We start from the raw sequence: 126,648 nt of genomic DNA, 5'->3' as shown, positions 1-126,648 counted from the left end.
AGCTATCCAAAGATGGCCTGTACTGAAAACTGTAAGAGAAGTGCGGGAGTTCCTCGGCTTCACAGTATTTTGTCGAAGGTTCATCAAAGATTACAGCCTTATCACTGCCCCCCTCTCCCACCTCACCAAAGAAGATCACTCTTTTACATGGGGGAACGCACAACAGGAAGCCTTTGAGCAGATGAAGAAGTGCATGAGCCAAACTCCCGTCCTAAGGGTGCCGAACTTCACCAAACCCTTTGAAATCTCTACAAATGCATCTGACTATGGCATAGGGGGTGTACTAGTCCAAGAGGGTCACCCCATTGCGTATGAGTCAAAGAAATTTACTGTTGCTGAAACAAGGTGGAGCACACATGAGAAGGAAATGTTGGCAGTCATTCACTGCCTTAGAAAATGGAAGCACTATGTTCAAGACAAGCATACAATAGTCTTCATCGACAATATCTCCCTCAAATACTTCCAATCCCAACCCAAGTTATCAGCAAAGCAAGCCCGCTGGCTAGACTTCCTAGCCGAATTTGACCTGGAGATTAAGCACAAGCCTAGCTCTACTAACAAGATAGCAGATGCCTTGAGCCGGAAAGCTGACTTGAAAGCTGTTAGAGTGGTCAGTAGCAGCTTCATAGAACTTGTCAAAGAGGCCCTAGAACAAGATCAAGAAATGCACAAAATAATCAAAGATGTGGAAGCAGAGAAGACACCACATGGAATGTACACCTTAGAAGAGGGTATTCTATTTTTAGGCAAGAGATTGTATATCCCCAAAATGTGGAATTAAAGAAACTCATCCTGCATGAGATACACAACGGCAAGATTGGAGGCCACAAAGGGCAAAGCAAAACCTTGGAGGCCCTTAGGAAGCAGTTCTTTTGGCCGAACATGAAGGAAGAAGTGATAGACTACAAAATTTGCCCCACTTGCCAAATGGTCAAAGCACCAAGATCAAGACCAGCCGGACTACTACGACCATGACCAGTATCTAACCGCCCATGGGATGTCATCAGCACGGACTTCATTGTGGAACTACCGGAGTCCCATGGGTACACAATCATCTTTGTAGTAGTGGACTATTTCTCCAAACAAGCCCACTTCATCCCGGCCAAACCACCACTGAATGCCAAGGAGGTAGCACGCCTCTTCTTCACACATGTATTCAAACTACATGGCTTACCACTAGCCATTGTATCAGATAGAGATGGAAGATTCATGAGCAACACGTGGAAGGAACTCTTCAAGACTCTGGAAACCCAACTGAGATTCTCATCATCTTTCCACCCGGAGACAGATGGACAGACAGAACGAGTCAACCAAGGCATCGAAGATTACCTCCGCAGCTATGCTCGAGTGGACCAGAAAGATTGGGCCTTGTACCTTGATGTCTTGGAATTCCATTATAATAGCTCCATCCACTCGGCAACGGGATACACCCCCTTTGAGTTAGCCACAGGAAAAGAAGACATTACACCACTGGCCTTAGCATCTGGAGCGGCCAAAGCGGAGGATCAAAATGCAGAAGAATTCTTGAAGAAATGGAGAGATCGCAATGCAGCAGCTAAGCAAGGTCTCGACCAGAGCAAGATAACCATGATAGAGCAAGCAAACAAGAAGAGAAAGGTTGTACTATTCGCCAAAGGAGACATGGTCCTAGTGAGCCCTAAGAATATGTCACTTCCCAAAAACATGACCCCCAAGTTCAATCACAGCTACTATGGACCCTACCGAATCACTCAACTGTTGAACGAAGTCACCTACAAGCTGGACCTGCCAGACATTGTTTGTGTTCATAATGCATTTTATGCTCGTCTTCTGCACAGGTTCTATCCCGACAACCAATGGGGACGGTGCGTACCAATGCTCCATTCCAATGGTCCCTTCGAAGTAGAAGCATTCCTCCGACACCGGGAACAAAGAGGCTTCCCCAAATACCTCACCAAGTGGCGCGGGGGTCCACTCAAGGAGGCCACTTGGATCTCAGAAGCGGAGGCCCGTGAATGCGAAAAGGATGCCTTCGCCCTTTGGCTCGAGGAGAACCCCCCTGCTCCTTCTACCGACCCTTGAGCCGCCCCAGCACTCCAACAAATAATGCGGTTCTCAATCATAGACCCCAAATGTGCCTCCACTCCTCAAATGTAATCGGGTCAAGGGTGGACTCGCATGGTAGCAATCATCACAAATAACTCCATCAAACGAAAAATCCCCAACGTCTTAGTGCGGCAGACACTGGCCAGTTTGATAGTATAGACTGTGTTAAGACCCCGTGGTCCCCTTAGACTGGTAGACACTGACTAGCTTGCTAGGAAAAGCTGCGTTAAGACCCCGGATGAGTCAAATAACAAACGCTACCCTTAGATTGCTGAGGTCAGCAATCCAGTAAGCGGGGGTGAGTGTAAGGGCTTTGTAGCTATACCATGCCGTTGCTACCGATTGCACCTATATAGGGAGTAGTAGTGACTCAAAGCCCTGCCTTGTTTCCTCTCTACGTGTGATTCCCTATGCCCAGTGGTGAACCCTCTTATGTGCGGCGTCACGAGGGTGTAGTCCTGGGATGTGTCTATGTTGTCCCGCTTTTTGGATTGAATAATACAAGAGTATATACCTTGAGCTCATATCGTGTTACCTTTCTGTGCCGTGTTGAGTGCGTAACGAGTGTAGGTTTATCACAGGGGGAGGGGGGAGGGGAACCATGGGGAACATTACATCAATTGACATTGTACATTTTACTTTATTGATACTAACGTTTCATGCGCGCGAAGTGTGCGTGGAACACTAGGCTGCTTCGCGGCGAGCGAGCGAAGTTGCGCACAGCAACTTCGTTCAACAATCAATTTCTCCATTTTTCTCTCTCCTCTTTTTCCTCTCTATTTCTAATTTTTTAATTTACTCTCTTTCTCTCTCTCTCTCTCCCCTAAATTCCCCGTCTTTTTCTCTCTCTCTCTCTCTCTCTTTCTCTGCCTTCTAGTTTAGTCTCTCTCTCTCGTTTTCCTCTTTGTTTTTAATTTTCTAACACACACTCTCTCTCATTCTCCCCCCTCTCTCCTCTCTTTTCCTTCTCTCTGTCTTCTCTTTTTTCCTTTTTTTTCTTCTTCCTTCTTCTTCTTTCTCTCTCTTCATTCTCTTTTTAATTTTTTTTCTTCTCTCTCTCTCTCTCTCTCTCTTTTCTTATTCTTTCACTTTCTTCCCTCTCCCCTAAGTCTCTCTTAAAGTATGTAAATTTTATATTTTCCCTATATATAATTCTCTTTTTGTGTTTATATTCTCTCTCTCTCTCTCTCTCTCCGCCTCCTTTTCTTCTCCTTTCCTTTTTCCTAAATTTTCTTTTTTTTCTCTCCCTCTCTCTCTCTTTTAAATTTTATATTTTTCTTCTCTTCCTCTCTCTCGCTCGCTCGCTCTCTCTCAAAATTTATCTTCTCTCTATCTCTCTAAAAAAATATTTAAATTTAAAACAAACTTCTCTCTTTTCTCTTTTTTCCCATCTCTCTTTCTCTTTTCATCTTTCTTCTTCTCTCTCTCTCTCTCTCTTTCTCTCTCCTCTATTTTCCTTTTTTTCTTCTCTCTTTATATTTTTTTCCTATTTTTTAAAATTTTATATTTCCTCTCTCTATGTTCAAATTCTCTATTCTTTTCTTCTCTCTGTTTCTCTCTCCCTCTCCTCTGTTTTCCTTTCTCTCTCTCTCTTAAATTTTATATTTTCTCTCTCTATAATGCTCTTTCTCTCTATTCCCCCTCTCTCTCCCTCCCTTTCCTTTCTCTTTGCATATATATATATATATATATATATATATCCTTATTTTAATTAAAAAAATTAATCTAACAAAGAGAGAGAAAACCTAGGCACTACACATGAGAGAGAGGGGGAGGGGAAGAAGAAAAATGTTAATTTAAAAAAGATTATTCTCTTTTCTCTTTTCCCCCCTCCTCTCTCCGTTTTCTTCTTCTTCTTCTTCTTCTTCTCTCTCTCTCTCTCTCTCTCAAAGTGTGTGAAAAACTATGTTTGAAAAACTTTAAATTAAAAAAAGCTTTAAAAATGTTTAATTAAAGGAAAAGGTTAATCTAAGAGACTCAAAGTGTGTGAAAAACTATGTTTGAAAAACTTTAAATTTAAAAAAAACTTTTAAAAATGTTTAATTAAAGGAAAAGTTTAATCTGAGAGAGAGAGAGAGAGAGAGAGAGAGAGAGAGAGAGAGAGAGAGAGAGAGAGAGAGAGAGAGAAAGAGAGAGAGAGAGAGAGTTTTGATTTAAAAAGAAGTTTAATTTGATTAAAGGAGAGAGAGAGAAACCTAGGCCCTACACATGAGAGAGAGTGGGGGGAGAAATTTAATTAAAAAGGGGAAGGGGAAAAGAAAGAGAGAGATTATAAGGGAGGTGAAGGGAGGCGGGAGGGGGGGGGGGAACTTTAATGAAAAAATGAAAGGGGGAGAGAAAATGAGAAATTACACATGAGAAACAGGGGAGGGGAGGGGAGGGAATGGAGTTTGATTGAAAAAGGGAGATTTGGAAAAGGGGTAGGTTCAGGAAGCCCTCTAAAGGTTCAGGGCTTTCCGAACCTATAGCGAAAATAATATAGTAGTAAGACTAGATTATAATTCACAATTGACTTTTATAATGCCTCTCTCTCTCTCTCTCTCTCTAACACATCACCATTATAATTTCATTACCTAAGAGCTTCACCCCATGTGTAGGCCAATTGATTTGCAAGTCGGCAAGCCAGATGGTAAAGATGTAGTCACATGAAAGTTCAAATCAATGGGTGGATCCCATTGCTAGTAAGCCCAACTACATTCGATTGAAGAGAGAACAAAATCAGAGGAGAGAAACCATGGACATGTCTAAGTAGGGGAGAGAAAGGATCTACAGTGTGGATTTGTTGCTGTATGAGTCAACAGAGAAAACATGGACATGTCCGAGTAGGGGAGAGAAAGGATCTACCATGTGGATTTATCGCCGTGTGAGTCAACAGAGTATCCTCATTTTCAAAGGTACTCTATAGACTTCATGGAGTCCCTTTTTCACAAGGTACAAGTTCACAAACATGGAACATGCACAAGTGAAACTCAACAATATGGACTTGTTTAGGTTAATTAACTGGCATGTGTCCCAACTCTAAACCACTTACTTTTACATAATAGAGTGCTTGAGCTACTATTTATTACCCTGCTAAAGAAGGTCTTGAGAGCCAATATTGGAGATGACATAAAATCTTGCCTTGTCAAGCCAATTGTTGGTTCTTGCCCTTTCAAGCAACTAAGGCAAACAAAGAGACAACCTAGCTTCAGAGCCTCATTAGAAATGTGTTAGTTTGGCATATAAGGTATCGTAGAAATGCTAGGGTCCACCGCAAAGCACAACTTTAGGCTTCGATTTGATTGTTTTATTCTCCTACAAAAGGAGGTAGTTGAATTATGTCAAAAGAGGAAATGCAAGTCTTTTGTTTTCAAGATAGTTGATAGGAAGGTATCTACGTTAAGGTATAGCCCTTTGCCATGCAAGCAACCTAACCTAAACAAGTTAGGTTTTCCATGATTATTCATAGTAAAGTGTGTATTTCTTTTCTTAGAAAATCTTAAGAGCCATTATTTACAAGGGGGAAAAATATTTTGGTTGCATGCGTAACAAAAACATTTGGAGGGAATTACCATGGCCACACTTGGGAAGAGCATGGTCAAAACAACCCAATGTCTACCATGTACATGTGGAATGGATATTGGGCTAGCCTTCCAAACAAATATATAGTAACTAAATCTAGTCTGATAGTATGTAAACAATGAAATCTAGAACCTAGTAATTGACTCAATCAAGAAGGTTGCAATATCACCCACACAAGACGTGTCAATGCATTGCGAGCACTCCTCTCATTAACATTAGTACTCCATCATTATCATACATCAACGTTAAGCCCAATGTAATGTTATACATTATTTATCAATAAATTGGTTAAAACCTTCCCCTTTTACTCCAAGACTTTAAAAGGAAGCTCTAGCAAACCTTAAGTCATTGTATCTATATCACCTTTGATGATTGTTGAAAAATCTTGGTTAGAACCTTCAAATAGTGACACAACCTACGTATTTATCAAACTAATGGTTAGTATTGATTGAACTTATCAAGATGCCACTCAAAGCAATACCACAGTGAAAATCAATTGCTGTGAACCAACACTCAATTGTGAAGAATCCATATATCATATAGGAAGTATATATTTACCACGAGAATAATGTGGAAAGGTTGTGTTCATTTCAATTGTTTCTTAGGATCATGAATCCTTTACACAATTAGCCCTACGGATTGACCATGTAATTTAAGAGGCTAGTGAGTTTGAGGTTGGTGAACTAAAAGCATGATATCTTTAACATTTGCTTTTATTTTTATCGCAACCAAGCTTTATGTCTATTAACCATTTAGCCTACATATAGTCACACTTCCTTCACTATTGCACATTGAGGAATGTAGATCTCTAGTTTGTGAAGACTTTAGTGCCTCTCTTTAGCATAATGCTTTCATGAATGGTTCATGACTTTTTTTAGCCTTGATCCACTAGATGTGTAGTGGAGGAAAATAAAGGCGTATGCTCTCTCTTTAAGAGCTAAAAAGATAGTGTGTTTCAATTGCACTGAGGTGTATCTCTTTACGTGAAGCTAAAAATTGTAAGTGCAAACATAGAACATCTCTTGGTGGTCCAAAAGTTTTCTTACTCATATAATTAGAAGTGGTAATGTGTGGGTCTTGTTTAAGCAAAGGGATTTCAAGTTGTAGCTCCAAGAGTATACAAGTTAAATGCCTTAAATGAAAAGATGTACAAGTGACTTAAGATAAGGATGTTAATCAATAAGGTTGCAACTTTATAGGTTAAAGAATGGTACAACTACATGCTTATCGGGTTGATTGACTTCAACGATGATAATGACTTGAAAGAATCCGTGATAGAAAGAATAACCACCAACTTTACAAGTTAAAGAAGGCAAGCCTAAATGCTTACTAGGTTGATTGACTTGAGTGATAATGACTTTTAGAAATCAATGGTAGAATTATTAAACAACCAATGGTTTTTTCTATTAGTTTTGAAGTACAAGCATATAGTTAAATGTAGTTTAAGTTTTGGATCACAATTGAAAACATTCTTAACATCGAGCAAGTTGTTTTTCAGAAGGACTAATTGTTCTAATAAGACCCTATTGAAATATTATAACTCCAACATGCAAAAAAAATTCATTAGATGTAAAATTTAAAGAAAATTTTGTCTATATGTATGTTGTTTGAACATGTGAACATGCAAACTATGAGTACACTAGGTAAGAAATAGTGTGGATGGTGATACTTTTTCTACTTAATTTTGAATTGCACATGAAGAAAGCCTTTAAGTATAAGAAATAGTGGGCATGGGTTAGCTCACTATTAACTTATAAATATAAATGACATAAAAGTCTCCAAGACTTCAAAATGCTTTAATCACATGGATGTGCACAAACAACCATCTATATATAGTCTTGCACAATGCATGTCTAGATTGGTCTTACAAATGTGACACAAGGTAAAGGAAGCTAGACACTGCAAATTGACTCAAGTTTAGTGCAATGCCAAGTATGTTGATAATGCATCCACCTATAGTTCCAAAGTTCTTGAGCTATTTCTACTTTGACCTTAGGGAACCTTGCTATAGGGCACACTCAAACTACCACTCCTATCCCAACCTCTAAGCCTCTAACTAGTAAGAAGGATGACAACCTACTCAAGCAACTGGTAAATATACAAGGCCTAAATCTTCAATGTATTAGTAAGCCACAACCACCTTCTTAGCCAAAGAAAACTACTCATTTTCAATGGCAATTTAAGGCCAGGATCCACACAAAATCATGGCCTCCTAAGGTTACCCATCACATGCACAAAAATCCAATTTGGTGGAAGGGGAATCCCTTAAGGCCTTGTGTTTCACTTCGACGTGTATCCAAAGATGTGCAAGGATACTACCATAGTAATCACTCTCTAAGGATACACTAAATAGGTTGACATTAGATGCACACTTGTTTTCCATGTAGAGCATAAGGTTGCAAAGAAAGCCTTAACACCTAAGATACACCAGAAGTGGAAACCACACTAGCAACAACCCAGTACCACCACTTCCAACCCACATGTTTCCAACCCCCACAGTATTCTCAAAAAAAAAGGCAAATGTACCATCAGCTAATCCATCACTACCTTTTAAGCATGTTGATAAGAATATATATGAGCCCTCAAAACCTATTATAGGTTCTTACAAACCTAAAACTACTAAGCCTCCTATTACTCACTAGACCAAGGGGCGTGATACATCTTTTGTGTTTACCTCCACCTTATTTGAAACATATGCTAATGCCTTGAAGTAGAATGCTTCCACTACAACTCCAAGCCCAAGAATACAATGCCAATGGCCTCACCACTTGAGACCTTGGCCTTAAAATCCCATAGTCCTTACTACCAACGCTAAACCTTGTCATTAGTTAGATAAATTAAAAAAAGGCAAACTCCAACATAGCTGGGAGAAAATAGCCCAAAACCACCTCCAAATTAGTAATACCAAGCCATTTCCAACTATCAACTTGAAATCTACATACTCTTGTTGCTGATTTGTTTGCAAAATAGCCACTTATGCATTTACCATATTAACTTACAACTTTGCTAAATAGACCAATGTTTCGAAAAAGGAATGCTTCATCTAATTGGATTGGACATTCAAAACCTTTGCTCTGGTTTTCATAATGAAAACTAGGTCTTGTTGACAACCTTTGTGTCACAATGGCATCCCACATGGGAGGGGACTAAGCACCATTTTCACAAGAGCATTCCACTTCAAGATAAGATTTCTAAGACTTTCCCCACCACACACCATAGTGATGTTGCCCTATACATCTTATGAATTAGTCACTAAAAGCAAGGATCAATTAGAGATTGGCAAGTTTAAGTAGTAATGCACCTCATCGAGTCCTTTCTTAAAGAAGCACATAGGATTAATATCACCTATGCTGGTGACTCAATGCTAGCGTTGCAACATCAGCTTTTCCAAAACTAGGATACAACCCAAACTTCTACAATTGGCTCCCTAAATCCCCTTCCTAATAACCCTATATAGTTCTAATCCTAGTTAGTTTAGTGTACATAAGTTCCTATTATTTTGGTTACAGTTTGCACACACACATAGATTACAATTTGATGTGGGGTATCTCCAAAATTCAGATTGCTAACCAACTTTAAGAAGCTTATATGAGAATATGACATGACGAAGAAGTCGATGAATTAGTGTTGACTCCAAACCTATGCCAAGATAATCATAAGACTATTCACATATCCTAATTTAGAACTACAATCCTAACACTAGATCAAGTTTACTTAGGTTTTTGGGTAGGAAATGAGCACAATATGAGTTGAGTTACATTCACAACATAACTAGTGGAGCATGCTATAGAAAATATAACAAGGTAGCAAGAACCATCAATGTAACACAAAGATTGAATGACAAGCATGAAGTCAATTGAGATGGTCTATTGTTCATAGCCATATTAGAGGAGGGCCTTAGCATCACTACGAAAGCCTTTCATCATATGTTTACTTACAACAAGACGTTCTCAAACAACTAGGATTCCCAAAGGCCTCATAGAAGACAATTTGAGAGATGGGATAGCTAATCAAAACTTGAATGATTTATGGTTGGAATCTATTTGTGAATCAATCATTAGAGTAAGGTTCTAAGTAAAGCCCCTAGAGGAAAACTTACATTTGTAGATACTAAAGCCAATACTATCAATTATCATAATTCTTTCATGAGGATAATTAACATAGCACTAGGAATTCCCAACAATGTATTACCTTTAGTAGGAATTCCAATTCAACCTATTGCTCTTCATCCACTTAGGGAAGTCTCACCTTGACAAAGCATAGAGTAGGATCCTTTACAATGAGAAGGAGAAGGGGAGCAAAGTAGCAATAGAAAGGAGAAGAGATAAAGAGAAGAGGATGAGACAAGTTCATCTTTAGAGGATTCAAATTCAAAAGAAAGGAAAAATAGCTAAATTAAAGCTTAAAAAAGATACAAAAGGATTTGAAAGAGCAAGAGAAAGATGCAATCCATGCTACCATTAGAAAATCAAAGAAATAAGTGAGGCAAATGGGGTTGAATTTAATAAGGAGAAGGAAGATTACGGAGGAAGTATGTGCAAAAGAGCTGGTTGGAAGAATAGAAAGCTTGAGAAAAGGGACAAAGAAGGTTACAAAGGGACAATATTTGATTTCCCAAAGTGATCTTTGACATCTCGTGGTAGTTGGGTAAAACATATAGATAGAACTTGCTAATTTAAAGAAAGGGAAAGTCCACTAGTGGCATCATAGTCACTTCCTAAGGAGAATGGCAATGACCTATAGAGTTAACCCACTAGCTCATAAGATCACACTAGTACAATAGAGTTCGACATCTCATGGTAGTTATGTAAAACATATAGATAGAACTCGCTAATTTAAAGAAAGGGAAAGTCCACTAGTGGCATCATAGTCACTTCCTAAGGAGAATGGCAATGACCTATAGAGTTAGCCCACTAGCTCATAAGATCACACTAGTACAATAGAGTTCGACATCTCATGGTAGTTATGTAAAACATATAGATGGAACTTGCTAATTTAAAGAAAGGGAAAGTCCACTAGTGGCATCATAGTCACTTCCTAAGGAGAATGGCAATTACCTATAGAGTTAGCCCACTAGCTCATAAGATCACACTAGTACAATGACTTGTACAATTGGGAGTCTCAACACTTTAGAGCATTTATGTGAGGAGCAAGCCTTAGATAGTTAAGAAAATATAGAAATTATAGTCAAAATTAAAAGAAATAAATGTCACACATTAGGAGTTCTTGTAGCAATCAATTGAGTAGCTCTAAGATCTTCAAAACCAATTTGAGGATAGAATCAATGAAGTAGAGGAATTGTGGATTAGATTACAAGATACGGAGACAATAAAAGACCAAAATTCTAAACTAGAGCACATGTAGCAAAATTCATTATCCAAGTAGAGCAGGAAAGAGCAAAATTAGCCACTCTTATAAGGGAACTAGAGGAAACATGACTACAGTAGTCACCAAAATGGAAAGAGGAGCTCACAATGCATATAAGGAGATTAGACTGGTCATACACTTGGCAAAATCCTTGCACTGAGAAGGTCAATTCAAGGTGCAAGTAGTAGTTTGTAAACATACAATCTCCTTGCAACAAAAACTATATTAGTAGCTTGTATGAGCAGAACAAACCATGTGGAGGAATTGAAGGTGCAATTGGGCCTTACCACCAATGCCATTGATAAGCTTGATTTTGCTAGGGAGTTCAAGACTAACTTATGAACCTACAAGGGACAGGTTGATGGATTGCCTATGCCACACACAGGACATAATCATCAAGAAATGAGGGAAATGGGAGATTGGACATCACATTCTTTAAAATCCAACAATTTGTTATTGCTATCAACAAAAGGACTATTGATGACAATAGAATGACTTAAAATGATGGCACCCACATCATATTATATTGATCTAATGGACTTTGATGAACCAAGAGAAGGATGAAGAAGACAGACACTTATCAAGGTAGGGGAAAGCATATCAAGGAAATGGTTAGTAGACCGATAGGAGATAGATGCTTTTAACGAACCTTGCAAACTCTAGAACAATAGGAATTGAAGAGTATGCCTTGCAATGAAGCTTAGGGATGCATAGAAGCTACAACTAGAATGGTGACACACCATCCTTGAGGTAGATGAGCATGCACATTTTGCTTTTTGCTACTTACTACCACATGAAGGGGATAATATACTTTATTGTCCATATACCTAATGGCGAGGTCTAGACTATAAAATGTAGCTTCATGGGTGGCATAATTTTCCCAGGATCCCTATTACGAATGTAGCCACATGTGAGAAAATTTAGTTGTTCTAGCCAAGGGGTCTAAAACCATCCTTTAACAATTTCAGCAACAACTTGTGACCTCTCATTCATTGCAACCCATAACTATCTTCAACTTCTGGTTAAGTTATTGTAGCAACAAGCATCAAACCCAAATGAGATGGTATAACATCTTTTTTTGTTGATGTGAATGCCAAGATTGCATAAAATCTTCATATATTACTCCTTCCATCCTACTATATTGCTCTACATGAAGACATGGTTGATTGTCACTTCACTTGCACACATCCTTTTTACCTCGAGTCTTCAATTGAGCTAAGTGAATTAATTAAGGAGTGCTTACTTAGCACGAGATATTTTTCATAAACTTTGCAAACACTCCTTGAAGCATGAGCAACTTGTATTTTCTTTTAACAATTAAAAAAGAAGAAAAGGGAGAAAAACAAAGAAAAGAGAACAAATGCTCTAGTCTAAAGTACACACACATTGACTATACTTAGGGATCTTCGATTAGATGCATTCGATGGCCTTAGTTGGTTCAAATTGAGTTCGATCCCCTAGCCTCTTTTCCCCCCACTTTACAATCTCAAGGCATATCAAGGGCAAGACCTCTAAGGCTTGTTGAAATGACCTATCATCCTAAGCTTAGCATCATACAACTAGCTTTTCACAAACTAGGTCTTGAAGTATAGCACAATACTTTAGGCTTACTGAAACCATTGGTTGCATGTATCACTAAGGATTCATTCAAAATACCCAACACCATTGGTGGCCTACACACCCTTCACTCCTTCATTCCTACTTCTTTAGTAACAACTCATAATGACATTATCTCCTACTAGCCATTTTATCATCCATATCTTCAATTACCATTTTTCAAAGCAGTAGCATGAGTATTTTTCCCATCATCAAGGACAAGTGCCTCTCTACTACTTCATGACGACCCTCCTAGCATTTGACATCTTTGATATAAGCTTTAGCATAGACCATGAATACAAGGGACTAACAGTTGTCTAGAAGGGGTGTAATAATATAGTGAGGGAGTTGATCTAAGAAGGTTGAAGCTTCTAAAATAATAGAAGTTCAATATAATGTCTTGATTGTTGTACATTTAGCCCAACAACATCGTACATAGTAGCCTCATACGAGTTTATCCAAGGCTTGTAGCAAGCTTGCTATCTTATAGCTTAATAGTTATGTCAAAGAAAATAGGAGCAATCCATGCTATTGTACACAATGGTTATAAGCCTATCGAATTGTGAGTAAACAATGTTGGGGGTAAAGGCGCTTGTGTCTAGCTTCATGTGTATTAGTTACACTGACAGTACCTATATATCTGCACACCTGTACACTACAAGTAGTAGGTGCCATCATTGTCACTTCATTCTTTATTCTTTTGGTGACATTTGAATAAAGGGAAGGCCAGGCACACATTGTGACTATTGGAGTTCCCACATCTTGTGTGTACCTCTCTCTTACTCTTGCTCCTTCCACCATAGCTCTTGCTTTTGCTCCGTGTTCCCACTTCATGGATCACTCCCTTCAATTGGTATCAAAGGCATTACATCAGCATTGAGGAGCTCAACTTGACATTGCTTCATCTTGCATTCGAAGGTTTGTTCATTGGTAGCCATGGCTTCTCATTTGAAGGTATAATTTTGATACTCTGTCTTCTAGGGGCTACTTTTAGCTGCATTGGACCTCTTCCATCCTTCCTTGGCAACCCTTGCAGCGTGCCTTGCCTCCCATTTTCCCCATTTCACCTAGTAGAGGTAGTAAGAGTGGCCATCAATTTAGCATGAATTGCACATGTTTGTTGCCCCTCTTCCCAGATCAATTTGCTTCACCCTACCTCATCTTCAGCTCTTGGAATTACTCTCGATCTTTGGGCAATCACTTGGTATTGTGCTCGACACCTTTTGGCATGAGTTTAGGTATCAATTGGAGCTCTTGGGTGTAGCCACCATTAGCTCACAATTTACGATAGTTTGTTGTATTATAGTTTTGGACAAGTTATGCTTTCGGGGATGTCTATTTGATGCCGGATCATCTTGAGATGTTATGCCAATGTATTGAAATGCTCTGGGACTGATTTGAGCACTCTTTTTCTTAGTTTTATAAAGGTTTTTAACTATTTTAATAAGCAGGGCTGAATGCTATCTTATCATTGAAAGCATATGCCTATTGCTCCTAAGTGCTAACCAATTATTCGGGGTGATGTACCAATGATTATAGTTCATGTTACATGCTTTCTTATGCTCCTAGATTGCTTTTAAGTTGAGGTTGGAGCTTTGAATCTTGACATTGGTTGTCATTCACTATTATGTATGGTTATTTGATGCTCTAGTGTAGTAAGAGCTTTGCAAGTTACTCGAGTTAGATGCTCCTAGATATATGCTACTTGGATCTTGGATGTATGGATGCATTCCACACGATGTTTTTAGCTTTGTTTGCTCATCTAGCATTTGACTTTTGTTCCAGTGGGAGTTGTTACTTAACACTTGGATGTTACATTGAGCATTTGGTTATGCAGTTGAGCTTGGGGGTCTTACAATGAGACCGTGGGACTTGGTGACATATACATGCTCTTATCATGCTTTATGCACACAGTTGATGATTAGTGGGCTGATCTAACATTCCTCTTGGGTCAACACCTATCTTTGTCACGCGATGTTGTTAATGATGTATGCATCTTAGATGGCTATGTATTGAACTTACATTACATTGCTCAGTCCGTTGTGCCTTCAATTGGTCTTTTCTGTTACCCATGAGTTCCACTCTATGCATGATGGTTTTTGCCTATGGGATGTACCTTAGTCTAACACATTGATCCTTTGACAGTTCTTGGTGCTAGTTACATCTTCACTTAATGCTACTTGGAGCTATTCCCTAGTAGTTGCAGTTTATCTTATATCAGTGATTGCCCCTCTTTTGCATTGATTTTTAACTGATGTACTTCATCTTCATCATGCTGTAATTGCAGTTTACTGCATTGTTTATGCAAGCAGTCACATCCATTTGATAATTCTTTGCATTCAGTTTGTGGACAGTTCCTTATTTGGTCAGTAATCCTTGTTTTCAGTTTGATCCGGCAGTGGTTTTAGGGCTATTTTAGCAATTACAATAGCGTGCTTTGATAGTTTGTGCACTTGTTTGCCTTCATTATGGTTGGTGGCTTGAGTGATAGTTCTATCTTCAATATTGATAAGTTGGATGGCACCAACTATAGCTACTAGAAGGCCCAAATCTGACAAGTTTTAGCGTAGAAAATGCAGGTTAGACCTTTGAAACATAAGGATGTCAAGCCCAAACTTATTGATACATAAGATTAGGCTAAATTAGATGAGTTATGTAAGTCCACCATCATATTATTCCTTTCTAAGTAGGTGTTCTATAATATTATCTCTCTGATGGGCAAGTTTGCATGGGAATTATGGAAAAAGATTCGCAACGTCTATGACAAGTAGAGCCCTGCTTCCCAAATGTATTGGTTGAAGTAACTCATGGACCTTCGCATGAAGGAGGGCACTTGTATTTTTGCTCACTTAAATGAGTTTCATTCCATTATCAATCATTTGTCTTCACAAGGGATTGAGTTCAAGGCCACTCTTCTTCCCTTGTTCCTCTTAATTACACTACTTGAATCATGGAATAGCTTTCGTATTGCTATGTGTGCCAACATACCGTGCACTCTTGACTGAAGAGGTTAACAAAAAGAATGTCGATGCTTTCCGCACCTCTCATGCTTTGACAATTAGAGGCAATAATGGTAGGAACAAAAATGACCGTCATGGGAGAGACTCTCGATAGTCTCACTTTAAATTATGTGGATAATCTCACAATAAGTCCCTTGGCTGCCATAAGTCCTTATTGACTTGTCATTACTATGAGAAAGCATGGCATATTTAGCCACAGTGCCATAAGATGCGCGAGGATAAGTGCAATAAGCTCGATCCTAAGTCTAGGAAATGTAGCTTTCTTGGTTATGGCGATGCAGGTGAGATAGGCTATGGCCTATGGGATCCACAAGCTTGGAAGGTTGTCCATAGCCATGATGTTGTTTTCCATGAGGGAAAAATGTATAAGCAGCTTGAGCATGTCGTTGAGGTACACATGGTGATATTTTAGGAGGAGCCTCCTACTATTGTACAGCCAGCTAGACAGCATGTCACAACAGTAGCAACAACATTAGCAGCAGCCCAATGGCCTACATCCCTGATGCTCCATAGGATGTACACGTCCTAAAGCCAGTTTTGAGGAGGTCTACTAGAGATAGATGATAGCCTATGTGATTTGAGCCCTCTATGGATTATGTTATGGTGACAGATGTTGGTGAGTCTCTTACTTATGATGAGGCCATGCATAGAGGTGATAGTCACTCTTGGGAGAGGGCCATGTAGTCATAGTATGACTCAATGTAGAAAAATAATATGTGGGATTTAGTTCCTTTGCCTACTGGTAAGCATGCTTTGCCATGCAAGTGGGTATACAAGTTGAAAAGTATCCTTGGACGCCCTAAGCTGGGATACAAGGCTAGATTGGTTGCTAAGGGCTTCAAGCAAAAACATGGTGTAGACTTTGATGAAGTCTTTTCTCATATTGTGAAGATGACTATCCTACACTTGGTAGTGGCTTTGGTTACTTAGCTTGACTTGAATCTTTATTAGATGGATGTCAAGACATCTTTTCTTCATGGGGACTTGCATGATGAGATTTACATGGAGTAGCCTAAGGGCTTTGTAGAACATAGCAGGAAACACCTAGTGTGTAGATTGTGAAAGTCTTTATGGCCTTAAGTAGGCACCTAGGGATGTTTTTGTAGTGATATGGATCCATGTTTATACATAAAGAAGGGATGTTTATCACAAGTTTCATTCTTTTATGCATTCATAGGGATATTTTTGTAGTGATATGGATCCATGTTTATACATAAAGAAGGCTTGCGATGGTAGCCTTATGATTTTGATCCTCTATGTGGATGATATGTTGATTATTGGGAGTGCTCATGATGAGCTGGATGCCTTGAAAGGTTATCTCAAGAAGAGTTTTGAGACCAAGGACATGGGATAGACCTCACATATTCTTGGGATGTGCATTATGTGCGATTGCTCTAAGGGGCTCCTCCACTTGTCACACAAGTACATCTAGAAGGTCCTTGAGAGATTTCATTTGCAGGATGTTAAGCCTATTGGTTGTCCTTCACCTTCTCATGTGAAGGTTAGTCAGGCTGATTGTTGTGTGTAGTTTGATGAGTAAAAGGCTAAGATGACCAAGATCCTTTATGCATTTGCAGTGGGCAGTTTGATGTATGCCATGATAGCCACTCATCTTGACATAGCATTTGTCATGGGAGTTGTGGCATGCTATATGGCTACAACTGGTAGACGACATTGGGATGTCATCAAGGGTATCATGAGAGGTACCTAAAGAAGGGCACAATAGCTATGTGCATATGTTATGGTGGGCAAGATATAGGAGTCGTGGGATACATTGACTCTGATTATGCAGGACATGCAGACAGTAGGAATTCCACCTCTGGCTATGTCTTCATCTTTGCTGGACGTGCTGCTTCTTAGATGTCTAGGGTGAAAACATGAACGACCCTATCTAATACAGAGGCATAGTATAATGAAGCTATTGAGGCTTGCAAGGAGGCTCTTTGGTTAGGCTGTTTGGTAGTAGACCTTAGCATTATTGATGTATTCCTACACTGCATTCAGATTCAATGAGTGCTATTCAGTTGGCTAAGAATTTGGTTTTCCATGTGAAGATGAGGCACATTGAGGTGCGTTATCACTTTATTTGAGAGGTCATTGAGGACAAGTCCATTGAGCCTGTCAAGATCTCAATTGACCAAAATCCTGCAGATTTGCTCATAAAAGTCTCTTAGTGGAGCATTTTGCTTTCCTTAGAAAGTTGATGGGTGTTGGATGAGATGATGTCTTTCCTCATCCTCTTATACTTATGTACATTTGTACTTTGTCACCTTTTTCTTCTTCTCTCCTCACTAGGGGAACATTCAACTTTAAGTGAGAGGTTGTTGCAGGTAAAGGTGCTTGTGATGTTGCCTAGCTGTCTGTGTATTAGTTACATTGATGGTACTTGTATGCTTGCACAACTGTACATTGTAGGTGGTGGGCGCCCATTACTATCACTTCATTCTTTATTCTTTCAGTGACATTTGAATAAAGAGAAGGTGGTCACACATTGTGACTGTTGGAGTTCCCACATCTTGTGTCTTTATCTCTCTTGCTCTTACTCCTTCCACCATAGCTCTTGCTTTCGATCTGTGCTTCCACTTCAGGGCTCACTCCCTTCAAACAACATCCCAATGACCACATACTCATTAATCTAAGTAGTAGCATAAAAATGATGAAATCATAGTATTGTGCATTAGAGATCTATTGGCTTGTTTAAGCCCTAGCATAAAAAAGAAAAAAGCATGGCATTGTGTAGTAGACTTGTTTATTTAAGCATGGAGTAGTAATTATCTAGTACTAGTGGTGTTGTATTATATGAAGCATAGCATGAAAAGAACAAACGTCAAGGCATCCGCCACAAACATATTAATCTAAGAAAGCATAGCATCATGGAGTATATATATATTATTTTATTCAAGCCTTGATACAGCAATCATATGAACTTCACAAATAATGCAAATATAAATCTTAAACTTGACAACTATTAGTTACATTATAGAGGACACAAGTTGTTAGTGCTATTGCATTAAGTAAGCATAAGAGAAAGAATAGTAGCTATGTGGAATAGAATTTGATTATAATTTAATAACATTAACATAAAAAAAAGCTAGATGCGAAGACTAATAGAATCTAGGGCAAGTCATGATGTTTGATTGTTGTATGGGGAGCTCAACTGTTTGGAAGTGGTGGCCTCTATCATCTTCAAGGCAATCATCATGGCTAAAAGCACCATGTTTCATGCATGATTGATAGAATATAATATTAGTTAACTTGCAAGAGAATGGTTTTCTGTGTAGTTGAAAGGAAGATACTTCTTTTTGTCAAATGTCCTAATGAGGAAGAATTCCATGTTAAGGAAATGAGTGTGCCTAATGTGGTGGTAGGAGAAGAGATTGTTAGAGAAAGATCAAAGCTTAGGGGTGCTTCGTCATGGGTAGGAAAGAAAGAATCAACAATAGCCCCAAAGAATAAGGTGGGCTTAGGCACATTAACTGGAAGTAGATCATCATAATATCTAAGTGAGTGAGAGAAATGTGTTAAGATATCAAATCTAATGGTCATAACTATGCCTTTGCAAAAATTGTATATGAAATAGAAGAGATACAGTTACACCAAACAAGAGAGCATGCAAATCCCATTGGAATGCCACTATGTTGTATTCTTGTCTTGCCACTAAGAGAGATGATTGTGTTTTCAATGATCCATTTGATTACACCCAAGACATTTGTGTAAAGAAAGTTTAAGTTTTACACCTTTACTTTTGTGAAACCAACAACTTTATTCGTGTTGGTATTGGTAGCCATGAATGAGCTCTTTTTGAAGGCAAAGGGCCAATATATGACTTGTATCATAACATAGATGAGTCCATAGTTGTGATGTAGGACATTTTCATAATGTTTGGTTATGTCACTTGAACAAGTATTGAAAATAGTTTTTGGTAGGCTAATGAAAGCTTCTTGACTAGAGTTAGTTAGCCAATATGATTGAATATGGATGCTAGAAGGTAGACATATATTAGTGTTAAGTTCAACATTGATATCTTTCATCACATCTTTACAAGCATTAAGGATGGTAGTAAGATGAATGTAATTAGCATATATGCAATTTGCAACATTGGTGAGTAGTGAAACTCATAAACTCACGGTTGTGGATCTTATAGATATTAAGAAAGAAATCTTTTTCTTGATAGAATTTGTTGTGTTTGTATGTTTCAAGAAGTTGTATACTTCCAAATTTAAGGCATTTAGTGTGAGATTAGTTGGTTCAAAGTCATCCCCATTAAATATCTCATTATAGCAACCTAGGTGAGTAACTTTTACAAAAATAATATTGGATTATTAGGTGCTTTGTCAATTCCTACAATATGGACATAATCAAGAAGAAGGGTAACATAGCAAGGGTCAGGCTATTGCATGATATGTGATCATGCATTTTGTAAAGCACTCTCTAGTTTGTTAGAGATATATGTATTAAACTTCTCAAGATAGATGTTAGAAGTCCTCAATAAGAGATTTCTTAGCATCATTAGCATTGAATGGTTGAGAAGGAATGTGGTTTAGGCATTTGCATGGAAATCCCTTACGAATAGGATCTTTACCAAAGTCTATATTGCGAAGTATCCACATGTTGATAATATTTAAAATAGAAATACTTTTCATACTTATGCAACTATATAACATACGAGCCAACAAAAGTGTCATGGCTTACTAAAATGCTTTGAGTGAAGGAAGAAACTTCCATTAAAAAGTTAGTCTATCAAAAAAGATGGTGGGAGTGGTTGATTCAGAACAAAAAGTTAGTGAAAAAGTGTCCACAAGCTTTTGGATATCTGATTTGATTCCATTGCTCTTTAGTATCCAAAATTGCCACTAGAGCTCATATTTTGGAGATGACAAAGTTAGGACTACCAAGTGAGATGATGTATATTTCCAACCAGCTAGTTGTATCGAGTTGAAAAAGGAGTTACTTTTTGGAATCAGATTATAAGTAATGATAGTAATTCAGAATGAAATTCTTAGGCATTAACGCAACTTAGCAAACCTTGGATAAAGATAGAATGGGTTGGAAAAAGATCATTATAACCCAACATCAGTAGTTTAGGATGCCAAGAGAAAGACTACATGGTCAGCAAAATGCAAGTTAAAACTAGTATAGAATAGATGTTTGTAACACTATTATCATGGGTATGTGTTAACATAAGACAATATACAAAAGAAGAGCAATATCAAAACTTTATTAATTTCACAGAGTCTTGCACTTTTTAATGATAGGCATTGAATACATAAGTAAGATAATGTATAAACACATAACATTCCTTGTGGAGGAGAGGTGCCTATTACCTGCAAATCGAATAAGAAGAAATGTTAGTAAGAACTAATAATTCATCCTATGTTGTTGCTATCCCCTTTACCTACCATAAACAAACTTACATTGTTCATTTCCTCGCTCTAAATGAAACAGTGCATTATTTCAGATGCATTTCTTGTGCTCAAAGAGTATACTTTGTAAGCTCCAAGGGAAAGTGGATAGTAGATCAAGCAACAACAAGGGAATGCAATGTTGAGATTAAGTGCCTCCCTTTTATAATGTGAGACTATTCATATGGGGCATAATCCATCCATGTTGGGTCTAGGCCGAGTCTAGGCCAATGGCTTGTAAGAGATTTGTACCTAGAATGCAAACAACAACACTATGCTTAACTTTCCATGGATGTTAAACTTAGTTGCAAAAAGAATATATTCAATGCAATAGTTATTATGATACATCAACCTTTAAAGCATGATGTTAGTTGAAATATAATTAGCATTAGTTGTCATCATATCAACATCTTAAAATTTTGTTACCCATCATAATGATGAGCAAACATCATCAAGATACGAGAGGCATTATCATGCATCAACAAAATTGTTACTGATAATAATATAGATCAATAAGTTACCATATGTTAAGGATTAAGTAATGGACCTATCAAGGTGAAAACAACAAAGGAAAGGAGTAAAAAGCTGTTAGTAGATTTCCATGCTTCATTCACGCTTTGTGCCCTACATTTTCTTAACAAATGTGCAACCTACGTCTATGAAGGAAATGTAAATTGTATCCATCAATTAAGAGAGAGAGAGAGAGAGAGAGAGAGAGAGAGAGAGAGAGAGAGAGAGAGAGAGAGAGAGAGAGAGAGAGAGAGAGAGAGAGAGAGAGAGAGAGAGAGAGAGAGAGAGAGAGAGAGAGAGAGAGCAACATGCGTATGCATTTGTGGTAAAAAGATGCAAGATAAAGCTACCCAAAAGACTTGGCTTTATTTGACAAAGATAACATTATTTAGAGGGGTCGACGAGTTTAAAAACACCCATGTAACTTAGTCTCATTGTCCAAAGACTATAATCTACCAAAAAGAAGGGAGAAACCAAAAACATAGAACAAACTAAATCACACAACTCATCCTTTCGACCAAGAAATAATGTGTTCCTTTTATTCTATACCTTGCAAGGGGTTTTGCATAGTTTCTATGGGCATCTATATCGTTCTTTCAATATAGTCTAGAGCATGCTCCAAAATGATTCTCACTAAAAAAAAAGGAGTATATAGGCTTCTGTTTAGTGAAGACATACAAAACGTAATATATTTGTACTTGTGGGAAAGGATCACTTATAGTAGCTAAAAGGGAAGAGGAGTTCCAATGGATGCCATTGGACTCTCTTATATGGGAAAAACATTTGAAGGTAAAAACACATTGATTAACATCTATGAAATGCTTTCTAAGAGTCCATATGAAGAACTTGAAAATGTGTTTAAAAGACGTTGATGACACCTTAGAATACCTTATGGCTCAAAAGAAATCTATGAGGTATTGATAATCTCATTAACCTTTATAGTAGAGTTTGAGGCTATTTATAAGGTATTGATAATAGTGCACTCCTGATACATAGTGTTATCCACTTGTGGTTATTCCTCCACTATTATCTATACCTTATAAGTAGCCTTAAATAGGATATTTATAAGGCATTGCTATTAAGGTGATGACAATAAGGTATCTAGCCTTGTTATTGGAGTGCCTGATGTTAATCATAGTAGAGTTTTAGGCATGATAGTCTAATTAATCTAGTTGGTTCATGTCATGGCCTTATAATGATAGTTTCAACACCTTTGTTTTTTTTGCAATGCATTCATTCTTACATAGAAATATTAGGGAGTTGCAATAACAAAAGCTTAATCATCCCTATTATGAAAATAGTCCCAAAGTCACTCATAAGATAAAAACCACATTTGCTAAGTCACCATACAACCTTCTTTCCCAAAAGATAAAGATGGGTATTTGTATCCAATGTGACATCGAACTTTAGTTATCTCCCATGACAGTCTTTATCTACACAACCAAATTGAAGGACTTTCCTTAGACATAGGACTTTGAGAACTTATATTGTAGTCTTATCCATTCGTAAGGAACAATGAGACTTTTGTACAATTCCAAATAGAAAAATGAAGTGAATTGGCGTTTACCCTCAATAAGCATGTCTATAAACGCACACATAGTAAAGAATGTTATGCTCAATGAGGGACTTTCTAGTCTTAAAAAAACCCAAGAGCCCTATGCAATAATAAATGATGGATATTATAGCTCTTCCAGGTTAATGTGAAAATAGAAGAGCATGTAAAAGAACATGCAAAGTCAATAAACATCTCTCTAAATAGCAAGGGATATTTCCATATGGCCGGTTGGTAAACTTAGTGTATCTTACTACTGTATTATTTTCCTTCTAATTAAACGCTTTAAAAGTCATTTTTAATTTAAAATATTTTAATATAATTTTTCACAAACTTTGAGAGTGGGGCAAAGGGGGGACACACACACACACACATATAGAGGAGATGAGAGAATAAACCGAAATAAAAGGTGGAGAGAGAAAGAGGAGGGGAGAAGAAAAGGGGAGAGAGAGACGAAGAACAGAGAGAATATGATGAACACAAAGAATTATAGAGAGGAAATCATTTTAAAGAGAATGAAGAGAGAGAGAAGGAAGAAAAGGAGAGAAAGAGAGAGAGAGGAAATGGATTGTCAATCGAAGTTGCATTGCTTGTTGCTTCGCGGCCACTTTGGCCTAGCATTCCGTATGCGCAATGCTAGTGTCTATATCTGTTAAGCAAGTTATTGTCACATAGTAGAACCAAAGTTTTCCAAGACCATCCCCCAAGTCCAAGAAACAATTGTCAAAAAACATAAATAAACAGACATAATCAGCTTATCAACTTGCAAACTTGCACTTCAACAACTAAATAAATAAATTCTCTAATGGATGCTTCAGGTCTTGATTACCAGCACATGCAAATAGTTCCAATGCTGTACAATCGACCTTGGAGGCTCTTCTTTATGACTGGTTTGATTTGTTACAAATAGATTCCCAATCATGAGAAATCCACAATACAGTCCACAGCTTGTCAACTCGGACATCCATAAACAGGTGAAATGCATACTCTTTTGCCTTTCCACAGGTACTATGGTGCCGACAGTGACCTGAGTTATAGGTCTAGTTTTGGTTGAAAAAGAGTTTTAGTATGGTAGATAACATGATACTTGTTCCTTTAATCTTCTTCTTCCTCATCGTCCCCTTCGGGTTCTTCACCAATACCTTCTAGTAAAGCTTCCACATCCTCTCCTAGCTCTAGCAATCGTGCTCTCAACTTCTCTACTTTGCTTTCCTCTTGACCAAGACATACCAGCAAGTCACTCATTTCAGCTTCATGATCTTTTAGAGCTTCTTGTCGCCCTTCTGCTTTAGCTGCCTCAATCTCACCTGGCCTGATCTCAGATGGTGTCCCCTGGACAGCACTTCGAAGCTTTCTTACCTCCAAATCCAGCTGGTAGTTCTCCTGCTCAAGACTATTGTATGCATCAGATAGACTTTTAAGGTCTCCTTCATGCTTTGCAGCGAGTTGTTTGTACATTAGGAGCTCTGCTTCTGTTTCACTTTGTTGTTTTCCCAGGTCCTGAATGGTGAGTTGATATTCCTGAATTTGCTGTCTCAAAGTCTCTGATTCTCTTGTTGAAGAAAAAGACTCTTTGAGAGCTTTGGTAAGAGCCGGTTTGTTGAAATCAAGGCTGCTCTCACTATGTGGACCCATCCCACCTCTATTTACAAGCTCTTCAACCAAGACAGCGTTTCTTGACATAATATCCTGTTTTACATGAACTGTTAGGGATGATATGGGATGGCTGAATCATGAAAATAAAGCAACCTACGACTTGGGTTTAGAGAACCACCTGCAGCTCCTGAGTCTGTTTTTGCACCAAAGTCTGCAACCTCAGGATGAAATCTGATTCACTTTCCTCTGCCTTCCTATCCAAAATTGGTGAGAAGTTTGGCTTGGCTTTGGCTTTTGGCTGGCTGAAGAGCTGAACAACCCGTTCCCTTACAAAAGGATCTAGTTTTTGGATCAGCTTCACAAGTTCTGTGTCATAAAAGCTGGTTATTACAGGTCCCACAGTGTCTGAATCTTCATTTTCTGGCATCCCATTAATTGGTTCTAAAGGATCTGTATGCTCGTTTCCTGAAGCAGCAGCTGCAACTGCTGACCGCATGAGTGGTTTTGGTAGCCTGGATGATGCAGTGACTGACAAAAACATTGCATTGCTTTGAAGTGCTTCCCATTTCGAGAAATATGTAGTAAGGCCTACTTGTTGACTGATAACGTCTACCACCATGGAGGCACTTTTGGTAGGATCATCAGAGGTATTGTATACAATACATTCTCCTAGAAGTACAGCTGCTAGACCACTGACATGAACACCAACTAGAGAAACTGAGCTTGTTAGCAGTTCAAGCAAGTATGTAATGTGAGCTGCTGGCTCCAAGAATGATGCAACAGCTGCAGAGCAATCAGCAAGCCATGTTACTAGAAATCGCAAAATAATTGGTTGTAACCATATCTTCCCATTCTCTGCTGTGCTATCTGTATGTGATTGTGAGACTGCTGCAAGATATTTCATGCATCGCAGCAATAGGTAATCAGGAGCAACCAGCGAAGAGGTGGGAATTTCAAGAGAGATTTTCAGAACCTACAAGAAAAAACCAATGATGAGTTTGGAATAATGTGCATGTGCGTCAATTGTGTTACAAGTTGCCATAAACTGAAGGATCTAGACAAGCAGCAGTTCAATGTCTTTTTCCACTATTTCTGATATGAGCCACATTGAGGGAGTTCAAGAAATTCAGAAATCATGTGTGTTCCACAAAAAACAAAAGCAAAAGTGTATAAAGCACAACATGCACACAAGAAGCAAAAGAGCTATATTAGCCCTTTCAAGCAATTAGAGAGAGCAAGAGAGAGATCACCCTTTCTTTACAATAGACATTATCCCTGAAGATATGAGTCAGGACACAAATTGCTCTGCAAGTGGCCTGCAGCACAGTCAGGTATCATTTGCAAAGTTAATTGAAACTCCCAAACTACCTTTGCATTTTGCAAAAAATACCAAGCCACCCCTTCAAATTCAGTGTGTAATACGTTTTGCAAACATTACTCTTCAGCTAGACAAAGTTCATACTCCCCCCCCAATATCTGATCTAACTTTGCATCGCCAACTTTGACAGTAAACTGAGGGTCTCTGAACTTCCCCAATGGAGTTTTGCTCTTTGCATAAACGTCCATTCTGCCAAAGATGCATGCAAACATGTGACAATAATGACAGGTGACAATCTTAACTTGCAATTGTCTTGGTTGCTACTGTTGAGTTTTGAAGATTGCTTAAAAAGGGTGTGAAGGCAGAAGACCTATGGTTGGATCACACAAGCATGCAAAATGGAACCAAAAGGTGAGTGAGATACAGCAAGCACTGTTCTGGGTGGGCATATGAATGTGACAAATGAGGAATGCAGGTTATTGTTCTTTTAATGGGAGAAAAAGGTGAGTTCGAAGCATGAAAGGACTTGGAAGATTTGTATTTTAATTTAAAGGTAGAATGAATGTGTTATTTTCATAAATTACTCAATATACAGGGAGGGTATGAGTAATTTTGTAGTTGGATCATTTCCAAAATCCTAAGGATGCTTAATGAGATTTTGAAAGGACACTGGGTGTTTTGAGGACCCATCATGCAACGTCACATTACATCAAAATGTCTATTGAAATCATACTGCTTTTTAAGTGATGTTCAATCTTTCGTCAAAAGTCTAAAGAAAGAAATCAGAAATTATACCAGTTTTGAATGATGCCTAATCTTTCAACTAGTGGACTTGATACACCTAATTCAATAGGTTTAGGGTTTGGTAGGCTTAAAGGTCTAACCCAGCAAGATTATAAGTTCAGGAGTTCATTTCAAAAACTGACAGATAGGACTTATAGCATGTAGATGAAGGCTCCAGTATAGGGCCTAATAAGGATGGGAACACATCTACTTATACATGCTAATGTGACCCACACATGCATGGGTACAAATTTCCCCCATGTAATAATGCAATATTCTAACAGAGCATGCTGATTGTACTGAATAACTCCCACGCATAAAACTAAGCACTGCAATGCACTCTACATCTGCAGAAGTATCACAACATACAATGACTCAGAAAGCATGCAACACTAAACATGCATACCTCAATATTCTTTGGTGTGTTGCCTGAATTCAGTGCAGACAGCAGGATTCTGCATTCACCAACATCATGGTTTATCATGGTCAATACACCAGGGCCAACTGACTCTAAACTATAGTAATCACTGAGCTGAAGTATCACATTTGAAGTTCAAAAAACAGAAAAGCTAGAGATGCTACAATCAAAGATATTGGAGATGGCATTGACCAAGTAGATACTGTTCACCTCCCAAAAGAGATGTGCATATGGTTCTCCAATGCTTTGTTATCACTTAGATTAGACTCGGATATAGGTGTGATGGTTGATGCAAGCACAATTTGCCCATCTGGATTTCCCTAATAAGTACAAAGAAATACCATCAGTTTGTGCCATTGAAGAATGTAAGGATAAGGTGTAAAACAGCTAAAGTTACCTCACAGAAGCACTTGATAACATACTCAGCAGCGATGCATTCTCCCATGTCAGATGTGTTTAGCAACATCCGGAGAATACAATTGAGAGCTGGTTCTGCTTCAGGTTCATCCCCTACAATTTTGCTTCCAAGAAGATCCCTGTTTCTTGCATGTCCAAAAATCAGATCCCCTATGCACCTTAAGGCCTGCCATCAGAAAGGAACAAATGACACCCATTCGATCTTGCAGTTAGTATCTTATCACTGCAAGCTTTCAAGCAATAATTACTGCTCAAGAGTTGCATTATTTCAACCCTAACAAAGCACATAGCTCCCACCCTTGCCACATCAATCTTTGTGCTCTCCGGAAAAGTAGGTCACAAGAAAGCCAACTGACCTCTTACATTATGTGCAAGTAACTCAAATCTGCACTGAGCCTATCTAATGGTTAGAGGTTTAGGTTACAATAAGGGCATCTGGCAGTATGTAGGCTTTAAAAATGCCTACCTTGATCCCATAGAAATTCGACAATGAACTCACCATTTTGCAGCCTAAGTTGGAAGAACCTCATGTCTCACATAGCATAATTCATGATATGTATTGGGACTTGCATTCTGATCTTGTAGAGGTTGTATGCTGGACAGGCCAAACTATTTGCATCATTCACACATATATCAGTTACCATGATCTTGAAACTTATTCTGCACATGATTGGCAACATAAACATGACAACTTGGGCACTCTAGTGAACATCAAGGGGGGGTCCCTGGTTGTTGCTGCATTCTAGGCGATTGGAATTTATTGCCAGGAGGTGTTTGTGGTGTTTGTGGAGGGGACATCAGGTGAAACCAGCCTTCCTTCCGTGGATGGGTGGTAATTCCCTGATTACAACTTAGTTACAACAGCAACATTTATTACAAAACTGAGAAATGCAAATTAACTCACAATCTTGGAAAATGGACACCCTGTTGGCAATTTCAGCCGACAGCATGCATTAGTAATCCTCTTCAACACTTGAAATGGTCCATGGTATCTCATAGATAGCTTTGGATACAATCACTCTTTGCTCTTCATCTTTTTCAATTGTGCCTTTTCAAAACACAACATCATAATTGCCCTTTGCAAAGTGCAAAGCACGCCTATGACGATCAGCTATCCTCTTTTGCTTATCTTGAGATTTTTGAAGTGCATACTTAACCTTCTAATAAGCTGCATCTATGCTTTCCACATAATGATCAGCCTCAAAGAGCTTATCTTTTGTGTGTAAAATAGGGGGTACTTTCTTACCATCCTCTTATCACTTCAAAAGGAGCCTTACCAATGGAACTATGCACTATGTTGTTATATGCAAACTCAACCAATGGCAAATACTGTCCCCATTGCGCTTTGTGGTCTAATACATAGCACTTCAAAAGATCTAACATTGGAATTAGCCTCCTCATATTGACCACCAGTTTGTGCCATGTGGATGGAAGGATGAAGAAAATTTTAGCGTTGTGCCTATGTTCTCAAACAATCCTTTCCAAAAAAAACTTGTCATTCATGAGTCATGATCACTAATGACCGACTTTGGCATATCATGACACTTAGTAATACATGTTGCATAAAAAGGTGTGCATATGACCAGCCTTGATATTTTTTCTCATGAAAATGAAGTGGGCTTGCTTATTGAACGTGAATATGATAGTCCATACACCATCATTCCCTGTAGGTGTGCGTAGAAGCTCAAAGATAAACCATAGCAATGCTTTTGCTAAGGCCTATCAAGAATAGACAAGGGCTATCACGAATATGCAATGCTTTGCTAAGGCCTATTAGGAATAGGCAAGGGCTGCAATAAACCTAGTATCTTTTGCCTAATTGTACTTAACTTTTGGGCACACTATGCATGTCTTGACAAACTGCTCAACATCATGCCTCAAAGTTGGCCAATAAAAGAAGTGTTCAACTGTCTTAATTGTGGTATCAATACCTCTACAACCTGCATAAGGAGCATGACTCTTAGTTATTACTTTGGCCCTTAATTGCTTTGTGACACACAGTTGTCCATGAATCATCAGAAAGCCCTCTCAAAGTACAAAATGATCATGCCTCTGGCCATTGCAAAGCTGATCAAAGACATTTCCAAAGTCAGAATTAACATAATATTGATCCTTTACGTTATCTAACTCAGTGTGATAAACCATACTGACAGTTAATAACTGAGGCTTACGTGACAATGCATCAGCCACTACATTCTTTTTGCCATCTATGTGCACAATTTGAAAGTGAAACATAGACAAAAAGTTTGCCCACCAACAAATGCTTCTCAGATATCTTCGTTTGAGTCAAAAAGTAGTGTGGAGTCTGGTGGTTTGTCTACACTGTGAAATGAGCTCCTAAAAGATAATGTTTCCATGTAGAAAGTGCACGAATTACAGGCTACAGCCAAGAGTTCTTTCCCATAGACTTACCAATTCCTCTTTGCACCATGGAGAACACGACTGTCATAAGCAACCACACGGCCATCTTGCATTAAAACAACCCCAGCACTATTTCCACATGCATCACATTGTACAACAAACGACTTCTTGAGATAAAGGAACACAAGCACAAGATCCAAAGTCATATTTTCTTTTAATATATTAAATGCTGAAATTTTCACTACTGTCCATTTGAATGACATTTTCTTTTGCAGAGCATGCAATGGAGAAGCAATTTCAGTAAAGTTCCGTACATACTTCGTGTAGTAGAAACATAGACCCATAAAGCTGTGGATCTCATGACCATTTCGAAGATTTACCATGAACGAATTGCCTCAACCTTAGCAAGATCCATATGAATGCCATCAACTAAAACAATGTGGCCCAAAAAGCGAATCTCATGCAAAAAGAATTCACTTTTCTTGTCATTAATCAACAACTGATGCTTGCACATCTCATTGAATACTATTGCCAAATACTTGCGATGCTCGGCCTCATTCTTCGAAAAGACAATCATGTCATCAAAGAAAGTGCCCACAAATTTCCTATGCTACCGAGAGATGCGATCCTTCATTCTATTGAATGTGGTAGGAGCATTCATAAGCCCAAATGGCATGACAAGAAACTCATACAAACCAAAAGATGTTTGGAAGATTGTCTTGGGTACATCCTCAGGCCTAATCCGAATCTAATCCGAATGTGATGGTAACCACTTTTCAAATCTATATGGTTGAAGATGACTACCCCTTGCAATCTATCCAAGACATCATCGATCCTAAGGATAAAAAATGTGTGATAAATTATCACGATTTTGTTCAAAGCACGATAGTCAATGCACATATACCATGACCCATCCTTCTTTTGCACTAAAAGCACTGGAGAACCAAACGGAGATGAAGTTGGCTGAATCACCCTTTCTTTAATAACTCATTGACCAGACTCATAATCTCCTGTTGGGCTGCACTAACCCTGTAAGGTGGCTTATTGGGTGGGCTACTGCCAACGATCAAATCTAGCCATGATCCTCAGGCCTTTTAGGTGGTAAGTGTCCAAGAAGTGACTGAGAAAGCAATTAGCATATATTTGCAAAAATGACATGTGATCTTTATTGAAACTAGTCACATTCCAACATATCCATTATCACTCTTTTCCTTGGTAAAAACCAAGTTGAAAGATGATTTTTCAATACTTTGAAATAGTAGAAGTAGATACAACAGGGGCAAATTTCCCTCTCAATTTTACATCCTAATTATCTACTTTGACTCGATGGAAGAGAGTCACAATCTTATCATGAGCATTAATCACTGCATGCACACGATGGCACCTACGCATACCAAGCAAAACATCACATCCTTCCAATGGAGCAATTAAGAACTCTTCGCTATCCACCTAACTTTGAATGTGCAAACGAAGCTTTCCAATGATAGGAGTGACCGGCTTTGCATGTCCCTTGCATACCATACCAACCTCACCCATGGCCCCCATCTCATTCTCTCTGATACCTAAATGGTTGCCAAATCAAGAGATGAAATTTGATCGTGCCCCTGGATCAAGAAAAATCAATGCATGCTGACTCTAATTTTGCCCTGTCCTGCAAAGTTTAGTGCTATCATCATTGGGTCGATCTGCCACTACATCAGACACTAAACTAGTAGTGGTTTTGCATTTCTTTCCCTTATTATCATCCTTTTCAGCTTACTGTTTATGAGGACAACTGCGTGCCATGTGTCCTCCTTGTTCACAAATAAAGCATTTATTTGCAGCCATCAGCTCCTTAAGTCGTGCATCATTTTTCCCACTCTTTCTTTGAGATCCATTCCTCTTTCCAGTTCTATTTTCAGATCTGACCTGATTTTCAGCTTTATTTTCAGATTTACCCTTTCTCTTAGCCTTGGCCCCAATGGCATGTGGCTTGACATCACTATCTTGGAATCCTACATCCTTTCCATGCAGCAATCTATCGGTTGTAGTAGCAGTTTCTATAAGTTGAGACATGCTTGAAATAGTTGACTTAATGCAAAAATCCCAAATACCCTTTGGGAAACCACAAATATACTTCTCCACTTGCATAGAGGGATACTGTGAGATAAGAAGTAATTGGCAGCAATGCATCCCAAAGTTCTTATTATACTGATCGAAGTTCTTGCAATCTTTGGAATTCAATCGATTCCAAGTTGTCATAATGTTTACTTCAAAGGTACTTGTCAACCAATTTGAAACAAACATTTGCTTGAATTGGACCTAAGTGCTAGGTGACTTCCCTTGAATAAGAAGTATAGACCACCATTGCAATGCATTTCCCTTAAAAAATGTGGCTGCCTTTCGTATCTTAGATGCCTCTGTGAAGTTGCCTCCAAAGTAGGTTGCATCAAACTGTTGAATACAAACAAGTGCTTTTAGCTTCCACCTTCATCATAGTCCTTCGGCAGACCTATGGGAGTCAAGTTATCATAAGTAGGTTGTTGCAAAAAGGGTGCATTTGCTGTATTTACATGATAACCAGTACTATTAGATGCTCCTACATGACCAACACCAAATCCTTGTGCTCCAACAATCCCTAGGGGTGTAGATACATATCCATATGGCCCGCTTTGTGCCCAGGCATCATGCCTATGCTGCCATAGATGGGATTAGGCATTCCACTTGCATTGCCCAGATACATTAGATGTTGTGAGCTATGCATTGGTTGCTGCATACCATAGGGATTTGAGCTATACATTCCCGTGTGTGATGCCTATTCAACCATAGCATGAAAAATGGTACCACCACCAATGTATCCTTGCCGTCCCATGCTTGCATGTGCATACTTACCTTGCTGCCCATGTTCCAATGGATTGGCAATATCAAGTTGGCCATGCATTTTTGCAGTCAGTGCCCCACGGGTACCAACTATCTGTGCTCATCAGGCATTTTGGGCTCTTTCAAAGAAGAGTTAGGCATTTCCTTCGGTTCTTGTGGCTATCTCGAAGCTATAGAACATGTCTTCTTCTCTTTGCCTTTGCTCTCCTTCCTTAGAGCATTCATGAATCAAGAAAACTAGGGATCCTTTGCAAATTTAGCAAAAAGATTTGTTGTTGTACGCATTCGATCCTTGAAGTTATCATCAAGTTCTTCAGGCCCCTTGCTGGTCATCAACCTCTTTATGCATTAAAGTGCCAACATTTGGGTCATTTCCCACATTTTCAGCTTGCTATCCATGCCAAGAACCATGCCCAACATCGATCATTGCATTTTTCCCTTCACCATGTGACTGACCAATGAGTGATGCATCTTCTCCACTTATATCACCATGTGAAGACATGCTCGTTACTGTAATTCACTACTGAGAGCGATTTCGGCACTTATGCAATAGTCGCAATCTGCAATAAAGTGCCACGGATCCACCGATTTAAAGGATTTAATGGTGATCCTGGCAATGGAATCATGAAACCAATCTTCCTTCCATGGATGGCTAGTAATTCCCTCATTACAACTTAATTCCAGCAGCAACATTTATTAAAAAACTGAGAAATGAAAATTAACTCATAATCTTGGACAATGGACACCCCGTTGGCCCCAAAACTAGTGCTCCTTTCGGTATTTCTTAATTGAAGAAAAAGTTGATGTACAGTGGGATTTTCCCAATCCCTTTCAGTATTCCAACTCCCCTTGCTGTCCATAATGACCAACAAGTCTTTAATCTGATTTGCCCCTTAATTTAGGCAGTCAATTGGCCTTTATTCGCTTTGATGGAGATGGAAAATGCCTCAAATTCATTGATTTTCTAGTCTCTCCACTTGAATTGATTGAAAACAACTTCAACCTTATTGAATCCAAGTCTTGGAGCTTCCAATTTTTTGCACCCTTCTTGAGGATGTTGCTAAACCCTAGCTAAACTCTAATTTCTGTTATAGATTAGGGTTTACAACAAAGAAATTTGAAATTTCTTAGCCTCTGTTGATCTCAATGCTGTAATATTCGGAGCAAGGCTGTAGAAAGACTGGGAGATGAGAGAGAATGCTGAGGAGAGAGAAAATTCAGACTTTCTTTGTGAAGAACTGAAGAGAATCAGTCATTAAATGCTGCTGCATTGTCTTAGCAGCTTGTAGAAGTTGTTGCTTGCTGTTGGGAATCCTCTCCCTGCTGTCGCTTGGAATAAATGCTGCCGCCAGCAGCCCAAATGCTGTCGCTTGTAGTTTGGGGGTCCCCAAGAGCTGTCACCTGCAGCCACCTTGCTCTTTCTTGTTGGAAAATGGAGAAAAAACAGTCCCAACCAGCTCCAACAACTCCCCACAATTCACAACATCATAATGGTTACGTTTTTCCTCTTCTTTAGCCTCCCACCAGCCTTCATGGGCAAGTTTGCCAAATGGCAGCCTTCCCAAATGGGTTTTTCAGCATTATCCATAATTAAATATTAAACTTCAGTCTTTAAATACTGAAAATTAATCTACTAATTATTTTGGTCCCTAGACAAATAATTTGACTGGCCAATGATTAAATTGGCTAGGCAACTTCCATTTCCGAATGCCTTTCTGCCATCTTTGACCATCAAATTGGCCTTAGGCACCATTAAATGCCACTTCTCTAGAGTCATCAACTGATACTTATGGCCAAATGAATGACCTAGGTCAACAATTGGTACTAGATACCACCAATTACTTTTGCAATATAACTTGTAGCAACTTTTGTCTTTGAGATCCCGTGATTTCCTTGGGTCCGGGGCTCGTAAATTTACTCTAACCCTAGTTACACCTCACATGTGCAACATTTACTTAACCATGTGATTAAAAATTAATCCCGAGGTTTCAAAAATACGCATCCTTATGACATCAGGCTCGTGTTTCTCCAGCTGTTCCGAAGTCTGAAAACGAGCACAAACTTGCACTCTGCTGCTTACAACATCCCAAAATTACAGTTGCAACATGTCTCAGTTACCCTCCTTTCACCAAAAAGACGGGAGTCCAACAATGCTAGACGGGTTCTATAGAGGTCTGCCTGGCATAGGTAGAGAACATGATGGCAGCTAGGGAGATGGATATGGCAACACAGCTGCTGGCATAGTTGGCCTCACAGCTATACATGTCTACAGAGCTGGCTTCCAGTGTTTTTCTCCTGGAGTGTTGAAGGGAAATTGGCTGATGCCATTAATCTATTTGCCAAAGTTGTCCCAACCGTAAGCACTCACATAGTGCATCTCCAATGGAAACTTCTACGTTCCAGAGATTGGTTGATTTCCCAAATGTTCATTAAGTTTTGTTTTAAGTTTATCTCATAAAAGCACTCTGCCAGCCCTCATTTCTAGCAAGCATCCAATATTGCTGTCCATCTTCAAGTCCTTCCGGATCATATGGCTGGCTGGCTCAATCTGAAGGCAAATGACATGCCATGCTCGACAATAGTGGAAACCCAAATTCCAACTTCTCCTATTGTACATGAGTCAGAACAGATCTGAATGCAAAACAACATGTATTAAACTGTTCATATTTTTTTGGGATATGCAATAAGCATGGAGGCTCACATGAGCCAAAAACATTTTCGAATCTCAACTCTTGTGAATATTCCCGTATCAAAGAATCAACCATTTCAGATGGTCTACTAGACGGTCTACCAGACTATAAAAGATTGAGCACCAATTTCCAATAAGTTATAAGCCTTATTATAGCCAGGAAAATTACCGCTAAGATGCCAAACAACTTACCATATCATCTGAACGACATTAGTGCCAGACCAAATAATAAAATTCTAGCTCTCCTCCTTCAATGGTAGCAACACAGATTTTCCGAACTACCAAGTGATGCTGCCTCTCAAAACCATCTCAATGCCAACATCAAAACTTGGAAATCCTGCTGAATATTCTAAGGAAAAAAGCCATCAGTGTAAGGTTCAGCAACTAAAATTTTCCCATTTTCCAATCACAGGCCGTGAAAATATCTGTAGGAGTTAAATTATCCAGACGTAATGGCATGGAGCAAAGCACTGAGAGGATATCCTTGACCTAATGACCATGAATCGGATAGACTTGTCAAATTACACAAGGATGAACTTAAGCCAATATATCATATTTAGAATTCTCTGCTAAGCTTAGCCATCACAGCTGTGCAATGTAATCCCAATGAATGATGCCCAATGCTTTCACCACATCCACCTGTGGCAACAAATCATTGCAAAATACTGTGTGTGTTATCAGTAATTTGTTGTCTAGGCACCGAACCATATTGGGTTGGTGCAAGTCTTTATGCAGAATGTTCTTAAGCCTTTCCTTTATCATTTCAATGATCAGCTTGTAAATTACTGGCATTAGAGTCCAATCTTAGAAATTCCAATGCATTTGTTTCCTAGGTGCAAGTCTTTCTAAATGTTCTTGCAAAAAGAGGATTTAGAACACTGCATTTAAGACTGTTTAACATGAGCATGAGGTCATTCTCAAAGTTCCCAAAAATGAAAGAAAAAAGTATACTTTAACTAACCCCAACCTAGAGATTCCCATTGGTCTAAAGATTTGGTTGCTTTATTTGACTCTATGTCTGTAGCACCATTCACACCACCACACGCCCCCCCCCCCCTTCCCCCCCACAAAAAAATAGAAAAAATCAAAACCCTTTTCAAAAACACAAGTACACACGTGTAAACATGGACACATGCGTGAACACACACACGCAGGGACACCAGCGTGCCACCACCCACATCGCAACCAGACTGAAAATTACAAGTGGAGAAAATATTGCCTCAATGTGAGGCACTTTCTAGGAAGTAAGACTTACTGTACAACGAATAGCGGAAGCAGACACCCTTCCCTCCACTGAAAGTACTAGGAGGTAGTCCAACAGATTATTCTGGTCAAATCAAAAAGTCAATGGAATCTTTGTTACATATTGTGAAAACAACCTAACCAACAGAAACAGAGTCTGTGATTATAGGTATACCTGGGCCAGAACTGTTTGGTTAGCGATCAGATTGAAATCCTTTTCAGGCTCCTTTTCTGTACTCCCAGCTAGAAGCAACATGGCAGTTTCCAAGATGCACAACAAATTGACAACCTGTGTACCACGTGAATATTTCTTATCACTTTTTTCTCCACAACCGCAAGACAGAACCTTTAGCAAACGGTTCCAAGGTAATACCTTTTGTTGTGAAAAACTGTGCGCGCTGCTCCTAAGTTTTAATAACAAGGCAACCGGTTGGAGACCTAAAGTCTCTCGTAGAAAGGTCTTCAACAAACAGAACAAGCAGACATTAGAACTGAGTTTAACATATTCTTCTTTTAAGCTGAATACATAGTCAAAACTGCTGACCTGGTTAGATGCACTTGTACGGAGAATATTGTTTAGAAGCTCCAGACAATCCTGTGTTATAATGACACATGCCCTGTTTTAATGTTCCTCAAAGAAAACTTGTGAAGATCAAACTTCCAAATTAATCAAGTCTTAGCACACTGAATCCTCAGGCTATCACATACAATTCACAGCAAAGTATAGAAACATAGACATGAGCAATACGCAGTAATGACAAATTAGCAGACCTGAACAACTATGCCCCCATCAGAACCACCTTCCTCAATGATGATATTGAAAATTTTTTCGAATGCACCTTCGAAAACAGCTATTTTTTGAATTTCCTGGAATATGTAACCTCATCAAAGGAGTGTAAAATCCATAAACAGCAAGGACTTTCCATTCACCAACTTGGATGTTTCTGGTGAATTATTGGTGTTAACAAAGCAAGACACAAACTTCTACAATCTAGCTTTTGGGTAGAAAGTAAACCTCTGCTGAACGTGTCAAATGGGTTAAGAGCAACAAAGCTTCATTTCGAATGACCTGTTGAAGACAAAGCATTGTTAAGAAGTTACATTTCAGAAGCTATGCTAGGAAGTTATGTTTCAGAAGAATTATTCTGCAAGTTACTGATGGAAATCTGGTGAAACCAAAACCTCCAGATAAAACTGGTGTTCTGAAGTATAGCACTGGAGGTCTTTTCCCTTATGAGTTATACTTCTATCCTTAAAACAAAGATCCTTTTCTGAATCGACATGCCTGAAACCACTATAAAGATTTCTCTCTGTAGGTATAAAATATCACCCCAAAGAAAAAAAAAGAAACAAACAAAAATGGGGAGCTCTCAGGCTGGCCCCTCTAAAGAGCAGGATCCTGATACAAGGAATCATGTAGAGCCACCAAATTGCCTGTCTTTTACCTAAGATCAATTTACTTTGAAGGATAAACTATGACAATGGCAACATGTAAACTTAGAGAAAAAACCAAGGCACGCTATCTATACCTAAACACAACAAAGATTCAGATAGAACATCTCCTTGCTGTTGGTGACAATAAAGGAGATGGGCCTTACCAATTTTTTCAAAACCCAGTCATAGAAGTTGCATAGCCTGGGGGAAATATGTGGTCGTAATGATGACACCAAAAGGGTTCAAAATGCTGAAGCACTAGAACTTCAACAACTGCTGACCAAGTTGATGAGGACAAGTTTAATGTAGAATGGACCCGTCCCACAAGTTCAATACGGAACCCGTTAAGAAACAGACCATTAGAGCTAATAACACCTTGTTTATTATTCATCCATCTCATAGGCTGAAACATGTGACACGAGCAGTAAAGTTCCAAACTTGTTTCCACCAAAATATCCACCCTAACGTCATGTAGTTGTGCTTTATCACAAGGAAAACATTCTAGGCTTTTATTTGATTTTAACTACATCCATGCCTTATTGAATGCCACATTCACATGCTGCAATCATGATCCCAATTACCTCGCGGTCCTGCATCATGTCCATTAGGCGAGTAATTCCTTGTGGAGTTGTCAATATTGCCTCCTGCAATCTTTTTTTTGCAGCATCCAAGCATTCATTGAGTACAATAAGACAAACGGCCACCAGTCTTTGTATCACTTCAGGAAAAGTTGTGGTACCTTACTGAGCAGTTAGTAGACAGTGTTGTGAGCAAGCGTAAAGTATAATACCGAACATAGAAATCTTCCTCCTCCTGCCAAATATGACAATCAGTTCTGCAACCAAGATAAATAAAAATCTTCATCAAACATGAACGATTATCAACTCAGAAAGTCCCACCAGTAGACTCAATAACAATGAAGCACTTCCAGGCTCCCTTGCTAGCAATTCTGAGTTCACCACAGCAGGTTGGACCTGGCTTTTGTTTCCACTGAAACTTTCCGTTGATGCCAATGCATTTACTAATGTTTCAAGCCCACCTCTGATCTATTGAGATTCAAACATTTTCCCAAAGTCAAGTTCCAATTCGAATATTTGCATTATGTTATTGACTTAATTACTGGTCATTTGAACCAAACACTTTATGGGCATAAAGCAAAGAAAGCACATCTATAGTTATATGCCTAAAGTTCATGACTTGACAAAAGGTTAAAACACTTAACATCATCAACAGCAAGAGTATTAACAGAAAGAAGAACAGGATATTTAATGAAAGGCCATGACAAATAATATCTTTCAACTAAGGGTTTTGAGATATTAAGTAAAGAATTAGAGACAAATCCAGAGATTAAAAGCATGGTCATGTTTGCCAAGCAACACCAGCTGCACCATTATTCTTTCTTTTGCTGTTAGTATGTGCGAAGTTGACACTAGAGAACAGTTTGAGGCATGTGATTAGAGCAACATGACCAATAGTAGCTGAGAACAATACAGGGACAAAGTATACTTGTGTTCCATATCCATGATCCCAATGCCTCTCCTTGTCTTGTTTGGGCCAAAAGTTTGAAAACCCTTTTTTCCCACCGTACTCAAATTTCTTTGACCATATTTCCCTCTTAGATGCTGATTATTGTTGGTGGCTATGCTCATTTGGGCTATATTACGCCATCCATGGAGAAACACATAAAAAACGGAAAGGAGTGTGATTTCAAGTGGCAAATCAGCTTTCATTTTGTTGTTGAAAGTGTTGTATTCCTTTTGGTCATTCTAGTGTGAGCACACCCTACCATTGGGCATATTTTATGCTCTTGTGTGGGAGAAGCTTTTTCCTCATAGGAACACCTGCTAACTGAAGTTGATTTTAAAGCTTAGGCACTTGTATTTCATTAATAAGAGTTCCTTGAGAGATAGTACAAGTTACACACATCCTTTGCCTGAAGAAAATAAGAGTTCATTGAGAGACAGTACAAGTTACACACATCCTTTGCCTTCTAGGTGTGTGGTTTCTCTTGTATCTTCATCAATAAGAGTCCATTGAGAGAGAGTACAAGTTAGACAGTCTAGAATTTTGCTTGTATGATTGGCTGACTGCGTGCCCAGCTGCTGCCTCTGGGCGGTTTGCATCATCATGCGCTCATCCTTATCAGTGGCCATCATATTTCTGATTGTGAAAAGATCCTTTGCCTTCTAAGTGTGCGGCTTCTCTTGATCTAGCTGTTTCAACAACTTGTATCACAACAGAAGCTCTGACCTGTACATCTCAAGCTCTCATTGCAGTTTCTTCCCCACACACAACTCCTCCTGCCACCAATGCTCTCAGAAGAAGCAGAGAACCTGAGGGGAGAAGAGGAGAAAAAGCAAGGAAGCAAGAGGCAGAAGAGAACCTACGGCTTCAGCACTAATCACAGCCCACATATTTGTTTCAGAATGGCTCTTCTCCCTTGCAGCCTGCACATCATGTGCAGCAGCCCATCCTTACTCATCTGTCATGTGCATCAGCAGCCCATTCCCTTTTTCTATTGAGCTTTCCTCCTCTCCATCCATCACAGCTAAACTCCCCCTTCTTTCTTGACATCCACAATTTTTCATGAGGGGCCCTCTTAAATCTTAATCTCCCAATTGGCTAGTTTAAAGCCAGCCTAAAATATGCCACCAGCAGCCAAGGTGCCACTACACAAGGCATCTTCTGTGTTTTTAAACAGCAAGTTTGTTTCCTCACAAGAATCAAATTCATGCAATTTGTTTGACACTCGATTATTCAATTTCTCATTTTTATTCATACTTGCAAGTAGACAAAAACACATTCTTGGCTCTTGCTCGAGCCAACTTTGGACCTTATTAGTGTTGTAAACAGCAAATACATCAAATTGATATGTGTTGGCGGCCAAGGCCTATGCAATATATCGACTGTTCTTTGACCAAGTATATGTGAAGTTGCCCATACTTTCCCTATTCCTTTCAAGTCATGACTGGTTTTCTACACACTACTCATCAAGAGTAAAACAAGGTATCAATTGAACCCATGAAAGGACTAGTTTCAATGGCAAAGCAACTTCATAAGGATGGAGGAGATTGTTGACAAACCAATATCACAAGTTCATTGTATTCCATTAGTTCCTATTTTGTTTCCATTTATAGCCCCAAAAAGGCTTTATTTGTATCGTTTATTAGTGACTGGGAGCTGCCGGAGATAGTTGCAGCATGACCCTAGACAGTTCAGTGACACTTGTGTCTATAAATAGGGCACATGCATTCATCTATCTTCAGCAATCAATTTGTTGATACCAAGCCCTAGGAGCTTGCTTAGGGCCATAAAGAGCCTTTCACAAGTGATAGACTTGATCCTCTGAAACCGGCCTGTTCACTGAGAAGGGCGGTAGTGTACAACCAAAATCTATATAAATGCTTTCACCCAATTTACAGTCGTCCACTTTACCTAAACTTAAAGACACAGAATCAAGGAGACATACAGGAAGCTAGAATGCTCCTGTTGCAACACATACACCCTGTTGGCCCCTAAGTTAGGCGCCCCTTGCGGTATTTCTTTATTTTTAAAAAGAGAAAGTACAATGGGTTGTCTTTCACCTATTCTAGGTGAAATTTGACAGCATAACAGTACAATTACTTACCCAAATCAAGTTGACCAGGAGGGGAAACTCTGCCCGAGTCTGAATCTTCTAGTTGGAGTGCAGAGTTGACCATTTCAACCTGCTGTATTTACTGGTTCAGACCTGTTCTGAAACCTGTTTACAACTCATACTGTTCCCTGTACTGTTCAGCCCACCGTAATTGCTGGTTCAGACCTGTTCTGAAACCTGTTTTCAACTCATACTGATCCATGCACTGTCCTGCATCATTTATGCCAAGTGCCCCTTGATTCTGACATCAATTGGGCTCTGAAATACCCTCTGAACAGTCCAGAATTAGTTCTGGTTTAGTGCTGTTTCAGGCACTTGCTTGGTGAGGTTACCACCCTCACCTATCCCTGCTGGGACAGCATACAACTGCTCCTGTTCCTGGAGAAAAGAGGCTCTTGCCTCGTGCAAAAACAACATATTCCACACAGCTGTACCTGAATCAGAAGAAAGGCCCTTGATTCTGCAACATAACCATACTGTCAGGGAGAGAAAGAGAGAGAGTAGGAAGCAAGCTCAAGCCTCTGTGCATCATAGACAAGGTATACCAGCTCTCAAGAGCTTTCCATCTGCAGCAATCCATCTCCCTTTCACAAAAATGAGCCCCCCATGCATTGAAACTCGTTTTTGTGCTGCCCTCTCTCTTTTGGGAATTTATGCCCAAATTGTGACACATGGCATACATGTAACAATTTTCCTGTTTAAACGTTTCGGTCTAAAATTCTCCATCCTTGGTTCAATATTTGACCTCGGCACGACCAAAGGATTAATCCTCGTACAAAAAGGAAGATAATGATGCGAACAGATTCTGGGGTCCAAAAATAATAACTCCCTTAATTTTAGGAGTTGCTTCCATTGCATCCCCACTAGTCTTCTGACCATCTTTGCAGACTATGGCTACATCCAAATCTGTAATGTAGCTCAACTGAAAGTGAATTTCCACTGATGACCCCACATGGACTAATCTCTTGAAGATTTGTCCATCTTCACTTTGAACTAGTCTCTTCCAGGCTAGTTCTTCAACACACTTGTCCATATGCACTTTCACAAGTCTCTTCCAGACTTGTCAATCTACAATGCCATCAGTCTCTTCCAGACTTATACTGGACCTTAACTGTCCAGTCTTGACTCACTAGACATTCCTGTCCGTTTCACAAACTGGCCATGTAACTCAGGCGTTTAGATTTCAAGAGGGATCATTCCAAAAAGAAAAACCAAATAAAATATGTAATAAATAAATCAACAAAAAGGTAATAGTTGTCACAGTCTTGTGACATCCTCCTTGCCTAGCACAATGAAACTTGGAGGCTAATCCACATCAATCTCCTCCTGTAAGGCACTGATGAGGAATGCACATTTTAAATCCATCTGATATAAGTGCCCATGGCGATAAATTGCAAGGGCTAAAGCGGTCCAAATGATAGACATTCGAGCAATCATAGCAAAAGCCTCTGCATAATCCAACTCAGCCTTTTGTGCGAAAGCCTTGGCAACAAGCCTCACCTTGTGCTTGTCCAAGATGTTATCCACCAAGTACTTTGCCTTGAAGATTTACTTCACATCAATAATCTTTGGCTCAAGGGTCACAAAACTATCTCACATGTGTCATTTTTCTTGATAGAAATGAGCTCCACTTGCATCACATGATGCCATGTATTTTGTGCAAGAGCCTCCTAAAGAATGGTGAGCTCATGAATCTCCAATATCCTAGTCATCATGGCATAGTTCACACACAGCAAACACCTAGTTTGCTATTGCAACATGGTTGATCTTCGAGGTCCCTGCGGTGCCTCTAGAGAGGAAGAGACTCCAGTTCCTCCATCAAACGCTAGAACCACCCGACGATTACAAAAGACTATTGTTCATATGAGAGGTTGTGAAGCCTCACGGGCTTATGATTCACTTGTAATTGATAGCAACTCCTCCTTATCAATGGAAGGAAGGTCCCCTTCAAGGGACTGAGGGACCCCAAAGAAGACCAAGGGATGGTAGAAGCCGAGGAGGGAGGGAAAGACATGAGGGAGAAGAAGGGATGGTGTCGAGGGAGTAGGGGTGTGAAGAGGTAATCTGGAAGGAGGGGGTGGGTGTCGAGGGTCAGGGTGGAATGGGGATAGCTAAATTGGATTCATTTGCTAGTGCACTATCAAGGGGAGGGTTTGACAAAGAAGTAATAGCCTTGGGTGATCTTATTGTCAGAAGTGGAGCAGCGGTGGAAGCATAAACACGTGCTGAAATAAACTGCTGAAACACAAGACAAAAAGAGAAAAGAAAAGAACACGATACATATGAGAACTCAGATGTATGCACGGGAAATGGAATCCATATATCTGAACACGAGACAATCGCATACAACAGTGAGTCACTGGCTGCGTGGGCACTGGCACTGGCTCCTCTCTCCACAGAGTCTACAGATGGTGAAATGAAGTGACTGACTGAGGAGGAGCCACTGAGTATAAATAGGCTGAAAAAGTGGGGAGCAATAATGCTGGTCGGACAGCATTAATGCTGGCCGACTGGTGCATAAAATGCTCCACTGGCATAAAATGCCACACCAGAAAAATACCTAAAATACCTAATAAAAATGCCCAGCCCAGATCAAGCTCAGACTCACACATGAGCTGACAAATACTCTGCTAACACCCTCTCTCAGATCATGAGTGATCTGATACAATACAATAGTACAATGAAAAGGGATCAGAAACTATACAACATAGAACCACCAAGTAGAACCATGGATACCCAAGCAGTGGGTGATCAAGCCACCACCAAGGTGCCTCGGAGAGAACCTGATGTCAATCGTACCAAACACCTGAAAATAGAGAAGATCATAGCATGTCTCTGTGTCCATCATCAATGTCTCGCAGTAGCATACAAGACCATCCTGTCAAAAATGCCTCTGAACATAGGTGACCATGGATTCCCCGCCTTTGACCAGACCGCCAAAGTGTCCCCTCATGTGAGCTCCAGACGAAAGCCTCCCGCTCTCTGTCAGATAACCAGCTCAGCATGAACCTGGATGTCAATCCCAGCTCCAGGATTTGATTCCGCCAGACTGAAGTCGATGTGTCAGGGACGTCCCTCTCTGGAACCTGTGCACCTGTATAAAAATATAGATGAGGCGCGGCTGCCCCATCTGAACACCCGCTCACACTCCCTCTCTGGCACAAAAGAGTCGTGAGGGATGACCTCATCACCACCACTAGAAAGCAGCCGAGGAAGGGGCCACCAAGCCCTTTCCGCGATCCAAAGAAGAGGATCCCTTTCGCGCCTTGGACTTCACCTTGGTCGGAAGATCGGAGTCGGAGTCTGATGAAGGAGAGGACTCATTGGTAGAGCCAGCATCCCGCTTCGTCTTCTGCTCCTTCTTCCTGGAAGCCGCTAACTTCTTGCAGTCCTTCCGCGAATGTCCCTTCTTGCCACAATGGTAACACTGGGCCTTCGACTTCTTCTTCCCGTCACCCCTCTCTGAAGCTACATAAGCCTCACCTCCATAATGTGCCGGAAGCCGCCCCTGTAATCTCAAGGATGCCTCATGCTCAAGAAGCGTCGAGGTCATATGTGTAAAACTGACAAGAGTCGATGATGTCTGCGCCCGCAAAGCATTGGCTACTCCATCAAACTCCGGGGGGAGCTTGTAGAGGACCGTTCCGATAAGATGCACCTCGGGAAGAGCAGATTGCATGTGCTGAAGCTGGTCCTGTACCTGCGTAACACGAAGAAGAAAGGACTGAATAGTATCTTTCGGCTCAAACTTCATCTGCTGGAGCTGGCCATAAAGTGTGACGACCCGCATGGTGGAAGGTGCCTCGTACATCTACTGCAACTTCTGCCATACTTCAGGAGACGTCCTACAGGAGGTAACCGCCGGTAAGACCGCTTTAGAAATACACCGAAGCAACGCCGAGTAAGCACGAGCATCGTCCGAGTCCCATGTGAGCACCGCTTCCTCATGGTTGTCCTCATTAAAGTCTTCAGGAAGAGGAAAAGGACGGAGAGGTCGAGCAATAGCTCCACAGACGATGTACCATAGCCGCTTCTGCACAAACCAAGCTTTCATGACAGCACTCCATGTGAGATAATCAGGTCCATGTAACTTATCATCAGTGGAAGTGCACGGAGGAGCCATATGGAGAGGATAAGAAGAGAAGTAGAGAAGAGATGGAATTGAGAGAGGAAACACAGCCAAAACACAAGCACAGACTACAGAAAAGGAGAGTTCACATGCAATAGAACCCAAAATCTGATCAATAGAAGACAAAATCTGCTGCAGAAAGTCAAAAAATCAGTCAAAAACTGCCAAAAACAGAGAAAGCGGCCTGAAGTAATAGTCACCTAGCCACGAGAGATGCTGAATCAGCAAAACGCAGGCTGTAAACTGGAGAAAAAATAGGTAGAAAACTGTCGCCAGCAGCTGCAGATGAAAAACGCAGGCAGCAGAGGGTGCGTAGGCAGCAGGCGATGGCAAAACTGCAAAAAACGCAGGCTGAAAACAGCCCCAAAACAGGTCGCCTGGCTGCGACAGCAGTCGTCTGATCAGCAGGGGTACAAAACAGTCCTGAAATCAGCAAGAAAACACAGCAGAAACACAAATCCTGAGAACTGATACCATGTCAAAAGTGGAGCAGCGGTGGAAGCATAAACATGTGCTGAAATAGACTGCTGAAACACAAGACAAAAAGAGAAAAGAAAAGAACATGATACAGATGAGAACTCAGATGTATGCACGGGAAATGGAATCCATATATCTGAACACGAGACAGTCGCATACAACAGTGAGTCACTGGCTGCGTGGGCACTGGCACTGGCTCCTCTCTCCACAGAGTCTGCAGATGGTGAAATGAAGTGACTGACTGAGGAGGAGCCACTGAGTATAAATAGGCTGAAAAAGTGGGGAGCAATAATGCTGGTTGGACAGCATTAATGCTGGCCGACTGGTGCATAAAATGCTCCACTGGCATAAAATGCCACACCAGAAAAATACCTAAAATACCTAATAAAAATGCCCAGCCCAGATCAAGCTCAGACTCACACATGAGCTGACAAATACTCTGCTAACACTTATTGTATCCGAAAAAGACACATTAAGCTAAAAAAGGTGCATTACACATTAAAGCTTCATTACTTATTAAACAACCCCAAAACTCAAATCCACTCAGTGTGTTTCAATGTCCCATAAGCAAACTCCTCACTTTTGGTTGGTTCCATCTCTATAGCAGAGTGTGCTAGGTCACTTGCATCCCTTGCATCCTAAGTCTTCCCCCTTCAATGAAGGCAATCTCCTTCAACCAGTTGCTGCCCTCCATCTCCAACTGCTATTGTGTACATCCTATAGCTGCCCTTCATCATCGAGTGGACTAGATTTGTTCCCATCCTATTGACACCATCAATTTGCTACTGTTGGGGCCACCCATCTCCTGCTGACCTGACCTGGTGGAGTTTTTGTGGTGAGTTTCCACACCATCTCCTCTAGTAGCTACCGCCCCACCTGCCTTGGTGTTGCCAGCTCCTCCAGCCCTTGTCACCATCAACACTAGCCTGCATTTTTGCTGTTCAGCTGATACCTAACTATTGGTCATCATCTATAGCAGGTTGTTTTTGTGTTTTCAGCACTTTTCTTCACAACCTCTACTCCAATTGGTGGCTATTGCACTCGAGATCCATCTCTGATGGACAAACACATTGACATCTCCCCCAGCCCACTCCCTTGAGAGTCATTAATTGTTGGACAGCTTTGTTCTTGAGCATTCTATACATTTTCATTCATTATTTAGTCGTCTTAATTTTTGTGTTTCAGAGTTTTGGTGTTTTTATGTTAGTGTTTGCGTTCACTATTGTTTGACAGCTTTGCTCTTGAGCATTCTATGCATTTTTCATTCATTATTTAGTTGTCTTAATTGTTGGACAGCTTTGCTATTTAGTCGTCTTAATTTTTATGTTTCAGAGTTTTGGTGTTTTTACGTTAGTGTTTGCGTTCACTATAGTTCAATTGGGGTTGTACACTCAATGCTTTCTTTTGCAAACCCTAGCATATCTCCACATGGAATCATAGCCAGTGCTCTTCTAAAGTGTTATTTGAGGCTATCGTCGATTGCCTTATTGGTTCTTTGTTACACTATATGTCACATGTTAACTTAGGATGACTCAAACCACTCCATCTTGAGATCCTTTCGTGTTTTCTTCAATCACTCCTTCAATGGAGACTCTTATAAGGCATTGTGGCCTTGATTTGGAGGATAACTCTCCACCTACTAATCTTTCTTTTAGGGATCGCTCACAAAATCCCAGCTCTTCTTCTCCTGATATTCCTTCACAAGGTGCATCTGAGTTGGGGCACTCTATTGACAAGATTGATCATCTTTCAATTGAGGGAAAGTTGTCCACCAAGGACACAACTCAAATTCCAAGTTCTTCACAATCAAGCCTAGTGGCATGTTCATGTAATTCACTTTTGTGTGACCCTAATTATCTAGAATCTTATTTGGTTATGCACACACACACTGTCATTTGGATTCGTCTATATTACATCTAGAATCTTATTTTGAACCTATCGCAAGTTATCTAGTCTTACCACACATTGTCTTTGATGCACATTTAGGCTTTAGGCCATCATTAGACACTCATAGATGTACTATTTTGCACCCTCATACTTTGTTACTGGGAATACCACCGTATCCTATGCACCTCCCCATATCCATAAGTGTGTCACACTCTATCCCTAGTCTAGTTGTGTGATGAATCCTCCTCCAAAATATTGTACCACCCTCCTTGATTGCTTAAATGCACAAAACCTCCTCTTGTGCTGACGAGTCACCTCCATTGAAGAAAACAGGGGGTGAAAAGGAATCACCTACATATTTTGGCCCAATTCCACCCTCCCCAATTGATCCTAACCATAGACCACAATCCGATGCTGATGATCAGCCTCCTTCATTTAAGGAAAAAAGGAGTGGTAATGACAACTATCACAAAGACCCTTCTAGCATTACTTACCTAAAAAGAACAAGTATTGTACAATTTACCAAAAATATGGCCATGTAGATGACAATTGTTGCTCAAAGGCCAAGGGCATTAGACCCATACCCAAAATCAAACCACCCATAACTCACGGTATTCTACACACACCAAAGTTGAATCCCATCCCATTTTCCAAAACCAAAATCAGCCCCTTTTGGCAATGGTGGTGCCATTCCACCATGGTTAAGGGGGGTCTTTCCCAAGAAGCTAGCACTTCTCCATCCCTTCAACATTGTGCTCATCAAAGCTGGCTCTTGGTACAGTGGATCCCGGATCTCCACCTCAATTAGTGTCTTATGGCATGACCGGTTTAGTCGTTACTTCCCCTTAAACTAGTTTCTTAGGAGTCCTAGGTAACATTTTGCAGGCCATCTCATGGGCTACCCAAGATGCCCTTTGATCCATGATCTCGACTCCCTAAGCATCTAATGTCCTAGAGATGTATATTTTAGATGCTTTACTTAGCATTTGGCTTAAACATGAATGAAATGTGCATATGTGAGTTGCGCATGTGATGTAAAAGTCAGATAAGTCATAATGATGGGCCAAGGATCCTGAGATGGCAGTAGATGTCAGAGAAAAAAGTTGGAATAAGTTATACTAGACAGGTAGTAGGTTGTGTCTAATGTCAAATTTGGCCTAGGGCATATATTTAACCATTAAGTGTCACTAATGACAATAGGAACTAGGCCATTGATAAATAAATTAGTACTAGTTCAAGGGTTAATTCATTGCACAAGACCACTTGAGAGTCAAAATGGACTAGCCAATTTAATTGTGTATGGGCACAACTAAATTTCTAAGCAAGGACAAAGTGCTATTCTAAAAAATTAATTAAATGGTTGAAAAATACATTTAGAAGGTTTTATGTAATTGATTGTAAACTTGAAATTACCTTTTGATTGCTCTATTGATGAAGAGATTCAACAATATTCTTCTTTTACTAATACTCATTTGGATGAGTCCCATTCTATTTGCAACCATTTACATCGTAGAAGATTGTCTTCGATGACAATATTAAGTCTATGTTCTTCCTTGTTACTCTCCCTAAGTCACGGGACACATTTTGTATTGCCATTAGCATTAATGCTCTTGAGGGTGGCTTTACATACTCAAATGTAGAGGAAGCTTTATTGAAGAGGTTGACATGAAGAATGTTGATGCAGCCCACACCTCTCATGCTACCACAATTCGAGGCAGGAATGATGGTAGAGGTAGTTATGACCGTTGTGGTAGAGACCCACATCAAAATAATCTTGTGGGCAGGTTTGTAGTACATCCTTTGGTGCTAAGTCTTTACTTACATGTCATTATTACATGTAGCAAGGACACATACGACCACAACGACATAAGATGCAATAGGATGAGGAGCCTCATCTCAAGATGGTGAAGGTTAGGAGAGGAGGAGAGAGAGTTGCTACTGCAATTTTCTAGGCATTGTTGATCATCCTAGCCATTGAAAACTGTTAGACAGCTGTTGCCACCTGTTTAGGAGGCCATTGGAGGCACTTGATAGCCCTTGTAGGCTATCTACAAGCAATGATAGCAAGTTTGGGGCCCACAAGCACAGCGATTGCATGTGGGGTTCCTATTGTAGTGAGTTGCAATCATTTAACTGTTTCCAACAAAGTAGCAGCAAATTTAAGCACTTTCTTGTGATAGAAATAAGAGATTTCTCTCTCCTCTAAAAGAAATCCCTCAACAAATTTCAGCCGTTTCAGGCCTTGGTGAATAGCAGCTATGTTTTTGCTGCTGTAAAGCCTATATATATAGAGAGAGAGAAAGAGAGAGAGAGACCATTGTTGTTGCAACAGTTGACAAGCCATTTCCAACTAGCAGGAGACCCTCTAGGAGGAGTCTACAACAGTAGGTGACAATGGTTTGAGGGTTCTTTGAGCTAGGAAATATCATATTCGGGGTGTTCCATTAGTGAAGACGGCTTCCATGGCCATCTAAACAAGGCAGCAACTGATTTCTTCCATTTTCTCGCGATGGAAGCCTAAATTTTCTCTCTTCAACCTTCTCTCTTATCCTCCAACCATCTCTCAAGTCATCTCTACAAAATCCAACCATTTGAGTCATTAGGGGTGAAGATTTTGGCTAATCTTTGTTGTAAACCCTAATTTACAGCAAAAATTAGAATTTGACAATTGCCTTGGGATGCATGCTCAATATTGAGGACCTAGGACTCAAATTCCAGATGTTGAAATTTAAGAATTTCAAGGAGATTGAGGAGACTAGCTAGACAAGATCAAATTTGGGCCTAAAATTGTCTTACTGGTCACAATCCCCAAGCAAACCAAGGGAAAAATTGGTTTGAAGACTTGCTGGTCATTTATGACAGCAAGAGGCACTTGGATTAGCAGGGGAATTAGTGAATCTCACTTGTAATCCCATCCATTTGCAATTAAAGATAAAGAAATACCACAAGGGGCACATATTTTGGGGCCAATAGACTGCCCAAGGCACCTATTGAAGGTTAGAAGTTTTGCTCTAATGCTTAAATTGTGTTCAGCTAAGCATTTATAGCAAGTATGTCAATCTTACAGTGAAATGGGATCAAGGAGTGATGATGCATCCCATTCTCCAAATGCACATAATGAAGGTAAAAATGCAATGTCTAATCTTGGAGAACAAGCTTACAACATGGACAACAAAGAGAAAATGTGGTTGTTGATCAAGAAGCGGATCCTTCAAGGCCACGAGATGTTGATGACTAGTAATGAGGTGAAGAATAAGACGACCAATTCAAGGCTCACTTAAAGGCAACAACTAGCATCTTTGTTCAATTATCCAAAGATCCATATTTATGAGAGAGTTTTGAATTCTACCAAAAAAGACAGCAAGGGAAAGAAGAAGATGTCATCTTCAAAGGTCTTTGGGTGGCAAGAAGCTTCCAAACAACAGCCACCACAACCTAAAGATGCACGCAAGGTTGGGAATGAGCAAAAGAAAATGATATTAGTGGGATTGGATACCCAAATGCAATGCCATTTTGGTAGTGCAAATCCAATGGATTTTGGACAGCCGAGCATGCATGCAATGATGGGGCAGAAATGATACTTTGGTGGTGGCAATATTTTTCATGCTATGGTGGATTAGGGACTGCATATGGGAATGTATGGCACAACTCATGATATGCAACAACCAATGCATGGTGTGCAAGGCCCAATGTATCCGAGTATTACTAGCTTTATTTAGCCTCGCGTGTGAGCACACATTATTGTGAGTAAAAGTGCATGTTTAGGTGTTAACACCTTTTACACCAGTTAACATTAAATAAGGGTCAAAGGTGTAGGTGGATACCTCAACCTATATATTCAAGCCCTATTACTTGTGCTCTTAACACACATATCTCATCTATCATTCTCTCTCTCTCTCTCTCTATAAGGAGTTTCATCCACCATAGCCTACTATCACATGGGAACTCCATACCCAACAGTGGTATCAAAGCAATCCATCGGATCGGTCCTAGTGACACAACCACCTTTGTGCATACCCTATGACTTGCTGTTCATAATATAGCAGTAGCAACAACTAAGGAAGAAGCTGAAGCTTGAAGAAGAAGAAAAGAAGGAGAAGTCTGCCTAGTTGAAGAAGAAGAAGAAGAAAAAGCTTATGTGGCCCCTTGTGCTAACTATCTTGCTTGTCTAAGTTGCCGTTTGCATCCCTACCGAAAGCTTCAACTTTGGATGCATTGCCTAGTGAGAACTGTCTATCCCTGTGACTGACGCAAGTCACGTGTTGCTTGGTGAGTGTGCTACCTGGACACCTGGCCCCTTCCAACCTTGCTGTGCACACATTTGGATTCACACTCCTCAGCAGACACATACACCTTCCTATGCTTAGCCCCTTCACTTGCCCTACACTTGTCGCTTGCTGCTTGGACGCCATGTCAGCATCAACTTGCACTAGTTGTCACGTCATGCTCTAGCCCATTCAATCGATGACCATACACCTAGGACAAACTACATTAAATTTTTTTCTTTTCTCCTCAACCTTTAACAATAAAGGTTTAATTATTTCTTAAAGGGGCAATTCACATGAAGATTGGGACATTTCGGTTTCTATTGAAATTTCTCAAATTTCTTAACCAAAATTTGGGGGTTTTCAAATTTAAGTCCACTTTCTTCAAATTTCTTCATCAAGATTTGGCCCCTTTTCAATATGAGCTCTCTCCGTGGCATCTACCATCACGATCCCAATATATGGTATCATAATTGAAAAATTCTCGAGCATATCAAGTTCACCATCTAGTAGACAAAGATTCAGGTCATATTTATGCAAGAAGATGCATGGAGGGTCGTATACACTAACGAGCCAGAGCACATTCGAAGCAACCCATAACTTCATTAGGAATGGCTCGAGAAGAACAAGAGCGCACTCGCTATCATTGAACTCGGTCTTTCTAACAACCTAATTCATCACCTTGATCTCACAAAAATAGCAAAAGAGGTATGGGATGGCCTTCAAGTCAGATTTGGGAGAGAGATTAATAATTCCAAAATATTTTTCAAAATGAAAATTTTTAGTATCTCCTACAATCCTTTAGAGACTCTTAAGCAGTATCTCAATCATTTAAGTCTTATTTACCAACAATTGACCACTCTCAATAGTCATCTCAATGACGACAATAAAAATGTTGTATTTCTTAATAGCTTAATGAAAGAAGCACAAATCCATAAAACCGTGGCTGCTATTTAGCCTTGTGTGTGAACACACACTATTGTGTGTAAAAGTGCATGTTTGAAACCATGATTGCTATTTAGCTTTGCGTGTGAACACATATTAGTGTGTAAAAGTGCGTGTTTAGGTGTGAACACATTTTACACCACTTAGCATTACATAAAGGTCAAAGGTGTAAGTGGATACCTTAGCCTACATATTTAGGCCCTATCTCTTGTATTCTTAACACATATATCTCATCTATCATTATCAATCTATCTTTCACTTTCTCTCTCTCAAAAGAGCATGCACTCATTCTCCACTTCCCCACCATGGAGGCTAGAAGAGACTTCCTAGCTCAACACCGTACATTGAAGGGGAGTGGTGTATTCGTGAGTGACGACCTCACACTAACCCAACTAGCCCACATGAGGGAGTGCATGCCAAAAATTAAGGCAGCTAGGGAGAAGGGCAAACTCGCCTTCTACAAAGGAGGGAGAGTCGGTAGTCATGGAGAGACGCCACAAATGACGGTGTGAGACCTATGGGACCAGCCTTGCAATGGCAGTTCGGAACTATAATGGAGCCCTCCGACTAGATGTGGGAGTTTTTTAGGAGACATTCACAAAGAGAGATATAGTGTTCTACTTAGAGACACACTAGGAACCACATGCTACACTTCCACAGCTGACAGGCTATAGATGGGAGTCAGCTTGCAAGAAGGAGACATGCACAGACCACCGTAATCACAGGTCGAGAGGAGTGGCAGTGTTATTCAAGGAGGAGCTACAACAAATGATACACGTAGTCTGCAGAGATAAGTAAGCTAGATACATGTGGGTGAGACCTATGGGACCAACCTTGTAGTGGCAATTCGAAACTATAATGGAGCCCTCCGACAAGATGTGGGAGCTTTTGAGGAGACATTCAGAGAGAGAGATATAGTGTTCTACTTAGAGACACATCAAGAACCACATACTACACTTCCACAAGTGACAAGCTATAGATGGGAGTCAGCTTGCAAGAAGGAGATACGCACACGCCACCGTAATCGCAGGTCGAGAGGAGTGGCAGTGTTATTCAAGGAGGAGCTACAACAATGATACTCGTAGTCCGCAGAGATAAGAAAGCTAGATACATGTGGGTGAGAGTGCATGGTGGGCAACACACTTTGTATATTGCCATATGCTATTTCCCCCCTATGACGTCTTGATACGCCCCATCCCAGGGGCAATCACCATATGCGGCTTTGAATGAGGATATTTGGGAGTTCTCTAAGGAGGGAGATGTTCTCTTGCTAGAAGACTTTAATCCCAAGACAACTTCCCATCAAGTGTCTTTCTTTTATGCATCTGAGGAGATGCTACAGGAGCAAGATGTGTCATGGCTACAACTAGAGAGGACATCTCATGATATGGGGGAAGTCACCGAATATAGGAGATACCTTGTGGAGATGGGCACAACACACAGGTTGGCCATTCTCAATGGCCTGGCTAGATACCCCCTATCCGGTGCCTTAACATGTTATCCTCACCGACACGGTGCCAGCACAATAGACTATATACTTGCTCCACTGATGGTAATATCTCACATCCAGGACCTCTCAATATCACCACACCTTCTCGAGTTGTAGTGGATCATGCCTACCTATCATTCACCATTGACCTCTAATTCACTAACACGCAAACCCATCATGCAGCTCATAGACCCTCAAGATACTTCTTTTCCAGAGAGACAAAGGATATCTATGAGAGGCAAAGATCCTTAGATTATTACATGATGCAAACCCCGACGTTCCATTGCAGGAGCTGACTCAGCAGTTCAGTGGGGCCCTACACATCGTTGTAGGTGTAGCCTTCCCACACTCACGACCCGCACAGAGAGCCTCCACCAGGGTGACACCCCAAAACAGCTGGTATGATGATGAGTGCCGTGAGACTAGAGCAGGGCGAGAGCACAGTGGTCCACTACCTACAATCAGCACAAATACTCTTTAGACACCTCACACAACAAAAGAAGAGAAAATTCTTGGCCTAGTTGGAGTGAGACCTATATCAACTATTCTTGAGCTAAGATTCTAGAGAGACTTGGAGGCTTTTTAGAGAGCATTGCCTGACCACACCTGTTACATCAACCGCTACATGGGAGAAGTATGCAGCTAGTCTTTATACTGTGGAGGGTCAACCACCTCTTCCTGACCCACCTAAGCCTTGTCCAAAGACCACCACTTTCTTTATAGAAAGTAGGGTCCGAGAGGTCATTGATAGACTTAGCACAAGAAAGGCACAAAATCATGATGGATTAGTAGCTGAGCACCTGATCCATGCTAGAGATTTGGCGGCAAGATTCCTAGCTCACATGTTTAACAGAGCCATGTGTGAAGGCCTACCAAAGAGCTGGAGCACGAACACTATTGTGCCTATCCTCAAGTCAAGGGACCGTACTTTACCCAATAACTATCAAATTATCATGGTTGGGCATACAATGGCTAAGTTATATGCTTCTGTCCTTGGGCATGAGTTAAGCAAGTGGGTAGAGATGTGGGGTCTTAGAGCATAGGGATAGATTGGCTTTAGGAGAGGCTTCTCCACATTAGATCACATCTTCACACTCAAAGCGATCATTGAGGAGGGAAGGGCCCATGGCCAATGGACCTACTGCTACTTTGTGGACTTCCGCAAAGCCTTTGACACAACACTAAGAGACAAGTTGATACATAGATGGGAGTACCAAAGAGCTCAATTGGGGTATTTTGACATTGTATGAGAGGGTTGTGGGAAAAGCACGAACACCTAAGGGCCTTTCAACACCTATTTACTCCACCATTGGGGTGAAGTAGGGACGTCTCCCCTTCTCTGACATTATTTGGTCTGTACATTGATGGGATTGCTAATTATATTTCACAAGAAGAAGATAGAGGAGCCCCACTAGTTGGCCCTGCCCTGATCCTTGAGATACAAGAGTTCGAGGTTTAATATTCATTCACAACATAGTGTATTTGCTACATGAGCATTGTATATTCAGTAGTTATATCACTTCAGTTATTTTCTGTGTTCATTGTCTTTGAGTAGCCCTAATCCTAACTGTGTTCTTTTATCAGTCTGTGCTTTTTCATACGATTTTTATTTGTGTTTTTGTGTCAGAGTATTTCTTTACATGGTATTAGAGCTTGGTACTCTCTAAGAAACCTAGGCCTTTGATCTGAAAGCTCTCCGCAAGAAGCAAAAATAACAATAGGTTCAAATGACTTCGAATACATCAACACCAATTCAGCCTCTAGAACAACCTATGCCGAGAACCGAGCGAGAGTGGGTAGAACAGCTTGCTCCACAACGTTCCGACATGGTGGAAGACACTTCTGACAACACGGAAAAAAGGCTATACAAGCTTTCCACTGAAGAATATCATGTGATCATGGACTTTAGACAAGGTATGCATGCATTTCTCTCTTCAGATGCTGCACATAAATCTGATGATATTGCATGACCATCGATGCCTCCCTCAGGGATGGGCCCCCTTGTTGGAGAAAGAGATCCGAAGTATGTTCCATTCTTTCATCCTCTTCCGTTCACTCCGGTGCAAGGTACTTTTGATTCATCTTTTGTTCCTTTATCTTTTACACCTTCTGCTTTGCAATATACTGGTAGAAATCATGAGGAAGATAGAGTACAATCTGTTGACTACGGAAAAGGTTCTCTTGAGGACCAATTCTTGTATGTTAATACACGTGGGGATTATAAGAAAAAGCCAGGTACCTCTTCTTCTACCCTTTCTTCTTTTCAATTTTCTTCTCAAAATCAGAATGAATTTGGTGTTTCTATTTCTACATTGCACGGTGCATCATCATCATCATCATTTCATTTTCAATCATTACATGGTAAAAATGAACAAAATGCACCTGCATCTTTCACACCACAAATTCAAAACCCACCCATCCCACCACATTCTTCCGCTGCTTTTCCACTTCCCTTCACACCATTTACATTCCCCTATCAAACACCTCATGTTGCACATCACACCGCACCGAGGGGTTATGGAAACATAGGTACCGCCTTTAGGACCTCATCCTTTCCTCCATCGAGTGGTGTTTCACCTACTTCTCACACACTTTTGGGATCATTGCAGCCTGGGTATCCCCTCCAGTCTCTCCCGAGTGTGGATCAATTGGTACCTCAGATTGGTTTTATAGCATTACCTAGTGGACCTCTTGGTCATTCTACTATGCCCTAGCTAAGCTTTGGACAGGGATTTCATGTCCCAATGCCTCCACCTCCATCGGCACCTTACAGAAACATTTATGTTCCAATGCCTCTGCATCAATCGGTACTCATTAGACACTCCCAGCCTATTTCTACCTATCCACCTTTTCCTCTTCATTCTTCCTATCAGACACACCCACCACCACCATCTTACCCACCACCTCCATCTTATCCCACTTTCCCAACACCTCATGGTTCCAGCTCATCTTCTGCCAAGCATGCTTTCAACGATAAGACTCGTTTTAATAGGTCAAACTTTATCACTTGGTCGAACTTGATGAGACATGTCCTTGACTCCCAAAACCTATGGGATCTTTTGCAGGGGTTGGAACCCCAACCCGATCCCACACTTGTTCCATATGAGGTTGTCCGCTCATGAAAGGCTAGGAATGTCTCCGCTATTGTTGAGCTGATGTTGGGCTTATTGCCTAATTTCACTCTCAGCTTCAGCATTTTGACTTAGAGTCAGAACGATGGGCACATTTGACTGACCACTATGTGGCTCAAGATAGGACACGTCCTATAAATCTCGACCATGAGCTCCAACTTTTTAAGATCACTAACCGAGATGACTTAAAAGTCAAGTTGACTGAGTATTGGCAACTTCTTGCCGAATTCTCTACTACGGGGACTCTGAAGTCCTCTGACAATCAAGTCACATTGTTTCTGAACAAACTTCCCAAGAAATACTTCAATTTCGTGGAAAATATAGTTTCAAAGCCTACCATGCCTACTTTCTATGAATTTGAGTGTCAACTACTGCGTTATGCACGGTTGTTTGATCAATTTCATATGAACTCTTTCTGAGAGGGGGCTCTTGTTGCTCATTCTCAAAAGGGGCAACAAGGGCAAACAAAATCAAACCTCCACTCAAAATCAAAAACAAACTCAATCCGAGGAATCACAAGGAAACTCCCAATCACAACTCAAACAAGGGTGGCAGAATGTACCTAAAAAGAATGGGTATTGTCAACATTGCCAAAAGGTTGGTCATTTTGATGACGAGTGTGGATCAAATCTAAGTCTCAAACCCCCGCCCCTCAATCGGGAAATCCCCAGCAAGGGAGGCAAGGTGATGGCAAGGGGCAGTTTAAATATCAGACCCATGCTGCCATTGCTCAACCATCTTAGTCGACAACATTCTCAACTCCACAGGGCTTGTCTGATTGGTCTACAGAGGCCCACATCGTCTCCATAGAGCCATCAAATGCAAGTCTCGTCCACACCTCTGAGTTGCGACGAGGTTATCGCAGAGGCCCACTTGTCACAGCCGAGCACTTCAACTCCTATTTGGATTGTGGACAGTGGAGCAACACATCATATGACTCCTATAGCAGACATTTTCGCATAGGAAACAACTGATTATCAGTTGCTGGTTTTCAATGGATAATCATTAGTTCTCAATGCTATTCAACTGGTTTTGTGGACAGCAGCATGTTTTATGAATGCCATTGATAGTTCAGCCATGGTTTATGTTCAATTTATGCTTTGCTATAGTTGTTTGGCTAGAACAGTTGAGATATGCTCATGAAACTGCATTCTATGAATTTTTTATAACAGTTTTGGATTCTTTATTGAGTTTTATATTATATTTATGCTAGCTGAAAATTCTCAGCAAGTGGTTAAGAAAAAAGTGGCCAATGTTGTTTACACTACGATGCCTTTTGGAAAATTCTAGTGCAGTTTGTTTTACTTTGGTACATTGCAGTGCAATTGAGGATAGACACAAAGAAAGACAGGACCCAAAGCAAGGTGCCTCTTGTAGTATTTCTTCATCATACTGAAATGTTGGTAGAACTGCTTGGAGATCTTTGCTCTCAAGATATGCAAATCAGCCTTCATCATGCCAATTCCATACAAACTGCTCAATGGATCTACAATGCTCAAGTACCTGCCTTTAACTGCTCTTACTAGCCAAGCCTAGAACCCATGTATGAGAATATCTACTATGGACCCACATCAGCCATTGCTAAGTCCCAAATTGCCATAAGCCGGCCAAAAACATCCATTTCCAGCCTTAAAACAGCATTGCGAGCACTTGGACAACCTTCACTGGCCCTTAGAACAGCTTGACCAGCACCAAGGAAAGCACAATTTGGAGTGAAAGGTGATGAATGATTTGGTGGCATCCACAATCTGCCAGATAAAGTCTGTGCATTTTTGCTACTTTTCCTATGTTTTGCTACTTTCTGGTTAAATAATTAAGGTTTCAGACAGTATAAACAAATTGTTTAAACTTTTCTTTTTGAAATTCAAGTGTCCCCGTCCAAAACTTTGGCCTATGGCCAAATTGAATGAATTAAACAGAACTTTCATATTAAGGTTCATTTATCTTGAATTAACTAAATGTGTCCAACTGACAGCTTAATAATTCATTGTTCTCATGCAGAATCTTAACCACTTAAGGACCTGCCCAGCACAACTCATGCAATGGCTAGCGACAGCATGTGAAGCAACAAGGAAGTTGAAGAGCTGGTGAAGCAAAGTGGGGACAAGGGATACAGGGATATGAAAGTAGCAGCACACACTAGGTCCCCTTTCATAGAACTTTCTAAGCCAGATGTCATACTGAATATTCTTGAGTCTTGTATTTCTTGATCTAATTATTTTTGTGAATGTTTCAAGAGCCAAAAAAATGCCAATTAATAAAGTGGTAATTTCTTGTAGCTTAAGACCTGCTCTCAAGCCCAAAAAGGTGGTCGAAGAGATGAAAGGGTTCAACTCCCAACCCAAAAGGTCCCATCCCAGAAATACCAAGGCATTGGGCCACACAAAACTGTCCAAGGACCTGCCACAATCACAAAGGCAATGAACACTTCTAGGAGACTTAGACTTTTGTTTTGGTGGGTTTTTTTTTGTGATCTAGTTCATTAGATCATACAAAAGTGAAACCAAAGTACACACCACAACCAAGGGAGTCAATGGAGAAGTACGAGGAGCTAAAGGGGTAGATGAGAGTAACTAATGTAAGGATTTGGGTTAGCTGCTTGGGATTTTAGGTGCACAAATGGAAGCTCACGATGCTATCTTAGATCAAGTTAAAGGGATCATGCTACATAATGCATGGGCTTTCATTTGAATTGATGCCTACTCTCATAGGTTTTCATCAGTTCCCAATGCACAACATATACACACTGTCATAATGGGATAGATAATGCAATAAGGAACATGCTCATGCAATAGTGTCTCTTATAGTGCCCTTATAGATGAATTATCCACTTGCCCAAGTGCTGAAGCTAACCCCCTCTTAAACCATGGATGTCAATGTTGAAGGAGGAGTTGATGCTAGCTTAAGATGCCAAGTACTTGATGAAGAAGATCCTAGAGTAGCATAATGAAGAAAACGAAGGAAGACCTGAAGGCTGAAACTGCTTAGCTAGAAGAGCTAGAAGGCAGAATCAGCCACCATGGTAGTTGGGACGTGCCCAAATTCAGTCTTAGGAGAGGGTTGCTCCTATGCTGGCCAAATGATGTAGGCATGCCCAAAACTCAACCTTGCAAGAACGCTCCAATCCTAGAAGGCATGACCATCAAGATAGCATACCTACATACCACCATGACAAGAAGAAGAACAATCTAAATGGATAGGTAGCTTGAAGTAGAAGCACCTGAGCTAGAAGAGCAATGACGAAAACAATTTCACTAGGATAGTGGGCATGGTGACCAAACACAGCCTCGAGAGAGGGCTCCTATGTTGGCAACATCAGAGGCAGTCTCAAAACTCAACCTCGGGAAAGGACTTCAATAGGGTCAAGAATATCACAGTTTTGTGAAGAAAACTATGGTGTAGCTGCTAAGGTTTGCACTGAGGAAGCAAAAAATGTACGACCACAACATAAATACAATGATATAGAAAATGTATGACAAGGGCAAAATAGTAGTGTCACTAGAGCAGTAGTGCCGGAGAGTGACGTCCACCAAAGATGGATCCCAAGTACTGTAACCACCAATCAAAGATGAGAGAGTGCAGAATAATGAAGGGCAGCAGGCTGGTCACCAAAACACAGTAGTCGAAGGCTGAAATTTGGTAACTGCAACACTATACCACCAAAGGGCTGAAAACTAATCACCCGATGTAAAGAATTGTTAGGCAACAATAGGAGAGGTGTTTGCTGATGTAGGCGGCTTGCTGAACAGCAAAAATGCAAGTACTATAGCACTCACATAGTGGGAGAGATGGCATCAGTCTATCACCTGGCACCAAGTGCCAAAAACGCAGGCTGATTAGTGCTATGATGATACAACAGATGTAGACCTCCAAACAACAGGGTGATGATTGAAAACAGGCCACCTAAGGCTAGATAGTGATGGGTTGCAGTTGGTGATGGCTAGACAACACATGGTAGGTAGCTCATGGCTAAAATCTGCATAGTAGAGAGAGAAACCTGCACAAGAGGATGAAGATTGAATGGGGGCAGCTTGTCTATTTATAGATGTGGATGGACCCTCTCTCGAACTGCACATCATTTTTGCGTTTTTCATTAAATAAGCATGTTTCGGGGATGTTTAAGAGGTTAATTAGCATGTTATGCATTTCTTAGCTCAACATCTCTTCTTAGGCCCAAAACACGGCTAGAAAGGAAGGCCCACGTTTGCCCAAGGCGTCCCACCCCAAAGTAGCCAGGGCATCGAACAAAGGGTGCACAATGTTTGCCCAATGGCTCACCAAGACTATAGAGGTGATGGTTAGCTTACCAAGGGAGTCTGGGTAATCACCCTAGAGAGGAAAAGGCATCGAACAAAGAATGCTCAAACGGCTGTCCAATGGCCTACCAAATCCTGCAAAGGCATATGAAACCAAAGGTTATGAGCGTATTGTACTCCGAAACGCATACCAAAACGCAGCAAGGCAACCTCTACGCATCGAATACCAGCAAATGTAGCCAAAGAGGCTGGATCTCATGTAGATAGACTCTGAGGAGAGAGAGACAAAAAATGCAAAGAGAGAAACTAGGCAACACGTGAAAATGATAGATGATTGTGCAGCAAGTGTAGACGACAGCAAGAAGAGAGAGAAACTCAACAAACGCAGGAATTGGATGACGACGACGGTGTCAGACTGATGGCGATAGCTCTAGATGATGGCATCAACAGCAAATACAATGTTCTAAGTATAGGGCGACAACTCTATTGTACCAAGCAACAATTCCTAGATGTAGGCGATAACTCACAGATAGAAGTGAAGTTTGGAATCAAGCGCCAGATGATAGCGTATAGCAAGGAAAAGGTTTGACCGCAATGTCCTCTGCGAACGGGGTGTGGACATCATAGATACGGCTCCTAAAACCTACAAAAACAAGATTAATGGAAAGTGATGGACTACATGCCTATTTATAGAAAGTTTGGGACACCCAAATTAGGGTTTGGTATATGGGACAAAATAACTCTCTAGGATCGCATCTCTTTTTAAAATAATAAGATTTCTTTATTAATTAAGCGTGTTTGGGGGCTATTTAAGTCAAGCTTATGCATTTTTAGCTCAACAATGAAGTCATTGTGCACTTGTGAGTTAGTTATCTCATGAGAAATTATAGAAAATAGATCTACTTGCAACAAATTCAAAGCATTCATTAGTAATCTATAGAAATACCATAAGGGTCACCAAGCTTTGGGGCCAACAAGTGTCATGTGCAGTGTAGGAGCACTCTAGCTTCAAGTGTGCATAGATTTTACTTTGGATATACTTATGCTAATTAAATAGTGTCATATGCACTATAAGAGCACTCTAGCTCCAATTGTGTGTGGATTTTACTTTGAGTATACTTATGCTGATTTAAATATTTGCTGAAATGTGATTTTATTGCCCTCTAGCCCTAGGTTACCAAAGGCCGGTTTCATGGTTTCATTGCTAGGAAGTCACCATCCTTTTGAAGGAGGTGAGATTATGATCACCTCTAGCAGCAAACACATTAAAGTTTTACTTGCCGAAAACAACATAGAAGAAGGGGCAAACTGTAATAGATGTCACATAAGATTGGTACTAGCAATAAGGAACATGAATTTCCTCCTAAAAGGCACTCTACACATGGTTTTAAGTCACCAAATGACATAATCTTTTCCTCATCCATGACCTCCATTTTGTACCATGTCCCTATCCTAGACTTCCAAGTTGCATCCTGCACCTAAAAGCCACTTCATCTACAACAATTACTTCATTGCACATTTGATTACAGGTGCCATCTTTCTTGTACCTTTATTTTCAGCTTGTGCTTTTGTCATATTAACTGTTAGGACTACATCGAGATAAAGCAGCTTTATCTGGTTGCTGGTGCTTCAACAAATGTTTCCCTGTGATATCTTCTCCACATCTAGTAAGTTTGCAAGTGTTTAATAACCATGTATTGGTATCCATACATATATTTTCCAGTCCCTGAGCTCCTAGCTAGAGGAGGTTTCGACTTGAAAAAATACTGGAGTTTCATGCCAGTCCCTAAGCTCCTTGCTGGCAGAGGTTCCAACTTGTCAATAGTGATTGAGAGCCTTCACCACTTTTTTTGCAGAGAGGGCGATTACAGGTTTAGAAGGGGATGCAGTGATGCTTTTGATTAAGATTTTTACAAGGTAGAGGAGTTAATGATTTAGCTTGTACTCAGCCATGTTTGACAAGATGGTTGACTCTTGAGGTGCAAGACTCATCATGTGCAGCCTTGGATGCTTTCCATGTTGTATCCGTTTGACCCTGCTGTAAGACTCATAATGGGACATGTATTCCTACATAGTTCTTGCGTATTCTTTTTATGCTCCCTGTGGCATATATGCTTGCAGCATCCGTACTTCCTTAAGGATTGATCATCCTCTAGTTCTCATCGGTATGTGATCCTTGCTGTACTAGTTCACTTCATTTCCTGAATAAATAAATACCTACTTTGTTCCTCAATTATTTCAGAAGTATCACCTTTTTCCGATAAGAGATTCAGAAGTGTTACTTCTCTTCAAGTCATTTGTAAAACACTAGTATGCTCTAGACTAGAATGAGCATGAGCTCATAAATATAGTGCAGTGCATGTACCATAAAATCTAATGGAATATCAAGAAGGGGCTTACCATCTCTATTTTCTTTGTCATCAAGCAAGTTGTCAAAACAGCTAGTCAAAACAGCCAGAGTTTTTATTACTCAATATAGAAATGCTCCATCCTAAGTCATCAATGATGGGTGGGCTATGTCAAGCACAATGAGATATAGCAAACTACAACCAGATGTAAAAAGCTATTTAACTAACCAAAACCATGCCTCAAGGACAGTTTCAGACACACAAACAAAAACCTGACTTCAAAGTTTCAAATGTCTGCCAACCAGGTCTAAATCATTCCGCTCCTCTCGCAAAACAGAAAGAATTACTGGTAGTCCTGTAAAACCAATTAAAAACAGTCCGACATCATTGACAATATCATGCCTTTTAAAAATATAGCCCTCAAAGGTTGCTAATAGCAAAATTAAAAGACACACAGAAATCAGTCATCAAACTGAAAAATGCATGCCTGGATAATGCTTAAAAGCTGCTATGTATGTGCATAGATTCCCCTTAGATGGGAAAAAATGGATCAAAATGCGCTCAAAGCCCAGGCATTACCAATAGCTCCAAAAGCTAACTTGGCCGATAAATTTTCTGCTACCAAGTCTTGAAGCTCTGCCATTGCTTGATGTCGGTCTTCCGCAAGAACCCCATTGCTTATTCGTTCCAAAAGTTGCTCAACACCCCTGTGGAATTCATTCAAATTGCCCATCTCATGTCAACCAGATACTTTTCTATTAAGAACAGAGTTTGCTTCAGGTCAAGAAAAGTACCATCAACAATGACTAGCACTAAAACTTCCAAGGGCATTTAAACCTACAATACATGTAGATTACCTCCCTTTATAACATATGAAATCCAGCTCACATACAAATTAATACTCAGGTATCCAGCCAAAAAACCATTTACACTGTCTTCCGTAACCAATTGCTAAGCTCACTAACAGAAAAATCACAGCAACGAATATTGAACATCATTCCCATGTCAAAGCATTAAAAGAGGATCTCAATTCTTGTTTATCATGAAAAAGTGTTAAGTGTTAGTAGCGCTTAAGAAAATCAGCTTGGCTCTTACCCATCATCATCTTTGGATGCTTGATTAGAATTACCAAAAACCAGCCCACCAACTCCCTGCAACCAATCAGAAAATGATGAGAAAGATCTACCAGTGTTCCAAGCTTATAGCCATAGAGTCTCATATTAAGTTACGGAAAAGAAGCCAGTGTTGGAACAGGGTCTGATTGCACAAACATTCAGATTCGAATAATAATACAGTCAAAATGCATTCATCATTCACACTTTTATTTATGACTTGAAAAGTAGAGATTTTTTTCTCATATCACCAAAGATTAGAACCTTTGATCTGCTTGCTAGGGGAATCATTGTAACTGTTTGGGCCTTTTCTACTAATTCCATAGATATCATCATGTGGACAGCACCGCACAAAACTGTCACGGTTACCACCTAGACACTTACACATCCTTTACATGCATAAACCAAGATCTTGGTTCCTTGGGATAGAGCATCAGACGCTGAGTCAATCGGCAACACGTACAACATAACAAAAAAGCCCACCATCCTCCTCTGCACATAGCCAATTTGGGCCGTTTAAACTAATGTTGTTTTGACAGGAAAATTTCTACCATCATTACAGCCTAGTCACCTAGACTCATAATCCTTATGTGCATAAGCAAAGATCTTGGTCCAAGGATCAAGGATCAAGCTCCATTCAGGAGTTGGCCGTTTGGCATTTTGTGGTCTTTGGTCCAAAGGCCTCTTGAGTCCCATTTACAAGTCACTTGCAAGTTTTGTGGTCCTTTTTACAGGTTCAACTGATTTAGATCAGTAGGTGATCTAGACACCAAATTTCCACTACAGGTTTTTGTTTTGCTTTGGGTAAAAGCATTATTGCTTGGAGCAACAAGTGATAGCCTACTCTTGCAGCTTGCTCTTTCTTCTATAGAGGTAGAATATAGAATTGTGCAACATAGAATGTTGTTTCGTTGAGGCGAATGTTGACTGAGATAGGCTTTCCCCAAGAAAGCCTACAATTCTTTGTTGTGCCAGCCAAAGCTGCCTAACCATAGCCAAGAATCCTATGCTTCATGCTTGCAGAAGTATGCTGAGATCCAGTACCATCATGTTCAAGAGGGGATCTTATTAGGAGCTAAACCTAATGTGTTGTTTTACAAGGGACAATGTGGCAGACATTTTCAGGCTCTTCCCTCTTTAACTAACCTTTCAAATTATCATATTTTCCTAACATTTTTCTGCCCCCCCTTAAATCAGCCCAAAAAGCATTTTTGTGTTTTACATGACACATGAGACATTTCCATAGGACTGCTGGCTGAAAGTGTTCTATAGAAGCATACTCAATGTGGACTCCCACTCTTAACTTTGATCCTTATCTCAGACTGTGCCAATCTCCATCCTCATCCTCATCTTCGTCCATCATCTTCCCCTCTTCATATTGCTGTCCCTGCCCTACTTGTTGCCACCCATCATCAGTTGGCTGTCATCAAGCTCCTGCTGCTGTCAACTATCATCTCAAGGCTGCTGCCAACCTGTTGTAAGGTTCCACCTGCTGCTGGGGTAACCCCCAGAGACTGTTTTTGGTAGTAGACTGCCGCCCAGATTTCCCTCTATCTAATGTTGCTGCCGCCTGCTGATTATATCAACTCCTGCTAGCAGCTGCCTCTTCTCCTGCTAGAGACCATCACCAAGCAATACACTCCTGTGCTTCATTATTCTGAGCCCCAAACATTGATGTATTTTGACATCCAGCCCACTGCCCTTGTTAGAATTTGTCAATTCTAGGCAGTGCCCAACATTTTAGTGTGGTGTGAACAAAACTGGGCAGCAATGCCCAATGTTTTAGTGTGTGTTGTAGACACAACTAAAGTAAGTTGTGCCATTACTTCTAGAGTTAGTTTACCTCCAATTAAGTTAGGGATAGGTCTAACTTACTTTAGACCTATTGTACTTTCATTCTATCATTCCAATACTTGCATCTTGAGAGTGTGGGACTGCTGCCCACTCCAGCTCACTGTCTTGTGTTCATTGTCTCTCTCCCCTCCATTTTTCCAACAGTTGGTAAAGAGCTTCCATTCAGCTCACAACTTCAGCCCACCATTCTGCCATGTCTGTGAGTCATAGTCACAATGGAACAAGAACAGGGAACCGGAACAAGCACGACTCATGGAACAGGAACGAGCTCCTCAGAAAAGCAGAACATAAATGGGAACAAGAATGACATGTGATACATAGATATAAAATATTTGAATTTAGATACTAAAAACATAACAACAAAACACAGAAATTACTCAAACTCATTCAATATTATTAAGACATTTTATTTTTTATGTCCAAAATCATTCGATACATAATCCAATACTCCAATTTCTATGTTCAGAACACTTTTAGTTCTGCGTTTCGAAAACACTCCATGATTCTTTTCTTTATGTTTAAACATTTTGGTTTTTATGTTTAAAACATTCTTGATTTTTATGTTTAAAATGTTTTTAACTTTCATGTTTAAATATTTTAGTTTTATATTGAAAAACGTTTTTAATTTTAATCTTTAAAGAGTATTTTATTCTTATGTTTAATCATTTTAGATCTAAATTGAAAAACGTTTATAGTTCTTAGGTATAAAACGTTTTTTATTTTAAATGTTTTACACGTATTTTAAAATGTTTGAATGTAATAAAACGTTTTATATTTTAAATGTTTTACACGTATTTTAAAATGTTTGGATGTTTTAGGTTTTACATTTTTTTTAATGTTTAAAACGTTTTTAGTGTTCCAGTTTTATATTTTAAGCGTATTTAGTTTAGCTTTTATAACCATTTTAGTTTTTATTATGTTTTGTTTATAATGTTTAAAAAGTTTTTCATTTTTATGTTTAACATAGTTTTGGTTTTTCCATTTTAGATTTTACCTTGTAAACGTTTTCAGCTTAATATTTAAACACTTAACCAATTAGCTTCATGTTTAAATGTTTTAGCCGTCACATTTAGTATTTCCATTTTATTCTATACATTTTAATCATAAAACGTATCCCACTTGCCTATGTAAATGACCGAAAATGGTCCAACTCACCAATTTATTGCATCACAAGCACAAATAAGGACCACCTGCCCATTTCCGATAGGAACATGACATTTCTAATGATATAGGAATGTTTATTTTCTAACGTTCTTAATGCTGCAAGAACCTTTATTTTGTGGCGTGTCGTCTTACCCTGTTCCTCCACGTTTCAATGTTCCAAACAATCTCGATGGTCCATTCCAACATTCCAAGCTTTATTGAATGGCATCCCCTGTGACTATGTTGCCCATCTCTAAATTTGCTATCTTTGGTTGCTCCTCCCTGTTAATTATTGCATGCCATTTGCAACTACACCACCTCTAGTGTCATGAGGACATGCGTTTTTAATACTTTGACATTATTAAGTTGTGCACATGTGAGGTACACGTGAAATGCAAGTCAATTAAGTGATAGTGAGACCTTAATAACCCTCATGATCAATGGATGACATTGGCAACAGTTATCGTAAGTTATGCCTTAACAAGTACTAGGTGGTACCCGGTGTCAAAACTTGGCCTATAACATTTAATTAGCCATTAGTGTCGCTCGTGACACTATAGAATTGGGATTAATTAATTAATTAATGCTAGTTCCGAGCTAATGAGTGCTTAGGATCACTTGGGTGATTGACCACTCAGATGGTTTTTTTGAGCCATAAATAATTATTAAATTTGCAAAAGTAACATGACTCTATGTCCTACACGAGGAGAAGCATGACTCTTAGTAATCACTCTAGGCCTCAATTGCTTTGTGATACACAGCCATCCATGCATCATCAGAAATCTATCTCAAAGTACAAAGTGCTCAAACCTCTAGCCATTGCAAAGCTAATCATACACATTGGCAAAATCCAAAACCAGCAGCATGTTGATTCTTCATGGCATCCATCTCAGTGTGATAAACCATATTGACAGCTGAAATCTAAGGCTTACGTAACACTGTATCAGCCACAACATTCTTTTACCATCAATGTGTACAATCTGAAAATGAAACATAGAGAGAAAGTTTGCCCATCTCGTATGCTTCTCTAATAACTTTCGCTACATTAGGACGTATCTCAACGTCTGATGATCCATGTACATTGTAAAATTAGCCCCTAGCAAATAATGTTTCCACATAAATAGTGCATGAATTAGAGCCAAGAGCTCCTTTTCATAGACTTGCAAATTCCTCTCTACACCGTGGAGAAGATGGCTCTCATAAGTCACAACTTGGCCATCTTGCATTAGAACCACCCCAATGTTGTTACCACATGCATCACATTGAACCAAAATGACTCCTTAGATCGGGCAATACAAGCATAGGATCTGAAGTCCATCTAAATGGCGCATTCTTTTTTTGCAAAGCATCCACTAGACATGCAATTTTAGCAAAGCACTATACATACTTCTTGTAATAGAAGCATAGACCCAAAAAATTACAAATCTCGTGTACATTCTTCAAAGGTGGCCATGAATGTATTGCCTCAACCTTTGCAAGGTCTATATGATTACCATCAGCCAATACAATGCACCCCAAAAAGTTGATTTCATGCAAAAAGAATTCACTTTTCTTGCCATTAATAACCATCCTATGATTACGCAGCTCATTGAACAGAAAGCCCAAGTGCTTTCTATGCTCTGCCTCATTCTTTAAAAGGATAGATAATCATGTCATCAAAGAAGATGCCCATAAATCCCCTATGTGACTTGAAGATGTGATCCATCTTCCAATTAGAAGTAGCAAGAGCATTAGTAAGTCTAAAATGCATGACAACAAACTCATATAACTCAAAATATATCCTGAAAGTTGTCTTGGGTACATCCTCCGGTCTAATGCGTTAAGTAAATGATACCCACTTTTCAAATCTATACAACTGAATATGGTTGCCCCCTATAATCTATCCATAACATTATCGATCTGAGAGATCAAAAACCAATTCTTTATTGTGATTTTATTTAAAGCACGATAGTTGATACACATATGCCATGAACCATCATTTTACTGCACCAAACGCACTCGAGATCAAAACAGTGAAGCACCGGCCAAAATCATCCCTTTTTCCAACAGCTCATTCACATGGCTCATCATTTCATCCTACTGGGCCGCACTAACCCTATAGGGTGGACTACTTCGAGGGATAAGATCTATGCCATGATCTTCAAGCCTTTCAGGCGGTAGATACCCTAGAAGTGACTGAGAGAAGCAATCAACATACATATTTAGAAAGGGAACCCGATCTTTCTTTAACCTTGATATGTTCCCAACATTTTCATTATCAACCTTATCCTTAGTAAAAACCAAGTATGCTGAAAAGTGATTTTTCATTACTTTAGAAATGACCACAACCAATACAACAGGGATAGACTTCCCTTTCAACTTTATATTCAAATTATAGGTCTTGCCCTTATGCTGAATAGTGATCACTTTAGCATGTGAATCAATCACTGCATGCATAAGATGGCACCAAGGCATACCAAGCAAGACACAAACCTCAAGTGGATCAATAAAGAAATCTTCGCTTTCCACATATCCCTGAATGTGCAAATGAAGCTTTCCAATGAGCGATGTGACAAGCTTTGCATAACTCTTGCATGCCATACCAACTTCTCCCATGGTTCCCATCTCATCCTCTTTGATGTCTAATGTCCGTAGAGATGAAGTTGGCCCGTGCTTCATTATCAAAGAATATCAAAGCATTCTGATCTTTGATTTTTTCCCATGATGTACATAACTCAATAGCATTATCACTAGGCTAATCACTAGCAACATTCAACACCAATCCAATTGATGTTTGGGCTTCTTACCCTTCGAATCTCCCTGATTTTCTGATTTTCTAGCTTGCTATCTATTGGACAATCCTTAGCTATGTGACCCTCCTATTCACAAACAAAGCATTTATTTACAACCATTAATTTCCTATGTTGTGCAAGTGAGTTCCAGCTTTTCTTTGTTGTTTTGATCTCTTTTCCGGCTGATTTTCAGATCTACCCCTTTTCTCAACCTTTGAGAACTTCTTATTTGGCTTCTCCTCACTCTTTTGGAAGCCTAAATCTTTCCCACGAAGCAATACATCAATTGTAGTAGCAATCTCTACGAACTAAGACATACTAGACATGGTGGATTTCATGCAAAAATCCCTAATTTCTTTAATTAAACCACATACATTCTTTTCCACTTGCTCATGAAGAGGAACTAGACGATAAGAAATTACTGGCGGCAAGGTATCCCAAAACTTCTTATTATATTGCTCCAAGTTCTTGCATTCCTTTGCATCTAGCTTATTCCAAGCTATCATAATGTCCACCTCAAAAATACTACTCAACCAATTCGATACAAACATTTGCTTGAATTGTACCTATGTTTACGGTGCTCTACCTTGCATAAGGAGCATGGACCATAACTACAATGCATTTCCCTTCAAGAAAGTGATTGCCTTCCAAATCTTAGAGGATTTGGTGAAGTTTACCCCTAAATAGGCTACATCAAACTATTGAATGGAAGTCAAAGATTTCAACCTATCTTGTGCACCACTGAAGGACTCAAACTTCATCCCTTTTCCACCCTCATCATCATCTTTTATCACCCCTTTGGGAGTAAAGTTGGCATACACTCACTATTACAAAAAGGATGCATTTGCTGCATTTGCATCATGACCAACGCCAAAAGAAGCATTTGCATGACCAACAGTCATTCCTTGAGCTCCACAAGCATTCGGAGATGCAGATGCATTACCAAGCATGCCACTTTGCATCCCAGGCATCAAACTATTAGAGTGAAGCAATGCAGAAGCGAATGACCGTGACAAAGAGTAAATAGAGAGAGAAGAGAGAGAGAGAAAGCGACAATGAAACGCAGAAAATCTGCAGTGAAGAATGCTGTATAAGCATACAGAATTATACACGGGTGCAAAGAGAATATCTCTGTATGTCTCCGCCTTGAGGACCTCGATCTCTGTCAGCCCTGAGTGCTGTCTCTATCACCAGCAGGCTGAATTGTCCAATACAAGTGTTGAAGTCTGCTGGAAACTCAACCTTAAAAAGGCTGAAAAGAATACCAAAGAAAATGCCCGAAATAGCCAAGTTGGCTGCATTTGACGCAACCGACTGCAATCGGATGTCCGGCTGCAGCCATGTGGCAAAACTGCCACGTGGCACTATTGACATGGCAAGAAAATGACTCTCAACACCCCCTCTCAAATCCTAGACAAGGCAGTAGATGTAGGGATCTGGAATGTTGATGAAGTAAAGCCTGGGGAAGTGCCTTTGTAAACAAATCTGCAAGATTATCTTCAGTCTTACAGGACTCCACATCAATGGTGGCATCCAGAAGCTTCTCCCTGATGAAGTGATACTAGATCTCTATGTGCTTTGTCCGCGCATGGAATACGGGATTCCGTACCAAGGCAATGCAACTCTCATTGTTACACCGCAAGATAGTAGGACGAGTCTAGGGGAAGCCAAGCTCCAACAACCGCCAAAGCCACACAGCCTCGTGGTAGAAGACGCAGCCCGGTACTCTACCTCAATCAAAGATAGGGCTATCGTGGGCTGCTTCTTGCTACTCCAATAGATAGCACCAGCACCCAAGGTCAAACAATAACCTATAGTAGACCACCTTTGATCCACATCACCAGCCCAATCTGAATCACTCCAACCTGCAAGAACAAGATCAGAAGCACCTTCACCTGCTGGATAGAAAATCCCGAGGTCGGAGCTCCCCCTCAGAAACCGAAATATCCTCTGAGCAACCTGCCAATGCACCTACTAAGGTGCACTTATGAACCCAGCCAATAGATCTACAGCAAAACATAGATCAACCCGTGTATTGAGGAGCCAAATCAATAATCCAATCAACTCACAGTAGTGAGTAGCGTCCGTCAGAGGAGAATCTACATGGAAAGTAGCCTTCCAGTTCAGATCCATAGGAGTAGAAATGGACCGGCAATCCTCCATCTCAAAAGACACCAAGAGCTCCTGTATGTATCTCTACTAAGAGATGAAAATCCCTCTCTGAGACTGATAAATCTCATGGTCCAAAAAGAAATGGAGAAGTCCTAAATCCGTCATATTGAACTTCTGGTGTAGGGCTGCCTTTGTCTCTTCGACCTTCTGGGAATGAGCATCTACAATAATCAAGTCATCAACATACAAAACAAACAACACACAACCATCGTTGGAAGTGTGCGCATAAAGCTGCGGATCGGCCCTAGAGCGTCGATATCCCAACTTGGCTTGGAGAAACGAATCAATCTTCTCATTCCAAGCACGCAGAGCCTGCTTAAACCATACAAGGCCTTCTTTAACCTGTAAACCTGCCCATCTGAGGAACCAAGGCCAGGAGGCTGCTCTACATAGATCTATCTCCTCCTTCAAATCACCATTCAAGAAGGCCGACTTCACATCCAACTGAAAAATAGGCCATCTCCTATGACCAGCCAAGGCAAGAACGGCACGAATAGTCACCATGAGAGCTGTAGGGGCAAAAGTATCATGGAAGTCAACACCTGGGCACTGTGCAAAACCTTTAGCAACAAGGCGAGCCTTATGCTTGTCCAAAGATCCATCACTATAGTACTTGGTCTTGAAGACCCATTTGACACCAATCACCTTCTTATGAGAGGGACGAGGCACAAGGAACCAATTGCCATTCTGCTCAATAGCCTCCAACTTGGCTTCCATCGCCTTCCGCCAATGATCAGATTGTAAAGCCTCCTTTACTGATGTAGGCTCTCTATCCTATATCACATGGGACAATAAACAATAGTTAGAGCAAACAAGCTCCGAAGAATGTGCCTGGTGCCTTCGTGACCTCCACGTTCCATCTTGCGGTTCCCACTCCTCAAGGACCCCCTCGATCCCTAAATCACGAAGTATCACGGGCCCAACGAGGAGGAGGCCGAATCTCTCCTCGGCGCTCCCCATCTACTGAAGACTCAAGTACATCCACCAGCGGGATCTCCACTAGGGTAGCCGGTGGAAGAGGAGACTTGAAATCTGAAGAAGAATCTCCATCAAAAGGCTCTAGCTCCAAAGGAACTCTCTCAAAAGTCCAACTCTCCCCTAGATCTCCAAGTATGGGGTGCTCCTCTGTCAGAGTGCAGCGATGCGGAAGCGTGGGACCAAGACTGAGAGAGAGAGTGAACGCAGAGAGGAGAGAGAGAAAGAGACAGTGGAAGATGAAGATCTGCTGTATAAAGTGTGCTGTATACAAAGATATGCAGATATGTATGCGGGACTGCGTGTCTCCACCTCGACAATGCAACCTGCTGTTCACCTCGAAGTACGCTACAGTCTGCACGATCTCTAGCCTGTAATCTGCAAACATAAGTGTAGAAAACTGTGCAGAATGTCGGCTATAAATAGCCAGAAAGCATGCACCCAGAAAAGGCAGGTCGGCTGCATTAAATGCAGCAGACTGGTACTGTACAAGTCGAACTGCCACGTGGCTGTCCGACTGGTCAGTCCGACCAGGCGCCTGTACGGCCAAGGAATCTGATCACTAACACCCCCTCTCAGAGCCTGGACGGGGCAGAAGACTGAGGGATTTGGCATGTCTCCAAAGTAGTGCCAGGGGAAGCGCCTTCGTAAACAAATCTGCAAGATTGTCCTCCGTCTTGCAATACTGCACAGCTATGGTCTCATCCAGAAGCTTCTCTCTGATGAAGTGGTACTGGATCTCTATGTGCTTCGTCCGGGCATGGAAAACAGGATTCCGTGCCAAGGCAATGCAACTCTCATTGTCACATTGCAGCAAAGTAGGACGAGTCTGGGGGCAGCCAAGCTCCTCCAACAATCTCCGAAGCCACACAACCTCACATGTGGTGGAAGACGCAGCCCAATACTCCGCCTCAGTAGACGAAAGGGCTACCGTGGGCTGCTTCTTACTACTCCATGAGATAACACCTGCACCCAAGGTAAAACAGTAGCCTGTAGTAGACCGTCTGTGGTCCACATCACCAGCCCAATCCGAGTTGCTCCAACCTGCAAGTACAAGATCGGAATCACTTGTGCCTACTGGATAATGAATCCCTAAGTCAGAGGTCTCTCTCAAATACCAAAGTATCCTCTCGCAACCTGCCAATGCACCGTCTCAGGTTCACTCATGAGCCCCACCAAGAGACCAAGAGCAAAACAAAGATCAACACGAGTGTTGAGGAGCCAAATCAATGATCCAATCAACTGATGATAGCGGGAAGCATCCACTAGGGGAGAATCTGAATGTGAAGTGGCCTTTCAGTTCGGATCCATAGGAGTAGAAATGGTCCAACAATCCTCCATCGCAAAAGAAACCAAGAGCTCCTGTACATATCTCTGCTGAGAGATGAAAATCCCCCTCTGAGACTGATAAATCTCATGGCCCAAGAAGAAGTGGAGTAGACCCAAGTCCGTCATCTCGAACGCCTGATGTAAAGCTGCCTTCGTCTCTTTGGCCTTCTGTGCATGATCACCTGTGACAATCAAATCTTCAACATACAACACAAAAAACACACAACCAGCCTCAGAAGTGTGTACATAAAGCTGTGGATTGGCCCTAGAGCGCCGATATCCCAACTGTGACTGAAGGAACGAATCAATCTTCTCGTTCCATGCACGCGGAGCCTGCTTGAGGCCATACAAGGCCTTCTTCAACCTGTAGACTTGCCCATCTGAAGATCCAAAGCCAGGAGGTTACTCTACATAGATCTCCTCCTTCAAATCACCATTAAGGAAGGCCGACTTCACATCCAACTGGTAGACAGGCCATCTCCTATGGCCAGCCAAGGCAAGAACAGCTCGAATAGTCGCCATACGAGCAGTGGGGGCAAAAGTGTCATGACAATCAATCCCTGGGAGCTGTGCAAAACCTTTAGCAACAAGGTGAGCCTTGTGCTTGTCCAAAGAACCATCGCTACTTGGTCTTGAAGACCCATTTGACGCCAATCACCTTCTTATTCGAGGGGCGAGGCACGAGATACGAAGTGTCATTCCTCTCAATAGCCTCCAACTCGGCTTCCACAGCTTTCTTCCATGGTGCGGACTGTAAAGTCTCCTTCACGGAGGTGGGCTCTCGATCCTGCATAACACGGGTCATCAAACAATAGTTAGAGCAAACAAGCTCTGTAGAATGTCCCTGGTGCCTCCATGACCGCCGCAGACCATCCTGTGGTCCCCACTCCTCAGGGACCCCCTCAATCCTCCCGAAATCTCGGAGTGTGTCACAGGCTCAACGAGGAGGAGGTAGGACCTCTCCTCGTCGCTCTCCATCAGCTAAAGACTCTGGCGCTGGCTCCAGAGGAACTGTCTCGGGAGCCCAACTCTCCCCTGGATCTCCAAGAATGGGATGCTCCTCACCCGCTGCTATGGCCAGAACCTCCACAAACCGCATATCTCGACTGGTGTACACATCCCGCTTGACGGGATCATACAAACGATAGCCTTGGGACTGAGAGCTGTAGCCAACAAACACTTGTCTTCGGGAAGCTGCTTCAAATTTATCACGATGAGTCTTGGAAATGTGAACATAGGCATCACACCCAAAAACCCTGAAATAAGAAACATCAGGCTTAGTCCCAAAGTAAGCCTCAAAAGGTGTCATCCCATCAACGGCCGAAGTGGGGGATCGGTTAAGGATGTGAACTGCAATAGCCACAGCCTCGGCCCATAGAAACTGAGGTGTCTGGCGGTGCTCCATCATGGTGCGCGCCATCTCGATCACACTTCGGTTCTTCCGTTCAAGAATGCCATTTTCTTGAAGAGTGTTGATGTTAGCAAACTCCTGGTGAATACCTTTATCTGCACACCAACGAGCAAACTCATTAGAAACAAATTCACCACCCTTGTCGGATCGCAAGGTCTTTAATCGCCGGCCTGATCGGTTCTCCTCAAAGAGAAGCCAATCCTTGAAGTGGGAGAAAGCCTCCGACTTCAACGCCAAGAAATAGACCCAAGTCATCCTGCTGTAGTCATCTACGATCAACATGAAGTACGAGCTCCCTTTCAAGGACTCGTTCCTCATAGGGCCACAAAGATCCGTAGATACAAGCTCCATCGGTGAAGTAGACTACCGCGAAGCTTTGTTGGGAATCGCATCCCTATGCTGCTTCCCACGAATGCAGGAGACGCATGGCTACTGGCTCACCACTATGTCCGGCAACCCTCGAACAAGCTGTCCACGTGACACCCTCCGAAGATAATCATAGTTGAGGTGACCAAACCGAGCATGCCATAGCTCTGACTGTGTCTAAGAGGTAAGAAGAAGAGTAGAAAGAGCGGTAGAAGACATCAATTTGTAGATGCCATTCTCCTCATATCCTGATGAGAGAACCTTCCTTGACCCACAATCAAGGACTCGCATCCAATCACTACCAAACTCCACCAAAAGTCCAAGTGAACAAATCTTATGAACCGAAAGTAGATGATACCCTAAACCTGGCACATGCAAGACCTCTGACGTATGGGTACCACCATGTCCATCTGGAATAAACTGTATCTCACCCCATCCTGCAATAGACACAGAAGAGCTATCTCTGATGAGAATCTGCCCATGCGAAGGTCACAACTGGGCAACACTAACTGATGAAGGAGTCATGTGCCGGGAGGCACCACTGTCAACGATCCACTCTCGAGCCTGGGGAGCTGTCATCGCAACATCAGAAGCCTTCGGTGTAGAGTCCTCAATGACTGCTAGATGAAGAAATGCAACCGATGAGGGTGCAGCCACCACTCCAGAATCCTTCGAGTCCTTCTTGTTGGTGTCCTTCTTGTCTTTGTCGGGGCAATCCTTCTTCCAATGGCCGGTCTTACCACAAATATGGCATGTGGATTCTTTGTCCTTGTCCTTCTTTGACTTGTTGTCCTCCTTCTTCTTCTTTTGGTCCTTCCCCTTCTTTTGAGAGGCTTGACCTGTCAAGGCTTCCGACTTGGAAGCATGTTGTCCCTTCAGTTGTTGCTCTTGGTCCAAGACCATAGGAACCAACTCTTCCCACCGAAGAGTAGACTCTCGCCCCGAAGCAATAAGGACGGAGTAAAAAGCACCGAATCGTGGCGGCAACTGGGACAAGAGGGTGATCGCCATGTCTTCGGAGGAAATCGGCTTCCCCGCATTTTGAACTTGCATCTAAAGCTGTCTAAGCTTGTTGATGTGCTCCCGCAACGAAGAAGACTTGTTCACGAACAAGGTCCGCATCTGCACCTCCAAAGAAACCCACTTCATAAGGGTTATCCGATTATACATCTGATCAAGCTCCAGCCATATCTCCCGAGCCACCGTCAAGTGCTCGATGTGGGCTATCACGACTGTAGTACAAGACAGAAAAAGAAAAGAACGAATCCGGGTATTCAGTTTGTCCCAGTGAAACTGTGCCTTGGCCAACTCCGCACGAGCATCGGAAGAGAGTTTGGACTCATCTCTCACCGAGGGCCGGTCAATCTCCTGTACAAGCTCCACCAAGTCGTAAGACTCAAGGATGGCCAACATCATCACGCGCCAGATGCAGTAATTGTCGCCATCGAGCTTTTGATCTGCAGGAAGAGCCGGTAAGACAGGCACCTTCCAATCCATGATCGTCTGGAACTCCAAGTCAATCTCTGTAGACATCTTCACCCGTAATGCCTTCACAAACGCAAAAGCAGCCCCCTCTCACTGTGAAAACGCAGCCTGCTAGGGCTCTTTCTTCCGCGTCCCGAACCTTCTTCCGCAATGAAAAAGTAAAACCTACACTTGAAAGCTGAAAACTCAGCCTTCCTCCTCTTCAAACAACAGTAAACAGCAGCAAATCCACCAACTGGACTCCTTTCCCGCGCGCCTACGCTCGCTTCAGTCTTGTTCTGATGCGCAGCCCTCCCACTCGCCCTCGAACGTTGGAAACGCAGCCTTGTGTCGCGATGGAATCTCCTCTTCAGGCAGGTTCTTCACTCAATCAGCCCTACTTCACTGCTCTGATACCATGTCAGAGTGCAGCGATGCGGAAGCGTGGGACAAAGACTGAGAGAGTGAACGCAGAGAGAAGAGAGAGAAAGACAGTGGAAGATGAAGATCTGCTGTATAAAGTGTGTTGTATACAAAGATATGCATATATGTACACGGGCGCAGTGCACGGGTCTGCGTGTCTCCACCTCGACGATGCAACCTGCTATTCACCTCGAAGTACACTGCAGTCTGCACGATCTCTAGCCTGTAATCTGCAAACAAAAGTGTAGAAAACTGTGCAGAATGTCGGCTATAAATAGCCAGAAAGCATGCGCCCAGAAAAGGCAGATCATGCAGCCGAATGGTACTGTACAGGTCGAACTGCCACGTGGCTGTCCGACTTGTTAGTCCGACCAGGCGCCTGTACGGCCAGGGAATCTGATCGCTAACATCCTCACCCCCCTCTGTGACCAAAACTTCCACAAACTGCGCATCTCGACTCGTGTAGATATCCCGCTTCATAGGATCATACAAGCGATAACCTTGAAACTGAGAGCTGTAGAGAACAAATACTTGTCGTGGGAAAGCCCCCTCAAATTTGTCTCGCTGCGTCTTCGGGATATGCACATAGGCATTACACCCAAAGATCCTTAAATAGAAGACGTCAAGCTTAGTTCCAAAGTAAGCCTCAAAGAGTGTCATCCTGTCAACGGCCGAAGTGGGAGATCGATTTAGAATGTGGACTGCCATAGCCACTGCCTCGGCCCACAAAAACTGAGGTGTTTGTTGGTGCTCCATCATGGTGTGTGCCATCTCGATCACACTTCAGTTCTTCCGCTCCAAAATGCCATTCTCTTGAGGAGTGTTGGTATTAGCAAACTCCTGGTAAATGCCCCTATCTGCACAAAAACGAGCAAACTCATTAGAAACAAATTCACTGCCCTTGTCGAATCGCAAGTCTTCAATCTCTGGCCCGATCGGTTCTCCTAGAAGAGAAGTCAATCCTTGAAGTAGGAGAAAGCCTCCGACTTAAATGTCAAGAAGTAGACCCATGTCATCCTGTTGTATTCATCTACGATCAACATGAAGTACAAGCTCCCTTTCAAGGACTCATTCCTCATCAGGCCACAAAGATCCATAGATACAAGCTCCATAGGTGAAGTAGACCGCCTCGAAGCTTTGTTGGAAATTGCATCCCTATGTTGCTTCCCACGAATGTAGGAGACACATGGCTGCTGGCTCACCACTATGTCCAGAAAACCTCGTACAAGCGATCCTCATGACGCCTTCTAAAGATACTCATAGTTCAGGTGGCCAAACCGAGCATGCCATAGCTCGGACTGTATCTGAGAGGTAAGAAGAAGAGAGGTAAGAGCGGAAGAAGACTTCAATTTGTAGATATCATTCTCCTCATACCCTGAAGAGAGAACCTTCCTCGATCCAAGATCAAGAACGCGAATAGCATCATTGTCAAACTCCACCAAGAGACCAAGAGACCAAGAGAACAAATCTTATGTACCGAAAGCAAATGATACCCTAAACCTGGCACATGCAACACCTCGGAAGTGTGGGTACCACCACGTCCATTTGGAATCAGCTGCATCTCACCCCGTGCAAGAATAGACATAGAAGAGTTGTCTCCTATGAGAAACTACCCACGCAAGGGTTGCAAATGGGCAACACCGACAGTCGAACGAGTCATGTGCCATAAGGCACCACTGTCCACGATCCACTCTCGAGCTTGGGGAGCTGTCATCGCAGCATCACAAGTCTTCGGTATAGAGTCCTCAATGACCGCTAAGTGTAGAAAAGCAACTAATAAGGGTGCAGCCACCACTCCAAAATCCTTCGTGTTCTTCTTCTTGGTGACCTTCTTGTCCTTGTCGAGGCAATCCTCCTTCCAATGGCCAATCTTACCACAAATATAGCAAATCGATTCTTTCTCTTTATCCTTCTTAGATTTGTTGTCCTCCTCCTTCTTTTGGTCCTTCCCCTTCTTCTGAGAGGCATGACCAATCAATGCCTCCAATTTGGAAGCATTCTATCCCTTCAATTGTTCCTCTTGGTCCAAGACCATAGGAACTAACTCTTCCCACCGAAGAGTCCACTCCCGCCCTAAAGCAATAAGAGCAGAATAAAAAGTACTGAATCATGGAGTTGTCACCCTTCGTCACCATCGGCACATGCTCCTGCCACAAAGCTACTAATGCCTTGCAATCCTTCTGGAGATATCCCTGCTTGCCACAAGTAGAGCACTGAGACATCTTCTTTTGTTGTATGGCACCCCTCTCTGAAACTAGAACATCTGAAGCACCAAGAGATAGCATCCTCACAGAAACCTAAAGCTGAACACAGTAAGTCTCCAATATAACACTTGTAGATGAGGAGATAATTGCAACATGCTAACTATCAAGAGGAGAGGTCGAAGGAGCCATGATGAGGGAGATACAAAGAAGATTAAAAAAACCAAGGGATCTTCAAGAAAAGAATACCAAAAATATAGACTCACAAGGATTGCACGAGTGCAAAGCAGTAAAGAAAGCACATAGAGAAAAGAGCAACAGTAACCAAAGTGTACTAACAAGAACACGACAACCGGATGCACATGAACCCTCTCTAAAACTGAGCAATGTATCAACAGCAAGAACAGGTCCAAACAGCAAACAAAAAGTCAAAACTCAAACCTGAAACAATGTAAAACAGCAAAACAGAAACAATGATCCTGCAATCCAATACCATGTCAGAAGTGGATGCAATGATGGAAGCATGGAAAACTGCTGTAATAGAATGTTGAACACAAGAGACAAAGTAAAGAGAAAGAGAAACACTATAAAAGAGAATAACACTACAAAAAGAACTCAAAAGCAAAGAGATGCTCAAGAAATGGAATCCATATACCAAGATATGAGACAGTACAGAACTAATGTGAGTCACCGGTTGTGAAGGCACTGGCACCTGCTCCTCTCCCTCCACTAGAACCTATCAGATGTTGAATGAGAGATGATGCATAATGACTATGGAGGAGGAGCCTAAATAAATAGGCTGAAATAATGCCATAAATTATGTCAGATCGGTCAACATAAAATGCTAAAATAGCCATCGTAAAATGCCTAAATAAGCTAGAAACTATCCTGGTACCCTAGCCCACTGGATCACACCCACAAACTTAGCCATGAATTGACATATCTGCTAATACCTTCTTTCCAGCAAAATCAGCCATAGATGGAACTTTTGACTAATCTTTGATATAAACCTTAATTTACAACAAAAATCAGGGTTTGACAACTATCTCAAGAAGCGTGATCGAAAATTAAAGGCCTAGAGACTTGAATTTCAATCATTGAAATCAGAGCAATTTTAGGAGATTCAAGTGGCCATTCAGCTAGCAAACATTTGGGCTGAATTTGTCACCCAAGGAGCGCAATTGAAGGACAATCCCCAAGCAGACCAAGGGGAAAACTGGTTTGAAAGCTTGTTGTTCATTTACAACAGCAAGAGGCAATTGGAGAGCGAAGGGGATTCAAGGAATCTCATTGTATTCCATCCAAATTGCAATTCAAGATAAAGAAAAACCACAAAGAGCACTAGTTTTGGGGCCAGCAATTGTCCATTGAGATCGAGTGGTTGGTAACATTTGCATTTTCAATTTTTGTAAATTTTATACTTGCTGTAATTTTATGTGAATTTATGCTTCTTATAATTGTTGATTAATCAAGTCATTACCACCCCCTTCAAGAAGCAAGGTTGGTGCCATCCACACCGTTGCCACCTCATTGGAATCCTTTGCAACAGACATTACCCTATACACCGATGCTATGTATTGTGTGCACCTATTTCAGCACAGCAACTTAATCTGCAATTTTTTCATTAGTGTCAGCATTGTGCTACACTAGACTCTTTTTATCCTTGAGCTGCCACCCAATTTCTAACATTTCTTGAAAAACATCAGAAAATTTAGGGCTTTCGCTGAAATGGACTCCCATTGGTGCGGAAATCTCTAAATTTGTCACCAACATTGGCCATTGACTATTAAGTAATTCTGAGTTTCTACAATTTCTCAAAATTTAGATAGAAAAATTTGGGGCTTTTCGCTCTTATACTTTCGAAGGCACACTATAGGTGGTGGTGCATCATTAAATCGCTTGAATGTTGGATGTTTTGGTTATAGCTTCCATTCAGTTTTGATTTAATAGTGGCAAGGAATAACAATGGTGTTCTTGGCGTCCTCCACCAATGAGGACAATTTGGATGGTAAGAATTACTCCCTCTCAAAGTTTTATGATTTGGAACCTCCTTGTGGCCAAGAATCTATGGGATTATATCACCGGTAATGAAGTTCAACCTGCAACTCCTAATACACCTCCTCCCACAGCAGCAGGCCGCGAGTTTGGAGAGAGAGAGAGAGAGAGCAGCCCGTTGCTGCACGCCTAACCAGAAAATATCAGATTCTAGAGATGCACAAGCTTTGTCTATCTCTCTATCAGTTAAAAGAACCATCATACCTCCATTGGGTCTTGCAAAACTAGAGATGCACAAGCTTTGTCTTTGATCTCTTTGTCAATGACAAGAGCCATCATACCTCCAAATTCTTGCAAAACCTCATGGGCAGCTTGGATTGTCATAGAGCAAATGTTGGCAACCAAGAATGAGGCCCACATCTCTTTCTTGTTGTGAAGAGAATTGGTCAATACTCACATGAATAAAGGGGATTCTATGACAGATCACATCACATGCATTCAAGATTTGCATGAGTAGTTGCTTAATATTGATGAGGGTTGATTGAAGATAATCAGATGGTGAATATCACTTTAATCTCTCTTCCAGAGTCATACATTGGTTTACACACTGCAATGAATTTGTCATCGACGGGGGCAACTCAGCCCCTCACATTCGTGGAGTTGACTAGCTTCAAGAGGAGCACACTCGGAAAAATATGGCTCTAGGTTCAAATGGTTCAGCCATGCTTTCTAGGTGCAAAGGCAAAGGAAAAGAAAAGCAACATGCCAATCAACCCAAGTCTAATGTTGGGAAGCCACTAGCCTCTTGAAATTCAATGACATTCCCAAATTTCAGCTACTAAGTTTCAAGTTCTAGGCCCCATTTTCAGAGCACTCTTTCCAAAGTGACTGGTAAACCCTAATTTATGCTGTAAATTAGGGTTTAGCAACAAAAATTCTTCGATTGCAAACTCTTAGGACTGAAAATGGCTGAGATCTCTTAAGAAAAGCTATGAATTGATTGAAAGAATGGAGAGGAAGCTGGAGAGAGAGAAATTTCAGAGTTTCATTGCCAAAATTGGCTGAAATTTAATGCTACCCTACTGTGGATGGCTGGTTTACTGCAGCCCACTATCAGCAAGAGCACCACATGAACTCATCGGTAGACAACCTACAAGGGCTATCATCTACCTCCAATGGCCTCCTGATCAGAGTCAGGGGCAGCTCTTTGACAACCTCCACTTGCTGGGCTAATCACCAATGGCTAGAAAATTACAGCAATAGCTCTCTCTTTCTCTCCTAACCTCCACAATGCTGAAATGAGGCTCCACCAGCCTGTAATAGCCTTTCCTTCACTTGCATGGACAAGTTTTGCTAAGTAGCAGCCTTCTAAATGCATTTTTTAGCCATTTCAACCCAATTAGATTAATTTTTAACATATTAATTCTGAAAAGTAATTTGATTATTATTTCTTACTCAAAAAATTAACTATACCAGCTAGCAATTAAATTGGCTAGGTCAATTTGTCATCCAAGTATTCTTGAGCATTTATTAGCTCCCCTAAACTGGCATTAATTGATTGATTAATGCCTAGTTCGAAATGCCACCCCACTGACATTAATGGATAACAAAATATTCTAGGCTAATATATGTCACAAGGTACCACTTAGTACCTATCAAGGATAACTTGTTACAACTTTTGCCTTTGACACTCACAAACTTCTCAAGGTCCTTGGCCCATTGTTGTGAAATAACTAACTTGCACATCACGTGTGTCTCACATTTGCACATTTGATTAACAAGTAATCAAATGCCAAGCAAAGCGTCAAAATTTCACATCCTCATGACATGTGCACAAATTGCTTGACCCAACTAATATCCGCAACATGCTGAATTTCCAACTAGCAAGACTAAGTTATAATTTATACATATATGAACCATAACTACTGCCAAAACCATATGGAATGCATTCACATGCCAAAAGCAAATACTATTCTGACTACCAAGGCAAAGTAACGCACATACCAAGCATAAAGAGTGTCTTATAGCATTGATGTAGCACAAATACCCATGTAACACATACAAACCACATGTAATTCATGCAAATTGTAAACGCCCCGAACAACATAGTATGCTTAACAATTATGATATTCGCTTGTTTTCGAGATTTAATATAAAAGAGAATGAACACTTAAAACTGAAAATGAAAATTACTCACAAAATTACAGCCATGAAAATGTAAAAGTAATGGAGACAAGATTGAGGGTTGAAGATGGGCAAACCCCCCCCCCCCCCTCCCCGGGAAGGAATATATTTCTGATCAACCCAAGTCCCTTAGGGAAGAGCTCAGTTACAATCAACCTGAGAGTGAGGAGAAGTAATTCTCACTCTCACAAGATCATGCCAAGATGTACAAACACACATGTATTATCTATTATGCAATGATAAGAACTGATTTATTTACAGTATGAGATAAGAAAGAGGGGAAATCAACCTTTCTCCATCGTTGATCAGCAGTACAGGGATAGGGCTTGCTTCTTGTTGCTAAAATAAAAGAAAGAGCTCGAGAAGGAGGTGCTGTAATGAATTTACAGGCTTGTTGTCCTGTAAAACAACAGTGATAGAAGAGGGAATATGGAGGAATTTTATAATGGAGTAGTAGGGGATGATGATGGGGATGGATGGGGCCAGTTTCTGGCTATCTGTGGGTGTTGTATTTGAGTTTACAGCAAAGAAAAATGATGCTGAATGAAGAAAAACGAGCTCTTATTTATAGGAGAGGGAAGAGCTAGTACAAAAAGGGAAAGTGGAGTAGCACAAGACAAGTGTCCAGCCACATGTCATAAGATGTGACAAGTGGTGAAACACTTCGAAACTTGTGTGACAAGTGTCTTGACACTTGTCTCTTCTCTATGGCCTTCCTTTTTGGGCTGAATACTGTCAAGAATAGAAACAACCAAATTTAGTAAGCACAGTCAGAGTACAGAATTTACTATTTTTAGAACAACATCCCTATTGTTTAGGACTAGCGTTTTTAGGCTAATTCAAGGCTCCTAAAATTTAGGAACCCCCCCAATATGGGTATCATATGAAAGCTTTTTCCGTGTACATCGCAAAAACGGTATCAGAATCTTCATGTGACTTTCCTATGCAAAGAAATGTGCATTTCAAGCTTTCAGCCCATACATGCACATTGTACAAGCATTTCATAATCATGCCATCTTGTTGATTGTAACTGTCTGTTCTGGCGGATCTAGCCCACACTTCAAGGCATCAATCCTTTCTGTGTGCGATTCTAACCCTAATATACGTGAGTTTGGTCACAGGCGCGCAATCGGGCCATATAGATGGAAGTGTGAACTATCTTTTCTCTAACCCACCGCGTGGGTCCACCATAACCTGTGACCACTCATTAGTGGCCAGCTCCAATGCACTTTTATTTATATCTAATTAGTGCAAAGGAAACAAATTTAATAAATCATTATATAGACAAATTAATGAAAAAGGATACAAATTCTATTTCTATAGAGTTGTGACACAAATGTACTTCTCTTGCATCACCTGCAAATGTACATTATATACCTTCCCTGTGTCCCATACATGCTTTGCAAATGTAAATCGCATCCAAATGTGCATTCCTTGTATTCCATATATTACTAGCTGCGTACCAAAAACATTTGTACCACACATACCAAAAGAAGCAATGCCATGACCAGCCATAGCATGAAACATGAATCCTACACCAAAGTATCCCAAATGTTCCAGATTTGGATGTATATGTTGCTGTCCAAAAGGCACATTGTTTGCATTTCCAAGATTCCCATGCATTCCCAAATCAAACATTTGCATCAATGCACCCAATGCATTGGGTGCATTTTGTCACTGTCCCACATCCACCTTTGGTGATATATGCTGTCCCCAAGTATTAGAAGGTGCCTTTCCCTTTTTGCCCTTGCTGTCCTTCTTTGAGGACTGGATGGATTCAACAAAAACATAGGTCTTTTGTGAGCTTTGATCAAGTACCCACTACTACATTCAGCTGAGCCATATATTGAACATGAGAATCTTGTCCTTCTTACTAATTCTCAGCATTAACATGCATTGAAGTCCCAGCTTCATCATCAAATCCAACATTTATTGACAATCAGCCCAGAAATTGGAGACTATTAGAGAGCTGCTGTAAACAGATCAAGATCCCATTGGAGGCAGGTGATAGCCCGTATAGGCTGTCCATAGGCAGGTGAGAGAATTTTGGGACCCACAAAGGTAGACAACTGCATGTGGGGCTCCTATTGATGGTGGGTTGCAATCAATCAGCCATTCACAGCAGGGCAGCATTAAATTTCGGCTAATTTTGGCAATGAAACTCTGAAATTTCTATGTTCGACTTCCTCTCTATTCTATAAACCAATTCACAACTTCCCTCAACAAATCTAAGCCAATTTTAGTCCCAAGAGGGTCCGGTTGAAGAATTTCTGCTGCTAAACCCAAATTTACAGCGGAAATCACCCTCGGAAGAGAAAAATTCAAGTCCTAGTACTTGAAATTCAGCAATTGAAATTTGGGGATTTCAAAGAATTTCGAGAGGCTAATCAGTCAACATTAAATGTGGGCCAGAATTTGTCTTCCAGGGAGCAAATTGAAGGCCAATCCCCAAATAAACCAAGGGGCAAATCGGTTTGAAGACTTGCCAATTTCTATGGACAACAAGATGTATTGAAGATTGAAGGAGATCAAGCTAGATCTCAATGTACTTCAACCTTTAGTAATACAAGTTCAAGAAATACTACATGGGGCATCCATTTTCCAAGATTAAGTGGTAACATTTGCATTTTGGTTTATTTGAATTATTGCTTGATGTAATTAGAGCTTAATCAGGTTATTTTCCACCCTTTCGGAGAAGAAAGGCCGGTTTCAATTTTCATTGTCTTTGAATGAGGCATCAACATAATGCAATTATTCACTACTTATTACGAAGATATGCTTGCTAAATTTTATGACAGCTTAGAACGATTTCAACTGATTGCTTGCAATTCTAACTTGTAATATGGTGCCACCAATCCACCTACTCAAGAGAGTTGATATATCCCAACAGTGGAACCATGCAACCAGCCTTCCCTTTTACAAAATGGTGATGGAACCCTAAAATGCACCAATTTACAACAAGCAGTAAATTCATCACATAAACAAAAAATCAAAAATTCAACACGTTACTGCTTTGGGCCAGATTGCCATCAAGAAAATTGAGACAAGCTGACACCTTATTGACCCCAAAACATTGGAGCCCCTTGCAATAGTTCTTTTCACATTAATTCCAAAACACCTGTTGAACAACTAAGAATTGACTAGGCTAGTTCTCCAACAACATTTAGAATAATCCATTGTCCTCTGTAATTCGCAATCGCCAAGCTCAATTTGCCCCTTGATCCATTGAGTATCAAATCGGATCAAGAACACTTTCATACACATCTCCAAAGGCCAATGGCATCAAGCCCCAAATTGCCCCAATTTACAAGCACACAAGGCCACAAATTGGATCAATAACACTTGCATGCACATCTCCAATGGGCAATCACATCAAGCGCCAAATTGCCTCTAGTTTACAAGCACACAAGGCCACAAATGGAATCTTCAACACTTGTATGGGTCTCCAAACGTCCCTTGTGGTATTTCTTTAACTTTTATTGCAAATGGATGGAGTACTATTGAGATCCTCTAACCTCTTCCACTAATCCAAGTGGCACTTAGTATCAAAATTGACCAACAAGCCTCCAAACCAATTTGCCCCTTACTAAGAGATCAGCTTTCACCCTACTCCTTGGAAGACAAATTCGGCCCCAAATCTGATATTGGCTCAATGGCCTCTTGAATCTCCCTGAAATTCCTCAATTTTAGCTATTGGAATTCAAGTCCTAGGCCCTCAATTCTAAGCATGCATCTTGAGTAGCTGTCAAACCCTTATTTCTATTATAAATTAGGGTTTACAACAAAGATTTTCCAATATCTCCACCTCTGATGACTCAAACCGCTAGACTCTGCTGAGATAACATGAGAGATTTTCCAATATCTCCACCCTTATTGGAATTCAAGTCCTAGGTCCCATAGTATGAAATAATTAACTTGCACCTCACATGTGCAGGTCACATTAGCACATTTGATACACTTTAAATCAAATCCTAAGTAAAGCAATAAAATTACACGCCCTCATGACAACCTCCATGTGCAAATTCAAGCTACATAGCCCTTTGGCCCTGTTCTCATTAAAGTAACATTAAATGGAGCGCAACCTTGACTTTAAATCCCGACCTCTTTAAACCTAGAAGAATCAAAACTTTCCACAAATCTTAGTTTAGGATATTAAATCATTTAAATGTCTAACCACCATGATATCAAACATCATTTCCAAGGGAAAATTCAATGTCTCCGACCAAGATTTATCCTAGGTACCCCATTGACACCTATCAAGAGAACAACTTCTACTAGTATCCCCTACAGCCCAAGCTAGGATTATTTGTCACCATGACGCACATTCAACAAAATCTCACATGTGCATAATTTAAATGTCCCCACTCAAGTGTCCAAAGAGCATTAACATAAAAATTCTCATCCTTGTGAAACAAGACATGTCGGGATAAAATAGAGACCCTTTCTCATCGCTTCTATAGTCTTGGTAGGCCATTGGACAGCCGGTATGTGTAATTTGTCTGATGCCCTGGCTGCTTTGGAGTGAGAGCTCTTGGATGAGCTATGCTTTGTGGTCCCTCTTGGCTCAAGTTTTTTGGACTAGGGAGTTGTTAGGCAACGAAGGGATTAACTTTCACCCATTTTTTTAGATATATAAAAACCCCCAAAACTCAAATATCGAATGTACCTAAATTTCTGGGTGCCCACATTTAGCGCAGCCAAAGTGTCCAGACGGCACCCTAGACAATTGGTTGCATGTGTCTATAAATAGGGATGTATCCAACCACTTTGCAAACCACAAATCCTTTCGCATCCCCAATCTCTCTACCTTTAACATCACCTTTAGCTATTGTCGTGACCCTTTGGAAGCTTTCCATACCTATGTTTGGTTCCAGTCATCGTCACCATCACTCCAACCCTCTTTTAAGCTACTGCAGCCCTTGTTTGAATGTTCCCAGCTATAGCCCTAATCATTACGAGCATATGGACTGCTGCAGCATTTTCATCGCTACAGGCTGCCCTCCTATTATTCGTCATTTGGAGCACTTTTTCGGCATCAGCCTTATCTAAATCTGTATCAGTGGCAAATCGTTTATGATTTTTCATGTTGCAACCACTGCAACCCTCTCTTAGACTGCTGCAGCCCTTGTTTGAATGTTCCCAGCTACAACCCTGATCATTATGACCAAGTGGACTGCTGAATTTTCATCGCTACAGGCTGCCTTGATGTTGTTCGTCATCTGGAACACTTTTGCAGCATCAGTTTGACTACATCTGTATCAGTAGCAAGTTGTTTATGAGTTTCCACACCTATGTGTTTGGTTCCAGACCTCCTCGCAATCACTCCAGCCCTATTTTGGACTGCTGCACCACTTGTTTGAATGTTCCCGGCTACAGCCCTGGTCATTACAACCAGGTGGACTGCTGCATTTTCATCCCTATAGGCTGCTCTGCTGTTGTTCATCATCTAGAGCACTTTTTCAGCATCAGCCTGATCTACATCTGTATTAGTAGCAAGTCCTTTTTGAGTTTTCACCAACACTTTTCAGCATCAACCTGATCTGCATTTGCATCTATAGCAGGTTGTTTTTGAGTTTCTAGCACTTTTCTATATCATCCTCTACCCCTTCGTAGGATACTGCAGTTGGGAACCATCTTCGGTGGACAATACACTCTAACATCTCCCTCAACCCACTCTAGAATCATCAACTGTGGGACTGCTCTGCTTTTGGGCACTGTCTACATTCACTCATTTACATTTAACATTCATTCATTCATCAAATTTTAGTCTTCTCCCCATTTTTTTCATTTTTGCGTTTTGTCTTTTTGTTTAAGGTATTGTGTTTTAGTCACATTTGTACATTCTATGTTTTCTCAATATTCACATGGTCATATCCTGCTTGTGAGAACGAAGATAGAATTATAGTGGACACTAGAAGCTCTATCGATTTCATTATTTTTGGATATTTTGGCTGCCTATATCTTTATGGGATTTTCCTCATGTGGCACTCCATTTGCAGATGTTCATAGTGTGGCAGGCCAACTCTTGGCAGCATCATTTCCCCTCACTTTTGTCTGCCTTGCTCGCACTTGTCGTTTGTGTTAGCTTGTGTTCAGCCCATTTGGTCTTTCTTCTTTTGCTTCCACTTCCAGTCATTCTAACATTCTTAACATTTTTACTTGTGTTTTGACTGGCTCATCAGTGTTACTGCATGCTGTTGAGGCCTCATCCACTGCTTTTCACAAGTGTAAAGTAAGAGCCACTATAGCAGCAGAAGACGAAGTTACTGAAATTTTTTGCCTTCTTGCAAGATGTTCCCTCCAGTGGGTCCCAAAACCAAATATGTGCATAGTGATCCATGCAAAGTACAGTGTAAAAGATTGGCCAAGCTAAAGCATCAACCCAAAGATAGCCTGTTCCAATATGGATACAGAGAGCGTAAATAACAGCTAGATCTTTGCATGATGCATATTTATTGGTGGAGATTTGATTTAACAGAGGGCGAGGCTTTGCTGAAGCAGAGGCACACTCAGCCATGGCTAGAAATTTCAAAGATAGGCGACGTAAATCTGTCAGTGAGGTAAGAAGCCATGCTTTGGCACGTAACACGTATACGGATCTTGTGAATTTGCGGAATAAACCAAGCAAACAGAACTCGGAAGGAAGCAAATTGCATCCAGCAGGGGTGTGTGTGTGTTGTTGGGGTGTGGGGGGTGGTGTGTGTGGGAACGCAAATCTGCTAGTGAAGGAAGAAGCCATTTTTGCATAAAAGATTGTAGTGAACGATTGCACCACGTCAATGTGCTGAATAAACTAAGCCACGAAAGGAAGCAAATTGCATCCCCAACCTGCGCTAAGCATTAAGAAACTCCCACCAGAAACATGCTGATAGTAAAAAGAAGCCATTCTCTGATGCCGATAGCAGAAGCAGCCATTTGTGCATTGAAATTTTGTAGTAAACGATTGCATCCTGTGAATTGGCCAGATAAGGCAAGCAATAACAAAAACTGACGAGGTGAAAAAATTTGCAATCCTGACCTGAGCTACAGCGTTGAAATTGATAGGACCGAGCTTGAAAGCCATGACTCCGAACGAAAGCCCGATTCACAGTCGCGTTGCAGGAGTATCGTTTTTTGCCGACGGCAGAGAAGAGCCGTAAAAATTTAGCATGGCTGTGGCGTTGACAGTATGTATACGCTCTTTATATGTATAATATTTTTATTAATAGTCGGCATTAACGAATTAATTTTTGTTTCTTACTTTCTTTTCTTGTTGTTTTTGTCCCTAACGCGTTCAATGTGTAAGGCACGGCTCAATGGCAGGATTTGAATTCTTGACCTATCATTGCACACGTAGTTGTCCTACTAGCTAAGCTTCCACTCGTTGGTTACTTTTATCAATTGGGAATTTTTCATGGAAATATGTCAAATTAGCCAATGTTGTTGTAGCCCATGGTTGGAATTACTTTTTAAATGTGTGGGTGTGTACATGCACAAAAGGGATCCAATCCTAGATGCATCCTTTGCGGCACTTTTAAAGCATATCTTCTCTAAGGAAAAAGAAAAATCTTGAAAATCCAAAAATATTTGTCAACAATTAAGGAATGTCTAGGCCAGTTTGATGACCATCTAAGAGCCGCTATTAGAACTTCGCACATCAGCAAATTGCTTTGTTGAAGTATAAACTGGTGATTTGTGACCCACATTGCTAGGTCTAAAACACTAGGCATATAACTTATCTAATTGTCCCTTTTATAACATGCCTTCTTTTCAAATCCAATAATTAGCACTTGGGCTCATTATCATGAGGTTGTGGATTCCTATTTTGATAGGTGCATTACTTTGTCAGACGCTTATGTTCATATGGTGTGTTTGTGTAAGTCCCGAACTCTTCTCACTCGAACGCTCAATTGATTCTCCTCCTTGGTAAGGTCATTGAGGAGACGGGTTCTAGTGCAATTAAGCTTCATTGTTTGCTCAACTTGCAAGCTATCCTATCTACATATAGGAAAAATTTTGGCATGGCTCTTGCTTGCTCTCTTGGCTAATATTTGGAGTGAAGGCACCTGACCCTTGTGGGTGTTGGAGTATTTTGGATCCTATCTCGTTTTCAGAAAGAAGTCTCTCTCTTGATCATATGGTATGTGCTCCATTCTAGGACATGATATTGTCTCTCTTATATTTTTTATATAGTGAGAATTTAGTAAAAGTAAACTAATATATATGTAATAGAATGGTATAGAACACTTGGGTATGTTAATTCCTCTTCAAGGTATGGGATGCATCTTAATAAAATTTTAGTACATGATACCATGTTAGAATTTTTATTTTCTCTACATGTCTAATTATAACCACCACTTGCCCAAAACATGAACTCCTTTGGCATGGATGACCTGAAAGATAGAGCTCGAGTGAAAGTACACAAGCAAAAGCAAGAGCTATGGCGGATAGAGCAAGAGAGCAAGAGAGCAAGAGAGAAAAACACCATATATGGGAACTCCAATGGTCACAATGTGTGACCAGCCTTTCCTTATTGGAAGACCAAATTCTTGGCCAACTAAATGGCACTACAATGTAGGGACCACATTAGTAATACCAAGGTCCAAACGGCCCAACCAGAGAGCCTCCTTTGCAAGCCTCAATGGTGGCTGCAACATACTTTACCTCTGTAGTGAAAAGAGTCGTATATTTTTGTACCTTAGAAATCCAAGAAACAGGACCTCCAAATAAGGTGAAGGCATAGTCAAAGGTGGACTTCCCATTGTGTCTGCATGTCCTACATAATCAGAGTCAATATACCCTTTAGGAAAGATTTGAGGTATTGAAAACGCCATGAAGAGATCCTAGAGAGAGAATATATATTACGAAATAAGAAATATTTTGGAAAGTTTATATTTTGGTAAATAAACATATTTAAAATTGAATCGATCATTAACATAATATTCTCGTGGCTTGCATCAAACCTAGAAATGTAGGCCACTATAAAGATAATGATAACTGATATAATAAGGATTCTACCTTGTCTTGATAAAAGTGAAAGAGAATATTCAATTTGAATTTTTTTGATATCTCATTACCTCCCTCCATCCTCATTCTCTCTTTTCCTTCTTCTTCTTCTTCTTCTTCTTCTTCTCCTTGTTGGTTACTTACTTATTCTTCGACTTTTTTGAATTCATACACTCTTCTTATTCAAAGTTGCAAATCACATCTATCCAATGATCTTGTAATAAAATAGCTCTCTATAACCTTCATATTGGACTAGCACAAAATTATGAACCAATCAGAAAAAGAACAAAATAAAACACTATTTCAGAGTCCATGAAACATGTGTTTCGATTTGAAACGAAAATAAATATTGATCTTTGGTTGGATGAAATATTATACCCCAAAGATCCTATCAAAAGTAGTACTCCTCCTTTCTATAATAGCTCTTCACTAATGTGGTTTATTAGTAATGGTTATAATGGATTTTTGGGCTATACATTTAATCTTATTGCATAAAAAGATATTCTTAAATTGGAGAATCACTTAATAAAACATAGAGATGAGTTGTTGCAAAAACTACAGGATTATCAATAGAAGAATCCTTCATTGAAGTAATGTATCAAAGCATATCAAAGAAAACAAACTAGTTTAGGCCTTCAAAATTGAAGAATTGTCAATAGAAGAATCCTTAATTGAAGAAATGTATCAAAGCATACCAAAGAAAACAAACTAGTTTAGGCATTCGAAATTGATAAAGATCTCTCGAGAATGTTGAGCATCTCAAGCGAGGAGGAGATTTTCAACTAATGTAAACAAATATGAAACAAGGTCAGATATGAAATTGTTTACTTCCAAGGCCATCTGTGGTGAAGACTATTAGACAAAGAGTCAATGGCAAGGTGATGAAAGTTTTGGGTGAGCCTTTCCATATCAAGGCCAACTTCAAGAGTAAGAAGAAAGAGGTCGTTTACAATGAAATTAAAAACCATTTCCTTGATCTACCTACCCTACAATGTTTGATGATCAAATTTTATGATTTGTCTTTAGAAGAGGCACAAGGAGTAGCCAGGTTTATGATTAAACTTGATGAAAGTGAGATTTTAAAGTGTATAAAATTAGAGAGGGTCTCTATTACTTTGATAAATAGCACTTTTATAAAGTCATTGCAATGATTCAATGTCATTTAGTGTTCGATCCGAACTACAATATCTTGTGGTTAGGAGCTTTTAAAGTGAACACATAGGATTTTGATATATTGTATTGGGTTTTCCATCAAACTCCAATACCTTATGTAACTAAGAGCCAATAAGTAGGAGAATAGCTATTTGTCGCGAGGGATTTGAGAACTACAAGGTCAAATGGCATATAATTGGTGACTTGAAGACACTCAAATGTATGTACAATGTGTCTAAAGGTGGTATATAATTGGTGACTTAAAGACACTCAAATGTGTGTACAATGTGTCAAAAGGAGCAAACTCTAGATATCCATGCCTATATTACATATCCCCAACTACACAACTAAGCTCAAGCAATTGGAATAGAATCCCCCTCTAGGCATATCAAAGACCCATAATTCAAGTCAAATTTAGATATTTCTTTGGCCAATGCTCATATACATACACTTCATGCACTTTGTAGAATAATTAAAAAGCTTGTTCATCTTTACATAGGGTTTTCTTGGAAGCTAAAACCCTTATCAGCTAGATAAGATGCTATAATAAAGATCAAACAAGTTTTATCCTATAATTGGTTTACATAGAGGTAATGAACCATATCTTCAAAAGTTCAAGGATGGAAATTATATCCCCAAAAAGCCATCTATTGGTGGAGTGAAGGCTAGAAGGTTCCTAGGCAAACCCCTACATAATGCAGTTAAAGATGATACTAATAATGAACAAGCTCGGAATAAAAAAGCCAAAGTTTGAAAAACACTAGATAAATATATTCTTTTATTACTTGAAAAAATGATGATCTCAATGACTTCAAAAACCAATTGTACATTTTCAAAAAGGCAATGATAGTAGAAGCTTGGGGTAATCAACACTTCACTCACTATATGGTAAGAAGTGTTTATATTTGTATGGTAAGAAGTTGATATTTTTTTCATTATCTAACTCATATAAGATTTTTAACTCTCTTTGTTTTTAAATTGTGCAGCATATTTTATACAATCATGCTCCATATTTTGTAAAATAGTATGGAAGTCTATCTATCTAGTCAATTGCATGAAAAAGCCACATTATCAAGCAATAACAAAATACTTTAGACACAGAAAACATGGAGGAGGAAGAGTCAAAGAAAATAGTTTACTAGAGGTCTTTCAATGGTCTTACAGACAAATTTGGCATAAATTCAAGCTTGAAGCATAAAATATATCATCTTTGGCAAAAACCATACAAATGGTTGCACAGAAAAGGAAATAGGAGTATCAAAACTCTTGTGCAAAGCAAAAGTTTATGGTTACAAACTAAACAAAGAGAAGGCAAAAGATGGGTTTCAAGAAACCCTTGATTCTTTAGGATCTTTCAGTTTGTCTCTGTTGCATAGAAATCCTTAGATTCATCCCACTCAATAAAACCTCTACATTTCAAAAAATCTTCCTTTCTATAGCCTAAGAAAGCTTCAAATTTTTTGCATCTTCCACGTGGGAAAGTAAATAGGAGCTAAGGACTCCAAAGGATCCAACTCTAGACCCACTATAACTAGGCATGTAGCCAAAAATCCTTATGGCTTCTTTCTTTTCTATCAAATGTATATTCTCAACTCCTCTATCGAAAACTTCAAATCCAATGACTTTGCAAATAGCTTTTAAAGCTATCATTGCTAAACTTGGAGAGCTTGAAAATCTATTGTGATAAATGACAACAATTTGATTATTTAAGCTTCTAATATAGTGGCCAAGTCCTTGACTCTTTCCAAGCTTCAATGGCTTGGATCCCTTGGCTCTTCTAAGAAAGTTATCAAGATCTTCAATTTCAATCTCCATAAGAAATATTTTTTTTTTCCTTATCAATTAATGAAAACCTTAAAGTCACTTGCCTTTAATACCTACTATTAAGCCTAGGAAGATCTTGGAAATACCTTTGGGTTTTCATCATCTTTGAGAGGGATCTCATCATAGAGATTTATTGAGCTCTTTGGCTTCTCCTCTAATGGCCGCTTCAGTGTGTTTTCGTACCCCATGCCCTCAATGTCAATCCTCTTTTGCAATTCTAAGAACTCTTCTTTTGTGGGTAGCTACTTTTTCTCATATTCCACAATCTCATTGATACATGTGTATAGGGCCATGGAGCTATCTTGAAAATTTTCCCCCTCAATATTTAGAGCTACTAGTGGGCATGATTCATAACTTATGAAATCCTTATCAGTTTGGTCCCATGCTGCTAGAATGGCTAAGCAGTAATATTCTTTGAGATAAAAAAGATTGTGAATGTCATTGACCAATACATACATTTTTTTATTGATAAGTTAGGTAGGAAATGTAGAGATACAATCCAAGGGGCCTTCTTCAGTCTCTGTACTCAATTCCTTCTCCTCTTCTTCTATCTTTGTGATGTTCTGAATCTTGAACATAGCAAGATCAAAACCTTGCACCAGTTGGTTCTCAACATCCTCTTGATACATCTTTGCCTTCTCTTTAACCTTCTTATCCATATATGCAACATCTTCACCCTTGCTCTCTTGCCCTTCCTCTGAAGGGAAATCCTCCATATATTGGAGAACCACAAGAAATCCTATGTCTTTGTGAATCAAAAGGCTCTACTACTTATCCCTATGAAAAAGGCAATTTATTTTATGCCTTCTAAACTATTTATCAATAAGATAATACCTCATAATCAAAGTTATTTTGGGAGCATTATTTGCTTGGACCACATAATTAAAATGGACACAGTTATCAATTAAGAGAGACTCTATATGTCTAGAATAGAACTCTCTGTACTCTCTAAGGTTCTCATCAAGATTACTTAGTAGCTCTTGTAAATCAAAAGGGACATTGAGCATCTCCCTTATGGTATTTGGATGAGTTTTCTATCTTCTACAGGAAATCAAAAATCCTATTATCACAATTATCCTCAAGCTCCTCTTACTCCATTCCATCAAAGGAAAGCTTCATCTTTGACATCCCCAAATATTGCAAAAATAAAAATTATAAAAGTGTGTTGAGATGGCAAGCTCAACACATGTGGACATCGATGATGGACTGCCTAGCTAGATGGGTCTGCATGTCTACACTTAGCACGCCGGTGGCCATTATGATCCTCACATGGCCACTAACTTATCACTTGTTATATTTAGTTTATTACACCTACCTATTGTTGACATAGATATAGCGCCAGTCAACTAGTATAGTCAGTTATGCACTGTTTGACTTAGTAAGCCACTTTCCTTTATGTTATATCTTATCTATACTTTGTGTACATTGTATAACGTGTGGAAGAAGAAGAAAAAACCAGCAAGAAAACGTTTTTGGCCCTCCATCTCTCTTCTTGTGTTCTTGAATGAGCTTTCTCTTGTGTGTACAATGTGTGTCTGGTGCTGCAACTCAAGCAAGTTTCCCCACCACATGACTCTTGACAGAGTGTACCCTTACTAGTAAAAAATTTTGAACAACTAGATTGTATATCAAAAACCTTATCCTTGACGTGCGAAACATGAGTTTAGTAGAAGGCACTAAATAGCACCGCAACATTTCACATGACAATATCCTAGTAGAGTGACATCTGAACATGTCCATGAAATACAAAGAAATAGACTAAAATGCCAAGAAACCATAGCCAAGGTGGCTAGGCATGAAATGATATTACCATGAATGGCTGAGAATCAAGTGGTGAGAAGCTGCAACATGGTATGCACCCCAAGCTATGGTGGCCAAGAGTACGCATTCTCTTAGATGGTGGGAGGTTGAGACCTCAAATATGAAATGTTGTAAAATGGCAAAAAGATCCTAGGCTAGTTATAACTTAGCCTTTTATACTTAACCCTGGTAGGCTAAATATTGGCTAAGGCATTTAGGCACTTTTACTCTATTACAAGCCATCCCGGCCTAGAAGAGCTTTGTCCTCAAGGTTGAATTTGGGACAAGATGCAAGGATGAGTACAAGAATAACTTGAAATAGATGAAGCCATGCTGAACTAAGACTCCATGTTGAAATAAGAGTCTTCATGCCACAAAGAAGAGTCCTTCAAAATATGAAAATAACTAAGAGAGGTTAGTGGATTGCTATAAACTATAAAACATGGCAGCCAATAAAAGTTGCCCATAACTCGTGATAAAAGAGTCCAAATGGCACAAATAAAGTCTTATTGGATAGAAAAGACCATAAGAAACATGTCCAACACATAGAATTCAATCATGTTGCTAAAAAGAACCATATAATTCATGACAAAAAATTTAGATAGCAAGTTGTCCATTGTCCTGTAATTGCAATAATCCCAGTATTTTTGTTAATCCTCATACGAACAAGGTGGAAAATCTGAAAAATCTAAAGCAAAAGACAAGGCCAAGGCAAAAGTTAAACAAAAGACGAAACCGCGCCAAGAAAAATATGGAAACACAAGAAGTGCAAAAAAGTCCTAAATCAAGGAGAGAGGCACACAAGAAAAAGTGCAAGTCAATACTTTTGTAAAAGAGTGCAAGGCACACTATGATTTATTTTAAGAGCGTCGGTGCAAACTGTAAAGGTAATGGAAAAAAGGGCCTAGGCCACGACCGACCATGTAAAAAAGGAGATAAGGGGATGGCCGTCCAAAAGGGATTTAGGGTTTTGTATATAAAGTTGAAAAGTGAATGAGAAGCTCATTCTTGTGCATGGCCAAAAGTAGCTCTCTTCTTCTTCTTCTTCTTCTTCTTGCTTTCTTGCTTGAGCTTGTGCTTGAGAGAGGGAGTATGAGAGTGTGAGGGAGTGAGCTTGTCAGGGTGAGGGACCATGGTGGAGAAGCTCTCCATCTTCTCCTCTCTCATTCTCTTCTCTTCTCTTCTCTTCTCTTATTCACAGCAATGGATCTTGGAGCATGGAGCCTGAGGATCGCGCTCGCTTGAACACTTAGATTGTGGAGCTACTGGAGTACTCGGGAGAGGAGGCAACTCAATCGGGCATGGAGGTAAGCTCACTACACTTGTAGAGAGAGATAGCACGTCGGCTATGTGAGAGGTAGCCATTAGTTCTCGGCTTGAAACACTTGAAAGAATAAGCAGTCCGTGGGTCTTAGCAGTTGAGCTTGAGCTCGCCTCTACAGTTTTGAAGGAATCATGAAGCCTTAGAGAGGATGATTGAATATGCTGATGAATCAGTATTGCAAGCATTATTTACACCCCAACAACAATGAAAGTCACTGAAGTCCAATATGCCTCTAGGGTCAAATGGAAACCATTAAAATAGTCATCACAACCATAAGTTTCTTTTGCAGAAAAATATATCCCATCATTGCGTCAAGGAAGCATCCTTATGATCCCCCAGATCAAATGGAAAGATAAGGTCATCAATTGAGAACATGTCATTTGAGTCCATAAATTGGTGTATGGATTCATGAAGCTCCTTTGCATGTCCCTCTTCAATTACTGCATGCACTTGGTCTTTAGCATGATGTAGATTAGAAAGTTGATAGGCATCATGATCAACTTCAAAGGATTTGTAAGACTCTCCATCTTGGACTTTACAATCCACTTCCTCTTCGGCCTCTTCAACTTCCTCTTCATTATCTGAAAACTCTATAACCAACATCACTTTAGCATTCCTTTTCATGCATATATATTTATGATTAGAAGATATTGGTTCAGCACATCTTTAACATAAGCCTTGTGCATGTTGTTCTCTAATATCATCACTAGTTAAGAGTTTTCCTCAAATAACATCATGCTAGCCACTATGATTGTCATACCTCTCATGATAAAATGTTTTTCCATAGTCATGACCACATTCATTTCTACTAGCATAGTGTTGATGTCTAGGAAATGGTTGATTATCATCATAATATTGTATATGGAATGGCTGATCATCATAGAGGTACTTATCAACATGCTGCCCATCATAGAGGTACTTATCAACTTCCTTTTGGCCTTTCCCACATGATTCTCATTCATGGAAGAGTGTCCAAAATAACTGCAAGGGTGCCCTCACTTTTGGGGCAGACCACAAACATAATGATTGACATGTTGTTGTTGTCCAAAAATATTATGACCATCACTTGCATGTTGCAACTCAATAGAGTTCTCATCAGTGTCATATGCATGTTGTTGGTCATACCAATGCTCATTGTACTCAATAGTCATAATACAACTGTGGATCATAGTCATACTGTTGTCCATAATATCCATGATAAGAAGGTTGTGGCTCATAATGCTGTTGATCATGAGATTGATATCCATACCTTGCATATTCTTCATAATCTTCATGATAAGCATGATGTTTGTTTGCATAGTGTACTTGTTGTTCTTACATAGCTACTCCAAATGCATAGAAAAATGGTGGCTCAGTGATGTTCATTTTCAATTGCAAGTAGCTAGAGCAAGGGAAATAATCTCTTCTAGATTCATCAACTAGTTGTGATTGAAGTAGATATTTAGCAATGCAATGTACTCAATTGTTTTAGCAAGCTATTTTTTATCAACATTTGTCTGTATAATCCACCTTTTAGATTTGCCTATTTCCCAAAATTCAGTTTGCATATGGATTTGCAATGATCAAATCTGCAACCTATTAATAGCACCATAGAATTGAGGACAACCCGGAAATTTAGGCATTGGATAATCAATCTGCTAATCTTTTGGAAGTGTTCATTCTAGTTCTATTTTTCCTTTTGCTAAAACATCTTCTCATGCCTCAGTCTCAGACTTTGCTTCCTTTAGTAAATTTGGTATGGTTCTACTTCTAGTACAAATTCAAGGTCTGCCTTTGCCTTCAGAGTAGCTAGTAATGGCAACTTTTCAAGCTTGTCAACAGCTTTGGTGGACACCAATGGCTCTTCTTTACTCTCTAACGCAACTTCTGGTAACTCGACTAGAGCTATACTTACATCTCAATCCATGACAACTTTTCAGTTCCAACAAATTCCTTTCCAGACAGGAGAAGAACATGAATTGGCAATTTATGCATCGGAGATGATCTATGAAGGAATGAATCTGGTTGTTGAACATCTTGATGATGTAAAACAAGAAGTCAAGACTGAGGATGACAAATTTCTAATTGTGTAGCAGTTACAGACTTCAAAGGAGTTGAAGAGAGCAAAAACCTTGTCTTTTGCAGAAGGGAATGAAATCTTGCATCTGCAATAAGTGCCTCATCTGGAAAAGCTCAATTCAAAAGCTGCTAGTGTCAAATGTAAAGAAAGCCTACTATTTGGCTTAAGATATTATTGTCAAAACTCCTAGTCTTTTCCTTCAACTAGCCCCTACTTCAACACCTTCGAGATCTAGTTATGATCCATCACACTTGTCAAAGAAAAGTTTGTTCCCCACCCTTTGCATAGCAATGTCCCAAGAATATATAGATCTCGGAGCACACATTAAGGTGGACAAAATTGAGTTCGTGGAAAGATAGTAGCCGTTCCTATTCTTGAAGCCCCAAAACCCTATACTTCTTTATGTTGGGCTAAAGAAGAAGACTAAAATTCAGCACCTACTTTCCTCCAATTTTTCCCTTCTTTAAGAGAACTTCTGAGAGGCAAGGTTATGAAAGCAAATGATGTGCACTACTTACATTCACATTCAAGGTCCAACATATAAAGTAGTGATCTAACACCAAGTTACCTCTTGGATCAAGACCTTGCAAAGTTGTAAGACCCAAACATTCATGTGAGTAGATAGAAACCCTATATTCCTCTAAACTTCTAACAATACAATGTACATAAAAATATTTCATGTATTGGGATGTGTACACCAAGTCAAGTACATATAAGTCATACATTGTTGAGTCAGAGACTGCAAAACCAAAGAAAATTGTCTAATCAAACAAGCTAAACTCCATATCTTTGTCACTCTCTTCCTTTGGTTCTTCCTTTTTCTCTTCCATAGGAACAGGTGTAGCTACACCACCACCACCCCCCCTGACGCAGGGGCAGCACCACTGATGGCAATAGAAGCTCCACCACCACCAGAGCCAACCTTTGTAATTAGGTTCTCCATACTTCTTTTCTCAAGAAGCTTAGCAAACAATGTAGGCCACTAAGATTCCACTTGAACATTAGCAGCCTCCACTAATGTTACAATCTTCTCAACTGTGATGCTAATGCCCTTGTCGTGCAAGATAAGAGCTGTGTAGGACATTGCTGACAGAGGCTGAGAATAAGAAGGCCTATTGAAGAGGACCATTACAAGGAAGTAGAAGCCCACTGTATCACAGTCCCTTGGTCATGTTTCATGTGATTTTGTTCACATTACAAGGAAGTACAAGCCCCCTGCATCACAGTCCCTTGGCCATGTTCCATTTGATTTTGCTCACAATGGATCACTTACTCATCGGCTAGATCTTAATAGGGAATTAGTTGACTCATTTGGTGGTTCAACAACCATGGCTTGCTGCCCATGGAGATCCCTCTAGGTGTGTATTGCTTGGAGTAAGTTCTGAAGGTAATATAATAGGCTTTGTTATAGATGGAGGATATACTCCTGATCATCCTACAACCAAGATAATATAGCAGACTTTGTTGCAGACGGAGAATATACTGATGATCATCCTACAACCAATCCTCTACAAATAAGAGTACATTTGTGCAAAAATCAAACGTCTTGCTATGCTTTCTTTGTCAAATTTTGATTGTTTGTTGCTTTGGAGGCTCATTAGACACATAGGAAGGTAATCTGCAAGCCTCTAAATTAGCCAATAGATAGATCACAACTTCCGAACTCGGATCATCATCTAATACCTCAAAAAACTTGCCCAAATCTCATCCAAGTATTAAAAAAACTTGTAGAGCAGATAGCAAAAGTCCTACTATCAACAATACGGCCAAACAATTGCAACGCAGTGTTCAAAGTGCTTGTCTCTCTACTTCAGTCCTTTCGACTCTTTCTCAGGCTTGTGTCATTGCTCTTTTACGAGCCTCCGATGTAGCTCTTCCAACAACGGCCCAAGATTGCTTCTGCTTATCTTTAACAGGTCACATAGTACCATGAGTAAGAAGAAAAACTCAAAATGCTCAAGGGAAAGCTACTTTCAACTATCGTATTGTGTGCTCTAATAGCTAAGTATCACCGAGCCAAGAGTGAATGGTTTGGAAGGTGTTGCAAGCACAATGCTTTACATGAAGCATGGTGGCACTCTGCTTCGCCATGGCTGAGTATCACTAAGCCAAGAGTGAATGGCCTGGAAGGTGCTAGATGTAAACTTGTTGATGCACACTCTAAAGCATCTTGAGGCTTTGCTTTCATTACAATGGATACTATTGAAAATGCAGACCATTGTATTAAGTACCTGAACCATTCCAACCTTGATGGCAGGGTTGTCGCAATTGAAGCAAAACCACCATAAATGGTGCTTGTAGGCAAGCTTAGTTGATAAAGAAGCTTGTTATGAAGTGCCTTTGGAGGGTAGAAGCCATAGAATCAAGATAGGAGCAGGGTTTATCCATGGAATTCATGAAAGAAAGCTTAGAGAGAGAGAGAGAGAGAGAGAGAGAGAGAGAGAGAGAGAGAGAGAGAGAGAGAGAGAGAGAGAGAGAGAGAGAGAGAGAGAACTCTGTCTTCCAAAAAGTAACTCAATTTTGGTCTCCATTAAAGACTATAGCCTTCATTTTGTCCATCTTGCCCTAAATTTTGGTTAAAAATTTGGTCACAACCTACCACAATAGTTGGAACCTGCCATTATCCATTGGTTCATGCCAAGAACCTCCATCTTGGTCACAGTTTGTGATAGATCTCCATGTCTAACCACTGTTATGGAAGAACTAACTCCTGTGACTAAATTTAAAATGTGGTTTTCTCTCCCTAGTCACTATAACTAGATCTAATGCATGAAAATGACTTTTGACATGATCTAAACTATTGCTCTGATACAATTGTAAAGAAGCTAATTCCCATAGGAAACCATTAAACTAAAAATACAAAGAAATAGACTAAAATGCCAAGAAACCATAGCCAAGGTGGCTAGGCATGAAATGATATTACCATGAATGGCTAAGAATCATGTGATGAGAGGCTACAACATGGTATGCACCCCAAGCTATGGTGGCTGAGAGTATGCACCCTCTTAGATGGTGGAAGGTTGAGACCTCAAATATGAAATGTTGTAAAATTGCAAAAATATCCTAGGCTAGTTACAACTTAGCCTTTTATACTTAACCCTAGTAGGCTAAATATTGGCTAAGGCATGTAGGTACGCAAAGGTGAAAGAATTCATATTCTATTTGTTATGAGATTAAAAATGAGTTAGTTTATGCACTTACAGTGTTTGATTTGGTTGCAAACCTTGGAGAGGCTAGCTTTAATTTGGATGGTGATAAAAAAGATTATGAATGAAAATGGTTGATGATTCCAAGATGCTACTTTTGAAAGACTCCTAAAAGGGCATTTAATAATAGAGAAGCTTCTCTTGAAATTTGAGTTGAAAATGACATCTCTCACCCAAGAAATGGGACATTTACTTTTTTTCTTTTTTAAAATCTATTTTTAGCACATGAGAACTATTATTGGGCCTAAAAAGGAGTGATTAATGAACCCACATTCTACCAAGTACCACGTTAATAAATAATTACAATGCTTACTCGTAATTTAAACCCAGACCCTTGAGTGAACAATTATTTTCATATTCCCGTTGCTATTGAAATATAGCAAGAGAAAACTGTCTAGATCAACCACCTCTCTAGGAATAAATTCATACTCTAAAGCAAAATCTTCATTAATTAGGTAGACTTGCATACTTTAATCTACAATGTCATATAAAACATGAGATCGGTTGCCTTTCTTGCGGGTCAATGTTTTTGATGGAAAAGAAAGTTGCATAAATTGGACTATGTTGTATAAAACACAAATTTAGTGCATGGGTTCATTGTTTTCACTATATCTTTTCATGTTTTATGCATTCTTCTAGGGGTCCTTGATGGAAAAATAATTGCAATATGGGCCATTGGTGCATAGGTTGGCTCTATCATGTGAAATGTGAATTTAGTGATGGGGATCATTGATGTGCCTTTTTGTTTTCACGATTCATACATTTTTTGTTTATATTTTTACTCTTGTAGAGATTATTTGTTGTCATATTATCATTTTTATTTGCATGGCTTCTTGAGTATCCTTTTTTATTCAAGTTTAGTACTAAATCCTAAAGGAGGGATTAGTTGGATATTCTCAAAGGTTAATTTTGATTTCAAAAAGGGCCCTTTTCTACTTTTAGGATTTGGATCCTCGTACCCATTAATATAATGTCTCTCTACTATACAATGCATATTTATATATTTGAAAAGTTAAAATAGTTTGTATCATAGTTTGAATAGCTTCACATTAACATGGATTACACATGACCCATTCTTTAGAAATAGCAAAATATTTTACTCACTCAACCATTGACATATTAACATGACTTGTCTCCACCCAATGCACATGATCATAGAATTCAAAAATAAATTTCTTGCTTTTGGAGCTTAGTTTCACCGTATTGTATGAAACACAAATTTAGTTATATGGTTCTTTGTTTCCCTTAGCTTTTTTGTGTTCCATACATTTTGGATGAGGTTGCTAGTTGATAAATAGTTTTCTTTTCATGTCGTTGCAAATTGTTTTGTTGAGGTATGACTAGAACTAAGGCTATTGCAAGGAAGCAAAAGGTTGATCCTAGGAAAATTTTGCTGAGAAGATCCATGAGTCCTCTAAGCCATCCAAGCTATCAAAGAAGCATAATGTGATATTTTCACAAGGTGTAAGATGTCTTAGGGAAATTAGGAAGGCAATGAAAGCTCTTAATGATGTAGTTGTGAAGTTGCCATTCTAGAGAGCAGTCAGGGAGATATATGATAGACATAGCCTTGATAGCTTTAGGTGGACAAGGAGTGCTCTTATTTGTATCTAGGAGGCTACATATGACTTTTTGATTGAATTTTTCCAAGTTGCATACATCTATGCTGCCCATGTACATAGAGTGACACTTATGGATAAGGATATGATTATCCTATAAAGATTGAGATATAGATTCTCCAAGGTTTTGGATCCAGTTCCTCTTATAGATGAGAAGATATATAATATTCTTAATGTGCCACCATATAGGAAGAAGAAGGAGGACACAAGTCCTAAAGTGGAGGATGCCACACATGAGATAGATATAAGATGGCATGAGGAGGAAAATGCTATAAAGGAATAAGCAGAGAAATGGAGAGAATATAAGAGGAAGAAAGTAGAAGAAAAAGAAGCATAGCAACTGGGACCTCTCGAGGATGAGCTTCTTGATATGCTTGATAGGGTCAACCTAGCAGGTTTTTATGTATATTGCTTCTTGCATGGTGACATACGCAAGAGAAATGATATTATTTTTTTGGACTCAAAATGTATGCAGATCCTTAAGGATAAGAGGAGAAAAGTAAATGTCTTCATCTTTCTTGTTAGATTGAGATATTATATATCTAAATTTGTTTGTTCTACCTTTTGATATACAACAAAAGATTAAGATTCTTGGTCCTTTTGTCTCCCACTACATGAGGCTAAGTGAGCTTGAAGCAAATCCATTTGACCATTGGCTAAATACAATGGATTTTGATACCTTGGAGCTTGTTATGATTCCATATCATGAAAAATATTTTATTTGGTATTTTTTCTAATTTATAAAAGTTTATTACACTAAATTATTCGCTTATGAATATTTTTAGATCTCATTGGAGCTTGATTGCCATAGACTGTGTAGATAAGTAGTGTTTTTTAGTCAATTCTTTGAAAGGAATACATGAAAATGCTAAAATATAAGTTGAATTTTTCCAATGCTCCTGGATCATTTGAAATTTTATATATTGTAAATACTCTAAATTTTATTTATCTTTTATATAGAGCTACAAAAAGGTTAATTCAAGCTCTATAAAAAAAGCATCCTATGCATTTTGATCTACTTGCATAGATGAAGTATAGACAAGTTGTTGTAAGCTTTTTATCAAATACATCAAAATACTTGATTCCATAAACTACCACAAATAAGTTGTTTAATTTTTCTTTGTGTTGTTATTTGTAGAGCCCTCATTAAGATGATAGTCATTGTTGTGGTTAAGGGGTGATTGTAAATGCCAAAAGATTGATCAAGTTTATTTATCTTAATGATGATAGATTTATCAAGGTAATGTAGAAGATATTTAAATTTAAGATGTTTCACTCAAAATAGAGTGCATGCAAAATAGCATTGGTAACATTCCTTTCTTTAAATGTGTGATAGTTTTTGTTACAATAGTGAGCATGTTTGATATGCATGAGTAAAGATTTTCAAGTATATACTTGTCAATTGCACACAAGAAGAACAAGGAGTCAAGGAGGCCATAGATATGGAGGGGATAGAGGAGGAGGTAGAGACTGTGGATGTAGAGGAGGAGATGCCCTTAACACCTAAGGCAACCAAAGTATCAAAGAAGGGCTGAAGAACTCCTAAAAAGGATATTCCTCATAAAAAGAAATAGCCTTTGGGTATTATCTTGTACAATCTCATGTATATAGATATGGAGAAACCAAATACAAAATTGATGTAACATTTGAGCTTGTATTTATATTGAAAGCAAAGAGACATTTTCTTCAATGTCTTGCATGGCATCTTTCTTTATCTTCTGTTTGATATCTGTAAAAAAAAGTAGCATAGATGTTTAATATTCAAGAATTGGAATATATATATACGATTTCATGTACAAACTTACTCATTTGTTGTTAAGTTGAAATGCAAATGAACATGGCGGTTTGATATCTTCATTATGTAAACCTAGCCTCACTTGATATAGTGTATATGATGATCTAACATTAAATATTGTAATAATATCCTCATTGGGCCAAATATCAATGTCCACTATAGGATCTTTGCAAAAATCGTCAAGATTCTGATCCAAAGTAACTAGACTACTACCAACATAATGCCATCTACTATAATAAAAGCTAAGGATGAAATTTTGAGTAGCAAGCATGTATTTGTAAGCAATAGAGTCTTGATCTATCTTACAAGTTATATTTCCTTCTATCCTTGTATTCCACCCCTCATCAACAAATTGTAGGACATGATTATATGCTAGCCTCTTGATTGATATCATGGCCTTTGATCTTTGTATCTTAGCATTGGAAAAGAAATCAATAAATACATTCATAATCATAAACAAAGTAATCTTGCTTAGCCTACTTGAGATATTAGGTTTCAATGTTTTGTGTATCTCAAAAAAGATTTTACATCCATAGCTCTCACAGTGGTGGTTGGTAAAGACAACTCAAGGCTTGTAAAATAAGGCAAAGAAAGTAGAGATATTGCTCCCCATTCATCATTATGCATAGTGATAATGTAAGAATGGTCATTAAAAAATATTCTATTCTCTAGGAGTTGTGTTTCTCTCTCGCCTTTTGTACATTTCTTCTCCAATTAAACCATGCATAACATCAAGAATATCAATAATAGACTCGAGGAACTACCATTTCTCAAATTAGAAGGATAGATATCTACAAATAAAAGCAAGACTTGTCACAATAAAACCTAATACCAAGTTTAATAAAAGAAAATCATTGAAATACTTACAATTTGATCTTTAAAATGGAAGACTTGAAGCTCAGGTTCCAAATGCATCTTTTTATGCATAAATACATGTTGTACTAAAACCTATTTTATGCTTTTCTTGTTTGCTCCAAGTTTGAAATCTTTGATCCTACCCTTCCAAGTAGAGATAAAGGAACTCTCACATCTCTGTCTTTTCCTTTGTTTTGCTTGTTGCATGGTAATCCAATTAGCTTTGCTAATAATAGTAGGAATCCATCTTCCATCTATTTGGAATGAATTAAACACAAATATGAATGTGTTTTCAAAGCTTGGGCGCCTTGTTGAAGGTTGAATTTCTACATCCATGGCAAAGAGAGGGGAGAGAGAGAAACAAACAACCACCACGAAAGGAAAGAGATGAAAATTGCAAAACAAGGGAGGGAAAAAATATGAATACTAAGCTTTTGGTTCATTTGAATTTAGTTTCAATTATCATTATCAAACAATCCTAGATATGTCATTATTGCAAAGTGGTCAAAATCCTATATCATTAATGTAAATAATATCATAATCACAATTATGAGATGATAAAAATAGATATTCATAATAAAAATTTGTAGTTATATTATATCCATGTCTATTTATACAATTATTTTTTTCATTTTCAAAAATGAAACTTCTATTTTACGAAGTCTTTGCTCTCATTGGTCTAGAGTACTCTCTCTCTCTCTCTCTCTATCTCTCTCTCCTATTTTTGATATTCTAAACACTATTTCTTGTAAATATCCTCAAAAGGTATAGTAAACTTCTAGAATAGGATGTTATGTATAAAACAAGTTGCTTTTTAGCCAGTTTTGGGACATCTCATGCGAAAAGAAGGGCTCTCGAATTTGTGTCACATGCGATTGCAGTTAGAAGGTAGCAAACAATGCTCCGGATGGAGAAAGTAGGGAAGAAGCAATCTAAGAGAGTTTTGACTAGGCATATTGGGGTTGTATCCCCCTTTTGGAGCTAATAGAACCATCAGATTTGCCATCTGAGCAGTAGAGTAGAAGCTAGTGTTTGGTGCAAGTTTTTGGATATAACAAGGTAAAATAGGATACAATGAAGGGGAGACTCATTGTAAAGAGGTTTTCTTAATCAAGGATTGATTTGAGATACTTTGAGCCTTTGATCTCTTACATGTATGCTATTTCATCTCTTGTTGGTCTCTACTCTATGTAATCTCTATCATCATCTCTGCTGTCATACAAGATTTGGACTAATCTCTTACTAATGTTAATTCTTGCTTAAAAATCTATCTAACATTGTATACATTTATCTATCCGTTACTACTTTTATTTACTCCCACAACCAGAGACTCGATGTCTTCCCACCGTACATGTAGATTACCTTAATAGCATGCTACAACCCCCATTGCAAATGCTATGTGAGGACGGGTGGCTATCATGGCATGGATCCAACTATCCCATTGTAGATGCATAAGGGATCTTGGGCATCTTGGCCTTCTGCTCATCAAACTGTGGACAATCGGCCTCACTAACCTTCACATAAGAAGGCAAAGGACAGTCAATAGACTTAACATCCTACATATGAAACCACTCAAGAACCTTCTAGATGTACTCATTTTGTAAAACTATAAGAGACCCTTAGAGTGATCCCATGTGATGTGCATCCCAAGAATATGTGAGGTATGTCCCATGTCCTTCATCTCAAAGCTCTTCTTGAGTTGATTTTCAAGGTATCTAGCTCATCATGAGTACTCCCAGAAATTAATATATCATCAATATAAAGTACCAAAATAATAAGGCTACCATCATGAACCTTCTTCATATATAAACATAGCAATTAATATATAATCAACATACAGTTCCAAAACCATAAGGTTGCCATCATGAACCTTCTTTGTATATAAACAAATATCCATACTCGATCCATATCACTACCAGTATAGAGCACCAAAATCATAAAGCTGCCATCATGAACCTTCTTTGTTATTAGAGTACCAAAATCATAAGGATGCCATCATGAACCTTCTTCATGTATAAACACAGATCCATACTTGATCATATCACTATCGGTATATCCTTGGGAATGCATGAAAGCATTGAGCTTGTGGTACCATTCCCTAGGTGCTTGCTTAAGACCATAAAGGCTATTTCTCAACTTGTATACTAGGTGTTCCTCACCTTTTTCCTCAAAGTCCTTAGAGAATTATATATAAATCTCATCATGCAAGTCCCCATGTAAGAAAGCTGTCTTGATATCCATCTGATATAGGTCTAGATTGAGCTTTGCAACCAAAGCCAAAACCAAGCATAGGCTAGTGATGTTGATGACAAGAGAGAAGACTTCATGAAATGCTCTTGCTTAAAACCCTTAGCAACGAATCTAGGTTTATAAGCTGGCTTAGGGCATCCAGGGGTATTATTCAACTTGTATACCCATGTGCATGGCAAAGCACGTTTTTAACTAGGTAAAGGAATCGAGTCCCATGTATGATTTTTCTTCAGTGAGGCATACTCTGACTCCATGATCCTCTCCCAAGAGTGACTATTACATCTGTTGCAACCAAAGCCAAAACGAAGCATAGGGTAATGATATTGAGGACATGAGAGAATATTTCATGGAAGTCAACACCATGCTTTTACTTAAAACTCTTAGTAACTAATCTGGCCTTATAGAATGGCTTGGGGCATCCACGGGTATTCTTCAACTTGTATATCTATGTGCATGGCAAAGCACGTTTTTCACTAGGTAAAGGAATTAAATCCCGCATATGATTTTTCTGCAACGAGTCATACTGTGACTCCATGATCCTCTCCCAAGAGTAACTATTACCTTTGTGCATGGCCTCATCATAGGTAAGAGGCTCACCAACATCTGTCACTATAATATAATCCATAGAGGGGGTAAACCAGCCAAGCTAACATCTATCTCTAGTAGATTGCCACAAAATAGATTGTAGGGCATGTAACTCTTGTCTAACATCATGGTCCTAGGTCACTAGAGCATCACCTATTGCATGCTATCTAGCTAGCTATACAGTAATAAGAGGTTCCTCTTGAAATATCACCTTGTGTACCGTAATGACTTGCACGGGCTACTTATGCATTTTCTCCTCATGGAAAATAATATCATGGTTATAGATGACCTTCTAAGCATGTGGATCCCATAGGCAATAGCCCATCTCACCTACATCCCCATAACTAAGAAATATGCATTTTAACAAACTTAGGATCTAGCTCATTGCACTTGTCCTTGGGAACATGGCAGAAAGCCTTACAAAACAACCAAAGATATGCAAATGAGTATATAATGGAGGTTTTTCAAACTATACCTCATTTGCAACCTAATAGTCAAGAGCAATGCACGGGGATTGATCAATCAAATGTATGGTGGTAGTAATAACCTCAATCCAAAAGTATTGTGGGAAGCCTACATGGCTAAGCATACTACAAAATCGCTCTTGAATCGCCCTATTCATATGCTTAGCCATACCATTTTGGGGTGGGATAAACAAGGTAGTTAGATGACGCTTACTAGCCCTCTCATCATAAAACTACCCATAGGCTTTAGATACATACTCACCCTCATTGTTAGATTGTAGGCATTTTAACCTATACCCAAACTAGTTCTCAACAAAAGCAAGCCAATACTAAAAGATAGCCAAGAGTTTTAATTTTTGCTTTATGGGATATGCCTAGACCTTATACGAGCAATCATAAATGAAAGTAATAAAATACTCTACCTAATGACTTGTAAGGCATAAGTTCACAAGCATCAGAATGAAAAAGAGCCAAAGGCTCACCCATGCACGTAATGCTAGATACCTTATGTGAATTAGGAGTCTACTTGTTGTAAGATAATGATCACAAGAATCAAAATTCTTATAGTCAAGGGGCAAAAGATATTGCAAACGGGTAAGCATTTTCATTCCCTTTAATGACATGTGCCCAAGAGGCGGTGATGCTATAATGATATATACAGTATGGTAGCCATTGCCAAAACATGGTTGATAGACCCAGATACAAGTAAGGGATAAAGAGTGCTAGACTTGGCACCTCGTGCTAGAACAAGATTTCCACGAATAAGCTTCTATGAGAATCACTAAACAATACAACATAACCTACATCATATAACTATTTAGCTGAAAGTAGTCTTTTAGTCAAAGCCAAAACATGGCATACATCATGCAAAATAGATATACTTCATGAAGGAAATTGCAATTGGACATCTCCAATATCAAAGTAAGAGATGAAAGCACATTCCAAGATAAATTGGGTATTGTGAATGACAACAAAAAACCCCAAAATTAATGCCAAATCAAGGATTGAGCAAGAGAAACTGCCAAAAGAATGAGCTGTCCACTAACTATAATCAAGTAGCTATCAAATCCAAATGATTGCCATCAGATAGAATACATAAAAATGAAATGATAGATTACTATAATAATTGCAACAATATGCCAACAACTAGATGTAACCAACTAAGAAAGAAATATTGTGAACAACTGACACTAAAGATTATCACAACCATAGTGTGTCAGTAATAACCATACATGCGGTAGGCATAAACATCATGCACATATGAAATCTCAAGGTAAAGAGAGGAGAGCTTTCAAATCATAACCCATTGAGAAAACTTCAACACATAGCCCAAAATCATATAAATATCACTAACACACTTACATACATAAGTACCAGGTCCAAAGTTAGTAATCAAATCAGTTCACTATAGGGTAATTGTATCTAATATATATCAAGAGAGCATGTACATGAAGCAAGTGTCCAATGGTCTTGATGAAAGTAACCTCAAGCTCAGCTGCATAAATCCAAAGCTCTATGTAACATCCAAAATAGTGCAGGCAACTCCCATCCTGCTAGAACAAGATTGAAAGCCAAACGAGCAATGTAAGCTCAAAACATCAAGTGCATGATTTTTGAGTATTCAATATACATGAAGCATAAGCTGAGAGCATAAAACCTAATAGATTTTTCAAGCTCGTAACTATGTAAGCCACTAAAGTAACCAAGGCATGTAACCACAACCAAGATTAATGTAAGGGAGCCCAAATCTTAGCTCAAAATCATGTCATAGCATATTGGAAGTATACATACCAATCGAAGTAGTGGTACATCCACTGAGTGTCCCGTAAAGCATCAATGAGAATTAGGCATCAGCTTTTCACTAATAAATGCTTATTGCCCTATTATTATAACACTAAAATGATAGTGAAAATACCATCTGTAATAAACCGATTCTCACAGCAAATCAATTAATTTGAAATTCATGACATATACCATTCTTCAAGAAATACAAGAAATACACTATGTTTGTAAAATAGCCATAGCCAAGGTAGCTAATCTCGAAGTAATATTGCCATGGAAGGCTGAGAATCAAAGATGTAAGCTGCAACATGAATATTCACCTCATGTCAAGGTGGGACATGGTATGCACCCCATATCTTGGTGGGTAAGAGCATGCACCCTCTTAGTTGGTGGGAGGAAGAAGCCTCAAAACATGTATTGTTGAAAATGGTAAAAAAGATGCCACACAAGTTATATCTTCCCTTTTTATACTTAACCCTAGCCTACTCTAGACTAAAGTGACTTATGCTTTATTACAAGCCATCCCGGCCTAAAAGAGCTTTGTCCTCAAAGCTGAATTGGGAACAAATTACAAGGATGATTACAAAGATAGCTTTAAGCATTTTGAATTCATACTGAAATAAAGCTCCATGTTGATGAAGATCATAGAAGTTGATGAAGATGGACCACATAAGTGGAACAAGCTACCGTAAACTGTCCAAAACAGGCTATAGTACAAAAATGGGCCATATCTTGAGCTAGAAGTGGCCGGTTTCCGTATTTGAGATATAGAAATGTAGAGCATGACATGTAGTATCCAACCATGCCTTCAAAACTGAAGTTTGAAGCCAATAAGACAATTTACTTTGTCATAGAAATTTAATACAAGCTGTACAGAACAGAAGAAAATAGAAGAAAATCAGACCTTATAGAACCAAACGTCCTCATCAAAAACCATAAAAAACCCTTCAAACTTATCTAAACCTTTCCAAACACTTCAAAATAAACAACCATTTATCATAAAAAACAACAAAAAATCAGCCCAAAAACCATCATATTTCACACTCAACATATCCCCACACTTAGACAAGAAAGCATCCTCGCGACCTCAGGAAAAAATGAATAAAAGCTCTAATCTCTTTGCTAAAAAATCTTCAATCAACACAATGTACCAGCTACGATCACGACCCCAACATCAGCTTCATAAAACCTATATAATATGTTTCAGCTTCCAAATCTTCAACTGCAACTCCATCCAGCTAATAAGCAACATCATCAATCTTCACAGCTCCTCATCCACAAAGAAAAACAATAATACCCAATACAAAAAATACCTATACACAAATATAATCTGAATGGCACAACTCCTCAAAAATGTTGAAGAAAAAGAAGAAATTTTCATTAAAAAGAAGAGAGTGGATACAATCAAGAAAACCCTCCTACTAAGTAAGATTAAGGTATTTCTTCTTAAACTGTAGACTAATTTTAAGACCGTCCAAGGCTTTGTTTTCATCCATAAAGTACTGAGGTACATTTTGGAGGAATTGTAGGCAACACATCCTTTCCAATAAAATGATGAATCTGGTAGGAAAGGCCTGTGCAAAATAATATAAGAGATCCATTTGAGCAATTGCTACATCCTCATTTGGATTAATTAGTATCTGGGGGATACCCTTGCGAGTATTCAAGTGTGATTGATGATGCATGAACGCAAGATACCAGCAAAAGTGAGTAGCAAGACGAACTATGGTATCTCCAAAAGTACCATGTACCCTAGCAAAGTGGAGGTAAGAATTGGAACACGCTGCAGAAGTATCCCAGGACCTTGGAATGAGAGGCCAATTAAACACTGGACCTGTCTCACTGAATCATGTAATGTCCACTGTCTTCTACAAAGGATGTCACCATCATACCCTGGGGTATCCAGCACTGTTTGGGGAGGAAGGTTAATGTAATCTGTCGGAGAGGGTAATGGAATGAAAGGAGAGCATTGTAATGGAGGATAGGACAGATCATAAAAAGAGGGTAATTGAAGGGATAAAGAAGGTGGAAAAGATGGAGAATACATAAAAAATGTATGAAGGGATTCTATTGGAAAAACTGAAGGAACAAGAGGAACAATAGGTGGAATGTCAGAAGGAGTAGGAGATAATATAGGATCAGTAATGAAAGGACATGTAGTGAACACTGGAATGTGAGGAAATCTTGAAGGGGTAAATGATAAGAGAGGAATATTATCAGGGCTAGATGAAAGAAGAGAAACATATAATGGGAAACCATAAGACATTAGGGAATATGATAAAAGATCAGCAGGATGTAAAGGATAAATAGAACATCGGAAATTTAAATCCTGAAAGAAAGACTGAGTAAATAATGGGTTATTAGCAATGAATCTCAACAACTGAGATTGAAGAGGCTGGATATCTAATTTATGAAAGACACTTCTGAGGCAGCGAGGTTCCAAAGCAACATCCTCCAAATGTGGATGCCAAGCATATCCCTTGCACCAAGACGTCTGCTCATGATAAGTTCATAAACTCTCTGCTAACAGAAGCTCAACTGAATGTACATACATCAGTGCCTGTAAGATGACATCTCCCACATAAATGTTTAAATCTTCCTCATCAGGGATCTGTAGATGGCTTGTAAGATGCATGAAAGAGAGTAACTGGACCTCATGGGAAATAAAGTCATCCACAAATCTGTCAAAAACAGCTCGTAAGAGATCCGCAGACCAAAGATTGGACCATCCATCCTCTGGAGGCTCTAAATCCACATTGCTCAAAGAGACATATAAGGCAAACCTCTATTGATGATATTTCACCCAAAAGGATGGAGGAGGTGACACCAATTCAGTATAACGGACAAAATCATTCTGCACACAATCCATTCGTGCTGAAGGCGATCAACCTTAGTTGAGAACCCATCACAGAGCTTAGCCTTATGTTGCAACTGATTAAGCTCCTCTTGGGATGACACAACAGAAGATACAAGAGCAGGAGGGGAAATAGAAAGAACATCTACCTTCTGATTAAGTGCTTCAATGAGTTTTTGTTGGGACTCTATAGTGTCCTGAGATTGCTGGAACTGACCCTCACTGGTAGCAAGCTTACTAGCCAAAGTGACCATCTCTGCAAGGGCAGAATTCTTCTCAAGCATCAAAGATGCATTCTCCTCCTCTAGTTTAACAACCTTAGCTTCTAGCTCCTGAATAGTGACCTTCTGTGAATCCATTAAGGTTGTGGCAGTAGTCATCTAATTGTGGATATCACTGAGGGTAGCCCTTTTTGAAGACAGATCCTCCAGTGCCTTACTCAAGTGACTAGTGAGGGAATCCACCTTGTCTTGCATGGAAGTGTAAACACTGGTGTACAGTGTTTGAAGACAGGAAGTAAGGGAAGTTTCTAGAGTAGACTGGACATTGGAAACCATCTGTGGAAGCATGGGTCCAGCTAAAATGGTTTGTAATGATGAAGGGATTTGTGAATCTAATTTTCCTTCCTTTTGAGCGGCAAATAGATTGCTACAGGAAAGGAATGAAGGAAGGGCACTGCCAGACATAGCAGGAGTGGATGTTTGCACCAGTGGATCTTGGATAGAAGGATTGGAAGGTCCCTTTGTGCGAAGGCGTTTCTTTTTAGAAATAATAACAGGCGACTCCTCATCTTCGAATTAAGCTGCATGGGCCTAGGAGAAGAAACTGATACTGTAGGCTGCACTGGTAAAGGAGCTGGATCTGACACTGGAACACCACCAGGAGGAGGCGCAAAAGTAAGGATCCTCTGTAGGAAGGCACCATAAGAAACAGTACTATTTTGACCCTTCCTGACATGCTGGAAATGCAGAACCTTCTTAGATAACAGGAAACTTGCCCAGTTGAATTTAGCTCCCTCCAGAATCTTCACAGAAGCCGTGAATAATTCTTTTGACAGGTATTTGGATACAACCTTTCCTGACATGAACCGGTCCTGTAGAAACTGGCATAATTGCTTCCAGACTGGAGAAGAAATGTGAACAACAGACACCCCTGAGCTATTAATGAGCTGGTTAAGGAGCAAGGGGGTGGAAGTTTCCTTCTTCAATCTAGTGTGACTATCTCCTCAGCTGTTAGTTAGCTGGTTACCACTGGGCACAAAGGAAGCAGATAAGGGCAAACATAATGCTTCACTGATATTGGCTACTGATAAACAGAATGTCCGATTGTAAGCCAGGCCAGACTGGTTTTTGTAAGAAGCGAGGAAAGAATAACATAGCTTCTCATCCCACAGGTGGTAAAGTGAGAGCCACAAATGGGCGAAGGCCAGCTCGTCGAATACAATCTGCCTCTAACAAAATAGAATAGTCATGGACCGGAAGAGGAACATGCTAGACCACAATTGGAGGCGTAGAAAGAGGTGCCATTCAGACTATGGTAAAAAAAACCCACACACACAACCAAGAAAACAAAAAGAAAACCTGCAAAACCCAAAAACAAAACCAAGACTGAGACCATCGATAGGAAACCGACTAATTGACACGACTGACTGTTAAGTGAGATGGGGAAAAAGGAAGGAACCTGGTAATGTGTGGGTCTGCCTGCAAAGTCTGAAATCACAGCCTCGAAAAGTGGAATGCCCAGTCCACAAAAATCCACAAAACGGTCAAACAGTTGACTGCTAAGAGTCGTCCTGTTGGATAGAAAAACAAAAACGAGCTAACACCGTGACCACGACAAAGAACAATGAAACGGATGACCAAAAGAAAAGAATAAAAAAAAAGTATGTCTTGGATTTATTTGGATGTGTTGATTGGTAGGGTTTTTATGTTTTTAGTTTGTGGTATTTGGTTAAGTTGAAGTGTGTGTTTTGTTTTTTGTTTATTTGTTTCTCGGTTTATGGTGTTGGTTGTTTGTGTATTGTTTTAATCAATTAAAAAAAAGGAAAGAAGGGTTTGTTTTGTTTTGTTTGGTTAAGTTGTTATTTGTTTTTATTGTGTATGGTTTTATATTTGTTTTTGTTTTTGTTTGGGGTTTGTGGTGTTTTTTGTTTGTTTGGGTGTGTTTAAAAAAAAATAAAATTTAACAAAGAACCCAAAATTTCCCACTACAAGGACAGAAACCCATATTGTTTCAATGTGATGGAAATGTTCATTTGATGTTGGGGAGTTTCGAAAAATTTTGTTTATAATAAATACATTGTCATGAGATGTTTCCAAAAAGAAATAAGTTCCCAACATTATGTGAATATTTTTTTATTCCAAGAAAATGTCCAAAATAGGAAAGAGGGTAAATGTGATTTTTTGAATTTTTTATTTTTTATTTTGTTTTATTTTGAATTATTTTCTAAATTTTATGTATTTTTTGGATTTTTTTATCAATTTCCATCAATTTAGAAAGAATTTCAGCCAATTTGGAATTTTTAGAAATTTTTAAATAGGATTTTTTAGGAAGAAAAAATATTAAACTATGGAAAAATGTGTCAAAAATTTTCGGTAAATTTTTATTTTTATTTTTTTGAATTTTTTATGCTTTTGTTCAAATTTTAAATGTGTTTAATGGATTTTGTGATTAAAAAATGATTTTCAAGATTTCAAAAATGAATAGCCGGACACGCGTGAACATATGCGTGTGAACGAACGAGCACGCACCACCGCACGGACAAGTCCAAATGTGCGTCTCGCGCGTGAGTAGTCGCAAAGAGACACGATCATGCGTACACGCACGCGAACGGTCGCCGCTGATACAGAGACACAATAAAAAAAATCACAGTACGAGGTTGCTGTGCGAGAACAACATGGTTGAGGTGTTTTTGATTTGTTTTGTCTATGCATTTGGCTCGCTGTGGGAGGGGGTGAATAGGGGCTAGGATGGGGGAGGGGGCTTAGGAAGGGGGTAGGGGAAAGGGGCTTAGGGGGAGGGGTTGGTTGGGGGAACCGTGGGTTGGGTTAGTTGGAGGGGAGTTGGGGGCTGGTTAAGGGAGGAGGTGGGTCGCCGTCGGTGGGAGGGAGGGAAAGGAGGTGGGGGAGAAGGAGATGGAGAAGGAGGAAGGGGAGGAGGAGAAGGAGGAGGCAAAAGAAGCGGCGGCATGGGGGAGGGAGCAGGAGGAGGAGCGTGTGCCCGTCGGGAGGGGCAGAGGGTGGGGGGAGTAGGGGAGGAGGAGGGGGGAAGAGGGAATGGAGGTGGGGGAGTAGGGGAGGAGGATGGGGAAAGAGGGAATGGAGGCGGGAGGGAGCAGGAAGAGATGAAGGTGGGGGGAAGATGGTTGGGGAGGAGGGTGAAGGGAGAGGGGGAGGAAGGTGTCGGGGAGAGAGAAAGAAGAAAAAGAAGAAGAGAGAGAGAGATAGAGAGGGAAGGGGGGAGGGGTGGGTAACGGATGCGGGAGGGGGGTATATTTTTGTGTAATTAATAAATAAATTAATTAATTAAGAAATTAAGAAAGGGGTAAAAGAAAGGCGTGCCTCCATCCCGCGCGCGTGCGCGGGGTGGGGTAAAAAAATTTGCAGTGGCGAGATCGGAACGGCGCCGGGACGTTGGCATGGAGTGCGCTTACGCAATCGGGTGTGGCAAGAAGCATAAAACCGAAAATGCGTGCGTTCACGCGCGAGCGGGCGAGACACGTCAAAATAAAGAAAAAATAATATCTCACAATCCGATCGTCGAAATGAAATGGTGTAAAAATGAAAAATGTATAAGACGACAGAGGAAAGATAGTGGAAAAGGTCAATGGGGGTTTCGGGGGGAATAAAGGGCGTGCACATGCAAAAAAAAACATGAAAAACAGCCCCGAAAACACATACGCGGATTAATTTCGGGAAATCTGTGCATCCGAATAAAGTGTGAGAAGAAGGAAAAATGTGTAGAAGAACACGCCCGACAATTGTATCACGTCAAAATACCGTTCTGATTGAGATAAGACACGTTCACATGGGAAAGCGTAAAAAGGACACGCAAATACAGTCGAAAATTAATAACAGAAGATCGGTTCACCGAAACAGAGGGTAGCCAAAATGACGAATGTGAGGGGGAAGGGGTTGCACAGGACTGTCGTGTTAAAACATAGTTTTGATAAGGTTAGGAGGCATTCACATGCAAAAAAAAAACAAACCAAAAAGACACTCGAAAACACTTTTAAAAATTAATAATTCAAAATTCAAAAGTCGAAATAGGGGGGAGAAAAAAGGAAAAATGGAGGAAAAGGCACGATGGACACGAGTGTCAAGTCAAACTAGAATTCCGATGCAAACAAGGCAGGTTCACATGGAAAAATGTCAAAAAGACGCACAAAAAGGTTTCGAAAAACTGCAAAAATTAATATTGGACAAACCGTGCTTAAGAAGGACACAGAGTAAAAACAAAAAATATTAAGAGGAAAGTGATTGTAAGGGCTGCCACGCCAGGGCATGGTTCCGAAGCAAGAAAAGCGCGTTTACATGAAAAACCGTCTAATGTATGCAAAATCCTTCAAAAATTAATAACTCAAAAACTGTGCATCGGAACAAGGTAGGTAAAAAGAAAATTGGATAGTTCAAAGGGACGAACAGGGCTGTAAGAGCAGATGGGGATTCCGCTGAACGTAGGGTGCGGTGCGTTCATATGGAAATATATCAAAATAAGGGAGAAAGAGAAATGGAGGAGGAACAGCCCCAAGGGAGGGGTGACAGGGGACGGCTGGGTGGGAAAGGGACCCCAGGAGGGTAAAAGAAAGTCATGGCGTACATGCATGATTAAAGTGAGGCATATGCAAGGCGGTATGCCACATAGACGTGCAAGGACGTGTCCCCACACTTAAAACATTAACGGCAAGGGAAATGCATCACGACAACCTACGATTCGACAATCGACTGGACGCTGACGTCCCCACACTTAACACCTTAACATACACGTGCAATCAGGAGATAGGGTTAGAAAAACTTGGCCGGTGTGGCAGATAGTTGAAATCGATTGTCGATGTCGCGCGCTGTGTCTCAGGCGGCGGTAGGAGGTACCAGAGCTCGGTCTGCAACAGATGCATCCAGCATGGCAGGGACCATGTAACAGCACCCAGGGAGGTAGCTAATGGATGAATCTTGTCGGGTTGGTGTCGCTGACGAAGGATAGTCACTCAACTTACAGCACTCAAATGGGATGAGAAAACAGTCACTCGCCCCATTATGACCATCACTCGATGAATAATGATTGAAACCCATATCTCACACCCGGTTTAGGAATTGACAAGGGGGATGGTGCAGAGGAGGACGCCAGGGTGCACAGTTGATGGTGCATTAGTGCGTCCAACCCAGCTGGCATAGGTGCAAGCAAGAAGGAAGGCCGGGGAGCCTTACAGTGCAGTATACAGAACAAGGTGATGTGTCCTGTGATGACGGCAGACCCACCCCGTGGGTGCATAGGGAAAAGAGAACATACCTTGCGCCAAGGGTCGTAACGTCCCTCAATCTCACCTCTCGATGATTTTTTTTTGCTTTGAGTACACAATAGTCACACTCTGACCCCCCTTTGTCTCATGCTCTATTGATAGATACAGAAGGGCAGCCCATACCTTACACCCATTGATGTAATCTGCACAGTCGCTTGTGCAGAGGTTGTATGCCTTGTGCGCATCTGATAGTGCAACAGTGTATCCCGCCTTGTGCTGGCATACGGTACGAGAAGGCCAAGGAGCCTTATAGTGCAGTGCACAAGAACAAATCGTGCTTTGTGCATTGAGAGGCCCATCTTGTGCGTGCAACACTCCATTCGCACATTGTACCTCGCATTTGATTTAAAGGAAAAAGACTGGTCACTCACCCCACCCTCTGTCTCACACTCATTTGATAGTTATAGAGGGCAACCCATACTCACTTCCCCATCCGGTTAGGATGAAAGCTCACGCCACTCGATTATTTGTCGATGAAGATCACATCGTTAGTTGTTGAAGAGGCGTACCCAGGGAGGTAGCCATCAGATCGAATGTTGTGCTGGATAGGAACATGGCGTCTACTAGAGGACTGTCAAATGCTCTGCAGAAAGGCACATGACACAACGTACCAAGGGAGGCAGCTTCGGAACTAGATCATGGGGATGTCAATTGATGAATCCACTTTCTGGACTGCTGGTGTTGCCACCTTTTCATAGCTAGCTTTCCACCCAAGGGTATTGACCACCTTTTCTTGGAATGAGGCCTGCTGTGACAGGGAATTTCTTCCTTTTCTCCCATAATAGTTTTTTTTCTTTTCTTGTTTTTTTTTCCTTGTTTTTTTTTCTCCTATTCCCGAGGGTGCCTCCACCTTTTCTCGAAGAATAGGTCGGCATGACAGGGACCGAAGTCCTTTTCTCCCATGACCGATATGTATATTTTTTTCCTTTTTTGAATTAAGCAAGGGAATGGTAGAAATACCATTTGTCAAAACCATCCTTGCCATTGCCGCTCGTGGAAAATAGAGGATAAGAGATCAGGGCCGGAAGGTGGGGCTGAGGGGACAGAGGGTTGCATCCACCTTATTAGGAGTGGCTAAAGAACGGTTATCAGAAGTAGTATCATAAGAGTTACAGTGCCACGCCAACGGGGCAAAGGATCAGGTGACTGTGATTGTCAATATCCCCAAGGAGGGAAGTACTTCTTCAGGCGCGATAGCCATTAATCAGGAAGGGATTATCAGAGGCATCAACGGTGATAGAGCCATTAAGATTGACAGCAAGTACCTTATATAGGCCCATCCACCGCTGTTGAAGCTTTCCAGGAAACTTGCCAAATCGTGAATCATAGGCTAGGACCAAATCACCTTCTTTGAACTCCTTGTGCTTGATGAAGCTGTCATGGTAGGCCTTACGTCGAGCTTGCGTGGCTTCCATGTACTGTAGAGCCATCCTGCAAGTTTCGTCCAAATATTCCAAGTGCAGGAGATGACATTGCAGTGAATCATCATCCCCCAAACGCTCTTTGATAGCCACTCGCAAAGAGGGCAATTCCAGTTCAACAGGGAAAACAGCTTCTGTACCATACACCAACTGAAAGGGTGTCTGTCTTGTTGCTGCTTTATGGGAGGTTCTGTACGCCCAGAGGGCCTTTGTAAGTCGATCATCCCAATCACGATGATGTGCAGCAATCACCCTTGTCAGGAGCGAGCAGAGGATGCGATTGGTGACTTCGACTTGGCCGTTGGCTCTTGGGTAGTAAGGAGCAGACTTGCGATGGCGGATCTTATACAGCTCTGTCAACTCTTCCATGACTTTATTAATGAAATGAGTGCCTCTGTCACTTACTAGCTCTAGGGGACTGCCAAAACGGGTGATGATATTCTCGTACATGAACAGGGCTACGCTGTTACTATCGTCCCGCTTTAGAGCTTTAGCTTCACACCACTTTGTGACATAATCCGTACATACCAGGATGTATCTATTTTGTTTTCTTCTGGTGGGAGGATCGATTGGGCCGACAAAGTCGATGCCCCACTTCTCAAATGGCTTCAAAGGAAGGATAGGTTGCAGTGGTATAGCGCTGGTCTTGGTGGGTTTCCCCATCCTTTGACAGGCATCACATCACTTGCAGTAGTCATAGGCATCCTTATGAATGGTCGGCCACCAGTAACCTGCTAGAGCAGAGCCTTCCTGGCTATAGCTTCTCCTGCAAAGTGGCCTCCACATGGCTTGTCATGGCAAGCCTTCAAAACAATCCCAATCTCATCTCCTACAACATATCTTCTGAGCACTTCATCTTTGCCTTTCTTGTACAATGCACCGCCTAACAGGGTGTAGGGGGCTGATTCTAACATAAGCTTCTTCCTTTCCTGACTAGAAATTCCAGGAGGGTACTATTGGGTTGCCAGCAGATTGGCAATGTCT

At 40.2% G+C, this 126,648-nt stretch overlaps 1 protein-coding gene across 4 annotated transcripts; it reads right to left on the bottom strand.

Moving 5' to 3' along the window:
- Nucleotides 1–23,870: 23,870 nt before the first annotated feature.
- GC6 (golgin Putative 6) lies at nt 23,871–93,345 on the bottom strand. Of its 4 annotated transcripts, XM_087700406.1 has the most exons (19): nt 93,193–93,345; nt 65,870–65,925; nt 65,354–65,481; nt 65,077–65,129; nt 39,110–39,256; nt 38,950–39,023; nt 38,792–38,861; nt 37,792–37,845; nt 37,548–37,643; nt 37,321–37,371; nt 37,150–37,236; nt 36,952–37,065; nt 36,790–36,861; nt 27,606–27,791; nt 27,419–27,528; nt 27,197–27,245; nt 25,940–26,005; nt 24,868–25,662; nt 23,871–24,782 (listed from the first exon to the last, which is right to left on the bottom strand). In XM_087700406.1, exons 1-19 carry the CDS (start codon nt 93,235–93,237, stop codon nt 24,189–24,191), a joined length of 2,847 nt encoding a protein of 948 aa, XP_087556532.1. In that variant the 5' UTR covers nt 93,238–93,345; the 3' UTR covers nt 23,871–24,188. The 4 variants fall into 4 exon arrangements, with proteins under 4 accessions (XP_087556532.1, XP_087556541.1, XP_087556548.1 ...); XM_087700415.1 differs by lacking the exon at nt 25,940–26,005; XM_087700422.1 differs by lacking the exons at nt 25,940–26,005; nt 27,197–27,245; nt 27,419–27,528; nt 27,606–27,791.
- Nucleotides 93,346–126,648: the final 33,303 nt, after the last annotated feature.

The sequence above is a fragment of the Lygodium microphyllum genome, chromosome 2 (genome assembly GCF_053477565.2).
Source record: "Lygodium microphyllum isolate KBCC chromosome 2, Lygodium_microphyllum_v1.1.10, whole genome shotgun sequence".
Taxonomy (NCBI): domain Eukaryota; kingdom Viridiplantae; phylum Streptophyta; class Polypodiopsida; order Schizaeales; family Lygodiaceae; genus Lygodium; species Lygodium microphyllum.
Note: the sequence above shows the minus strand (reverse complement) of the source record. Positions and strands in the feature narration are given on the sequence as shown.

Excerpts from the sequence above, each read along its gene's own strand:
- GC6 (XM_087700406.1), bottom strand. The coding sequence starts at position 93,237 with ATGGCTTTCAAGCTCGGTCCTATCAATTTCAACGCTGTAGCTCAG. Across the intron at positions 65,482-65,869 it reads GCATCCAAAGATGATGATGG|GGGTGTTGAGCAACTTTTGG; the intron begins GTAAGAGCCAAG and ends TGAATTCCACAG. Across the intron at positions 36,862-36,951 it reads ACCAAACAGTTCTGGCCCAG|AATAATCTGTTGGACTACCT; the intron begins GTATACCTATAA and ends TGATTTGACCAG.